The 144,179-nt window shown below is 46.3% G+C and overlaps 1 long non-coding RNA gene across 1 annotated transcript; it reads left to right on the top strand.

Moving 5' to 3' along the window:
• Positions 1 to 64,844: 64,844 nt before the first annotated feature.
• On the top strand, positions 64,845 to 134,059 carry LOC138569138 (uncharacterized). Its single transcript, XR_011303142.1, has 2 exons — positions 64,845 to 66,175; positions 133,312 to 134,059. It is a non-coding gene; the product is annotated as an uncharacterized lncRNA (long non-coding RNA).
• The last annotated feature ends 10,120 nt before the right edge of the window (positions 134,060 to 144,179 follow it).

Genomic DNA, 144,179 nt, shown 5'->3' with positions numbered 1-144,179 from the left:
GGCACAGCGGGCGACCTTCCCTGTTGCCCAGGTACCTGGAGATCAGCCCCATGCGGCCGGGCTGGGGTTTGAAGACTATAGCGATTTTCCCCCCACTCCCCTGCATGTGCTGTGTTTGGCTCGCCTCTCTGTTCGGCCCCTGAAAGGGGAGCGGCGGAGGGGGTCGGGGAAGGATGTGCTGGATCGGGACGGCGGCGGTGCGGCCTGCCTCTGTCCCCATGGGAAGCTGTGCTGCTACAGGCGGCGGGCTGGCTTCCAGGGCTGAGATCTTGGATTTTTTTTTTATTTGTTTCGTTTTCAAAACCCTGATGGTCTCGGCCGACTCCCAAGTGGGAAAGCTAGACGGGGCGCTGAGCTGTCTCGCCACGGGCAGGACAGGCGGCACGGCCTTCTCCCTGGCCTCTTGTCGTAGCAAATTTTCATCCCATTTTGCTTCAACAATTTCGTATGAGTTTTTTTACATTATTTGTATTGCCATTTTAACGTTTTTAACATTAACAAATCCCTTCCCGACGACCTCCCCTGTCCCCATCCCCCCTCTCCCTCTAGATCACTGCGCTGCATATCTTCTGAGGTGAATGTACAGGGTATAACGGGACGTAGTCTATAGTCTTACTCTCTGAGGACACCATCGTTCACGGTAGTCTTTGTGCAGGAAGTTCAGGACAGTGTCCCACTCGTTCTTGAATTTAGCGTAACCCCCCTTTCTAGTGTGTTACCCATTTCAGTGAAGTGTAATGTCACATTTTTGCTATCCATTCCTGTTCACTGGGGATCGTGGTTTGTTTCCACTTTTGCACAATTAGGTAGAGGGCCACCACGCTAGGACCATATGCTTTCCTCTGTGGTTTAGTCAGGAGTGTGTTCAGCACGTCACTCGGGCTCAGCATAGCTTCTCCATGTTCTCTCCGTATTTGGGGACCAAAGATGGCTTTCATTTCTTTGTTGACCACTTCCCAGAACAGTTTAAGGATGGGGCAGGACCACCAGGCATGGAGCCACGTGCCTCCTACTTTGCAGCCATGCCAAAACATCTGTGATACTGAGGGGTATATTTTATGTAGCTTCTTCGGTATTAGGTGAGACTGCACCAGTATCCTGGTCTACATTTCACTGATCTGCATCCCTCATCAATTTGGGGATTCGCTGCCACACTTCCCACCACTGTTCTTCAGAGATCGGGAGGGGCAGCATGTCTGCCCATTGTTTCATATAGGGCCACTGGACCTGTGCCTCTGGCATTGTGAATAATTTGTACATTTTACTAATCATTCTTCTGTCACCAAAATCTGTTAGCAAGTACCTTTCTAGAGGAGTGAATTCTCTGGTAGTGGATTGTTTCATATCTCGAGAAGAGAGCCAGTGCCGCAGTTGCAGAGCTGGAATGACTTAACCTCCTGTCCCTTGCGCGAATAATGCCTGCTTTTTCCCTACCTGGCATATGCTCCTTTCTCCAGCATTGGATCTTTCATGGATTCACATGCTTAGAATATTCCCTGTCGTCAAGCTGGGATTCCTCGGTAAATTATATAGACATTTTCCATAGCAAAAATTCCAACACTCTTGTGTCCTATCCATGTCGTTTTGGGCCGTGCACGCCGGCACCACTAGGACGTAGGGGTATATATAGCTCCGCCCCCGCGGCTCCCTCAGATTTCAACCGTCTTCCAAAGTGGTGGGATTACCTCGCGTATCTGCTATTTGGTTAGGCTGTTCTTTCTACTTCTGCGACTGTTTGTTCTTTTCAAAAGAATGTCTGGAAAGGCGTTGTTTCGTCCGTGTGCCACGTGCGGCCTTAAGAAGGTGTACGAAGGGGATGGTCATATGGACTGCATTTACTGCCTTCATCCTCACCACACGGCGGACACTTGTGAAATCTGTCAGGGTTTCTCCCATCAGCTGACGAGTAACGCGACACGGTCGCGCGCCCAACCGATCTGGGTCTGCAGCCGACCAGCGCAATGTCGCTCTTGGGTGTGGGTTCCATCCCTACAACCTCGTTATTACTGAACCCCCAGGCGGTTCTGTCCTTGGAGGTGCTAAATACGCTACAGAAACGATTACAGCGTTTGGACACACAAATACCGCAGCCTGGGGCCCCGACACGGATACAGTCTACGCCATTCGTCGACGGGCCGGGCCCGGCTCCTCGCTCGGCAACCAGGATTAAGGCCGCTTCCCACGCACCGGAAGATTGTCCTACCCTGCAAGAAGAACTACAGGACTCTGACCATGAGGGATCAGGTTCAGACATCTCACTATCCCCCTCAAGGGACCCAACTTGGGACTCTTAAGCGGAGATGGAAGCTCCAAGAAGCCCGGCACATCCATCGCCGCCTGACGACGTGGGTGCATTCCATGCCATGATGAGTAAGGCATGTTCGGAGTTTGGCCTAGTTCCTGAAGAGGAGAAAAAGGATTGTTTTCTTTTTGATCATATGGGCAAGAGAAGGGAATCCATATTCGCCATCCCGATTTTGGATCATGTCTGGCAAGAGGGCCTGAAGACCATGCGGCACCCGTTCTCTGAACCGGCAGTGAAAGGTCGTTTGGAGAAGAAGTTCAAGGCTCCGGAATCGACTCCCAAGTGCCTGACGTCTCAACCTTCGCCGGAGTCGGTGGTATCGGCGGCGGCGGTGAGAAAGGCCAGGTCTCAACATAAATGCATGACCCCTCCAGACGAGGCCAGGAGACAGGACGCTTTCGGCAAGAAGGTGCTGTCCGTCGGCGCGACTACGGTTAAAGCAGCCAACTCCTTGGCCATTATGTCTAGGTATGACAGGGAAATGTGGCACCGACTGGCTCCTATCTTGGAGCATTTGCCCGAGGAACATAGAAAGTCCGCAATGTTGCTAGTCCGGGAAGGAGAGGAGGCCTCCAACCATGCTATAAACATTGCCGTCGACCTAGCCGAGTCCGGTTTTAAGCAAATCAATAATGGCGTAGTTCTACGTAGACAAGCCTGGCTCAAGTGCACTAAGTTCAGACCGGAGGTGCAATATAAAGTCTTGGATATGCCGTGTGAAGGGGAGCAACTGTTCGGTGAAAAAGTTGATGAGGCCTTGAAGGGCATGAAAGAGGATACTGACACGGCACGGTCACTCGGAGCCCTGCAGAGTGGTAGGAATTTTCGTTCCTTTCGTCCTTTCAGAGGGGCCTCTGGTAACGCCCGGTTTGGGTCATCTAGAGACCGAGGTTTCAGCAGACCCTCCTACTCGTCCCAAGGCTACAGGCATGCGGCCCAATCCTCTCGTAGAGGAAGAGATTACCAAACCTCCAGACGACGTAGTGCCTACCCTTCGGTGACGAAAGATAAACCAAGAACCAACAATGACATGCTTCAGGGTGTCCTGGGGAGTCGAGGGTCTCGTCGCATCGACGAGTGGGAGCGTATAACAGACCAATGGGTTTTGGACATGATTCATCTGGGCCACTCTCTACATTTCAAGGGCAAGGAACCACACATTCCACCGGTGTTCTCGGCCCAGCCCCACCTTCAAATACTACTACAGGAGGTGGCGCTTATGCTGCAGAAAGGGGCAATAGAACTGGTCCCGGTGGCAGAAAAAGGACAGGGAGTGTACTCCAGGTACTTTGTCGTCAAGAAACCAAATGGAAAATGGCGTCCCATTCTGGATCTACGAGCACTCAACAAACTGCTCAAGAATTTAAAATTCAAAATGCTGACGCTTCAGGAGGTGATCCGATCGATACAACCCAGAGATTATTTGTCATCACTAGACCTTCAGGACGCATACTTCCATATCCCGATGCGTCAACGGCACAAAAGATTTCTGCGGTTCGTCGTCAGACGAACACACTATCAGTTCAAGGTCCTCCCGTTCGGTCTGAAATCATCCCCCAGGACATTCACCAAATGTCTGGCTCCAATAGCAGCCTGGTTAAGAAAGGAAGGTCACCATGTGTACCCTTATTTAGACGATTGGCTAGTGAGGGGACTGTCTCCAGAAAGGGCACAAGAAAGCCTAGATGCCACTGTGTCCCTCCTGCAACGTTTGGGCTTCGCAGTGAACTTCGACAAGTCCTCGTTAAAGCCTTCAAGGACCTTGGTCTTTTTGAGAGCAGAGTTCCACACACAGTCGGGACTGGTGAAGCCATCCCTCGAAAGGATTCAGACTGCAACAAAAGGCATCGGAATGGGAGATCGACACCAAAGTGTCAGTACGAAGGTACATGTCCCTGCTGGGGACCATGTCGTCCTGCATACCCTTGATAAACAACTGTCGCCTCTTCATGAGGCCTCTTCCAGAATTCTTGACGGATCGATGGGCACAAAGTCGAGGACGCTAGTCGGATAAGTTGACCATCAACGGCCAGCTCGTGCAGGCGTTTCAATGGTGGAGAATCTCCATACACCTAACGAAGGGAATGCCCTTACTGGAGCCTGCGTTCCAGAAGACAGTGGTTACGGATGCTTCTCTAACTGGGTGGGGAGCTCATCTGGACTCCTTACTAGTTCAGGGTCGTTGGTCATTGGAAGAGTCCTCCCTCCACATCAACCTGCTAGAGTTGAGGGCGGTGCGTTGGGCCCTGAAATCCTTTCTGCCACAGATAAAGGGCTCAGTGGTGAGAATAATGACGGACAACACGACAACCATGTTTTATCTACGGAAGCAGGGAGGAACTTGCTCCAGGAGCCTGTCGACGGAAGCCCAGGAGATCTGGCATTGGGCCCTACAACACGACATACGTCTGTTGGCGTTCCACTTACCAGGCGTAAAAAATGTGCAAGCAGACGCTCTCAGCAGAGATGAATTGTCTACACGAATGGGAACTGAACGATCAGCAACTGCACCGGGTCTTCGTGGAATGGGGTCATCCGGCCCTCGATCTCTTTGCGACAAGAGACAACAAATGCTCCCAGTACACGAGCAGGTGGCCACAACTAGACTCGCTAGGGGACGCGTTCTCCTTCCCGTGGACGGGCAAGTTTCTGTATGCCTTCCCCCCATTCCCGCTCATCCGTCGGACTCTGCAATGGATCCACAGATATCCTTGTTGGGTGATCCTGGTGGCCCTGTATTGGGCCAGACAAGTGTGGTTCTCCGATCTACTTCACCTCTCAGCGGCAGAACCAATGAGGTTCCAAAAGACCCCTAACCTTCTGTCTCAGGAGAAAGGGACCGTTTGGCATCACGACCCGGACAACCTCAGTCTGACGGCCTGGCTCCTGATTTCGCCGAGTTTGGCGCGTTAGCGATTCCAGCGGATTGCCATCGTATTTTGCAAGCCGCAAGGGCACCTTCCACGAACGCTTCATACACATACAAATGGAAAAGGTTCTGCATATGGTGCGCAGGTCAACCAGGTCTGGTCCCGCGGGCAATCGCACCGGAACAACTCCTACCAAAGTTGTTGCTCCTGGCAAATAACGGGTTATCTGTTTCATCCATTAAGGTGCATCTAGCTGCCCTCTCGAGATTTACTCTGAAGAGACATTCCACTCCACTGTTCAGTGACCGCCTAGTTAAACACTTCCTTAAAGGGTTGTTTAGAACCTTTCTTCCCAAGAAGTTTCCTCCGATCTGGAGTCTGAACTTGGTCCTGGCAGCCCTGATGAAACCCCCCCTTTTGAACCAATGTCATCGACATCATTGCAATTCTTGTCTTGGAAATTGGCTTTCCTGGTGGCCATTACTTCTGCTCGTCGCCTGTCGGAAATACAAGCTCTAGTGATCGACCCTCCGTATTTGAGGTTTTTCAGTAATAAAGTCGTGCTGGCCACCAACCCGCATTTCATACCTAAAGTACCTTCCGTGTTCCATAAACACGCTGCTATAGTATTGCCTACATTCTTTCCAACACCGTCTTCAGTGGCAGAGAAGATCTCCATACATTGGACGTGAAAAGAGCTTTGAAATTTTATCTCCATCGCACTCAAAGCTTCAGAGACACGAGACAACTCTTCGTAGTTTATGGTCCTGCGGCTGGGGGTAAAGCGATTTCAAAACAAGGACTATCCAGATGGGTGTCTTCGGCCATTTCTTATTGTCATTCCAAGGCCGGAAAGCCGCAAGAAAAGCGTCCAAGGGCCCATTCGACGAGATCTACATCGTCGTCGACGGCTTTGTGGTCCGGAATTCCGCTGGGGGACAACTGCCAGGCGGCTTCCTAGTCGGTACCACACACGTTTACCCGGCATTACTGTCTCGCACAGCAACATGCTGAAGATAGACAGATGGGGCGGGCAGTACTACGTCACCTGTTCCAATAAGGTAAGCCCCAAGTGGGTTGCATCCTTCGGCAACTAAGCTTTAAAGTGTTGTGTCTTTTACAGTTAACATGCTATAATGTAATGTGTTGCCATAGTAAGTGAGCACTGTGCTTGTTGTGAGGTTGGTTTTCATACACGCCTCCAATGTTGGGGGATACTGCTATACAATCCATTCTAAGCATGCGAATCCATGAAAGATCCAATGCTGGAGAAGGGAATAGTTTCTTACCTGTAACTCCATTTCTCCAGTATTGGTATCTTTCATGGATTCACATGCGCCCGCCGGCCTCCCCTGAGCATGCAAACCAGAGATCTCCCTCTTACTACTTTGGGGGCTGAAATCTGAGGGAGTCGCGGGGGCGGAGCTATATATACCCCTATGTCCTAGTGGCGCCGGCGTGCGCGGCCTAAGACGACGTGGATAGGACACAAGAGTGTCGGAATTTTTCCTATGGAAAATGTCTATATAACTTACCGAGGATTCCCAGCCTGACGACCGGGAATATTCTAAGCATGTGAATCCATGAAAGATACCAATGCTGGAGAAATGAAGTTACAGGTAAGAAACTATTCCCTTCTCTAGCCCTGGGGTAAACTGTGGGTTGCGGAATAGGCGAGTGAACAGAGATGGGTAGGACATGATCGTTGCTTTTTTAACCATCACATCCCACCAGGGCTGTAATTCGGCTTCTGTACATTTTGGGGGGCCTGTCAGCTCATGGACACCACAGGACCTCGTCTAGGGGCCTTTCCACCACTGCCCTACCCCTCCTTCGCCAGATGCTGTCGGGATTCCCATTGAACCAGTTTTGGATGACCCTCAATTGAGCTGTTCATTGGTAGTCCATTTGAAAGTTCCTAACTCCCATTTCCCATGCCCCCGTGGGAGTGACCATGACCCTCAAGGCCACCCTCTGTCTTTTCTCTTGCCATATGTAGTTGCGTACTAGTTTATTCAGGGTTTTGAAGATTTTTGGGGGGGGGGGCTGCCAGGGGGGAGAGCCTGAAAGTAATATAGCGCTCTAGGGAAAATTATCATTTTAATGACATGCGGCCCATACATGATATGTTAAGGAGCCTCCTCTCTCCCAGCCAGGTCTTGATAGTTTCCAACAGGTGGGTATAGTTTGCTTGGTACATATCTTCTAGGGTACTGGTTATTGTCACCCCTAGATATCGAAGGGGATCCCTCTGCCCGTGCAAATTGCCCTGTATCTGATGGCGTGCCTTCTTGAAGCACCATTAATTCAGATATTTGGTTGTTGGTCTTCAGGTCTGCTACTCTGCCAAATTCCCCTAGGAGTGCCGTTATCCTCTGGAGGGAAGTGACCATGTCTGTTAGCACGACCAGGAGGTTGTCGGCAAAGGCCATTGCCTTATGTTCCTCCCCTCCGAATGTAATCCCTTTTATTCCCTCTCCTGTCTAATTCTAGCTAGGAAGGGTTTGGGAACATTTGCGTATAGGAATGGTGACATGGGCAGCCCTGCTTAGTACCCCTAGTGACCCTTATCGCCTGGGAGACATGCCCATTGATGGCTAGCCTGATAAGTGGTGCTCCATAGCTGGCTTTGACCAGGTGGAGAAGGCCCGGGCCAAACCCCATAACCTCCATGGTAGCAAACAAGAATGACCATTTGACTTGGTCGAATGCCTTCTAGCGCTAACACCCCCGCCCTCAGGACTGCCTTGTTTGACTACTCTATCAGGTGGGATATTCACCTAACGATGTCAAACGTTTGTCTCCCCTTGACAAAGCCTGCCTGATCTGGGTGGATCAGGTCGGGGATTACTTTATCCATTCTAGATCTTAGAATTTTTGTAAAGATTTTGGCATTGAGGTTTATTAGGGCGGTAGGAGCTACAGAGGGTTTGTTTCGTGTTTGGCTTAGGGACGAAGATTGCCTTGGCCTCCTCCATGGACTGGGTGATGTGGCCTGTATTGGAGAAGGAGTTGAACATGGATGTCATTAACGGGACTAATGTGGTATGGAATGCTTTATAGAATGTGACGGGGTACCCGTCCGGGCCTGGGGCTTTATTTGGTTGTAGCGATTGGATCGCTGCACGCACCGCGTCTTAGATAATTGTCCCTTCTAAAGCGTCGCGCTGGCTCTGTTCTAATCTTTTTAGCCAGCAGGATTTTAAGAAGGCCTTTTGAAGGTCACTCTCTGGTGCCTCCGTAGAGTAGAGGCTCGTATAGAACTCTGTGAACGCCTGCAGGATCTCTTCTGTACTTGTGGTTTCCTGTCCCTCCACCATCTAAATGTGGTGTATTGGACCTGTCACCTCCTCCTGCTTAACCTACCTGGCTAAGAGGCGGTCTGTCTTGTTTGCCTGGCGGTAATACCTCTGCCTACAGAATAGGAACAATTGTTACTGCTTGTTTAGTTAGAAGGATATTGATTTGCCCTTTGATATGCCTATACTCCCTCCTGATCATTACCCCTGTATCGGTCTCCATTCTCTCCATTACCCCTTTTAAGCGCTGTTCTAGGTCCACCTGGAGGGCCTTCTCCTGTTTGGCTCGAGATGCCTGCTTTGCTATGAGCATCCCCCGCATGGTTGCCTGAAGGCGTCCCATACTACATATTCCTGCACGTCCAGGGTCTTATTTTCCCTCAAAGAAGTTGCGGATGGACTTGTGCATCTCATCGCAAATTACTTAATCTCTCAGCAGATAGCAGGGGAACCACCACTTCCAGAGACCCGCCCCCCCTTTCTTCCATTGGATTCCTGCAGGGGAGTGTGGTCGGGCATGGCTATGGGTTCCCTTTCTATGATCCGTACTTGGCCAAGCAGTGTCACCGAAACCCATATGTAATCAATTCTTGAGAATGATCGGTGCACATGTGAGTAGTAAGTACACTCCTTAGAGTCCCCTTTTAGTTCATGCCATGTATCTGCTAATGCCATTCTGTTATGCTAGCCTGTAGTTTACTAGATGGGCCTTTAGATGTGGGTTTCCTGTCCATGCTTCTGTCCGTGGATGGACCCCACGCCAAGTTAAAATCCCCTGTTAGTGTTAGCTGGCCCGTTGTTAACTGGTCTAGCATCTCCAAAACCTGCCCTGAGTTGGGGCGTACACTGTGGTGATTGTGAAAGCCCCCCCATTGTAGCTGGGCGAAGAGGAATCTACCTTCCCTGTTGGCTTTTGTGCCTATTATTTCGACATCAAGCAGGTGTCTAAATGCTATGAGGACCCCTCAAGCTTTGCTCTTGTTGTTGGGCTGAAGAACCTGGGTGTACCCTCTCAATTTCATTCTGTGTCTGTCTTGCTTACTGATATGGGTCTCCTGGAGCGTCACAATGTCGGGCTTGGTATCCTGGAGGTGGTTCTCTTTAGTCGTTGTGTTTAGTCCTCTAACATTGAGCTTTAGTATTTGGATCCCTTTTCCCGCTACCCATACCTCGTTATGCCCTGAGAGTAACTATGTCGAAGCAATCCCCCTCGATTTAAGCCCCCGCCCCACCGTACCTTCCCTCTCGCCCGCTCTAGCTGGACTCGGCTAAACTTCCCCAGGCTGTAACATCGCCCCCTCCGGCTGGACTCGGCTCAACTTCCCCAGGCCGTAACGTCGTCCTAGGTTGCCGGATCTCGTTCCCATTGCGGAGAATAACTGTGCAGGGAGAGCCATTCCTCTGCTCTCCCCTGTTTCCAAGGTCTGCCACCTACCCTTCTCCCGGAGCCGACCCTTAGGCTGACATTCCCCTTGTAACCCCATCGGGTCTTAACCCACCGCTGCTGTTAAGTAGACAGTCTATTCAGCCTGGGGCTTCGGTTGCTTCCCACCTGGGCCCTCCAATTATTTGCGTCTTGTCTTTGACCTCTCTACTCTCCTCCACTCCCATGGCTTCACTTGGTGGCCTTCATGTTCTGGCCGACTATTATTTCCTTCCCCTGCATCCCCTTCTTCAATATTCAGGAACTTGGGTCCCTCATCCAACGTGGTGATGTGGTCTTGGCGCCCTTCCAACTTCAAGACCATTCCAAAGTGGAATGTCCACCTGGATCATATCTGGGCTTTGGTAAGTGCTTTGGTCACTGGGCCCATTTTCCTCCTCATTGTTAGTATGGATTTGGCTAGGTCCTGGAAATATTCTATGACTGCGCTGTTCACCTTTCTCAGGGTTGCTTTCCTCGCCGCTTGGAGGATCAATTCGTTTTGGTCGTATTGCTGTAAAGCCATCACCACTTCTCTTGGCCTGGCCACGGGTTCTTCTCGCTGCGGACCCACGCAGTGAATTCTATCTAGGAGAATTTCTTCCCCAGCCATGTGCAGCAAATCTTTGAACATGTGCTGCATTGTTTCCCTGAGGTCGGCATCGCTCACACTTTCTGGCAGCCCCGTCACCCTGATGTTGGACCATCGCAAGTGGTTCTCCAAGTCCTTGGCTTGGAGCTCCAGGTTGTGTGTCGGTACCGCCTGCTGCTTCGCTAGTACATCTATCTTCTGGGTGTTTGAGTTCTTGAATGGCGTTTTCATTTGTATCAATTCAACTGTCGCCTTCGATTTCCTTCAGGGATTGTGCAAGTTCTGTGCGTATTAGGCTTAATTGTGTCTGAAGGGTAGCCATCATTTGGTCACTGAATGCCTTAAAGCACTGTTGCAGCACTTTACTCGTGACATCTTGCCCCTGTCAGCGTCGGGGGTTCCTCTGACTGCTGCCTCCCTGTCAGCGCTATATCCTCTTCCTCCGGGTGCTTCCCACTCATTTCTCCATAGCTGTTGGAGGGTCCCTTCCTGTTTTCTTGAGATCTTGGCCCTTGAGGAGCCCTTTTTTGGCCTCCTTGGGCTTGTTGTGCAACATTGCCTTGTGATGGCGAGTGCCTGCCTGCACCTTATTTTAGGGGGCTTCTTCCCAAGCCTCTGAGGTTCCTCTTGACCCTGGGGTATTGTCCAGTTGTTCCGTATGAAGGGGATGCTTCTCTCTCCCTCCTGTGTGTAGTGGGGTTCTAGCTCCCTTTTAGAGCCTGGGTTGGTTGCCCCATGGGGGCCGTGGGGCTAGTACGCTCAAAGGTGAAAGTGGTCAAGGTCGCGGTGTCACACTGGGCAAGAAGCCCAGGAGCTTCTTGAATTTCTTCCTGGGGTGCCCCTGGGCTTCCACCGCTCCTGAGCCTCTAAGTACGCTCTTGCCCCCTTGGAGCATCCTTCTTGGTTAATCTTGCATGGCAGGGCTAGTTTTCATAAGGGGGGGCGGTGGAGCGAAGTAGCGCTCTCCTGCAGAGTCAAATGCTGGGGGTTGGGAGCATGCGCCGCCCACCCCTCCCCCAGGTTCCTTCCCTGCCCGTTAGCGGGGGTGCTGCAGGAGACTTAGTGCTGTCACCCTTATATTACTGCAGTTTGCCTCTGATGTTGCTGAATGGTATGGGCTTGGGCCTTTGCCAGGGTCTGGGTTTGCTGCGGGTCTCCTGCCGTAGGGGGTCCCCGTTCCAAGTGTAGGTTATGGTGCGCTGGGGCAGATGCTTTCATAAACCTCCATGTCCATTGTTTGGGAGGGGAGCGTCTTGCGTGTGTGCGCTTCATGGCTTCTAACTCCCTTAATTATGCCTGCTTACCCTCCGCCAGCTGGGGCGCATCACAGCTCATGGGGGCACTGCGCTGCGTGGCTTGTGGAGGCCCTGTGCCACGTGGAGCCGGGTTTGCTGTATGGGGCAGAGGCAGGCACAGGATTTCAGGGGAATACTAACCGCTCCCTCGCATTTGTAGCTGGGTGTCCGTGCCGCGCCGGCTCTGCTGGATGTCCGCACTGCGGTGCTTGCGCCATTGCGTCCCGGTGGGCGCGCTGGTCCGGCAGCTTTGTTTACCCCAGGTCGGCCACTGGGGATCCGCGGTGGTCCGCTCACACTCCCAGTCTCGCCTATGTTGCTGTGACTGAATGGGCACCTTGCATCTTCTGCACCACCCACGTGGGTTCTCTCTGATCTCCTCCGGCTCGACTGCCAGTCCCCACACAGGCATTGCTGCTGGCGGCCTCAGGTCCGCTCACTCTGCCCCCAAAAGCTCCAGTTGGAGTTTTCTTGGGGACCACTTGGTTCGCGGGTCATCTCCTTTGCTTTTGCTGCCCTAGGGTCTTGTTTTTAACACTGCTTATTGCTCCTTTTTCAGGTGGCCAGGGAGGAGCACGCTCCTCATTGTGGAGTGGTCATGGGGGTAATCTTGGAATCTTCTTATGAAGCTTCTTGAAGCCTTAGTCTGCCCTTTCTTGAGTAATCTTTCTTCTTCCTCACTTTTCAATCAATTTTTCATCCAGAACATGGCACACAGGGGGTGCTGGTCTCCAACGTTGATGATGTGGCTTGGCTGCACGACTTGGGCAGCGTCGGTGCTTATTACTTGACTTATCTGCCGCCTTTGATACTGTTGACCATGGTCATCTGTGCTGGCCTTTCTGGTGCTGTTCTTTCCTGATTTTCTTTGTTTCTCTCTAACTGAACAGTCGATTGCCATCCCCCCTTTTCACTCTGTGCCGTCTGCCTTGAGATGTGGAGTCCCTCAGGTTTCCTGCATCTTCCAGGTTTTTTGTTTAAACCTCTTCTCCAGCATTGGATCTCTCATGGATTCACATGCTTAGAATATTCCCCGTCGTCAGACTGGGACCCCTCGGTACACATATATAGCCTTTTCCTATAGGAAAACTTCTGACACATTTGTGTCCTATCTATGTCCTTTTAGGACCCGCCTACGCATGCTCCGCAGGCCATCCCAGTATAAGAGGCCCGCCCCCGCGGTTCCCCTTCAGATTTCAACCGTCTCCAAAGTAGTGGGATCTCCTCGTGTTGTCTTACTATTTTGTACTAGGTTGCCTTATTGGATTTCGAGTACGATATGTCCTCTGTATCAGGAAAAGCGCTGTTCCGTCCATGCGCGACGTGCGGCTTGAAAAAGGTTTACGAGGGGTACGGACATATGGATTGTATATATTGCCTCCACCCTCACCATTCGGCGGATGCCTGCGACATATGCAAGGGGTTTTCTCAAAAAACCCTCAAAGACCGGAACCGACGCCTGGTGGCATGGCTGAATGAGGGTGTGGGGGCATACCCCCCCTCGGAGGTAGGCTCCACACAGTCGGCGAAAACATCACGCCGCGCGGCCTCGTCGGAACCACCGGCGAAGAAATCTAGATCGTCGGGGAAAAAGAGTCGTCTGGAACTCACTCCACTACAGACTCCTCGTCAAAGAAATCATCCTCATCAAAAAAGCATGAGAAGGAAAGGAAATCCTCCTCTGGCGATCATCACAGATCGACCACAAGTCGAGAGTCGAGTAAAAGCGGGCACAGTGTGGAGAAGGCGGGACCGCAAAAACCACCTGCGAAGCCTGCGTCGTCGACGGCGATCCAGTCACCGGCCGCCTTCCCGCCACTAGCGCAAGGGGCATCCTCCGTCCCGTCGACAATGGCGTCGACGAGAGCCTCGTCGACGGGGGTCCTACAGGAGGCCTGGAGGCCTGAAGTCCTCGACCCTACCCCCCCAGAGGCTTTGCTTCAAGAGCAAGCTATGTTGCTGTCCTCGGAGGACGAGAGCGAGAGATTGGCTGGCCCAGCAGACCTAGGGCTACGAGCGGCTGCCAAGTCGTCGATGAGGGCATCCGTTACACCTGTATCTGCACCTCTCCTCAATCCTCAATCGGTTTTGTCGTTGGATATTCTGTCCTCGCTTCAGTCCTTGCTACAGTCGTTGGACCAGCGACTTCCCCAGGTCAGCCTGCCACAGTCACCCGTCGACGAGCCGGGCCCGTCCCGTCAACCGCCACACCCACGCACGCCAATCTCAACATTGGCGCAGGAGGAAGGTGAGCTGCCAGATTCGGAGTCGGACAGGGGAGCCATGTCAGAGGTCTCTTTATCCCCCTCCAGGGATCCTACCTGGGAGTCAGAGGCGGAGTTAGAAAACCCCAGAAGCCCAGCTCACCCGTCCCCTCCGGACGACATTGCGTCATTCCATTCGATGATGGAGAAGGCATGCAAAGAATTTGGTCTGTCCCAGGAAGAACAGAAAAAGGACTGTTTTTTGCCCATGTGGTCGAACGTTTTTTGTTCGACCACATGGGCAAGAGAAGGAGGTTGGTGTTCTCGATACCAATACTTGACCATGTGTGGAAAGAGGGGTTGCAGACAATGAGACACCCATTCTCAGAACCAGCAGTGAAAGGACGCCTAGAAAAAAAGTTTAAGGCTCCAGAGTCTACACCCAAGTGTTTATCCTCTCAACCAACACCAGACTCGGTGGTGTCGGCGGCGGCAGCGAGGAAGGCAAAGGCACAGCACAAGTGCACGACTCCACCCGAGAATGAAGCGAGACGCCAAAATGCCTTTGGCAAGAAAGTGCTCTCCATGCGAGCGACCACAGTAAAGGCCGCAAACTCTCTGGCAATTGTGGCCAGATACGATAGGGAGATGTGGCACAGGCTGGCTCCGCTGCTTGATCATCTTCCAGAAGAACAGAGGAAGGCGGCGATGCTACTGGTCCGAGAGGGTGAAGAAGCCTCAAATCACGCAATAAACATCGCGGTGGATCTTGCTGAGTCTGGCTTCAAGCAAGTCAATAATGGGGTCGTATTATGTCGACAGTCATGGCTGAAGTGTACCTACTTCAGGCCAGAGGTACAATACAAGGTCTTAGATATGCCCTTTGAGGGAGACCTTCTCTTCGGTGAGAAGGTGGACGAGGCCCTAAAAGGGTTGAAAGAAGATTCAGACACGGCACGTTCTTTGGGTGCCCTCCAGAGTGGCAGGAGCTACAAGTCCTTTCTCCCCTTTAGAGGGGCTTCAGGAAATTCAAGATTCTCTTCTGGAGACAGATCCTTTGCCAGATCGGCTTACCCCTCCCAGGGGCACCGACGTGCCTCACAATCGGCTAACCGTCGACGAAACTTCCAGTCTTCCAGAAAACGACAATCATACCCATCGTCGGCGAGAGACAAGCAAACTAAAGATCAGCAGTGACGTTCCACAACCCGTTCTGGGGGGGAGAGTTTCAGCGTATGTCGACGAATGGGAAAGGATAACGACGGACCAATGGATGTTAGACACTATAAGACACGGACACTCTCTTCAAGTCAAACACAGCCCTCTGCAAATTCCACCTGCGTTCACCGCTCAGTCCCATATGAAGGCACTGCAACAAGAGGTTACACTCATGTTAGCGAAGGGAGTGATAGAATTAGTTCCAACATCACAGAGAGGCCAAGGAGTCTACTCAAGATACTTCGTCGTAAAAAAGCCGAACGGCAAATGGCGTCCCATTCTAGACTTACACGATCTCAACAAGTCCTTAAAGAGCCTGAAATTCAAGATGCTCACTCTGCAGGACGTGATCCGCGCAGTTCAAAAGGGAGATTTCCTGGCGTCCCTGGATTTACAGGACGCGTATTTCCATATTCCAATGTGTCGGAAACACAGGAAATTCCTACGTTTTGTAATAGGGCGAACCCACTACCAATTCACGGTTCTTCCTTTCGGGCTCAAAACCTCCCCCAGAACGTTCACAAAATGCCTGGCTCCAGTGGCTGCCTGGCTAAGGAAGCAAAGCCACCATGTATACCCATACCTCGACGACTGGCTGGTAAGGGGATCCTCCCCAGCGTCGACCAACACAAGTCTACAAGCCACCGTGCAGCTTCTACAACGGCTAGGATTCGCCATAAACTTCGAGAAATCCTCTCTGCGGTCATCGAGAACGCTGGTACTCTTGGGGGCACAGTTCGAGACTCAGCTAGGGCTGGTGAAACCTTCTCTCGACAGGACCTCGAGACTCATTCAACAGGCGGCCCGGCTACGGCGAAACACCAGGATCTCAGTGAGAAAGTATGTTTCGGTCCTAGGGGCCATGGCATCCTGCATCCATCTGGTGAGAAACTGTCGCCTTTTCATGAGGCCAGTGCAAGAATTCCTCGCAGACCGATGGACACAGGCTCAGGGATCGTGGTCGGACAGGATAACCGTCGACGAAGACAAGCTACTTCGGACCCTTCAGTGGAGGCAGAGTTCCCACAATCTGAACAAAGGTGTGCCCCTACAGGAGCCGGAGTTCCAGAGCACCATAGTTACGGATGCATCCCTAACCGGATGGGGAGTGCACATGGGTGCTCTCCAAACGCAAGGTCGCTGGTCTCCAACGGAGTAACTCCTACACATAAACGTACTGGAACTCAGAGCGGTACGATGGGCCTTGAAGGCGTTCCTACCACACATCAAGAGGTCGCGAGTGCGAATACTGACCGACAATACAACAGCCATGTTTTATCTGAGGAAACAAGGAGGGACACGATCAAGGACTCTCTCCATAGAAGCCCAGAAAACATGGCAGTGGGCATCGAAGCACGAAATCTCCCTCGTGGCACATCACCTTCTAGGTGTGAGGAACTGCCAAGCCGACTCCCTCAGCAGAAACGTGGCCCAGATACACGAGTGGGAAATGGACACGGGTCACTTGAAGAAAGTGTTCGAGAAATGGGGCCACCCCCCTCTGGACGCCTTCGCGAGCAAAGAAAACAAGAAATGCGAGAAATTTGCAAGCAGGTGGCCCCAAGAGGGTTCGGTGGGGGAGGTGTTCTCCTTCCCATGGACGGACATGTTCCTCTATGCTTTTCCCCCGTTTCCCCTCATACGGAAAACAATACAGTGGATACGCAGATACAATTGCCGGGTGATTCTAGTGACACCATACTGGCCGAGGCAACCGTGGTTCTCAGACCTCCTCCATCTATCGCTGGAACATCCCATAGCGTTTCCGAAAGTCCCGTACCTTCTATCCCGGGACAGAGGCACGGTGTGGCATCACGACCCGGACAGTCTCAACCTTACGTCCTGGCTCCTGACTTCTCGGAATTCGGGGCTTTAGACATTTCAGAGGAGTGCCAAGAAATTCTGCAGGCGGCTAGAGCCCCTTCCACTAACAAATCCTACTCCTATAAGTGGCGGAGATTCTGTGAATGGTGTAGAAAACAGCGGGACCTACAACCATTGTTGGTGACGCCGGAACAAGTTCTACCTTACCTGCTCCTCTTAGCAAAAAAGGGATTGTCCCCCTCATCGATAAAGGTACACCTGGCAGCCATCTCGAGGTTCACAAGGAAGAGGCAGTCGTCTCCTCTATTCAGTGACAGACTGGTGAAACACTTCATGCGGGGTTTATTTCGAGCTTTTCCCCCGGTGAAACGTTTTCCCCCGGCGTGGAGCCTCAACACAGTGTTGGCAGGTTTGATGAAACCGCCTTTCGAGCCTATGGCCACGTCCGACATGAAATTCATTTCGTGGAAATTGGCATTCCTGATAGCTATCACATCAGCCAGACGTATCTCGGAACTACAAGCGCTGGTCGTGGACCCGCCCTACCTAAGATTCTTTAAGGACAAGGTAGTCCTGGCGACTAACCCTACGTTCGTCCCTAAGGCTCCGACGGTATATCACAAACACTCATCCGTGGTTCTGCCTACTTTCTTCGCCACTCCATCGTCGGCAGCAGAAAAAACTCTTCATACCCTGGACGTTAAGAGGGCTCTGAAATTCTACCTACATCGCACACAAGACATCAGGGCTACTCGGCAACTGTTCGTCGCATATGGTCCGTCGACGAGAGGTAAAGCGATCTCGAAACAGGGATTGGCCAGATGTCTCGTCGACGATTGCTTTTTGTCACTCTAAGGCCGGAAGGCCACTGCAAAGACATCCTAGAGCCCATTCTACAAGGTCGATGTCATCCTCAACAGCGTTCTGGGCCGGAATTCTGCTGACGGACATATGCCAAGCTGCGGCATGGTCAGTGCCCCACACGTTTACCCGCCACTACTGCCTTGCCAGGCAGCATGCGGATGAGGCGCAGATGGGAAGAGCTGTCCTGCGCCATCTGTTTCAGTAAGGTAAGCTCCACGTTGTGGAGAGTGTGTTTTCTACCTTTGATGACAGTATACTTTCGGTGGGAAAGGTTATATGAGTAAACTTATTACTGCTGCGCATATGTGTTGAGTAGTAGGGTGAGGGTACGTTACATTGCATTCTCACCACCGTCTCAAGTGTTACTGCTATACAATCTATTCTAAGCATGTGAATCCATGAAAGATCCAATGCTGGAGAAGGGAATAGTTTCTTACCTGTAACTCCATTTCTCCAGCATTGGTATCTTTCATGGATTCACATACGCCCGCCAAGCCTCCCCGGGACTGCAATGTATGTGATGGATAAGTTTAACCCTTCCTACTTTGGAGGGGCCAAAATCTGAAGGGGAACCGTGGGGGCGGGCCTCTTATACTGGGACGGCCTGCGGAGCATGCGTAGGCGGGTCCTAAAAGGACGTAGATAGGACACAAAAGTGTCAGAAGTTTTCCTATAGGAAAAGGCTATATATGTGTACCGAGGGGTCCCAGTCTGACGACGGGGAATATTCTAAGCATGTGAATCCATGAAAGATACCAATGCTGGAGAAATGGAGTTACAGGTAAGAAACTATTCCCTTACCAAGCTTATCTGCTCTCACGGCTTCCAATGTTGTTCTTAACAGATGACACAGATCCTGGTCCATTTCGATCTCTCTTGTCAAGACAGCAACCAGGTTTAGGGCCTGTCTCAAAGCTGTGGGTACATGGGTGTGTAATAGCTGTTTCAGCGGAAACAATTGAGGTGTTGGTGTTGGGCCCTCCTTCTTATGCCCTTTGGACCTCCTTTTTGGCCATATTTAGGGGTAAATATGTTGTCTTTTCTGTCTACGGAATCACTGATAAGTCCAGTATGTCAAAGGGGCTAGCTTCAACTGAAAACCCCATAGTAAGGTTCTTTGTTTACTCCTTTCTCAGTTATGTGCCCCCTGTGGTGTCCTTACTTGTTATGTCCTCCATGGACCAATGCAATGCCCTATTTCTGGCACAAAACGTCTACCATTTATGGCACCTTCAGGTCCTGCAGAACTCTGCAGCCAGAGTAGCCACTTACACACCTAGTTGTGCTCACATTACTCCATTTGTGCACCATCTTCATTGGCTACCCATGGCCAAGCTCATTCAGGTCAAGGCCTAATGTCTAGTTCATCATGCCTTTTATGGAACGGGGGCAGAATATCTACAGGCCAAATTCTGTTTGTACATTCCTGCTCGGCCACTCCGCTTGGTAAATTCCAGATGTTAAATACTGACAAAACTGCCTTGTACATATAAATCCATTGTACATCCATATAAAAGTGTTGTGTGCAAAATGCATCATAAAGTCAAAGCAGAACCATATTACTTCAAGGCAAATCGTAACTTTTGGAAATGCCAGACTAAAGTGCAAAGAGTATAAGGGATTCAAAAGGTTCCAGGTGTGCTTTAGAAAAGTGTCAAGTGTTTCTGAGTTCATTCCAGTCTAATCGCATTTTTAATTTTAGGCAGTGCAAGTTGCTTTTCATGTTATTTCAACTCACTGTCCTTTAAACTCATATTTTTTGTGACATTTTTAGCTTGGAAATGTTATTTCTGAGATCTTTAGTTATCTATAGTTTACCTGTACTTGTTCACACTACAGCACCATTATGAAAAGCAAATAATGTATAGATCGATAATTGCGTCATAAACCTCCGGCACTGTGTATCGGCATGCCCCTGCTGAAGGTGTGAAGTCGTGATATCTGTTGAGCCCTTACAGGAAATATTGTGACAAGATTGTGAACATTTGCAGTAATAAAGTTTACTTTTTCTGATATCCAATTCTTGCACGTGCAGTTATGAGAACTGTTTTTCCATAAATGGTTCACTGTTCGGCTTCTTTTTCTTCCAATCCCCCCAGGTAAAGCAGGTTCACTCCATATGGCTCCACCAATTTGATCTTTGGTTTACACATGTATATGTATTATTTGTTGCTTTACAGTGTAAGCACTTGGCATAATAAAAACACTTCAATTACCCAATTGTCTATTTATTTCTTTATGCTAATGTGGTTTGTTTTTAACCCCTTAACTGCCAATAGCCCCCCATGCCAAGCCCTTTTTTGGTGGTTTCAGTATGTCGCCATTCAATTCCTTGTAACTTTTTATTTTACATGTGATATCTCACCCACATTTGGCCCCCTTTCTTCCCACATGTAGGTGGTCATAGCGCCACCTAGGAATACTAGTTTAGAGAAAATAACCAAAAAGGGAGCACATTTTGTGTTTTTTAGAAAATTCCAATAAAATGATGTACAAATAAGCCTGTGGTTGTTTCCTTGTAAGAGCTAGGAAAAAATGATTTGCTGTGCTGAATTTACCATTTTCCAGGCTTTCAATAACAGGGGAAACCAAAAGAAAATACATTTTTATAAAGTTACCATCTGAGATCTATGCGAGTTTACCCCTTTTTTCCCCCCAATAGTCCATGTGGGGACAGAATGGAAGAGGAGGGTAGGAAAGCTCAAAGGGAAGACCAAGGCATACATTTCTGAAAAGTAGACCAAATTCCAAGTTTAGGAAAGGGTGATTTGTGCAGGTCAGGCTGCATCTATGTAGGGAAAATGCCCATAGTTTGGGGAATGGTTTAAAAACTAACAGTTAAAAAAAGGTATGTGCTGGACATGGTTGGACCTGTAAGGTAATGGCTTCTGTGAATATTGAGGAAAGCAATGCCCTGCTACATTCCCCTGACTTTTCCAGTTAGGAAATTGCATATTTTTTGTATTTTCACAAAACAAGCAATACTACACGCCACAAACTGAGCCATGGTACACAGGAATTTCATGTTGATGGCCTAAACAGACATACCTAGCATGTGTAAATAAGGAAAATAAATGTGAGGAAAGGTAGGTGACTTGAGCAGGTTACAAAAGCATAAAGTGCCGAAATCAGCAAATACATGTAGTTAACATTTGGGAAATGAAAGGGTTGTGTAACAAAGTGCAGTAGCAAATGTATGAAAATGTTATGAAAGCCAAGAGAAGAAAACAAATGTCCTACATTCCCACATGTGTTCCGATGAAAACTGTACCTAATGTATGAGTGCACCTACCTGGGTGCAAATGGAAAAGGCTAAACCACTGGTAACCCAAGTGTTTCAGGAGAGCAGACTCCTGTAGGAACCCAAAGAGGTCTGAAATTGCCCTAGAGTTTATTGCCCAAAAGCCTGGCACAGTCTGAAATTTAGGGGGGTAAAAACACAATTTTCACACATTTCCAACCTGGAAACTACTGAAACATACCACCAACACATGTCCTACCTTCCCACAGGTGTCTGCATGAAAACAGTACCTCATGTGTGGGTGTACTTACCTGGGTGAAAAAGAAAGTGTTGACCGTCCCCAAGTCCAACGGCAGTCTCAAGGAGCACCAGCAGGGTCTCCATCTGTTCCTTGAGGGGGAATTCTGTAATGCTGCCTAGCCAGAGCTCCAGGATGGTCAGGGGTGATTGGCCTTGGACGACTCTACCATGAGGGTCCACCATCCCCAAGCGCAGCTGCACTCCCAGGGAGCCCCAGCAGGGTCCCCAACCTTTCCCAAAGGGAGAAGCTGTAACAGGCCAGCCAGAGCTCCAGGATAGTTGGGGGTAATGTTCCTGTTCTTGGGCAGCTGTCTCCCATATGGAGTGACTATCTCCAAAGTGCAGCTGCTGTCCCAGGGAACCCTGACAGGGCCCCCTTCCCTAAGGGAGTGGGACTCTTCCTGGAACCGCTGCTGAACTGTGGGACGTTCAACCCACATGGGAGACAGCCGCCCAAGGCCAGGGACATCACCTCCAACCATCTTGGAGCTCTGGCTGGCCTCTGTTACAGCTTTCCCCCACCAGGGAGCCCTGGAAGCGTGCCAATACCTCCATGAAGGGAAAAGCTGCAATGCAGCCCAGCCAAAACTCCAGGACGGCTGGAGGTGATGTCCCCGGCCTTCGGCATCTGTCTCCCATGTGAGTTCACCATCCCCAAGTGCAGTGGCAGCCGAAGGGGGCCCGGCAAGGTCCCCTTCATGGAGAGAAATTGTATAATGCAGGTCGACCCATAGCTCCAGGATGGTCAGGGGTGCTGTCCCTGGCTTTGGGGGGCTGTCCCTCGTGTGGTTTGACTGTCCTCAAATCCAGCAGGGGTTCCAGGGAGCCTCAGCAGGGTCTACATCCTTCCCAGAGGGTGAAGCTGTAACCAAACCCAGCCAGAGCTCCAGCACGGTTGGGGGTGCTGTCCCTTCGCCTTAGGCATTCGTTTCCCATGTGGGTCTACCGTCCTCGAGCACAGCGGCTGTCCCAGGGAGCCCTGGCAGGGTCCCTTTCCTTTCCCGGAGCGAGAAGCTGTAATGCAGGCCCGCCAGAGCTCCAGGAAGGTGGGGGTGATGCCCCTGGCCTTGGGTGGCTGTCTCCCATGTGGGTTGACTGTCCCCAAGTCCAGCTGTAGTTCTGGGGAGCCCTGGTGGGGTCTCCATTCCTCCCAGGACGCGAAATCTGGAACACAGCACAGCCAGAGGTGCAGCCTGGGCTTGCAGACAGTCAACCTACATGGGATACAGCCGCTCCCAGGGAAACTCCAAGGTTTTGCTGGCATGGGGGGAATTTGTGGCCTGACCCTGCATTTGTGTCCCAGCCCACCAAAATACCTCCCAGACTGCCCAATCCCATAGAATAAAAAAACTACTCTCATAACGTTGGAGCTCCTTGCGTAACGAAACCTGCAAACAAAACAAAAAACATTCATTACCTATGTTCAGCCCAGCTAAAACAAATCATAACTATCACGCTCTGATCACCGCCCCCTTTCAAGCCATCCCTGATGGTCTAGTGACCCTCACACCCCAGTAAAAACACATTTGCCTCTTCCTAGGGGCCGATTTTTATTAAGACTATTAGTGATCATAACCCAATTTAACCGTATAATTATAGGTTTATGGATTTTGGTCGACTGTCCCCCACGCTGCCTCCCAACTGGTTGAAAATCCCCTGCCCCTCATTTTCTTTACATTTTTTAAACCACCGAAGGTAGATGGTGGCGGGGCCATATTGGATTGTGTAAGAGGGTGGCGGGGCGACCTATCCCAAAATCTGACATTAAAAAAAACTTCGGTCCAAAACATTTGGAAAAAATTATACTAGTTCGGGTTCGATTTGAACACATAGATCCATAATTATGCCAACGGCAATGATCACTTTGGTCCAATTAAATGGCTATAATCAATCTTAAACCATGAACTGATAACTCTAGTAATATAATAAATGATACTAAGGCCTACTTTAACAATATAAATACTTTCATGGAATATACATGACTGAAAATATGAAACTGTTATTGAAATGAGCTGAGTGACGCATAAAATAAAGCAGAGAACTTTGACCATGTTTCTAGGTGGACACATAGGAATGGAGCTATGAGATCATGGGGGGTAGGGGCTGTACCTTCAGAAAGATAATAGCCAACATACAAGGCGTCTATCCTATCCACTTTATCCTTTGCCAGTTACCAGTCTGTAATTCAAGACCTGGTAGAGTTTTGAAGCATGAACAACTCTGCATTAGAAGGCCAAAAGATCGGAGGGTATTGTCTTTGATCCCACTAAATGTACATTTGAATACAGTCTGCAGGATGGATTGTGGAAAAGACCTACTTGAGCTTGGGTATGCAATGAAGTTGGCAGATGAGGTTCAAGGTTGGCAGAGTTATTGTGCAGCTGCCTGCAGGAGGCACCATGGTGGGGGCCAGGCAGCAACCATGACATGCGCTGCTTGACTTCAAGTTGGCAGCTGACAATTTATAACTGATACAAATCGCTAGATCTGAAGATGGTGAGTTACTCAGAAAGCCAATCACTTTGTCACGTACACACAACGACTTGGGCACATTCATTAACACACTTCCTTTTCCAGTATCAAAAGGGGCAGGACTATACAGGGAGGCTTTGGTAGAAGGCCTAGTATGGGAGTTTGCAAACAAGTGTTGCAGTAAAGAGTGGAGTAAAAGAGGAAGAAGGAAGGCGAAGGGGGTGGAGGTTTGAGGTGGATGGGAGAGGATGGTGAAGATGCGTCAAATGAGGGGAAGAGGAGAGCAGTGTGAAGGGGGAAAACTAGCAAGGGGGAAAAGGAGAGTTGGAAGGTGAGCCACAAGAGAAAGGAGGAAATTACGTGGAGAAAAGTTTAAAAGGCACAGACAAAATCGGTGTAGGAAGATGAGGGCCACCAATAGAGGAACATTTTGGGAGAGGTACTGAGGAAGAAAAGGAAGGTGGAGGAAGGAAGAAGTGCAGAAGGTGGCCATGAAAATAAGGTAAATGCTGTGAAAGAAGGCCTGTGTCCATTAAGTATGCTGGCTGGTGCCCGGTTGTACATCTTAACCTAATAACTAGCCCATCAAAAGTAGAGAGGGGTAGTGGAAAGACTAGGACGAGTGCAGTACCCTGGGTAAACCAACGTAACTCTCAACACCAAGCTGAGTGGGCCTCTCTTCGGTTTCTGGCCCTGCCAATGCATCACATCAGTTTCTGGCCCCTGGAAGGGCCTATTTTTGTCTTGAAGCCCAGGACAGACAAATGGTCTTTCTGGCAAGGAGAGCAAACAAATCTTCATGCCTAATAGGGCCAATGTGTCATCAATCCTAGGAGGGTCAACCAATGCTCATATAGAGCACTAGAGGGGGACTAACTGAACTATTCACACTTGGCAATACAACACTAGTTGAGTAATATTAGAATACGGAAAGTGGCCATGGGAATAAAGTCCTCTAGAAGAAAGGGGGACTCCTTACGGTGTTAGGAATGTCAGCAGGGGGAATGTTATGGGTGTGGAATGCGAACAGAGAACACTAGTAGAGAATGCAAGGCAAGTTGTACGGTGGTTGGCGTAAAGGTGGGGACAGAAAGAGTTGTTACAGCATAAAGATGAACTTAAAAGAAATTAAGTCACACATACTGGCTGTGTTCTGGTTCACTTCCTTAACTGGGGATGAGTTGCAGCAATGACAAAGAGCCTGCACTTGCCATAGATTGTGGTTGCCCTGGCTGAGCAGGTACAGGGTTAGTTGCACAGTCGAATAGTGGCTCACTCTTCAGGCATGTATTGGGGTGTATCTGGGCTGTGGGTGAGCCTCTGAGGACAGAGGAAGCACCCTAGCAGCATAGCCGTGCATGCACACGACAGAACACGTGATCCAAGGACGCATTGTCCGGTGTTGCAAGTTGTTATCTGTAATTTTAGACATAAGGAGTTGCTTAGCTATGTGACAAGCTGAAGGATTTCACTGCAGGCCCTGTGCTCCGTGCTGTGCCCGTCCCACATGCAGTGTAGTGACTGAAAGAATTACTTGCACTCATAAAGATGGGAGAATGCATTAGCAAAATTGGCTGTTACTCTGAAAGGTTTTTTTTCATTGCACCTTAAAAGGGAGATTAGGGACATTTGTCCTTGTGAACAAGGTGTCAAATACCAAGAGCACGAAAATAGGGAAGCAACAGAAACTAGTTTAAAGATTATGGCAAATATACCAGGCACTGGGTTATTCCTAGGTTATTAAATGGAAAGAAAGATTCCAGAAGTATATTTTGGCAGTATATGGTCCTAATTATTTGAGTAAAAAGAAAGAGGCACTGTTTCATTGTCGAGGTCTGGCTGGACAACAATTTCTTAAAACTAGCTGAATGCATCAAGATGGACAACCAGTTTTATATATCCATAGCCAAGATGGACAAGCATTACGAGGTGAAGGGGAATAACATTTTTGCTTGTTATCAATTTGCCAACAGACCACAGAAATATTGAGACCGCTGAGAAGTTTGTTACAGCACTGTGAGGGTTGGCTATAAAGTGTTGTTTTGAACATTATCAGAAAGAGTACATTCTGCACAAGTTGATGATCAACAGGAGATCAAGAGGTCCCCTCGTCTAATGGGAACTAGCCCACTCACACTTAAGCAGCTATTTCCCATTAGAGAAACGGCCCTCCGACCTGGAGAGGCAGAAAAGTCGGAGGGCCGTTTCTCTAATTGGAAATAGCTGCTTCAGTGTGAGTGGGCTAGTTCCCATTAGACGAGAGGACCTTTTGCCTTTCCAGGCCAGAGGGCCGTTTCTCTAATGGGAAATAGCTGCTTCAGTGTGAGTGGGCTAGTTCCCATTAGACGAGAGCACCTTTTTGCTTTTCCAGGTCGGAGGGCCGTTTCTCTAATGGGAAATAGCCTTCTCAGTGTGAGTAGGCTACTTCCCATAATTATGCAGGACTTGGCCACTAGAGGAGCAAAAAGGGCCCTTTCTCTAATGGGAACTAGCCTTCTCAGTGTGAGTAGGCTAGTTCCCATTATTATGCAGGACTTGGCCACTAGGGGAGCAAAAAGGGCAGTTTCTCTAATGGGAAATAGCTGCTTCAGTGTGAATGGGCTAGTTCCCATTAGACGAGAGGACCTTTCTGCCTCTGCAGGTCGGAGGGACGTTTCTCTAATGGGAAATAGCTGCTTCCGTGTGAATGGGCTAGTTCCCATTAAACTAGAGGACCTTTCTGCCTTTCCATGTCAGAGGGCTGTTTCTCTATTGGGAAATAGCTGCTTCAGTGTAGTGTGCTAGTTTCCATCAGACGAGAGGACCTTTCTGCCTTTCCAGGTCGGGCCGTTTCTCTATGGGAAATAGCTGCTTCAGTGTGAATGGGCTAGTTCCCATTAGGGAGGACCTTTGTGCCTTTCCAGGTCGGAGGGCCGTTTCTCTATTGGGAAATAGCTGCTTCAGTGTGAGTGTGCTAGTTTCCATCAGACGAGAGGACCTTTCTGCCTTTCCAGGTCAGAGGGCCGTTTCTCTAATGGGAAATAGCTGCTTCAGTGTGAGTGTGCTAGTTTCCATCAGACGAGAGGACCTTTCTGCCTTTCCAGGTCAGAGGGCCGTTTCTCTAATGGGAAATAGCTGCTTCAGTGTGAATGGGCTAGTTCCCATTAGAGAGGACCTTTGTGCCTTTCCAGGTCGGAGGGCCGTTTCTCTAATGGGAAATAGCTGCTTCAGTGTTGTCAGGGATACAGGCAGACAGAGACATGGACAGGCTATGCACAGGGGAATTATGGGCACTATTGTGGTAGAACAGGCTTCACATGGAAGGTTGCAACCATATAAAAGGCTGCTTTGCCCTATGTGCAGGGAAAAGGCACTAAAAACGACATTGCCAGCAGCCGGCACCAAAAGACTAAAATACCCATGCTTTGGGCCAATCGGGGACCAGGAAGAGCACGGCAGCCCCAACGCGCATGCGCAGAGCCCCAAGCACAGGGCTTGCGCTTGAGACTCCACGACGAGAGGACGTGTGGACCGGAGCTCCAGCAAAATCGCACGTGAGGGGCCCAGCCCCACCCGAGCAGCAGCCCGGCCCCTTGCCTTCACGATATAAGTAAGCCTCAAGGGGATCGAGGGGAAAGCGCAGCGGGCCATCGTTTGCCCATCCAGAGCCCCTGCACCATTACGAAAAGCTAAGTGGGCAGAACTTCAGCGCCGTAGGCGCGGGCGGCATATTTTGGGAAGAATTAACCCGTGCTGGAGTTCGCATTATTGTTGGGGTGTTTCTGCCTCCTGGAGACCACGAAGGCCCGCGAGGCGAAAACACCGGAGACATCTTACTAAGTTGGTCGCACCAATGTTTACGAGGGTCTTCAGGAAGACCGCTCGTGCAATCCGGTGACAACTTTAATCACGTTTGCAGGGGTCTGCAGGAAGACCGCTTGCTACTAGTCCTGGGCTCAGCTGCACATAACTTGTTTTTGGTGCATTATTTTGCACAACCCGGGCCCAGGAGGCATTGTGTGTGTGTGCGTGTGTGTGTGCGTGTGTGTAAGCGTGTGTGTAAGTCACATGGTGTGGATGCTGGCAAATTCAAAGGGCACATTTTAATGCTTGTTATTTCTTTTAGCTTGGACCATTGAAGACAACACTTCTCAGACGTGCTCAAGACTCGACCGCCCTTCAAGGACAGGACTCTCAAGACCAGAGCTAAGTCTGCATGCTAATTCTATTGTTGTAACAGTGTACTGGTCTGTTGACATAGGGTTAGGTAGCGTAAGAGAGAGCTTATGTGCAAATTGGTGCTCATGTAAAGAATAGTTATAAGGGCTGAGGACACAGAACAAAAGTGGGCAGCAATCAATCTCACTCAATATTCCCCCAGTCCTGTCCATAACCTCTACCTTACCCTCAACCCGGTTTACCTAACTTCCCCCTACCTATCCAATCATCGAGACCCTAACCCTCCTTCCCTACTCTGGTCAAGGAAACCAGTGTAAGCTCTGACTTGCGGGCTCCACGACCACAGTGGGGGTGGTTGGTACAACGTCGCTCCTGCGCCATGGATCTGGGTATCGTGACAAGTGTGAGTGGGCTAGTTCCCATTAGACGAGAGGACCTTTTTGCATTTCCAGGTTGGAGGGCCGTTTCTCTAATGGGAAATAGCTGCTTCAGTGTGAATGGGCTAGTTCCCATTAGACGAGAGGACCTTTTTGCATTTCCAGCTCGGAGGGCCGTTTCTCTAATGGGAAATAGCCTTCTCAGTGTGAGTAGGCTAGTTCCCATTATTATGCAGGACGTGGCTACTAGGGGAGCAAAAAGGGCCATTTATCTAATGGGAACTAGTCTTCTCAGTGTGAGTAGGCTAGTTCCCATTATTATGCAGGACGTGGCTACTAGGGGAGCAAAAAGGGCCATTTATCTAATGGGAACTAGCCTTCTCAGTGTGAGTGGGCTAGTTCCCATTAGTATGCAGGACTTGGCCACTAGGGGAGCAAAAAGGGCCATTTCCCTAATGGGAACTAGCCTTCTCTGTGTGAGTGGGCTGGTTCCCATTATTATGCAGGACTTGGCCACTAGGGCCAAAAGGGGCAATTTCTCTAATGGGAAATAGCAGGACTTGGCCACTAGGGGCAAAAAGGGCCATTTCTCGAATGGGAACTAGCCTTCTCAGTGTGAGTGAGCTAGTTCCCATTATTATGCAGGACTTGGCCACTAGGGGAGCAAAAAGGGCCATTTGTCTAATGGGAACTAGCCTTCTCAGTTTGAGTAGGCTAGTTCCCGTTATTATGCAGGACTTGGCCACTAGGGGCAAAAGGGCCATTTCTCTAATGGGAACTAGCCCACTCACACTGAAGCAGCTATTTCCCATCTGAGAAATGGCCCTAACAACCGATGGTCAGTTTCTCGGATGGGAACTAGTATCAACCATAATAATAGTGCTTTCAATCAATCCTTCATTTTGCTTACTATAGCATTGAATTAATGATTTTCAGTGCTATTTTAAGCAAAATGAAGGCGGCGGCGGTGGCGCTGCCGAAATAATGCTGCTTTCAATGCAATGACATGGATTGTGAAAGCACTATTATTTCAGCAGCGGCGCCGCCTTAATTTTGCTTATAATAGCACTGAAAACCATTCATTCAATACTATAGTAAGCACACTGAGGGCGCCGCCGCAGCAATAATAGTGCTTTGAATCCAATGACATGGATTGAAGGCACTATTATTTCGGCGGCGGCGCCGCCCTTTTTTCGCTTACTATCGCATTGAATTAATTATTTTCAATGCTATATTAAGCAAACTGAAGGCTACAACAACCGAGTTTACCTTTTTGACAGGTGGGTGGGGCGTATGGGCGGAGTCTTGTGTGGCTGTGGGCGGGGCATAAATCTCAGGAATTTTTATTTTCAAATGTAGGCAGGTATGGACACTACGTGTCATTAGCTTTCGGTTTCCATGGTAATAGTTTAATGGACTCCTGCTATAGAGAAGCATTGTTGTTTGCCTTCCCACCCAGAGGTCATACCGGCTTGGCGGCTCCACTTCGCTACGAATGGTGTACTGCTTCCCCACATACGGCGTTCGCACTAAGAAGGCTTCCAACAAGGTACTCGATCACCTCCTTTGCGAGCTGAACCACCCTCGGTCTCCACCTCTTCCAGTTCACCATTATCCCCCATGGATTCATTTCCATTTTTCACACATTTCTCCATTTTCTTTTCTTCCCGTTCTGCCAGATGCATGACTGAACAGCTTTCCCTTGACATGCCGCAAGAACACTAACAGCAGTTCATTTATTTTCAATGCTACCGGAGCCACGTACCTACATGACCCTACAGCTCCCCGGTTGACATCCGCCCCCCAGCTTCTCCACGGCCCGCTTTGCCACCTGGCTTGCACTAATAACCTTTTTAACTAAATGGGACAGTCTTGGTGATACTGGCAATTCTGGGACACGTTTGTGTAGAAAAAAGGGGTTTCTTCGGCTCCCGTGGTAAGTTGTCTCCACCCAAGGAGAGCTTTTTTGCCATCTGAGTAATTCACAGACTGATTTTTTACAATTTGTATTTCCATCCTTGTAATGTCCTACTTTTATTATTATTGTTATTTGTTCAGAGGAGCAGTCCTCTGTTTATTGCAGTGCTTGTGGGCTGCGTCCCACGTGATTAGAAAGGCGGGGTTACCGCCTATTAGGCAGTTCACGTTTGATTAAAGACCTGTTGACACGCACCTGCCTCAGGTCCTGATTGATTGGATTCATTATTGATCACGATTACATACGATTGTATGCTGCTCTATAAAAGGTATTCAGTGAATATTCAACAATGGCAACGAGGTTTCTGTGAAACGGCGCCAGAGCCAGAAGGTCCTGCCAGTCACCCAACGAATTGAGGATTCCACCTGCCTAATTTGCAGCACCGGAGCCGTTTACGACTCAAGCGGCGCAAGCATCCGCACAAGTAAGAAGCCCCGACTTCATATGCAGCACTCGTTTGAGCAGACAGAGTCCGGCAACTCATGTGTTACGCGCACCGCGTAATACACGTGGAGTCCAGCCACAGCAATACGCGCGCACCCGGCTTGCTGTGAAGAAACCGTTACAAGCAGGTTCACAGTGGATGTCAATACGCCTCACAAGAAGTCATCACAGCTGAATTTCCAAGTATAAAACACATGTGCAGGCATCTGAAAGCGCACGCGTTCTCTTTTAGAGTTAACACGACAAACGCGGCACCGCCAGCGGCAGTAAGAAGGCAAACATGTCGGAAGACAACACAGACAGTGGAATTCTGAGCCCCTCCTCCAGCTCCACACCTCGGCAAGCCACTAACAAAGATGACAGTGGCTCAGAATCCTTACAACTACAAGCCGTGCCACCATTCGACATGTCAGACACCAGCAGCCTCGCCTCCCGATGGGCCAGATGGCTCAATAAACTGCATATCTACGTAGACGCATCAGGGGTAAGGGAGGAGCGTCGACTCAGATGTATACTACTCCATTCTCTAGGACCAGTAGTACGGGACATCGTTTTTGAAATGCCTGAATCTTCCACGGACACTTTTCAAGGCATCATTGACGCACTAAATGCTTTGCGCCCTTATGAAATGTTGATTATGAACGACACATTTTCCACACATCTACACAGGACAGCAGTGAAAGTATGGACAATTTTGTAATGCGTTTAAGGAAAAGAGCCAAATATTGTGATTTTGATAGATATTCAACGGATGAAGCAATAAAGTCCCAAACCATTGCTGGCTGCGCATCGCATGAGTTCAGAAAGAAACTACTTCAAAAAAGCAGGACACTGGAAGAGATATTGCAACTCGCAGGAGCAGACGCTGCACTCACGCAACAAACAGAATCACTTGATAACATGAAAATCACGCAGTCTGCTTCCACTGCATCAGTATGCCCCATCAGAACATCGAGAGACTCCTATCCCGCTGAACAAAAAAAAAAGTTACAGGTGCGGTTTCAAATTTCCACATGTAGGCCCATGTCCAGCCATCGGACACAACTGTGACAAGTGTGGATGCGAAAACCACTTCCAATCTGTGTGCAGAAACGTCATTTTCTTCCAGCCAACTGATATGAACAGGGACACGAGGAGACAAGATCGAACCTCGACGAGAGAAAGTTTGAGATCTCGAAGCAGTCGCCTGCAGCATCCAGGTACCAACCGCAAAGCTCATCTCGCGACACGCCACGAGAGGAGAGAAGGCGGGAAGAGAGAAGAGATTACTCGAGCCGCACTAGCACCAGACATGATTCGCAAAGGAGACACTCCAGACAGAAGATCAGATATCTAGAAAATTTGCCTCATAGAAGACAGGAATCGCACTCATCCTCATCCAGCGGGGACAGGAAAAGGGGATATGTACATGCAATTGGAAACAGCATAGCCGCAGAATACTGTCCCACCCTGTTACTACAAATTAATGGGCAAAACAAAGAATTTTTAATTGACACGGGAGCAACGGTAAATGTCATAAATGATGAGACTTATAAACTACTCAACTACAGGAAGTCACTGAAAGAAGCAGACACATTAATATATCCATACAGCTCCAAAAAGCCTCTCAACTGCCAGGGGATGTTCACGGCACACTGTCAGTACAAAGACAAAAATCAAAAGATCAAAATATACGTCATAAAAGGGGACGTGCCAGGCGGCAGCATTCTGCGCTTCGTCTGCGATCCAAATGGGACTCATTCAAATCATGTATCAAATAATGTCGGCATACACAACCAGCCCGAAGGACTCTTATAACTCTCTAACTCTGACAGCACAACACTACAGGGGCATACCTCTCAACATACAAAGACACATGGAAGACGAGATTCAGCCATTATTACAGCAGGACATCATAAAACCAGCATCAGGACCAACTCCCTGGGTGTCTCCCATTGTACCCATACCGAAAAAAGACAACAAGGATAGCATTCGCATTTGCGTGGACATGAGGGCCCAAAATGTGGCCATAGAGCGGGAACGACACCTTGCCCCAAGAATGACTGATATGATGTACCTACTGCACGGATCCAAGGTGTTCTCGAAATTAGACTTAAATAAGGGATATCACCAACTAGAGCTACACCCTGCTTCAAGATATATCACCACTTTTTCAACCCACCTGGGTTTGTTGAGGTATAAAAGGCTCAGTTTTGGGGTATCTTCGGCTGCCGAAATTTTCCAAAATGAGATACATCAAGTGATAAAACATATCCCCAACTGTTTAAACTACTCGGACGACATATTAATTTTCGGCACCACACAAGACAGCCATGATGATACTCTGAGGAGAGTCTGCATGGCACTAGAAAATGCCCACCTCACACTCAACCCGGACAAATGTGATATCAGCAAATCCACTCTCAAATTCTTCGGACATATCTTCTCAAAAGATGGCCTGAAACCAGATCCAGAAAAGGTTCAAGCGCTGGTAGAGACTCCCACATCAGTTTCAGCAGTACGCTCATTCCTGGAAATGGCGAGCTACTGCATTCGATATATACAAGATTTCGCCTCTGAGAGTACGCCTCTTCGATTGCTAACTGGGAAGCATCAGGAATTCCAGTGGTCCAATACCTGTGAACAAGCATTTCAAGAAAAGAATTGCAACGGCTTCATGCATGGCATACTACGACCCTGACCTTGACACGGTACTCATAGTAGACGCCAGCCCAGTTGGACTAGGAGCAATCCTAGCACAATCCAGGCGGGGTGCATCACCTGACTCTCCGAAGAGAATTGTAGCTCATGCAAGCCGGAGTCTCTCCAACACAGAACTTGCAAATTCCCAACCCGAAAAAGAGAGTTTAGCGGTAGTATGGGCGTGTGAGCACTATCATCTATTTCTGTATGGACGACCGTTTACCATAGTTACGGATCACCAGGCTATCACCACCATTTATGGAAAACCGACGGCCAAAATGCCACCACGAATCGGCAGATGGGGTTTAAGGTTACAAGAATACTCATTCAAGATAATCCATCGACCAGGCAAAGACAACAATCCCGCAGATTTTCTATCACGCTATCTACTTCCAGCTCAAGATGAGCGCCAATCACACAAAGCAAACCAATATCTACGGTACCTAGTCAGCAGTGCGCTACCCAAATCCATCACCACAGCACAGATGGTAGAAGCAACCCAAAAGGACATACTACTCCAGACAGTACAATCCTGCCTAAAGTCGAATCGAGGGCAGAACAGACCAAAAGGGGCACCTTCCCTGTCCACGGAGGAGGAACAACACTTTCGCACATTCAAACTCGTCCGACATACCCTGTCCACATCACCCGAAGGCCTGCTATTGAAAGAAAACAGAATAGTAATCCCGGCAACCCTGCAAGACCAGGTACTAGACATCGCCCATGCCGGACACAGAGGAATAGTGTCAACCAAGAGACAACTAAGAACGAAGGTATGGTTCCCATCCATAGACGAATGGGTGGAACAACTACTAAGGAAATGCTTACCCTGTCAGGCGTTGGCTCCGCGCACATTCCCCGAGCCACTTAAAACATCTGAGATGCCTCTGCAGGTGTGGGATGAGGTAGCAGTGGATATGTTTGGGCCGCTGGCAAACGGCAAATATGTGCTGGTGATCATCGATGAAATGTCGCGATTCCCAGAAGTACATTTTGATTCACTCGACCAGTGCTCATGCCGTCATACCTGCGCTGGACAAAACTTTTGCTGACTATGGCATCCCCTCATGAGTCAAATCTGATAACGGGCCTCCCTTCACGAGCCACGACTTTGCTATGTTCGCAGAACACCTAAGTTTCCGACATCACAAAGTCACACCACTGTGGCCACAGGCAAATGGAATGGTGGAACGTTTCATGGGAAATCTTAAACGCACGCTCCAGATCTGTTCCATCACAAACGGGTCATTCATGCAAGCCATCTGCACGTTACTACGAGAATATCGGAATACACCTCATAGCTCAACCGGCGAATGCCCATCAATGCTAATGTTTGGACGTGTCCCACTATGAACAAACCAAGGATGATTCCACGCACCTACAGAACGCCAGAAGCAAGGACCAAGAAAGCAAGGACAAAAGGAAGGAATACGCAGATGCCAGAAGGGCCAGACCCAGCACCATTCACATTGGTGACCAGGTATTAGTACGACAAAACCAAGTCACTAAGGACATGCTTGCCTTCAAGCCAGACCCCATGACAGTGACCCACATCCAAGGGTCGATGGTAACGGCTGCTAGCCCTCATGGCACAATCACCAGGAATTGCTCCTTTTTCAAGGCTTTCAACAGCACGGACACCCCTGTCAGCACCTCAATGACACTGACAGATGATTCGTCAGATAAGGACTCTGAATATTATGCAGAGGAAAGAGACGCTGTTGATAGTGGCAGTGACAGTGACGGCACTCCAGTGAAACTGGTCCCACCGGCACGCAGCCCATCTAAGAGGGTCATCCGCAGACCCAGGAGATGGATTGAAGAGTTCGATTGAACAGTGTTGAAGTATTTGTTCAAGGAGAGGGGAGATGTAATGTCCTACTTTTATTATTATTTGTTCAGAGGAGCAGTCCTCTGTTTATTGCAGTGCTTGTGGGCTGCGTCCCACGTGATTAGGATGCTATAAAGAGCCCATGCAGAACTAAGGTTTCTTTTACCTTACAGGGTTTCATAAAGATTTCCTCGCCCTGATAAAGATGGCCATCTTTAACTGTTTTCACTTCGCCGCCGAGGCGCAAACCTGCCAAGGGGAATTTTGTCGCTTTGCTGCGCATATCAACACGCATCAACAATGTTTTGCCACATTATCCTGCCCCCTGTTGCATTGGCCTAACTTGCCTCCCATGAAGGCTTAAACTGTTCTTTACCAAATACTTTTGCAAGGCATTCCTTTTGTTTCAGTAATCACTCTCTCCAGTTTCAAGGAATAGACTTCGAAAATTCAGCAACTAAATCAACTATAAGTTGCTGCACACTGGGCATTAAGTATTACTTCATATAAATGCCTTCCTGTTTGAATGCTTCTATTGAAATTATTACATGTAACACATGTTCTTCCGTTTTTACTTTTTGAATGTTTTCATTGCATTAATGCAACAGAATTGGGTTTGCATAGATGTTGTTCCATGACAAGTGTGCGTCACTATTGAATATGTCCTTTCCACCTTTTATGAGTCAAATTTCTAACTCTTGCAAATTTCTTTCTCGGTTAAGAGATTTTACTAATCGGGGTCACATTTCATTTATAATTTTCGTATTTCTTCGTCGTTTGGTATTCAATTAAATTGTTACTCCTTTGCTTTAGTATGATTTAGTTTCCAGTTTTCTGGGACCAATTTTCTTGTGTAGGTCTATTTGCTCAATACCTGCACAAAATATTCAACAAAAACTAAACGGAATACTTTTATTTTGACACCTGTTTGGGTTTCTACGTGTTTTATTTTGGGATTCAACATAAATGATTTGATCATTAGGTTTTATTGAATTATTGGGTGAACCAATTAGGCTTCCAATAATATAGCCAACTTGGCTGTCGCCCATCGGTAGCAGTACCTTCTGCTTTGTGACTACCTTCACAAACGTGGCTGTTAAAAGCACGCGCATTATTCTTGTTTGATGTGGGTCCCTTTTTTTAACAACGGTAATAAAATGATGCTGTGCAATTTTTTTTTTTTTTTTTTTTCGAAATCTTGCATTATCCAGGAATGGATCTTTAAATTTACATGCTTGAAATATTCAATCAGCTGCGAATCCTCTATAATTAAAAAAAAAATCCATTGGGAAAGCCAATGTACATTGCGATTGATGCCTTAAGTCCCTCCACCTGAGTCCCTTTTTGACCCTAACCAATGAGTTTGCAGGACTTAAGGTGTTCACCTAGTGACTAGGGAATCCTCCACAGCTCCCTCAGAGGTTTGTCTTTATTCAGTCTTGTTGTTTCAAATTCTGAAATTTTCCTCTGCTCTACTGTTGGGCAGTTCCTCCTTTACCCCTTTTGTAGAAAGCCCATTTACCTTACTCACTCCCAGCCCTTATGTTCTTCAGGGTCCTTGAGGGGGAAAAGTGGCATGGTGCTTGACCTCATTCATAATGTGTGCACTGGGCTACAAGATGGAGAATGTTGCTGACGCAATTCTGGTCCAGCAACTGTTATTGGTATTTCGAACTAGGCTTTCCTTGCAACAGCGGGACGTAACCAACAACCAAGAAACCAAATTGTGCAAGGGGAAAATCCCTGTAGGGACAATCGGAAGCAGAACTCAGTGGGCATGTCAGGGTTAACGGTACACTTTAGAGCAGTGGTCTTCACTGTGGGGCCTGAATGATGGAAAGGGGGCAGGATCTTTAAAAAGCAGGTAAAGTGACTGCTTTCAAAAGAAAATGTAAGCAGATATGACATCGGGGGAGGGGGAGCCGCAACACTATTTGGGTTGGGGGGGGGTCTCAGCGTGAGAACATGTGAATACCACTGCCTTCGTGCAAGAAACGTAGGTGGAATTTGTGTGGTGCAGACCAAGCCACGCAATCGGTCAAGACAATGTGGTGGAGGAGCGTCAGTTGCTTCTGCAGATTTCTCATTTTGCTCTCATGGTCTACCATGTGCCACAAGGAAATGGCAGATGTGAATGATATGTGGCATTTATACCACGCTTGTACACAAGTGTTTATATGCGTGACAAGACCAGGAGGGGGAAACAAGGGAGGACAACATAACGATCTTACTAGTGTGCAGCGGGGACCCCAGCCGGCCCATAGGACTGGGGGTTTCCCAAACAGCACTTTAAGAGGGAATAGCAGCACCCGTGAGATGGATGGGGATGCAGATTAATACTCTTGCATCAAATCAATAATGACAACTCAATGGTTTGGCAAAGGGAGTTTGTTTAATGATGAGTACAAAAAACAGGGAGTTTCATGAATATCCGTGGTTGCGTGATCTTCCTTCTCGCTTCACAACTCCAATGAACTTCATACAAAACACATCATTTATACTAAACACTCATCATCACTGATGTGTACAGCTTAAAAGGTGGCATGCCATTCTATTGGTTCTAGGAAGGTAACTTTAATATATGTACTATATCTGTATATGGTAACAGAGTATAGGGATTGGGTAAACACTGTCAGGTGGGACATCTAAGCCCTACCTCAGAAATGGCTACTGTGACGTCACAAAAAGTACGACGTCCCATTGGTCCTACTAACTATAGGACCCTTTGCTTAGCAGCATGCAGAATGGTCTGTCAGGTGCAGGGTGCCCGTCAGCTCCCCCCGTCCTTCCTCCAATTATTGCTACAATCAATCATCACTTCAGAGGTCGTGTGTCAATTATTTCACTGTGGTTGGCCTTGAGACTGCATCTTTGTCTGGAAAAAGTTCTGATCTCTTTGCATGGGCCACTGCCATGCGTAGGTGCGAAAGTCCTCCTTCTCCTTGCTCGGCTAGTCATTTGATTCAGACACCGTAAAATGTCCTTATTTCCCATGTAATTCGTGTATTTGATTTTTGTTTTGCCCACCACCTTCCTTTGGTTTCTTATTTTGACCTTTCTAAGCAGGATATTGTTACGCTCACCTGGCTCCCACAGGGGCATCAGTCGGACCCGGACTGCTGCGGCCTCCACCCACGTGATGCGTAATGCAGCGTTGACTGACTGGATCTGCCCTCCTAATCTTGTCTGCTTTGCCCGTAGAAATATTCTCCTACAAGTGGAGAGATAGATTTAGCCACTTGTGGATTCAAGTGATAGCACCTCCACTGTCCTCCCCACTAATCACCTCTGAAGCGCCCTCTCAGCAATCTCATCTTATATTCTTGAAGGATGAGCTCTCCATCCTGCGAAGCACGCAGGGGCGCATTGATGACCAGTTACTTCACTGGCCTGAAGATATTGGAAGAGTTGTAGACGAATCCTGACTCCAAAAGGTCCTGGCGAAGAGCCGTAAGTATATAGTTCGTAAGAGTTCAAAATGTCTGGAATTCACTCCTGTCCAATTCCTCTTTTATCTTGCAGCTTTGACCCAATAAAAAGATTGACAGCTGAAAGCGCTCCGGTAAAAGTCTGTATTAGCCAAAACTGTCCGGTAAATAATGCCAATGGTTAAACTTGCTGCTTTCTCCTTATCTTACAGGTGTGGCATTAGAAGATGTGGCGTGCTGAAGAATTATACCTCCGGCGGTAAAATCAGGTAAGCATATGGCGGGTAAAGAGATTGTCTCTGTCTGTTCTCTCTGCTCACCTTGTTGTTTCTTGTCCCCCTTAGGTGCCGGGATTCGGCGATGTAAAGATGGAGACAGCGCCGGATCAAAGAGATGCTGCGTGGAACGGCGAGTATGGCGCGGCGCTGCTGCTGGCGATGCGACGCGTATAAAACAAAGTCTTTCCTCTGGTTTGAAGATGCGATGAATCCGGAATCAGGTAAGAAATCGGGTAATATTCTTGTTCTAACCTTTGCTTCTTTCCTTCCTTCTAGGTGCTCCAGGTTCGAGGCAGGCGTGGCAGAAGGCTGATTGCTGCTGCTGGCACAGTGAGCGTTATGCTGCTGGATGCAGAATAACGCGAAGCGTGTGCTGCTCTTCGGGTGTGGTTTAAATAGCCTCCAAAGTAGTCCCAGGTAGGTATTCCTCCCTGACCACACCCGAGTAACAAAATAGTCCTTAAGGTAAAGTAGTCCCTTCCAGGCCTCACATGGGCTTGGATCTTCTTGCAGCATGGTCTGCATCAGGTAAGTGTGCACCTATGAGCCTGGCGCCTATGGCGCCATGACTGAACCCAGACAGCCCCTAGCAGGGGTTGCTCAGTTTTCTCAAGGCGACATGATGCCTGCTCCCGGGGCTGATGGACGTGGTCTGGATGCCCGGGGGTATGCATCATGACATTTATATTCTTGGACATTTCTGTAGTTTTCAGATATTGAGGTGGGCTTCTTAATGTCTTGATTGCTGTAACCAAGGGATCATCCCCTGTTGGAGGGGATGGCTCCTTATTTCATGCATGCAGACACAGGCCAAAAGTATGGACAGTTTTGTGATCTAGGGTTCCCCCCCCCCTTTGTTTTCCTCCTGATGACAGATGTGAATGCTGAAGAGGGAATGTTCTTGGCAGGTCTGCACTCCCTATCAGTTGAACTCTGGTCTTCAACCTGTGTAGCCCCGGGCAGGTTCTGTTTTTAGTCAAGTAAATAAGGTGTGGTAGCTGGGGTTGGCAACAATATCTTCTTGCGGAGGAGGTTATGCGTAAAGGTTTGGAAACCAGTAGCTTAATTACAGGGTGATCTGGTGAAGGAGCCCATTGGTTATATCTACCTAGGAGTGTTGTACTGCTGGACCAAATGTGGGAGTGGTTGGTGGATTACAAAAACTACCTGCATCATTGCAACACACCTGATAGTTCTAATTAAAATAAAATGTGATCTGGTATGTGCATGCTACGAGCAGGACTTTTTCAGCCTAATGCAGTATTTGAGTGCATGAATCAGGGGTAGAGGTGGCTCTTGCCAGAGAAGTGGTTGTGGCACCTTATTAGATCAAGCTGAGCGTTTTACTGGGAGTTGCTGGCCCGCTCGGATTCTCAGGATATTGAAGGGTTTCAGGTTTTAAGGCAGGTCAGCTGACATGGAAACTGGCATTCTGGACTGTTTCCATTTCTTTTATTCCATTGTTTTGAGCATTCTACCTAACACCCCAGCAAATATACACTCCCTTAATCTCTTTCACTAGGAACACTGCGTTGTCAGTAGTTTTTGCAAAGACCCCATGTAAAATATGAACAGTTATATTTGAGTATGTAGAGTTTGGTGCATGCTTGTACAAACTTGTAATACATTATTTTGGTTTCTTTTTGGGCAGGTTGACGCTGCTGCAAGCCACCAAGAGTCGTCCTAGAAAGAGGTTGGATGTATCACTCAACAAAAACTACCACTGACTTTAAAGAAAAAAAAGAAAGTTGTAATTAACTACCTAGTTGTTGTTGTAAAGAAAATCAGACGTAGTTTGATCTGATTAACTGGTTTATTAATAAGAAGTCCCTACAGCCAACCTTCTACCATCAAAGATCTTCTTGTCTGGTTCTGAGAGCAGATTCCAGAACCAGACAAGAAGAACATTCCTAATGGAACCTAAATACAACACTCTAATCATAACATCTCCTCTTCCACATTATTTATGAAGGATGTGATTGTGAAAACTATATACATAAAATGCTAACATGCAACTTGGCAAAACTGATAAATTGGAAAATAACTATATACAGGAAATACAAACATACAACACAGTAAAATTGTGCTTTTAAACTCCATTCTAACACATATTAATTCTTAGAAAAGGATACATGCTATGGCTCCATCGTGACACTCAGGATGATGCAGTTCAGGTTTGTGACTATGTATGAGATTGTTAAGTCTCAGTAGTAAATAAAATCATTCTTAAAATTATGTACAGTTCTCCTAGTTCTCGAAGGGAGGTTATTGTTTTCACATGGATTTCCATAGGTCTTCCCATCGACGTATTTCTCCACTGTACCACCATCATTCGCAAGGAATATTTTTTCATCGATATTCCTTGCTTGTCTGGATTTGCCCTTGAATGTTCCTGGTGTGGAAGGCTGATCTTCTTTTCTCGCCAATATGATGTCATTACATGACCACTTGTTGCCATCTTCCAGGATTACTGCAGCAGACTTCATGGAGCATTTAACCCCTCTCTGAGGATATCGGAACTTGGATTCTCCTTTCCTAACTCTCTTGGGTTCTCTTACCCTAATCCAGTCTCCACTCTCAATCATACTTTTCTTTACATGCTTCTGCTTATCGTAGTATTCCTTGTATTGATCTTGTCTCCTCTTAACTTTCCGTATTATTTCATCCATATCAACCTTCTTGCTCTTCTTTATAGCCATCCAATCAGGTCTAAGTCTGTTAGTAGCCGTTCTCCCTCTCAAGGTGAAAGGTTCCACTTCTGTCACTGAGTGTGGAATAACTTTGTACGTGTTCAGCGCTTTTTTAAGTGTTTCTTTCCACGGTAAATTATTGGCCACAGCTAATTGAATTACTCCTTTTATTAAACGGTTCATTCTTTCTACCAAACCGTTTGCCATGGGATGGTATAATGCCTTCGTGCTATGTTTGATGGCTCGTTCTTTGAGAAAGCACTGAACTTCTTGCGACATAAACTGAGCTCCATTGTCGGATATCAAGTCCTGTGGTTCACCCTCTCTACTAAAAATTTCCTCCAAAAACTTTGTGACTTTCATGGCAGAGACAGACTCTTCAATTATTCCACACTCCACCCATTTGGATGTATAGTCGACCAACACAATAAAATATATTTTTGACGGTTCTAATATCTCATATGGACCAGCTATGTCAATGGCTAGTTATGTCCAAACTGAATCAGGTATGGCTATTGGTTGCAACGGTGTGATCTTGATTAACTTCCCTTTATCACTAACTGCGCAAGCAGAACATTCTTTCACCAATGTTTCCAGTTCACTCCACATGTTGGGCCAACAATAAGTTTCTCTGACCCTTCTCCTTGTCAAACTCCTCCCCACATGCCCCTCATGGGCAATATTCATGATTCTCTCTCTTAATGTTGCAGGAGGAACAATGCGATCTCCTCGATAAAAACATGCCTCATCACATGAAATTTCATCTTTTATTTTCACCCAGGATCCAATGTCCGTATTAACGTCTTTCCACCGCTCTCCTCAACTATCCTTGTTCTGGATCCAAATCTGTAGCTTCAATCCATTCATCTTTCCCAAAACTGGGATGTACTTGCGCAATAATACAATCCATGTCTTGGTCTTCTACCACTTCATCATTGCTACAGTGATGTTTCCATTCATTGTTGCATAGCATGCAAGAAAAACAATCAGCCAATATGTTTGTTCTTCCCAGAGTGTATTTTATAATTACATTATATTGCATAATAATCGGAGTCCATCTTCTAATGCGTGGGGATGTTAAATGAGGGTTCTTTGGATTTAACACATGTATAAGTGGCTTGTGGTCTGTCTTGAGTTCAATTGGAACTCCCCAAACAAGTCTTTTGAAATGTTCTAAAATCCATTTGACTGCCAACGCCTCTTTCTCAAAAGTTGAATAATTTCTTTCCGCCCCTCTTAAAGTCCTGGAAGAAAAAGCAATAGGTACTACAAAACCATTTTGGACTTGTTCCAAAACACCTTCCAATCCTATGTTACTCGCATCAACAGAGATCATGGTCTTGGCACTACAATCAAACATTTTAAGAGCAGGTGCCTTGTTGATCAATACTTTGATTGTACCCAATACCTTTTTGCACTCTTCAGACCACTCAAATATCGTGCCTTTAATCATCAATCTTCTCATCTGACTTGTGCTGTCTGCATAGTGGTCGACACATTTAGAATAATATTCTGTGAGACCCAGCAAGCTCCGAAGTTGGTCTTTGTTGACAGGATCAGGAAGTTTTAGAATGGTATTCACCAGAGCTTCCTTAGGTTTTATTCCCTCTTCATTGATGTGATGACCTATGCATGTCACTTTCCTTTTTTTATCTTACACTTTTCAATCTTCAAGGTAAGACCTTTTTATTGTATAACTTGCAACAACCCCAATAACTTAGCGTCATGGTCCACTTCTGACATGGCAGGCACTAAAATAACACCCTGAAAATAATATACGCCTTTTAGGCCACCAAAAAGGTGTTGCATCAGTCTCTGAAAGGCGGTGGCTGCTACGCTAAACCGAATGGCATTCTCTTGTATCGAAATGCTCCCAAGGGCGTTATGAACGATGTAAGGTGCCTGGACTCTTCCTCTAATACAACCTGATGATATGCAGAAGATAAATCCAGTGTGGGGAAAAACCTTGCTGGTTCCATGGTGGTGAGCATTTCTCCAATATTGGGTAGGGGATGGCGATCAACCCAAATATTATTGTTAAGGTCTCTCAGGTCAACGCACATTCTAATTGACCCTTCCGGTTTTCTTAGTATAAGAATGGGAGATAGCCATTCAGAGCTCTCTATTGGTTCAATGATATCCTGTGAACATAACTTCTCCAATTCTCTCTGTAATGCTTCTCGAGTGCCAATCGGAATGTTCCTTACTTTATGCACCACAGGTTTTGCACCCCTCTTGAGTATTATGCAATGTTTGAATCCTTTAAGAACATCAATGTTGTCATTGAAAACTTTTTGCTAAATTCTCAGCAGAATCACAATTATTGTTCATTATACTCAATATTGGTACATTCTCACCAGGGTGTATTCTAATCTTCAATGATGCCTGTTCCCACCAGCCAACTATTGAAAAGCCATCTTCAGCCACGTACAATTTACAATATGTTCTCCTTCCTTCAATTCCTTCAAAGTCTAAGTGCACCCAGGTATATCCTACAATATTGATTGGTGTTTTACCATACCCAGTTGCTCTAACTCTGGTCATTTGTAAATCATCCAGCTTCTTATTCAGTACATTCATATATGTCTCCATATCCACCATCGTATATGGCGAACCTGTATCGACCATCACCTGTAATGTTATGCCATTGATGGCCATGGCCACCCAGGGACCAACTGTGCTTCCTGTTGGAGTAAGAGCCAATATCTGTACCTCCTCCTCAAAACCACTTGTGATCGCCACCAAGTCATTTGATCCATCAACTTCTTCCAATGCTCTCACACTTGTCATGGCTCCTCTTCCAAAATAGCTGTTATTCCTTGTAGTATTATAGAGTGAATTAAATCTGCCTCTTTACCTAATTGGCCCACTTGTCCACATTTATAGCATTCAGCTGATTGGGCTGGACAATCCTTCTCTGTATTGGCATGTCTATACCATCCACATTTGAAATACTTGCTCTGTGGTCTCAGGATAATTTCTCTACTTTGTCTGGGATTCATGCCAAAATCAGATTTTACAATTCTGTTTACGATGGCAACCAAATCTTCTTCATCTTTATTGAAACCTCCATCAGTGTTGTCTTGTACTGATCTTATGTCAACACATTCTGGTTTATTTTGAATTTCCTTCATGCACTTCTCCCCCAGTTCAAATGATTTCGCAATCTCAATTGCTTGTTCCAACGTTGGATTTCTTGCTTGCCATAGTCGCTGTTGAATTCGGTTATCAGCCACGTGCAGGACCAGTTGATCCCTTTAAATACTCATCAGCCACACCTGTGAATTCACACGTCGATGTGAGGCCTCTCAAGGCAGCAATATAATCGTCCACAGATTCATTCTTGTTTTCTTTCCTAGGGAGGAATCTGTACCGTTCTAGTACAATTATTGTTTTATTACCAAAGCGTTTGCTCAGTTTCAACAATGCAGACTCATATTTCCTTGCACTAGCTGCTGAATCTCCAGATCCTTCCTCCGTGTCATTTGGTTCTGGCAAAGTTCTAAATATTCTCAGTGCCTCTGCACACATTTGAGCAAAGTGGCCTCTTTCAGATCGTCATTGAACTTAGCCCCTCCAATTGCTCTCAAGTAGACCTGGCAATTGTCCAACCATTGTTTCCACGGAAACACCGGATTTCCAGGTTGTGCCAAGAATTTCATTGGGGCCACAATGTTCTGCATGATGAAGATGATTGCTGTCCAAAGAGCGCAGCTTCACAGAATTATTTCGGGTGTGTGTAAAACCCGGAACGCGCCGGAACGGTACCCTGACCTATAAAATGGCAGCGAAACTCACCTGAAAATGATGCAAACACACATGAAGAACATTTTGAAATGAGAAAGGTGCACCAATATGCTGTCATTAACCCATTACTGCCCAAAATCTACATTTTATCACGAAAAAGTACCCGGAACGGACCGGAACGCTACCCTGACCTATAAAACGGCAGCGAAACTCACCTGAAAAGGATGCAAGCACACATGAAGAACATTTTGAAATGAGAAAGGTGCACCAATATGCTGTCATTAACCCATTACTGCCCAAAATCTACATTTTATCACGAAAAAGTACCCGGAACGGACCGGAACGCTACCCTAATATATAAAACGGCAGCGAAACTCACCTGAAAAGGATGCAAGCACACATGAAGAACATTTTGAAATGAGAAAGGTGCACCAATATGCTGTCATTAACCCAATACTGCCCAAAATCTACATTTTATCACGAAAAAGTACCCGGAACGGGCCGGAACGCTACCCTAAAATATAAAATGGCAGCGAAACACACCTGAAAATGATGCAAACACACATGGAGAACATTTTGAAATGAGAAAGGTGCACCAATATGCTCCCATTAACCCATTACTGCCCAAAACCTACATTTTATCACGAAAAAGTACACGGAACGGGTCGGAACGCTACCCTAATATATAAAACGGCAGCGAAACTCACCTGAAAATGATGCAAACACACATGAAGAACATTTTGAAATGAGAAAGGTGGACGAATATGCTGTCATTAACCCATTACTGCCCAAAATCTACATTTTATCACGAAAAAGTACCCGGAACGGGCCGGAACGATAACCTAAAATATAAGGTGGCAGCTAAACTCACCTGAAAATGATGCAAACACACATGAAGAACATTTTGAAATGAGAAAGGTGCACCAATATGCTGTCATTAACCCATTACTGCCCAAAATCTACATTTTATCACGAAAAAGTACCCGCAACGGGCCGGAACGCTATCCTAATATATAAAACGGCAGCGAAACTCACCTGAAAAGGATGCAAGCACACATGAAGAACATTTTGAAATGAGAAAGGTGCACCAATATGCTGTCATTAACCCAATACTGCCCAAAATCTACATTTTATCACGAAAAAGTTCCCGGAACGGTGCCCTAAAATATAAAATGGCAGCGAAACTCACCTGAAAATGATGCAAACACACATGAAGAACATTTTGAAATGAGAAAGGTGCACCAATATGCTGTCATTAACCCAATACTGCCCAAAATCTACATTTTATCACGAAAAAGTACCCGCAACGGGCCAGAACGCTGCCCTAAAATATAAAATGGCAGCGAAACTCACCTGAAAATGATGCAAACACACATGAAGAACATTTTGAAATGAGAAAGGTGCACCAATATGCTGTCATTAACCCATTACTGCCCAAAATCTACATTTTATCACGAAAAAGTACCCGGAACGCTACCCTAAAATATAAAATGGCAGCGAAGCTCACCTGAAAATGATGCAAACACACATGGAGAACGTTTTGAAATGAGAAAGGTGCACCAATATGCTGTCATTAACCCATTACTGCCCAAAACCTACATTTTATCACGAAAAAGTACCCGGAACGGGTCGGAACGCTACCCTAATATATAAAACGGCAGCGAAACTCACCTGAAAAGGATGCAAGCACACATGAAGAACATTTTGAAATGAGAAAGGTGCACTAATATGCTGTCATTAACCCATTACTGCCCACAATCTACATTTTATCACGAAAAAGTACCCGCAACGGGCCGGAATGCTACCCTAATATATAAAATGGCAGCGAAACTCACCTGAAAATGATGCAAACACACATGGAGAACATTTTGAAATGAGAAAGGTGCACCAATATGCTGTCATTAACCCATTACTCACAAACATGGTCTATAGTGATTTGTCTGCCAGTACCTGGATATATGGAGTAGAACTTGTCAGTTAAAGGTATGAGGGTATGCTGTATGGTAGAAGAGCACAGTCTTATCACAGAAGCATTAGCCGATGGCTGTTCAGGCAAGGCTGCCCTGGAGTTCTTCAGAATGAGGGACACGTGATTCGCTCATGGCCCAATCCAGGAGTTGCAGGCGGCCAAGGGTGTGCAGGGGTGAAAGTCAGGGAGGGACTGGGAAAGGACCAAACAAGCAAAAAAACACTAAGACGAAATGAAAGTGGAGGGATGGGGGACAGTAAGAGGAAACACAAGAGCAGGGGCACTCACCAGCAGTGTCTGGTAGAGCTGCGCAAGTGGAATCAAGTGGGTGAGGGGAGCACATGCAAAGGAGAAGACTCTCCACTCTTCGCTACCTGTTGGGACAAGTGACTCGCTCAGTATAACTTGGCTAGTGCTATGGATATGCTTATGTTTATATACATTCCACTGCACAAGTGGAAGGCACAGGCAGAGGAGTGCAACTTTGTGTGACAAGTTTGTAAGATGGGGCATTGGGTATGACTGCAATGAATACCCAAATTCAGCAATGGCACTAAGTACAATTCACCAGTGTCACTTACCACCCTCAGTGTAATAAATCAGCAAAGGCGAGAGACATTAGTACTTGTATGTTAGCATAGATTTTATACCATTTAACCAAATGTAAATACATGAAATAACATTGTAAATGAGATACTATAACATGGTTTCAAGCTACCAATAAGACATGTATGGATGAGCTCTCTTTCACAATATATGCCATCCCTTTCTTCAAACTCTTGACCAAGCCACCTGAGAGCCTTGGGAGATCATCTCACTTGTAGGATGTCAGTAAAACCTGCCTTCTATTCCTGTTAATCTAGCACACGAGACAAGCAGATTGTGTTGCCTGAACCAGCTGCATCTGCAAATGTTGTGCTAACAAGTCACATAAAACTTAACATAAAATGTCTTTCAAAGGTTGTCCATAAACTTTGATGCAGTGTGAGTGTCATATTTTATTGGTCTTTTGGTAGACATCTGTGTGTATTTGAAGAGATTTATTCTGTTTTTTCAAATACATAGTGCTTCCCTAAATGCACTTCGGACATTTGTACAGACCACTTGGGAAATGAGCTAGGTCAAGGCAAGACAAATGATACCAGTCCTGGCATAGTCTCTGGCAGAGTATCATTTTTGATTCTGTTGGTTTTTTACAGAGTTTACCCATGAAACAGAGGAACCAAGTTGCTGTGTAATAGTCATCTAATGCTGTAGATAAGAATTCAACAGTGGATGTTGCCTCTTTTGGAGGATTCCTTGAAAAAGGTGTATTAAAATCTTTCTTAATATTCTGCTTAATCTCTTTTTTTGCTCTGCAATATTTTTGTTTCTTCAACTGTGATTTTGGGAGAAAGGATTTTCCACTAATTAATTCCATAGCTATCCACTGCCGCACAGCAGTCATGTCTGCAGGGAATGGTACAAATGACCCACTACACAATGTATGTGCAAATAAGCAGAGAAATAGTCCACAACTGGATGAATCATGCTGAGCTGGTACATCATGAGGAGCATGGATTGTCCACTTAGACCAGTCAATTGTGGATGTCACCTGCATGTCCATGAATGTTTGTAGTATGTTTATGTACTTTGTGTAGAGGGTTTTATTGGAGTCTAAATATAGAATAATCTTCCACTTCTTGAACACCAGCATAAGTACCCAGTGAGTATTTTGCACATTTGTGGGGATGATCCAGATGTCCTTTGCCATAATATCTGATTTGATGCCAAACACGTGAACACTTGAAGAGTATCCACGTAAGTCAATGGAATGAATTATGAATGGACTGAAAACTCTCACACGTACATCACATTCAGTGACATGTTTTAGAGAAGCTCTAGTAAGCAAGAAGCCTTCAATGACTGTGTCAACCAGCCAGTTATCACCTAAGAGAGATTTCATGTCTTCAACATTGATATAAATATTTTGAACTAGGACACTCTGCATGCGTGGATAATCTGGTATTAAATCCCATGGAAGGGGCACCGTTTTATTTGTTTGTTTAGGTGAGCTTGACCGCTGCGGTACACCCAGATCATACTCGTCTACCAGAAAAGAGGTAAAATGTTCTTTCTTGGGAACATTCTCATATGGGTTCAATTGTTTAGTATGTTTATTTTTTGCTTTAATGTCTTCCTGAGTGTCATCAAATTTAGTTTCACTCATCAGAATAGAATCCATTGCGGCTACAGTCTGCAGCTCATCTTTCTGTCTAATTCTTTTCCTTCCAGATTTGCCTTTTCTGACATTCATCCTGAGCTTTTTCAGAGAATACACTATTCTTTTCTTACTTGAACTCTTACCAATTGACTTCTGTGCAGCCAGAATGTGGTAGCATGTTCGTGAACCGTTGCAAGAGCATGTTTCAACTGGGAATAACTTTACCACATACTTTTTGTCTCGTAATCCGGTAACTATGAAACATCCAGACTGTGCCTGAAGAAATACTCGGTTTTGCTTAACTATCAAGTCTGCTAGGCCTTCCATTGCATTTGATTTGCGCTCATCACCTTTTGATATTGTTACAGGTTCTTCATCATAGTGACCCTTCTTTATAAAGTCCACTATCTTTTCCACAGGTATGTAATCAAATGGGAATTCAATATCACCAGAATTAGTTTTTTGCCAGCATGCCTGTTTGACAGGTGATAATTCCCCATACCACACTGTCCTCTCAACACTTCCTTTAGATAAAATGTTTGCAAAAAGTAGATTGCCAATACCATTTCATCCATGTGAACCTCTTTGTGCTTAGTCAGTATTTTCATCACTGCATTCATCCTTTCTGACACATTAGTCGTAATTCCACTGGTTTTCCTATAAATGCCAACTGTTTCCAAGACCCATCTGCCTGCCTTTGTCAAGATGTCTTCGCTCAGTTTTTCCTCAAAATATTTCACAAAAGAAGCACTCCATGTGGCCCTTAGTTTTTCCAACAATGTTAGAAAGTCTTCTTCAGTTTTGCAGTCTAAGAGCTGTAGAATATTATTGGTGTACACTTTTCTGTCTGCTTTTCCTCCTTCATGACCTGAAACCCAGAATTCCACGTCTTTCAGTATGTGGTTCCAACAAACCACATGCTTGCATCTTGGAATAATATTCTCTACAGATTTCACAATAGCAGCTTCTCTGTCTGTTACTATAGTAATGGAACTCTGGTTAATTTGAGGCATACGCTTTGCTACAAAAGAAAAAAATGTTTCATGGACAAGCGTTGTGCGTTTATCATGAATCAGTACAAAGGCAGGGATTGCAGGATTTTCCTCAAACAATAAACATTGAAATATTAGTGGAGAGAGGTAAAACTCACCTAATTGAAATGTTGTGTCATATGAAATTAGGGTTCTTGAATTCAACTTCATCACTTCCTCAAAAATATTGATAATGTCTGGAAGAGCCAAAGTTACAATAAGTTCGGGAACCAGAGAGTAATGGCATACAAACCCTTTCAGTGCATAGTGAAGCTCGAAGATGTTATATAAATCATCATGACTGATACTACATTTCTGTTTCCCATACTTAAGTTTATTTTTTATTTGCTCTGTATTTTTCGGCACTGTAACTCTCATGTGGGTAGGGGAAGCATCGCATTCTGCAATTATTTTCTGGTAAATTGAAGTTGGACCTAAATCTTTATTTTCAGCAATTTCTATCAGCACAGATGGCATTGTGCGAACATGAGCTCTTAAGGGGTATTTTCTCATATTTCCATGAGGCATGCATGGCTCAGGTGTTTTGTCTTCACCTAGATAATGGACAATCACTTTTTCAACACTTCCATCAAGAACTTCATAGCCATATCTGTAAAATGTAACTTCCTCTCTACCAATTAATCTTTGGAAGTAGGTCTTCCACACCCACCAGAGGACTGGCCCTCGGCAGAGCATGCCTTCCTTTCTGAATCCATTTATACTGATCAAATCTCCAATCATCTTTTCTATGTTTTTGTCCTTCATAACTGTATAGGAACACCTGACCATTTTCTGGATTAGTTGCCGGAAGTGTGGAAATATTGCCTTTTAGGTGATGCCTTAAAATGTTGAATACTTCTTGTGGTGAAAGCGGCGTTTGTTTGTTCATATAAACTATGCTGCACATTCTGGAGGATAAAGTAAAAATATGAATTAAATTAAAAATGAACACTGTTTCCCTCACACCCTAAGATCATTACAAATACGCAGGCAGTGGGTTTGTTACTCAAGAAGGGACACAGTGATAAGGGATGATGTCGGGACATAGTGATAAAGGAAGCATGTCTGGACTTAGTGGCCTATTCTGATGGAGGTGTAATTATGCTAGAGGTGTAATTCATGGGTGAATTCCCCATTCGGAATGTACACCTGTTTTTTACACCTGTTTCCTATCTTTATATTGGGCCTCTTCTGCTAGAGGTGTAATATCCCCATGGGGTTGTTCCACCTCTAGCAGAATAGGTCCCATTATAAAGATAGAAAACTGGTGTAAAAAGCAAATGTACATTCCGAATCAGGAATTCACTCATGAATTACAACCCAGGCAGAATATGGCCCTAAGGGCCATGGATGTGTTACACCTCTAGCAGAATTGGGCCCTAAATTCCACACTATATCATAAAATGGGTCTCTATGTGCTGATAACCAGTAACCTGTGTGTATCAATGGGGTAAACACCATGGGCCTCATTACGACCTAGGCGGAGGACCATGGTGCTATTAGCACCATGGTCCATGCCGGTGTCCGCCATGGCGGAATGGGGAATTACCACCCCATTCCGAGGTTGGTGGGGCGGTAATTCCCCATGCTGCCATGACCCTTCCCCATTCCCATTTTTGACCCATAGGGCTCAATGGGAATGGGGAAGGCGCTAATTACAGTACCGCAAATTGCAGTACCGTAATTAGCACCAAGGTCCCTTTGTGGGTGCCTACTTTAACGGCTGGAAAAACCAGCCGTTAAACACTTAGCGCCAGGGTCGTAATGAGGCCCCATATCTTCATCAGCCTCACTAGAAGCCCTTCACACTGATTCCTCTAACTTTCCCTACTCTTACTGATTATCCTAAAAGGATGGCAGAATGGGTAGCAGGATGGCAGGATGGGAGGTCGTATGATCAGTAAAGACACGCCATCCACCTCTCTCCCCAATTACTTAATCTCATTTTCTTTTGAGTATGTTTGTATTCAGCTCCTTGCTCCACCTCCTCTTGCATATTTCTCATCTATTGACCTCTTTGAGTCTTCAATCTCTCTTTTCCAATGACTTAGACCTCTTAATCAAATCTCTGACACTGAACACCTGTCAATTCAACCTGCCGTAAACATGACTACAGCCACTGTCTTCACCTTGACTCCTCATACTCTGACCATTTTCTGGTCACCCTCCACAATCAGTCGGCCCAATTTTTCTGAAACTCACTGGACTAAATAACTCCTCATCTGAATAAAGTCAGGCCCTTCCTTTAGGTGCTCTTTCCATCTGTTACCAACTCCAGTGAGAAGGCCTTCCCAGATTTTAACCTAGCACTAGTGCTCTCGTTGAGTACCATTATCCCTCTTGCCTGTGCATTGAACCTTGGATTTCCACAACCATCCAGCATCTCAGAACCTATTGTGAGGGGTAAGAAATGTGAGGCCGACAACTTTGTAAAGAGTTTTCAACTTTAGCATTTTATTAAATAAAAAGGTAGGATAAACGCCACTCTATCCCTACCCTGACAAGGATTTTCCTGCCTAGAATAAACTAAAGAAAATACTCTTACAAAAGGATATCTGTCCCTCACACTTGTATACTCAATAAATCAATAAGGAAATGTATGGCAGTTTAATCCAACAATTATATATAACATAAAACCACATCACAATGTGGCCACTGCCTCTTCTCATAACCTGGGTTAATTCCCCTTCCCCAGGTTTGAGCAAGGATTTGCTCCACAGTTCAAAAGAAATCAGGAAATTCTGTTTTGCCACAAAGTTCCAACACAGTCCTTTCGGATTCAAAACTTGATAATAAAAAGTTCAGTTGTATCAACAATGTACGAAAAGAAGTGATAGGTTCCAACTTCTCCTGGAGTAAGAACAGGATTTAAATTCATCTCCTTCAAGTAAACAAACACTGTCTTTGTCAGGATGATATGCCATTGTGTCGGGAGGATAGCTCTGGGGCAACGTGCACGCCTTGGTAGCAAGACGACGCGGAGCAACACAGGTTCGATGCCCGGGTCTGCGCTTAGAAATCTCTGGGTATTAAGCATGTTATAAATAAACAATTACAATTGTGGGTGACTTTAATCTTAAGGTCAATGAGGTGGAGAACTTTAAGATTCAAAGCTTTCTGTCCTCTTTGAAAGAACTCTCCCTCCCCCAGCAGGTTCATGAACAGACCCATTCCTTAGGTAACACCTTGGACCTGATTTTCTCAGCAGATGCTGAGATCACTCTTTTTGTGGCCTTTCAAATCCTGTGGTCTGATAATTTCTTTGTTCCCTTCCCCTGGGGCATTAAGGGCCCGCCATCTGCTCCACCAGCCAAATTAGTCCAGCGGCGTGGATGGCGCTCAGTATCTAAATCTGATATGACCTCTTTGATACTTGCCCGACTTTCAGGGCTGTCCCCTGTGGACATGAATTCTTTAACTAGTACTCTGACCGCAGTTGCAGGCAGCCTTGCTCAGCTCAAGACATCTAGGCTACCTTCACGCCCCTCTCAGCAGTGGTTCATGGACAAGCTGCGTGCCCTTCGCCTACAATGCAGGCAGATGGAGCAAAAGTGGAGGCACTCTTATACCCCCAGGAAAAAGTTTGCCTTGTCTCTGGTCACCTTTCATGTGCCAAACTTGTCTACGTTGCATCTATTATTGAAACTTCTGTGAATCACCCCAGGGAGTTGTTCAAAGTGGTTCGTAATCTCTCTACTAGCTTACCGGTTCCTCTTCCCTCCTCTCAGGCCCTCTGTAATTCCTTGTCCACATGTTTTATGGATGAAATCATTTCTATTCAATCGAATATTGCTGTTACTCACCTTCCTTCTGAGGCTGATATTTACATGATATGATATTTTATTTGTATTGCGCCAATACACAATTGTTTCAGAGCACAACGAGGCAAGGGAGGGGAAACAAGGGAGGACAGAACAACGATCTTACTAGGCCCAGTGACATTAAGAACGTGCGAGTGCAGGGGAGAGGGAAGGGGGAAGTGCGAGGGGCAGGGGAAGAGTGGAAAGTGCTGAACACGTGATAGAACAACAGGTAGTGTGCCCAGTAGGTGGTAAGTGCGAAAATAAGGTGTAACAACGGGTGTATTATAAGTGCTCGAAGGGGACTGTAGGGTAGCAGATACAGACCCAAGTGCAAGGGTTTTCAGGAGGCAGTGCGGGTGTGTGGCTGGGAGGGCAGGGATCTGGGCCCGATATCAGAGGGTAACCAGGTGCCCGGTGCCAAAGCAGACAGTTTAGCAGGGGAGAGGAAGAGCGAAGGCAGAAGCAAAGAGGAAGGTCTTGAGGTGCTTCCGGAACCGGAGATGGTTCTCCTCAAGTTTCAGAGAGGCAGGGAGGCTGTTCCAGATGTATGCCCCAGCAGAGGAAAGGGATCTACCCCCAACTTGTTGCTTGGAGAAACGACTGATCCTGAGGGAGTTGGAGGTGAAGGAGCGAAGAGCTCAAGTAGGAAGGTATTTACAGAGGGAGAGTTCAAGGTATTGCGGAACCAGGCACCAGAAAGTCTTGTGGACAATGCAAAGGGTCTTGAATTTAATCCTTGCAGACGCTGGGAGCCAATGAAGGGATTTCAGGGGTGGAGAGATACGATCGCAGGGCTTGAGGCCAAGGACAAGTCTCACAGTCCTGTTCTGGATGAGCTGCAGAGGGCGGAGAGTTTTTGCAGGCAGATTGACAAAGAGGCTGTTGCAATAGTCCAGCCTAGAGCGAACCAGAGCTCTGGAAACAGTGAGCTAATGGGGGAAGGAGAGGCAAAGAAGAATACCTCTGAGGAGGTGCAGTTGGTAGTTAGACTTTTTTTGAGACGTCAGAGATGTGTGGAGAAAAGGAAAGCGTGGAGTCGAAGATGACCCAGAGGTTCTTAGCCTCGCAAGTGGGAGCAGGGAGAGGGCCAAGGGAGGCCGGCCAGAGAGTGACAGGAAAGGAAGGTGCAGGTGTGCCGATGAGGAGGATCTCTGTCTTACTGGCATTAAGGAAGAGATTGTTGGCGGCGCACCACACCTGGATTGCAGACACACAGTCAGAGATGACAGAGGGAGAAGAGGTGGCAGAGGGGAGCCTGAAAACAAGTTGGTTGTCATCCACATAGCACTGAAAGTTTCAGCAGAGAGCAGAAATGCAGTGGGCTAGCGGTGCCAGGTATTGGTTGAAAAGCCAAGGAGAGAGGTTAGACCCCTGGGGAACGCCACAGGTAGAAAGTGAGATAGAGGAAAGGAAGGACCCAAGTTGGACCTAGGAGGGTCGGTTGGAGAGAAAGGGTGTCAGCCAGGCCAGGGCCTGATCAGTGATACCAAGCTTATCACGAAGGCGATTGAGCAGGATGACATGGTTGACCATGTGAAAGGCAGAAGAAAGATCGAGTAGGATGAGGACAGATGGGATATTAGAATGAAGGGTGGAGAGCAGGTCTTCACGGATGTTCAGGAGAGCACTTTCCATGCTTCTGGCAGCTCTGAAGCCAGACTGATGGTCATGGAGACAACCAACAGAATTGGAGTGAAGATTAAGCTGGGAGATGGCCAGCTTTTCCAGGAGTTTGACCAGGAAAGGAGTGATAGAGATCGGGTGATAGGTAGCCGGGTAATAGGGGTCGGCTATGGGTTTCTTGAGAAGAGGGTGCACAAGAGAGTGCTTCAGAGGGGAGGGGAAGGCTACAGAGGCGAAGGAGTGGTTGCAGAAGTCGGCCAGAGCAGGAGCAAGGGTGTTGATGTGGTCCTTGATGGTTTTGGATGAACAGGAAATAACCTGTTTTGACGATACTTTCATAGATTGGACTTTCTGGAAATCTCTTCAAGGGAGAACAGAGGAAAAAATGAGAAAAAAGGAGGAGAGGCGGCTGCAGGGGGGCCAAAGGTAGCAGAGAGAGAAGTGGGAGGAGGAGGAGAGGACGAGAGGGTGGACAGGATGTCCTGGGTTTTGAGATGAAATGAAAGGCAAAGGCCATGCAGATGGCCTCGGAGGCGACAGGAGAGGTAAAGACTGCAGCAGGGTTGGCCAGCTCCTTGCAGATTTTAAAGAGTACGGCCAAGTTGTTAGATGCCACAAAGATGCAGGCTTGCATGTGGGCTCCCTTCTTAGTGCGGACAAGGAGCTGGTATTGCCTTTGTAGCAGGCGCAGGCCAGTTTGTCAGAGGATGCACAAGAAGCCCGCCATTTCCCCTCAGCCACCCTACACTTGCGTTTAAGGGTAACTAGGTCAGAGTCATACCAAGAGTTGCACTTGGTTTTGGGCTTCAAGCGGATGTTCATGACAGGGGCAAGAACATCAAGAGTATCAGAGATAGAAGAGTAGAGCATGGAAAGGGCGGTGTCAGGATGTGAGTCAGCAGGAGGAGGAGGAGGGGGAGAGAAAGTGGAAGCCTCAACTGACACGCTTCATGGGTCGGATGACCGAGAAGGTACATGGCAGTGTTGGAGTTGGCTTGGCCTGATGGGTAGAGAGGGAGAGATGGGAGGAAATGAGAGAGTGATCACTCCAGGAGAGAGGAGTGGTCAGAGGGATAGAGAGGGGGAGGTCTGAAGAGATCAGAGCATCCAGAGTGGGCCCAGCAGAGTGAGTTGGGCCAGAGGGGAGAATAGAAAGAGAGAGAGAGTCACAGAGGTCGCGAAAACATCCAGATGGATGTTGAAGTCTCCAAGAATGAGGAGTTGAGTAGTTGAGGCCAGGAGCGAGGAAGTGAGGTCCGCCCACTCAGAGAGGAAGGAGGTGATTTGACCAGGTGGCTGATAGATAGTAGCCATGGTAGGTGAGTGGCAAGGAGAGAGAAAGCCTCAGACAAGGCATTTGAAAGAGGAGTAGGCCTGCATAGGAATGACAGAGGCAGGAATCCACTCTGGGAAGATCAAGGCTACACCCCCTCCAGAACGGTTGTATCTGGGCACGGAGAGGATCTTACAGTCATTGGGAGGAGAGTGTCAAAGCTTGTGACAATTGACAATGTGACAATTGTGACAAACCTGTGGTGCTCCATGTCGTCTTGCTTGTAAGGCGAGCACGTTGCCCCTGAGCTATCCTCCCGAAATCTTGAGCAATGGTTGTTATATTGGAATTGCCGGGTTTTTAAATACTCTTTTGCTTGGTATTGTTTGTATGCTTTTGTTTGGACTAAAGCTTCACCACAGGGATTTTGGCCCTTCCACCAACTCACATGCTTGCTTGCACAGTCACTTTGGTTTAATAAGTAAAACATTTGTTGGTTTTGTACGGTTCAGTATTCAGAATTGTAATCACTGCTTCTCTCACTCACACGCGAGTGAAACTGCCTGCCGTGGATAGTGTCAGAGCGATCCGGAGTCACTTGCAAGCTGTGAACTCACAAGGTAAGTCGCTCAATCTAGCTCCGCTTGGTGTTCGCAGGTCTTCTGTCATTGTGGCTCCTCGCGGTCAGGCAAACAGCCTCGTCTGGTCCACCTCCTCTCACGCCACTCGAAATTGGAGCTTCCTCCACTCGGCAGAGGCTCAGGTGCAACCCAGCCACCTAAAGCCTTTAACGAGGGTACACTTCCCTTGCTACTTCCTCTTCCTGCTGCGCAACCTCTGCACAACAAGCCTTCAATGGGCAAGCGTCCCGTTCTTACGCTTCCCACTGCGCAACCTCTGCAACAGGAATAGCTTGAGGCAAAGACCCTCACAGGACTTAACACCGCTCTTGGCTGCACAATGGTCCCGGCGTCTTCTCTCGTGCCAGCTTCACTTTCCTCTGCAGCCTACACTGCTTTCTCCTCTCCTGCTGCTCCTGCTGTTCATGTTCTCCCTCTTCCTGCACCTGAGGGGGCTTTTTATGCCTCTCAGTCTCCCTCAGGTGTAGGTCGTTTACACTAATTAGCTGATTGCTCCCACAGCAATATTCCTCTGCATCCCTTTTCCTCGTCCCAGTACTGAAGAATTATGGGACTTGAAGTCCCTGCCAACCAAGTTAGTTTTCCTAACTTCTTCTACCTTACAATAAGCCATTCCAAGATTGGGGGTTCAGAGAAAATTAAACGAGGGAGTTTCTCCTTCCTCCTGGCCTGTTCCCACCCCATGTGATCCTCCCGCAGAACACCACCCCCAGGGTTGGGATCAGGAAGCATCTGCCTTCCCCTGGCCACACGAGAAGGGTCCCAGGTCAAGATTCTGGGGGGAATCACTAATGATTCATCATACTATATGGACATCCATCGCTGCTGTAAAATCCTTTCCCAGGTTCTTTTTGTCGCCTACAAGGAATCACTCCCCATACTCTGTTACATCCTGCACTCTGTCACATCACACTGCTACACCAACCTCATCTCTTCTCTCCATTTTTACCGTCACAAACTATCTGGGACCATCAGTTTTTACCCTTCTTCCCCCGACCTCTCTTCATTCTTTCGTCTCTCACTGCAAAAGGCTTAAAAATCTGTGATCTCACTAGCCTCCTTTCCCTCCCACCCCTCAGTACCTTCTCTCCACTATCCCCCATTCACTCAGATTTTTTCTACACTTCCCATCCTCTGCTCTGCCAACCCTTCCTGTGCGCCCACAGACCCCTTCATACCCCAGACCTGGAGCCCCAATCAATGCCTGCTGGCCTTCGCCACCATATTTAAATAAATAAATAAACTTTAAATACATAAAATCCCCTCAACCGTCCTACCAATGAAATGCTAGAAAAACATCACAACTGAAAACACGTCACCATTCACACCGTTGACCAAACAGCAGGAATTCACACAAGGGACCGGCCTCAAACCCCACGGAACGACTGCTGACTACCCATCTCAACCAAACAAAACCACTTTATCACCTAACCAAACCAACCCTGAGGCTGCTCGACAGACAAGCAACACTACACCACCGCAAATAGATGGCGCATGAAAATGCACCACCAGTGCCCCAACAAGGAGCACCCCAACCACAAGAACAACACATAGTTTGAGACCACCACATTCAAGGTGTGGGAGCGACACCCCCACAAAGGGTACTGGGGTCCCCCCAACACACAATGGCAAAGCACACTTGACCAAATGGCAAAAAAACATGTGAGTGCGGGGTCCACCTCTACAGAAACAAACTAATGAGGTAAACTACACTCAACAACATTTCTCCAGCCACAACCATGAACGCAAATGGCACGGGCACATAATACCTCCCCAAAGTGCTGTGGTGTGCCATGTGCTGGCAGCTAGCAGCCCAGGTGGCTGGCACTACCCTGCCACACAAAACACAAACAAAACTGTCTAACCCCACAAGGTGGTTTGCCAGGCCACCCAGTGAGCACAACACACACCACATACACAAGTAACCCCCAGTAAGTCCATGCCCTATTCTCACGTCCATATTCTGACAGACCTGTGGAGGCAAAAGTTAAATCAACATGCAAGAACAAACCAAATTTCAACTTCCTTCAACTAACAGAGGACATGTCTTTACCAAAATACACCAAACACGTCCCAGATCCACCACAATCCACAACGTACCAATGGACAACTTACACCCAAACAGACTTCACTTCATATAACACTGTTGATCAATATTCACGGTTCAGCATGGACAGCTCCCTGAAAAATGACAAAGCCCTGATCTAGCTTGTGGAAAACTGCCATATATTGTCTTCTTGAATCACCCAGGTCAGCCCCACAACCAAGGCAAAAACCCCAGAGCTCTTCCCAGCGAACAGTCAATTCCTGCTTCCCAGAGACGCAGTCAGGATACAGCATAGGTCCATCCACACCAAACCCGGAGCAGCTGTCAAGCTGGTACCTGTGACCCCGACCCCAACACACGTTGGGCCCAACCTCCATCACTGCCAACTTGACTGTTTCAGGTACCAGCTGTTCACTGAGCTGACTGTGCCCACATGGGTCTCCAAACACAGCACCCAGCTGTTCACTATGCTGACAGCACACACACGGCTCTCCTGAAACAACTCCCAGCTCCTGCTCGGATAGCATTCCATGCTGGGCGCCGCACTAGATGTTACCTGCCGCTTTTTCTTTTCAGCAGCATTACCATCAGGACACATCTCCTCCTCTGAGACTCAGTTCAAACCCTTAGAGGCGTGCAGCGGCAAACCGTTGTACAGTGTGTGAGGCAGTCCATCCCCTTCAATGGCACATCATTCGACATCCTCAGCCATTAGCCACGTCACAACATCCTCTCTGATTGGCCGCTGAAGCCTCAATGCCATCATTCAAGCCCCAGCCTCCAAACTGCAAGGAGCTCTCAAACACTCTCTCAACATTCCAGAGGCAGGCATTCTACAAGCATTCCACAGCACCCAGGCTCACAACACAGGAACAGGGGAGAAAGCAAGACATAACACATTACACAGAGAAAACAATGAAACAGCTTTCTTCATGATGCACATCTAGGTTTTTCCTAGGAAGAGATGATGTGTCTGATTTTTAAGGGCCCCTTCTTAGGGATTCAAGCTTCCTTGTTTGCATGAAATGTGTTTATTAGCTGCTGAGCCACCTTGAAGACCTTTTATGATCCTTGCTGTGTCACATACGAGGCTGGGCCCTGTCCACTTGAAGACCTCTTTCCAACCAAGTAGTGAAAAGGCAGGGTGGTCCTACATTTGTCAAAGTTGCTGCAGCAGAGCTTTTCTATAAGAAATGATCTGGTCAGCATGAAGCAATCCATTGTTGCACTCTTATGCTCAAGGCTTGCAGAGAGAAAAAAAACATAAATCTGACCTGTATCTAAACTCAAGGTGATCAGCACAGACAAGATGAAGCTGCAACATTTAAGTGAAGAAGAAACATGTGAAATGTTACCACTTCCTGAAACAAGGATATGGAAGTGATAAAGGAAAACCTGACTATGAATACAACTAAACAGTTACTGCTCCCTCTAGTGTTCAGTAAGGTGTAGTCACCCTCCAGTAATATTTTGAAATATATAATTTCCCTTCATGTCAATCAAATCAAACGTGTTACGATTCTACCTTTATGTGACTAGAGTATATTTAGGTACATGAGGATTTTCTAGTACAATATAGATGTCATCACAAAGTCCCTCTTTGAGTTTACTTATTAGCTGCCTTTTTACTGAATTTTGGGCAGTAATGGGTTAATGAAAGCACATTGTTCAACCTTCCCCATTTCCAAAATGTTCTTCACGTGTGTTTGCATAATTTTCAGGTGAGTTTTGCTGCCGTTTTATATATTAGGGTACCGTTCCGGCCCGTTCCGGGTACTTTTTCATGTGAAAATGTAGATTTTGGGCTGTAATGGGTTAATGACAGCATATTGGCGCACCTTTCTCATTTCAAAATGTTCTTCATGTGTGTTTGCATAATTTTCAGGTGATTTTTGCTGCCTTTTTATGTTAGGGTACCGTTCCGGCCCGTTCTGGGTACTTTTTCGTGTGAAAATGTAGATTTTGGGCAGTAATGGGTTAATGACAGCATATTGCAGCACCTTTCTCATTTCAAAATGTACTTCATGTGTGTTTGCATAATTTTCAGGTCATTTTTACTGCCATTTTATATGTTAGGGTACCGTTCCGGCCCGTTCCGGGTACTTTTTCGTGTGAAAATGTAGATTTTGGGCTGTAATGGGTTAATGACAGCACATTGGTGCACCTTTCTCATTTCAACATGTTCTTCATGTGTGTTTGCATCATTTTCAGGTGAGTTTTGCTGCCGTTTTATATATTAGGGTAGCGTTCCGGCCCGTTCCGGGTACTTTTTCGTGTTAAAATGTAGATTTTGGGCAGTAATGGGTTAATGACAGCACATTGTTCATCCTTTGCCATTTCAAAATGTTCTTCATGTGTGTTTGCATCATTTTCAGGTGAGTTTTTCTGCCGTTTTATATATTAGGGTACCGTTCCGGGTACTTTTTCATGTGAAAATGTAGATTTTGGGCTGTAATGGGTTAATGACAGCATATTGGAGCACCTTTCTCATTTCAAAATGTACTTCATGTGTGTTTGCATAATTTTCAGGTGATTTTTGCTGCCTTTTTATATGTTAGGGTACCGTTCCGGCCCGTTCTAGGTACTTTTTCGTGTGAAAATGTAGATTTTGGGCAGTAATGGGTTAATGACAGCATATTGGAGCACCTTTCTCATTTCAAAATGTACTTCATGTGTGTTTGCATAATTTTCAGGTGATTTTTGCTGCCATTTTATATGTTAGGGTACCGTTCCGGCCCGTTCCGGGTACTTTTTCGTGATAAAATGTAAATTTTGGGCAATAATGGGTTAATGACAGCATATTGGTGCACCTTTCTCATTTCAACATGTTCTTCATGTGTGTTTGCATCATTTTCAGGTGAGTTTTGCTGCCGTTTTATATATTAGGGTAGCGTTCCGGCCCGTTCCGGGTATTTTTTCGTGTTAAAATGTAGATTTTGGGCAGTAATGGGTTAATGACAGCACATTGTTCATCCTTTGCCATTTCAAAATGTTCTTCATGTGTGTTTGCATCATTTTCAGGTGAGTTTTGCTGCCGTTTTATATATTAGGGTACCGTTCCGGCCCGTTCCGGGTACTTTTTCATGTGAAAATGTAGATTTTGGGCTGTAATGGGTTAATGACAGCATATTGGTGCACCTTTCTCATTTCAAAATGTTCTTCATGTGTGTTTGCATTATTTTCAGGTGATTTTTGCTGCCTTTTTATATGTTAGGGTACCGTTCCGGCCCGTTCTGGGTACTTTTTCGTGATAAAATGTAGATTTTGGGCTGTAATGGGTTAATGACAACATATTGGTGCACCTTTCTCATTTCAAAATATTCTTCATGTGTGTTTGCATAATTTTCAGGTGATTTTTGCTGCCTTTTTATATGTTAGGGTACCGTTCCGGCCCGTTACGGGTACTTTTTCGTGTTAAAATGTAGATTTTGGGCAGTAATGGGTTAATGACAGCACATTGTTCATCCTTTGCCATTTCAAAATGTTCTTCATGTGTGTTTGCATCATTTTCAGGTGAGTTTTGCTGCCGTTTTATATATTAGGGTACCGTTCCGGCCCGTTCCGGGTACTTTTTCATGTGAAAATGTAGATTTTGGGCTGTAATGGGTTAATGACAGCATATTGGTGCACCTTTCTCATTTCAAAATGTTCTTCATGTGTGTTTTCATCATTTTCAGATGAGTTTCGCTGCCGTTTTATATATTAGGGTAGCGTTCCGGCCCGTTCCAGGTACTTTTTCGTGATAAAATGTAGATTTTGGGTAGTAATGGGTTAATGACAACATATTGGTGCACCTTTCTCATTTCAAAATGTTCTTCATGTGTGTTTGCATCATTTTGAGGTGATTTTGGCTGCCTTTTTATATGTTAGGGTACCGTTCCGGCCCGTTGCGGGTACTTTTTCGTGATAAAATGTAGATTTTGGGCAGTAATGGGTTAATGACAACATATTGGTGCACCTTTCTCCTTTAAAAATGTTCTTCATGTGTGTTTGCATAATTTTCAGGTGATTTTTGCTGCCTTTTTATATGTTAGGGTACCGTTCCGGCCCGTTCCGGGTACTTTTTCGTGTGAAAATGTAGATTTTGGGCAGTAATGGGTTAATGACAGCATATTGGTGCACCTTTCCCATTTCAAAATGTACTTCATGTGTGTTTGCATAATTTTCAGGTGATTTTTGCTGCCATTTTATATGTTAGGGTACCGTTCCGGCCCGTTCCGGGTACTTTTTCGTGATAAAATGTAAATTTTGGGCAATAATGGGTTAATGACAGCATATTGGTGCACCTTTCTCATTTCAACATGTTCTTCATGTGTGTTTGCATCATTTTCAGGTGAGTTTTGCTGCCGTTTTATATATTAGGGTAGCGTTCCGGCCCGTTCCGGGTACTTTTTCGTGTTAAAATGTAGATTTTGGGCAGTAATGGGTTAATGACAGCACATTGTTCATCCTTTGCCATTTCAAAATGTTCTTCATGTGTGTTTGCATCATTTTCAGGTGCTTTTTGCTGCCATTTTATATGTTAGGGTACCGTTCCGGCCTGTTCCAGGTTTTTTTTGTGTGAAAATATAGATTTTGGGCAGTAATGGGTTAATGACAGCACATTGTTCAACCTATCCCATTTCCAAAATGTTCTTCATGTGTGTTTGCATCATTTTCAGGTGAGTTTTGCTGCCATTTTATATATTAGGGTACCGTTCCGGCCCGTTCCGGGTTTTACACCGTTCCAATTATTTCCACAGATAAGAGCAGATGCACAAAATTATTTCCACAGATGAATACCACATGTATTCTTTTAACACTTTTTTTTTCTTGAAGCACTCTCCACTGTCTGACAAAATCCATTTATGCCGTTACTATAATAAGGCACATGTTGCTATAATGTCTTCAATTTATTTTAACCGTGCTGATCAATTGTCTATTTTCCTTTTCCTATAGGGCTCTGATGCACTCCGACATCAGCGTGACAATATATTCCATTTATATGTTTATATTGTGCAGCGCAGATGTTGCAAACTTGTAATAGATTATAAACGGTACCAGGAATATTATAAACAGATTATGCCGAGCGGTCGCACTCGTAATGTATCAGCGCGTATATTGCAATGTATCAGTTTTTCCTTCTGTTGCTTCCACAATACGTGCCGTCCGTAACGGTGCTGTTTACATGTAACCGTGGCAACCACAGTCTTTCAAGATGGTGGCACGCAGAGCACGTAACGTAGGTACTTTACTCTGACATATTTCTATGGCACTTCCTACGTTATCACGGAATGACGTACCACTTGCATTGTTCAAATGTCTCTTTCGGTTGCCTTCACAGGTCGCGCACGGCACATGTGATACAAACGCTTCTTCACCAAAAGGAGGTGGAAACTATTTCAATAAATGTCACCGCTGCTTAAAATGATTATTCTCCTTACTTCTCCAGTGTATATGGGTTTGGCTGTCCTTATTTCATTCCTGAATGACTTCATTCATCACGAGTACGCTCTGGTACGCATCTGGGGATTGTTGTGAAGAAAATCAGACGTAGTTTGATCTGATTAACTGGTTTATTAATAAGAAGTCCCCACAGCCAACCTTCTTACATCAAGCATCTTCTTGTCTGGTTCTGAGAGCAGATTCCAGAACCAGACAAGAAGAACATTCCCAATGGAACCTAAATACAACACTCTAATGATAACACTGGTGGCGTTTCTTTGCCTGTTTAAATGGTTATGCAGGTCTGTTTTCTGAACAAGTGTACAACGGCACATTCAGCCGGTAAAAGATGGGCATACATTTCAGCAGTTTCAAGTAAAGCACCTAAAGAACCCTCACCAGGCAGCCCTGCCTGTTTAGGCAGGCATTCCTTGGTTGTCGGTAGCTATCTGTCTACTTGGCTGTAGAAGAGCCACCTTTCTCAAACATTCCACAGGCCCATTTATGCTGGCGAATTTGATGCACCCATCGAGGGTCTATTCAGTGCCCTAATGTTCTTACTCGGTTTATTGAACTTTGGCGAATGGCTGAGTGAACTTGGCTGGGTATGCAAACATGGAAGTGCAGGATTGTTCCCGTAGGTGAGCCCTTAGAATTGTTGGCACATATTACACTCTAGAGCCAGATGCACATTGTTCCATCACAAAATGTTCCTCTTCTGGTTTCCATCACAAATTAAAGTCCTCTTCCTGGATTATTAACGTGTGTAGCCTCCTTAAGTATGGCTGGTTCTTTCATATATTAACATGCTCTTGATCCGTTAAACGGCTAGGTATACTTGGTACATTGATAAAGCAGTTTGAATGGAAACCCAAGAAACTGCACTTGCTTGTTTTTCCAAGCTTATTTTTGCCATTTGCCTTCTTACACAACACACTGCTGTCGCTTTCGTGGTCTCTGGGTGCCCTGGCTGATCTGGCTGGGAGGGCTTGTTAGTGGAATTGAGGGGAAAAGCACAAGAGAGCTTTGATGTGCTGTTGGTAGCTTCAGTTCCATTTGTTGTTGATGCACACCAGATTGGGTGTACTTTAGAAGGTATGTGTTTTTTTAATATCTGAGTAGTGTTTGACATCTGTAGATAGGTGTAGTTTCACAAAATGAAACAGTAGTGTGTGACATGGTGTTGGTGTTTGTATTTCATTTCTTATACAGTGTATTCACCTTATACCAATGAAAAGGGGGTATGTTACTCTGTTGAAATCCGATTGGAAGGTATTCTAATTTGCATGTTCCATTGATGGAGCCTTGGAACATGTTTACATTAAGGTATTTATTAGCAGATTGTTTGGGTGCTAAAATGTCCTTGTTGGGACAAAAAATAAGGGTGCTCTATTAATTGATAGGTCTTTTTGAGCATTGACGAATTGCACTTAGAGCAAAAAGTGATTGATATGATGGTGTTGCATACAGTTTTGTTTAACTATGTTTGTGTTTCCTATAGATTTCTGAAAAGATTCTTTATTAAGACCTACTTCTACCAGGACTAAAGTGGACGGTTGTTTACTAATTTTGAGAAGAGCTACCCCTGATGAATGTCAGACATCAATAAGTCACTGGACAGAAACATGTTGGGTCATATATTGAACACAACAATGGATTTTTAATGATTTTTTTATTTTTAGTGGTGGTGTCATTTTTCAATCTAATGTGCAATGTGTGTTTTTTGTAGTATGCATTTATGTTTTGTGCAATCGTCTTTTATAACCTGGTTTTAGGATTGTGAATTCTGTGTATTTAAAACATTTTCCTTGTATGAAATAGTATATTTTCAAAATAAAAAAATGTCTTTTTTGTACTTGACATATCTCCCATTTGGAAATATGTATCGGTTTATAAACTAGCTATTGTGTGACACTATCAGATTTCTAGACAAAATATAAAAAAGTCTGTTTTCCTAATATACAATATAACTATTAGTATGCCATCTGATGCTGGTTGTGGATTCGTTATAAGTGCCATGGTATGATCTATAATCTGTAGAGTAGCTTGCTTCCTCCTACCGGTTTGGTTTTGTTTTTATTTGACTACATGTTTGGGATCTCTTTGGGCAGGTACTGCTCCTTGGTGAAGGCTTTCTAGTGCCCAATCCAATTTATTTTTCTCGTCGTTGTTTTTGTAGTTGTATTGTTGTTTTCTGTTAGCACCCTGATGCCCATGGTCTAATGCAGCGCCATATAAATGATAAAAGGAACAAATGGGATAAGAATACAGACTAACATAGTAACCGGAGGTATTAGTTGGGTGACGCCAACCAGTTCAGTGGCAATGAGGGTAAGGGAAAGAGTGTGGTAGTATGGATCTTTAGTCTGCACTTGCTCATGTAACCACATGAATAGCAACCTAGAATATGTAACTATGTAAATAGCATTTGGCCTTAACATGCGAAATAGTATCTAAAATAGGATCTATGCCCAGAGGTGCTTAGTTCTAGAAATATGTAATGTATGGTTGCTTGATGTGCTCAACCCAGGCTGTTTGAATGATATCAATCTTTTATTTTGAGAAACATTCCCGTATGGTCGGTGGATACGTTTTGCTGAGCTAGTTAATTAGACGTGTTACCAAGATTTGGGTGTGGAATGTAATGTGCAGAGGGGAAACGGAGTTAAATTGAAGATGTAATACATGTATGGGTCTTTTAATATAAAGCTCTGAGCCCGTATTTAACTGAATTCTGTTGGTGTACATGGAGTGCATTGGATACTGGTAATGAAACTTAGGGGTAGGATTTGTAGGAATGTTTTGAACCGCATGTTTGAATGAGATTGTACCAGAGTGCACACGTGTGGTAGAATCTTGTACATAAAGGTTTCCCATAACCTACTATCAGTACTAACCTGCTCGCAACGATTTTGCAAGATTGCTTGGATCGCGGTGTCTGTTAAATGAATGAGGTTTCGATGTTTGGTATTCCATCAAATATATTTCGATCTTAAACTAGTATTGGTTAAACAAACCTGGGTAGATGCATTAGAGATTATATGTAATTCCCTTTTTAATTTGTATTTATAGTGTTTATTTTAAAGTCCTTGATACTCTAGTACTGAGCAGAATCAAGTAAGGCTTGAAAAACAATACACTTTTAATTCAGTAAGAGGATTAAATGCCAATCATAGATGAGCAAATACATATTTATCCTCTCTTCAGTTAACCATGCTAGTTTTCTTTTATGATAGAGATATGTGCTACCTGTGAATAAAAGCTCCTTTTTTAAGGAAAAAGGACTACTTGCGACTGGTGGAGCCATTTCTTAGTTGAAAGCAGTGACAGCATGAACTCAACGGCAACATGAGCGTTCCGAGCGCCCCTTCCCTCAGAACCCTGCTGGCTTTTCTACCTACCAGGCTCAACTTAAAACGTAAAGTGGTGGTCCTAACTGTTCAAGGCTGCACACTAAATCCTTTCTGCTAGGAAAGAAATAAGCCTCAACTTAATCAGCATTTGATACGAGTTGAGCTCGGTCATAGAAGCCAGTGCCATTTGTGAGATCACGCCATCGTAACGGTTTGGTGGTTTTTGATCGTGGCAAACTGTTCCAAAAAACAACTGCCCACATGCGATCAATTGTCAGATGATCTAAGTACAAACCAAATGCGCTCACACCAACCCCCCACCCCTCCACTCCCCTACTTACCTGTTTCACCACTGCAGCATCAGATCCGTCCCTCTAAGGCGAGTCAGATCCGATGCCCTAGGGTCCTTTTTTTAGGACCTTTTTTTAATTTATTGGTCCCCCACCTCCGATGTTGAGGAAGCGGGAGACACCCATGCAACCCCCCAAGGCTAATGCATACAGATAATAGGGGTAGGGAGCAGGGGACACCCCCGCTCCACATGTTCGATATGTATTAGCCTAATTGTTAGTTTTTAATCTGTCGAATGGTACTGTCCAAATCGGTCAAATATGCACCATTCGACCAAATAAAAACGAACAATTATACTAATTTTATTATAACTCTTGGTCAAGGTGCCTGCACTTGGTCCAAAGTGCTGCTTTTCTTAAAGGGAGAACTTAGTTTCTGCTTGCAAATGCAACGTGCCAGAAGCAAGAGATGAGAAACGGATTACAAGCTAGGCAACGGCCCTTAGTTGCAAAGACATACAGTATGTTCTACAGTGTCCGCCTCTCATAAGTGAGATATGCTGTTTAAACATAGCAGGTTACAGGACATGATCACTATAATACTGCAGTGCTAGGTACGTAACATTTTCATTTTCCTCCAGTTACTTCTGTAGAGAAGGAGCGAAGTACCCCCACCTCAACCATCTTGCCCGCAGCACCTGTATGTTGGATCCCAGAGTGGGACACACGTGCAGTTCCAGTAAAAGTACCGATACCTAAGAAGATCCGGGAGGCAAGGTTCCCATTAAGGAAACCATAGCTGCATACGAGAGAATATGATGGTCGTCTGAATGAAATTCCTGAAGAAGCAGAGAAAATGCATGAAGAAGAAGAATGGTGATGTCGCCATTACCAGTGACGTCATTACAGAGTAATGCTGACAAATAGAGAAGAGAATGAAGACAAGTCTACAAGGCATCAACAATGTATCGGCACTAAGGACATCTTGGGGATCAAGATGAAGAAGCTTATGCCAAAAAAGTAATGAAGATATCAAACTAGTTCACATGTGTATACATGCAAAGAAATGCAAGCAGATGAAGTATTATTAAAAGGCTAGCTTTATAGTGAATAGATTGTGGCATGCGCCAACAGTTATATGTATATTGGAGTCAGTAAGGGATGGATGTTTTTATTATGTACAATGGTAGTACTGAGCAAGAAAAGGAAAGTTGTTTTTTCCATTTTCCAAGCATGGCGCAATTAGAAAACAAGTGAATTACAGGAGAAAACTCGGAAAGGTGAAATTAGATGAGCCAAGAAGCCAAGGCCATATCAGGCTGGGGTGAGCTGACATTGGATATGAATCGTATGAAAGAACGAAGCTTCTGTTCAGAAGACATTGACAAAAATAAGACGTCAGAGGTCTATTAAAGAATAGCATTTTAAGACACTGAAAAGCTCGATTTCGTGGTCTTTATTCACATGGGGAGAAGTTGGATGAACATGATGGTCACACCTACGCACAAGGGCAGAGAGTGCCTTCACTCTCTTGAATTCCCTGGAGCAAAGAACATGTTCAAGGCCGAGTTCAAATACCTAATTGACAGTGGACCACTGAGATGATGATGGATGGATATGTTAATTGGTGGGAAGCTGTGGTTAAGACTAGCTCATCTGCACCTGGATGTTCAGCCTGCGTACTGCCAATGTAGGTTGAGAAGGCACTGACTAGTTAGAAATTAACCAATGATAGATGCCAGCATGATCAAGAGTCCTATAGTTGTATAGCCAATTAGACGTATATTTAGTGACGTTTATAGTGACATATTTTGGGGAAGGGCTTATTTGCCCCACCTGCTGTTAAGAGACATATCGCAAAACTCCACTGCCCTAGACGAGTATGGATCATATACTTAGATGATCCTTGTAGAACACTCACACTCACCATTAGGTTTTTGTAGTTTGCTACGTTCAATGACGTTAGTAATACGCAGGTTAAACGTCACCTATGACAATTTCTTTACTATAAGTATGTAATTTTTTATGAAATGCTTTGAGAAGTTTCGAGAGAGATCATGAGCAATGTCTGCTGATGTCCGTTGTAGTCCCTGTTTTAGATAATTGTGATTAAAACAGTATCTTTTGCCAACTACCTGAGTTGTTTCTATTATTGATGTCTGAGTAAACTCTACATCCTCCATCTCTCTCTATATTGCTAAGCTATCTTAAAGGGCTGAGAAGGAACCTCAGTTCACGTGGTAGCAGAGACTGATGATTAGATAAATATCCATCGAGATAAGTAAGCTTTTGAGGTCCCCGGAAATATCACACAACCTCTGAAAAGACGTGAAGCTCCCTGTAGATAGGGGTTTTTAGAATAAGAGTGAGACTTGTACAAGCTAGGGTAAGACGGGTTCCACGGTTTCCAGAAAAAAACACTTCCGGCATCTACAGGAAGCTGAATGGACGGAAGGTAGGAAGAGGCTGCTGAGGAGGCGTGCGATCTCGAGAGTCGGAAGCTGAAAAAACACGAATGGTGAGTAAACATTGAGACAGGTGGCAAAATAATGAATGGGCAGTGGTTAAAGAGAATGATAAGGGGGAATATGGTAACAGAGGGAGGTAGGCATAATGTAACATGAGAACGATGAGCGTTAAATATAAGTGAGAAATTAGCTTTAAGGGAGGCCAAACAATTTGAGTATCGTGAGGAGGAGCTGTGATACAAGTATAGCCAGTGCCTATGCTTTAAAGAGTGTAACGGAAGGAACAGGACCCAAAATCCCTTAGAGGAAGTTGTAGGAAACAAGTTTGGTTAAAGACAAACTTAACAAGGTTGTCATGATGCCTACCCCCAGGCATCCGGACCAAGCCCATCAGCCCCAGGAGCAGGCATCTAGAAATGTAGTAAAACCTCAGCAGGGGCTATCTGGGTTCAGTCCTGGCGCCCTAGGCGCCAGGATCATAGTCATTACTTGTCTCAGGCAGAACATGCTGCAGAACATGAAGCCTGAAAGGGACTATTTTTCTACAGGGACTATTTTTTACTCGGGTGTGGTTCTAGGGACTTCTTACCTGGGACTACTTTTGAGGCTATTTAAACCACGCCCGACCAGCAACACACGCTTAGCGTTATTCTGCATCCAGCTGCGTAACGCTCATCGTGCCTGCAGCCTGCATCCGGTCTTCTGCTACGCCCGCCTCGAATCCGGAGCTCCTAAAACAAAGAGGAAAGAAAGGGACAAGGTTAGAAAACAAACTTATTTCTATTCCACACCTGATTCTGGATCCATCTCGTCTCCGGACCTGTAAAGAACATAATTTCTGCACGTGCCGCACCTCCAACTGCAGCGCCGCGCCGTGCCATACTCACCAGTCTTCAAAGCATCCTTCGGGTCGGCGCTGCCTCCATCATTTCTTCGCCGAACTTCGGCACCTAGTAGACAAAAGAAAACCACAAGGTGAGCCGAGGGAACCAACAAATATAATTCTTACCACCATAGACTTACCTGATTTACCACCGGAAGCATCCTTTTGCGACTCTCCATATTTTCACGTGCCGCATCTGTAAAGAGACAAAACAACACGTTTTCCATGTGCAACATTTACCGGACAGCGCCGGGTAATACAGACTCTTACCTGAGCACCACCAGCTTGCTGCCACAAGAGCATCTTTTCACGAGCCAGCTGCAAGATAAGAAAGGAAGGGGGGAACAAGAGTGAACATCGGACATATTGAACTTAATACTTACTGGTCCTCACCAGGAACCTCAGAGTCAATACTCTCCGGAACTCTCCCGAGCCTTCAAACCAGTGAAGTAACTGGAATCGACGCGCCCATGCAAATCCACGCAGGATGGAGAGCTCATCTTTCAAGAATATAAGGTGAGATTGCTGTGAGGGCATTTCAGAGGTGATTAGTTGGGGAGGACTGTGGGGGTGCCATCACTTGAATCCACAAGTGGCTAAATCCATCTCTCCACTTGCAGGAGAATATTTCTACGGGTTAAGCAGACAAGATTAGGAGGGCAGATCCAGTCAGTCATCGCTGCACTACGCATCACGTGGGTGGAGACCGCAGCTGTCCGGGTCCGACCGACGCCCCTGTGGGAGCAAGGTGAGCGTAACACAGGTCTGTCCACACTCCGTATGGAGTATTTTAGGGGTGAGAGTAAGTCTTATGAAGAGAAGACAAAATGCATTTGGCCGGCCTAATATGTCTGTCTGTCTGATTCTTTTATGTGATTGTGTAAAGATGACGAAATCGTAAATAGAATTGATAAATGTAAAAAGGAGAAATGCGAGAGTTCGAGGACCTAAGCGTGTATTTGAAAATGAATTATATTAAATATGTTTTTTAGCAGGTTAAAGTAAAAAATGTGGTAAACAGCGGGTTTAGAGCTTGCAACGATGCTGCACGCTCATATTGTGTTGTTTTTCATTAAGTAAGTAATGTTGAATTTTGCAAAGAGTAAATGGTGAGTATAGACAAAGAGTGACGTGTAAAAAATTGAGGATATTACTCCGCTTATACATTGGCTGCAAGCACATATACCTAAGCTTAGAGAAGATAATAAGGAATAAAGTGAAAGAATCAAAGACGGAAAATGCATATCACAGCTGCACGGGGGATCGCTGTTAGGGAGAATTCTCATAGTGCAAATTTCCCTTACCTTTTGAGACCCCAGCAACTTTGCTGGATTTTTAGGACCTGGAAAGAGTGTGAGACATTTTTCCCACTCTCATGTATTTTGATGTGTGTTTTACTTTTGTGTTCTTTGGATATGGAGTTTTAGACAACTCCATATGCATCATCTTTTCATGTGTGTCACACAGCACCCTCAGTGCAGTGGCACAGGGATGTCTTTCAGGCTTCCCAAGGTTTAAATACCTTATCTGGGACTGACTACTGTCTCCCAGTGAATGTAAAGTTAAATTGACTTTGCTAGTCTTTTTAAATTGCTAGACCCAGCACATAGTGCCTTACAGCAGAGTGCTGGAGGGAATACCAAGTATTCCCTATGCCTAGAAAACTCATGTAGCACTCAAATGCTACCCTTTCCTCTCAGAATGGCTGGTGGCAGTGGTATTACCATGATTTTCCCGACCGCAACCCGTTTAAACGCTCCGGTAGCTAAAATCCACCAGAGCCATGTTTTTGAAGATGGCATTGAGACCCCTCTGTAAAAACAGGTTCCGATCGACTTTTTTTAGCCATTTGGGAAAGGTCCTTCTAGTGTTTGTCTCTGCGCGCCAAACCAGGTTTGGTCCCTTTTGTTCCATTGCCTTTGGCGGGCTTCAGCACTGAAGACCGCCGCTGGCGTCTGAGTGTCTGGCGTGACAGGATGTGAGGGAGGTGCCCGAAACTCCCTGTGCTTAGTCTCCTAGGAGACCCGAATGCACTCTGGCATGATTGGCTGGCTGACTGTCCGGCAAGGACAGCCACCCTGGTGGGTAGGCGAGGAATGAATGGGAGCGAACTGTTTAAAAGCATGTCTCCGGGACTTGGAATGCAGAGTCAACCACTGAAACGAAAGAACCGAAGACGAGCTGGAGGAAGAAGACTGCTGCAACTCCTGGACCGTTGGTTTGCCCGGTGAAGCCCTGCTGCAGGTCCGAAGAGCCTGAAACTCCCTCGACAGAAAAGCCCCTTCAAGGACGACGACTTCCCTTGAGCTGGTGGGAACAACCAACTCGCAAGCCACCTGGAAACCATATCCATACTGGTTGAATTTTCTTCACAGTGCTGTTGAAAACCGGATAGCCAGTGAGAAGGATACTAGTTTGTGGAATTCAAGGCACTCAAACCATAAACCAACGTTTTGACAAGCTTGTGGATCCGTCCCTCTGCAGTGCAGGAACCTCCCGACGTTCTCCCTCTTGTCCCCACGACTGAGGACCAGGAGCAGCGAGATCTGCAGGAACAATTGCCTCAGCTACAGCTTTTCTTCATTACGAAGGTACTATGCAAACGCGGTTGAGAAATCCTCTCTGCCGGTTTGTGAAAATTTCCCAACTTTGGAGACTTGTTCGCTCCTAATCCAACATATAATTCTTTTTCGTGCAAGCTACTCCTGAGCACATTGGCAAAGACTTAACCGTTTACTACCAGAACTGTGCTATCCTAGCCAAGACACTGATCCATTGACTTTGGCCCAGGCCTATTGAATTGAACTGCCTCTTGTAGTGAACTGAAACTATTTGCCCTGCCTAAGAATGTATTTGTGCTTAATTCGTATAACCTTTGTCTTTTTACTCCCTTTTTAAAGTTACTGAAGTGCAATTTTGCTCCCACTTCTGGGGAGCCTAACCTGTTAAGAAACGTATTGGTTTGGTACTGGAGTGTATTGTAGTTTGATACTGAGCTGCTTATTGCTAGTGGAATGTTTCCAAATGACTGTGTAAATAAACTAATATTGTTTTACCAAGAAACCTTGAGTACATGTTTGTTTGAGCCACTGTGATTGCAAGTCCTTTGTGTAACACCTTGTACTGGTCAATTCCCTCTTGAGATAAGCCTGGCTGCTCAGTCCTGCTACCACATAACTGGGTAGTACAGACTTATACCAAAGGTGAGATTGTGCTTACACCTGTAGTCTTACTTGTGTGTAGTGTTCCCAAAGGGTACTGCATGTAATTCTGCCTAACACTGGTGGCAAGTGGTGAGGATAAAGTATAGTTGTTACATTGAGAGTGCTGCTCTTACTGTTGTTCAAATAACCTTCACAAGGCTAAGCACCACTAGAAAAGCAATTGTTTTATCATGCCTGATATGGATAACTACAGATAGGAGGCCCTCACTGTTAAAGGCGAAAAGAATGAATTAATAGAAAGATTGTTGGCATTTCAAAGTCTGAGAAATAGGTTTGCTATACCCACTTCTGTTGAAAATATGGAAAAGGATGATGAGGTTGATGTTTCAGACTCCAACTCAAATGTTATTGATGAGTTAGAAGAGGCAGAGGCGCCTCAAGCTGTAGGCCCTACTGCACCTCTACCTGCTCTTAGGCCTCAACCTTTAGCCACAGGGACCCTACCAGGTCCCGTACTGAGTCCAGAGTGTCTCTCTTGAGAAGATGAGGCTTGAGTTAGAGTTCAAAAGGCTCCAAGCACAAACTGAAAGTAAACATCAAGAATTTAAACTAAGGGAAATGGAATTGCAACATGCTCTTGAAATGAAGAAATTGTCCCTTGAGAATGGTTCTCTTCCAGAGTCTTCTAGGTCTTCCAGTCCTAAGAGCCCTCGCATGCCCAAAGATGCAGTAAGTATGTATGAGATTAAGCTTGATATTTTGGATTGGTTGGCTGCATTTTAATATAACTATGGGGTTAAGGAAATTACAGGGAATCAGCTGATTCCTTGGCTTTTGTCTAGGCTACCCCAGGTTGCAACTGATGCTGTAATGGAGGTGGGGGGAAATACACAGGATGGCGTATGAAAATGTGAAACTAGCTTGATAGCTGGATTTGGGAAAACTCCTTCACAGTATCTTAAGAGGTTTAGAACCCTCAAAAAGCATGATGGTACCCCTTGGGCTACCTGGGTATCTGAATGTTTGAAAAATGTAGATGGTTGGGTTAAGGGTTATAGAGTTAACACGTATGAAGGTATGAGAAATCTGTTTATGTTGGAGTCTATCTATGATGCCTGCTCCATTGTGCTCAGACAGCATTTCGCTGATTCCAAGGAAATTTATCCAAAGAAGTTAGCAAAGGCTGCTGACTTATGGGTTGCCATCGGGCTACTCACAATGATTCTGGGGCTACTCAGAAGAAGGATGAGGGAAATCAGCACAAGAAAGGTAACAAAGAGAATTCCAATACTTCCACTCCAAAAGAGGGCCACAAACATAAGAAGGGTAAGCCCCCTGGTAAACCGAATCAGGCTAGTGGAACTTCTGGTGCCAAACCAGAGGGAGGTCAGACCAAACCCCCATTCATCAAATCATTTGGTAAATGTTTTGCTTGTGGGTCAACTGACCATGTGAACAGGGATCCCACATGTAAGGGTAAACCTTCAGGGATCCACACTGTCTCCTTACCCTTCTCCCCAGAGGAAGAAGGCAAGTGGAAACTTTCACCTACTGGCTGAGGAACCATGAAAGTCTCAGCCAGTGTTTGTTTAGTGTCCGTGGGTCTGTGCGAACAACAGAACTTAGATGTCTATAACTCCATCCCAGACAATACCAAAGAATATTACAAAGACAGTGTACTTGTGAATGGTCAGGAGATCCCTGCCATCAGAGACACTAGGGCCAGCATTACCTTAGTGGATGAATCTTTTTTCAAGGTAGAGGATGTTGCTAAGGCACCCAAATACCACACTAAGCTTGCTAGAGGCCCTGTCCAAATGCTTCCACAGTTACCAGCTCTCATCCAGTGCTATGACATGACTGTCAAGATACCTGCTAGTGTGCAGAGTGAAGTACCTGGGAGAGTCCTGTCGTGGAATGACTTAAACACTCTTGGAGTTGTATAAAGCACCTCCAGGCCCCCCAGCAAAAGGAAACAGGAGTAGACAAGGAAGGCCAGAGAGAGTACCTTAAAACGATCTCGAGGGGGGATTATAGAGGAAACTATAACCCCCAGTCCACAGGACTTACTGACTGCTATTTCCAAGAAAAAGGAGGAAAAGGTGAAACCTAAAACCTCAGGAAAGAAGCCAGACAGCACTCCTGTGCTACCTACAAGGACATCCCCGAGAGAACTGTCCAAAGTCACACCTGTGACTCCTCCACCAGCTGAGGCTGAATGTGAGGAACCACCAGGATTGGTTGAATCATCTGCGGCAGATTCAGACCTGGAAGAAGACCTTCCCCCTGTTGGAGATCTGGATCCTGCAGACCATCCTGAGCTGCAGTCTTTACTAGCAGAAGGTGGCCCCTGTTAGGGCAGACTTCAGCAGAGGTCAATGAGAGTGCCCTACTCCTTGAAGGCCTTCACCAACAGGCAACTTTCCAGCTGGAATGGCAAGAGCATGGGAAGCATCGGTTATACTGGGAAGATGGCCTCTTCTATAGTGAACTGACTGAGTCTATCCCAGGGTACTACAGGAGACTTGTAGTGCCTCTCGACACTATGCACCAGTTCCTACAGTTAGCCCACGAGATTTCTTTGGTTGGTCACTTGAGTTTCAAGAAGACTAAGGACAGGCTTTCTCTTTATTTCTACTAGCCTAAGTTGGGGTCTGATGTACATAAATTATGTAGGAGCTGTCACACTTGTCAGACATCTGGCAAGAGTGGAGCCAAGAATGTGGCACCCTTGGTGCCTCTCCCAGTGGTGGGAGTCCCTTTTGAGAAGGTAGGAATTGACATTGTTGGTCCCTTAGACCTCCAACCTCTTCAGGCAACAGGTTTATCCTAGTTGTAGTAGACCATGCTACTAGATATCCTGAAGCAATACCTATGAGGACTGTTACAGCTCAGGCTGGTGCTAAGGCCCTACTTGGTATTTTTACTAAGGAGGTCATCTCTGACAGGGGATCCAATTTTATGACCCACTAAATGCAGGCCATGTGGAAAAACTGTGGAGTGACTTACAAGTTCTCAACTGCCTACCATCCCGAGACAAATGGGTTGGTAGAGAGGTTTAACCGTACAATTAAGAGTATGATAGGTGCTTTAGAGGAACCCCTTAGAAGAAAGTGGGACCTTCTACTACCCTTGCCTTCTATTTGCTTATAGAGAACTCCCTCAGGAGGGAGTTGGATTTAGTCCCTTTGAGCTTCTCTATGGCCTTCCAGTTAGAGGTCCCTTGGCCCTAATTAAGGAGGGGTTGGAGAGTGCTCCTTCCCCCAAGCCAGTGAGAGTCACTGACTATGTGATAGGTCTCCAGAGGAGAATGTCACACATGATGGCAGAAGCATCAGATAACATAAAAGCTGGACAAGCTCTGGTAAAGCATTGGCATGACCAGTAGGCCAACATGGTTGAGTTTACTCAAGATCAGCAAGTTTTAGTTATGGTACCTACAAGGCAGAAGGGCTTACAGGACAAATGGTAGGTCCTTTCAAGGTTGTGGGCAAAGTTGGAGAGGTCAACTATCTGGTGGACTTAGGCAATCCTAAGGAGGCTTCCAGAGTCTTTCACACCAACTGTCTAAAAGCTTATGTCTCAAGACCAAGAGGAGGAGGAGAGTGAACCTCTACCTTACCTACTCAGAGGACAGCCTTTAGATGAGCTGATAGGAGTCGATCTCTCTTCTAATCTGACACTGGAACAACAGGAAAAGTGCAAGTTTCTGTTAAATCAGTTTGCCTCCCTGTTTTCATTATCACAAGGCTTGACCCCTTGGGGCCAGCATGATATTCTCACTGGTGACTGTCTACCTGTTAAAAGCAGAGGTTACAGGATGTCAGATCATATAAGAACCCACATAAAGGAAGAGGTCAACAAGATGCTTGATATCGGGGTAATAGAGCCATCTACCAGTCCATGGTCTAGTCCAGTTGTACTAGTGCCAAAGGTGTTGAGATTCTGTGTGGACTATAGAGCTCTTAATGCAGTCACAAAGACTGATGCCCATCCTTTACCAAGGACAGATGAATTGGTGGACAAACTTGGTTCAGCCAAGTACCTCAGTACATTTGATCTCACTTCAGGCTATTGGCAAATAGCACTTGAAAGTGAACTGCAACACAATCCCTCCTGCACTGATGTTCATTTTCACTACATACCAACCGATCGTCTACATACTGGATGATTTGTTCTAAGCACCTTACTTCATTGTAATCTGTACATGGGTCACAACTCTCAGTAAACCAACGTTGTGTGGATTAACAGTCCATAATTATGCTGGCACATATCCCAAGTCCTCTTCAAAAAATAAAAACATCTGAGTTACCACTGCTATCAGGGGGCACTGTATCTCCCTATACTGCACCATGATATCACAGGGGATGCATATTCCCAAATTAATCTCCCCATTGTGTTCACTGTCCTCAAATAACTCCTTATCCGTCATTTCCTTTAAATACACTGTCGGTCTATACATAATATTGTGCACCACTCGCACCCGTCCTGGTCTGTTCCAATCAGGACTACTCTTTTTCTGACACTACTAGTCCTTGCAAATCTAATGACAATATTGTCCCTGCCACCATCTGGGGTGGCACCATGAGTCGGAAAATAAAATCCGTAGGTACTTGTCAACACTTTGTCACAATCTGAGGCAATGCATTTACTAATACCTTTAATACCATAACAAAATATATACCTGGCACCACAGGAACCCCATGTACTACTGACTCCCTTGCTATTGCATTGATTATTACCATTGCTTGAGCTACACACATCCCTGGAGTGGAACACACTACCCCTTGATCTGTGACTAATACATTTCTGAGCAGATCACTACCCAACAAAGTCACAGGGGAACTCTCTAAATATAACAAGGGCTCATACTACCTCCCCTCCTACTTTTATATCCAGCTCCTCAGTCTATGGAACTGTAGAAATAGCCCCAGAGAATCCCTGAATGTAAAGAGTTTTTACCTGATAATGGGAAGTTCCCCTCCATGATGCATGATTTAGTTCCACCTGAATCTACCACAAATAAAAATTGCCTGTTTCCTATTTCCTCTTCCACCAAGGGCTCCTCTTCAGGGTGTGCGGTTATCAATAGGATTGGACATGCAAGTGCTTTCTGTGGGCTGTCCTAATCAGAATATGTATTTGTTCTGGGGAATGAAAAAGGGCCGCCCCTGTCATTGTAACTCCTTGAAATGGGCCGCCTGTTCCCCCCGCCATTCTGTTAAACTGTGTTCCCTCACCCTGCTGTAGTTGCCCATGTTGCCCTTGCCTGTCAGCCCCATAAGGGGACTGATTTTGACCACCTCGCCCAAATTGCTGTTGCCGTCTTCCTTGAGGCCCTTGGATTCCCTGCCCTGAAGGTGAAGGGCCATAATTAAATCTCATCCCAGGCTTATTCTTGCACTCCCTTGCAAAATGCCCCCATTCCCCGCAACAACAGCACTTTGATGGTCCCAATCCTCATCCCCGAGGCTCTATCCTCCCAAAGCATCCTGCTCTTGTTCCTCGAAATCCTCAGTTTCCCCTTGGTGCTCCTTCATATTGCCGCTGTGGGCTGGGATACTGTCCCCCCACCCCATTGTCCCTGTCTTCCTTCACCCCATAGTGCCGCAGTTGCGGCATTCCCAATTTGTTGAGCATCTCCTGTCCTTTCCCCCTGCGCCGGTGCCTTCACTGGTTCTTGAATGACAACCTTATTTAGTTTCTTTTCCACTAGTTTTGACTCGTGACATTTGCCGCTTCTGGACTGTCTCCCTGTCCTGCTTCTTGATTCTCTTAGAATTGTGGACTATTATACTTTGTATCTCTGGCCACCCTTTAGCTTCAATTCCCACCATTTTATCTAGTGCCTTATGTACCTCTTTGGTAGTCCCCTCTTTATAATAAAATAGAAATATGGTACGGTCTCAACTCTCCATATTTGCTGTACCTTAAGAATAAACCTAACTGGGTCCTCATCATCACCCATTGTGCACTGCATTAAATAATGGAAGTCAGGGGTATCTTGGTACATCCTTCGTAGGGCAGCCCATACCCTTGTCCTAACCTCATCAAAGGCTGCTTCATCATGTCCATTATCTGTAAGACTTACCATAGCCCTTGCCCATATGGCCCCAGCCTGGTCCCCGACTATGGTGACCAGTAAACTCTTAAAGTCTCCTACTGCTAAGGCTACCCCTGCTGTTTGTTTTTAAAATTCATAGATCCATTTACCAGCTCCATCAACTACTGGGGGAGAGCTTTAGTCAAATTATTTTTGTCTTTTTGAGGCCATGGCACATACTTCGTTATCCCTACTTCTTTGTGTTAGAGGCATCTGTATATCTGTTTGGTTTTCTACCCCCCCCATTTTTTTATTATTATTTTTTAGTTTTTGGTAGTAAAATGAATTACACCTTTTCAAAAAATTCACAAAAGATAAGACAACAAAGTTACATTTATACCAATCACAATATTCCATATCTTAAAACCAATATAAGATCAAAACAAAAAATAGATACAATTCCATTATTTCATCTCTTAAGCAGAAAAACCCCTCACCAGCATTCTAGTGTTGAAAGGAGAAATTGTATGTACCTAGTCGTCGCCAGTCTAGCCCTAGTGGTCTCAAATGTAGAGGCATTCCGACATAATGGTTATACTTCTTCACTTTCCATTTGCAATCCACCATTTAATTAATTCAAGGCTGCCTCGATTATACTCACAAGTCTCACCGTCGCCCAAATGATAGAGTTGCTGCATCCCCACATATATCGCAACCAAACCATATGGCGTTCACACCCTGAATTAACTCCCAAATAGGTTCCTAAACAGGTAAATATTTGTGTTTCAAAGTGCGCACAATACATAAATAGATGCTCCAAAGATTCAGGCTCATTCAGATAGACACAGAACCTGCAAGACTCTCCAATCCCAGACTCTCGTTTACCGAACCATTTTCTAATACGAGTGCCCGTATGGATTAAGTCAAAGCGAAATCTCATATAGATCATCCTGGCATTCTTATCAGGGAAGCAGAAAAGGTAACGCATGTGTGGAGTGTGTGCATGTCTGAATTTGGCATAGGAGGTAAATGACATGTAACCTGCAATCAAATCAGAAATGTGTGCCCATGCGTTCATAAAGAACCGTTTCTTAGTCACCCCAGGGGAATCGATTAGGTCTTGCTTTGTCAAGTTCAAAGAAATTAACACTTGGTTCATACATTTTTGATAAGCAGAAATAGAAGCCGGATTGTCATCAGATAACATCAACCTGAAATCCTCATACAGAGAGTTGGGAAGTGGAGATAACATTTTCATTCCATTCCATTCATACTTGTCAGCTAGTGCATGTAAGCCTAATTCATGTATCAGAATGGGATTTGGCAGGTACCCACGAAGACACAAAACCTTTTTCCAAATTTTGCCCTGAAGTTTATTCACGGTTGGGCCCATGTTCAGCACACAAACATCCAGACTGTACAATGGAATAGGTTCAATTTGTTCTGTAACCCAAAGGGTACTCTATCAAACAGTATGACATCATCGGCGAATGCCAACCAATTCAGACGCAACTTGCCCAAGATAACCGGAAAGATGTTGGCCAAATGCAGATTACCTAAGACCACGGCCAAGTTGCATCCCTGCTTCACTCCAATTTTGGTTGGGATGCTGTCAGATAGTAAACCCTCAGAGTTGATACGAGCCCTATAGGAAGTGTTTTGGTGCAGCAACGCGATTATCGCTACCAAGTGAGAGGGGATTCCGTAAGACAGCATTTTCCACCAAAGACGAGTGCGGAGCACACTGTCAAACGCAGACGAAAGGTCCAGGGATGTTGTATAAATTGGACCATTGGACCGGGTACATGAAGACGTTAGAAGATGTGCAAGAAAGGAGGCATTTAGCTGGGTGCCCATTGCCTTGGGAAAACCCACCTGGGCTTTAGATGAAATACCAGCTGAGGAAATAAAAACGTCCAATTCACTCAAAACAAGACGAGCAAAGATTTTTGCCGCTATATCGGTTAGGGAAATAGGCCTGAAGTTTACGGGATTGTCCAAGGGGCCCTTTTTATGGATTGATATAATTATCGCCATCAACCAGGATGGAGGTATTCGACCCGTTTTAAATACCAGTTGGTATCGAAAGAGCAAATACTTTGCCCAAAAATGCAGGTCATCCTTGAAAACACAAGGTGGCAACCCATCGGTCCTGCAGCTTTAGAAAACTTCATTTTTGAAATTGCCCAAATCACATCTTTTAGCTCCCAGTCGCAATTGACTGGAATCTGCAGCCACGGTTTGTCAGACTCCTGTTTACAGTATCGAAGAGGCAGTTCATATTTCTTTCCAAAGAAAGACTGCCAGGTGGAGCCAGATCTTGTAGCCACCATACGATTGTCTGACTTGCAGGCGGGGTTTCTTAAGATGGCCCACAATTCCCTTACGTTATGCTAACATAGATGTTGAATCATGCGTTGATTCTCAAGATTGTAGCGGGCGTAATGTAGTTCCTTCATTTTCTTCTTGTACTTTACCAAGATAGATTTTTTTGCTGACCTATCAAGTACAGCACCTGCATAGGATCATTTCGCAATGCGAAGATCACGATTTTGGAGATTTTTCAGGGCAGCTATCGCTGATGAGAATGTGTGCAAAGCTTTGGGGACATTTCTGCACAAAGAGGTCTTGGATAAGGTCACCAAGTGATCGCGAATCATCAACAGATTAAGTTTGCTGACCTTCTCCATAAAGACCAAGGATGCCAGTTTGTCAGTACAAACCGACAGATCCCTATTGACCAGAAACACAAGTCTACGACAAGTGCATGGATGCCATCATACAGCAAGTATAGGCCTATCACTCTCCACCAGTCCCATAGCTGACGAAGACTCATACGTTTTGGCCATAATATGTAACCTAGTGCCCAACAAGCTGTGGTAGCCCAAACCCATATTAGAGATTGTAATCGGGTCAAGCAAACCTGACATTGCCGCCGATGCTAAAACATAGTCAATTAGTGAGTGAAGGTTGCCGCGCTGCCAGGAAGCCGATGGACTATGGGAAGCGAGGGAGATTGGAAAAATGCCCCAGAATTAAAAAAACTCAGACCAAAGCTTCCCTCTAATTCGGGACTTTCTTGCGTATGGGGTTGTGTTAGAGGTGAGCGATTTTTTTTTTTTTCATCTAATTCCAGGCATGTATTGAGATCTCCACCAATCAAGATTTCATGCAGTGGATAAATCAGCGAGGCGTTAGACAATATCCGATTTAATGCCGTTATTGTAATTTCCAGAGAATCAGCATTTGGGTTCCAATAAATTGATAGCAGCAAAAATGAGTATAAAGTATAACCTATAATACACAATTCCACCAATAGAAAAGTATCTGACTTGTCCACTAACTGTGCCTTGAATTTCAGGATATTATTTAATCAGAATGGCAATGCCATCACTAGGGCGGCCTAACTGGTTGCGGCGAACAGGTGCACTAAAAGATACGTAGCCATCTAAAACAATTTCATGCAAAGACATTGTTTCTTGCAAAAATAAAATTTCCAGGGCATTTTGAGTCCCGACCATTTCATACCATGGCGCAAGATTTCTTACGCCACAAAAATTCCAAGATGCAAGGACAATGCTCGATGGTTATGAGTTAGCAGTATCTTCCTTCAGTGATGCTGCCACCTTTATAAGGGGCTCCAGCCACGTTAAGCCGCTTAATGGCTGAGTCAGCAATGCCAGTTGCTGTGATAGTTCTCTACTATGGAGCCCATTTGTTACCAAATCTGGACCCCCCATAGCTCTGTCCAGAGACACGGGCAGGGCAAAGTCCAAAAAGGACCATGCAACCTCCATGTCCCCAAACAGTTGTGGATAAAGTGCCAAGGACTCAAAGTCGTCCTTGAAATCCAAAATTAGTTTGGTTATAATTTGGGACTGGACTTTACACAGCACTCTGTAGCTGCTGTGGTTTGCTAGTTTGACCCATTCGATGTCCTTGGTGGCTAGATTTTGTAGTGAAGGAATCTGATAAAATGCATTAATCAGAAATGACCTGTTAATCCGCGCGGTTCCATTTATATTAGAATCGCTTCCCCCCCCCCCGAGTATTTGATTCATCTCTTTGGCAGTCTCTAAAAACAACAACATTCCAGTGGAAGGAGGGACTGTTTTGGCCTCCATAGAGGCTACCCCCTCAACGCTGGGTATGTCTTTACTCACCAAGTTGGACAGTACACGCGGATCCAGTCCGGTCTCAACACTCTCCACGTCTTTTGATACAGCAGAATTAACATCTTCCTGTAAAACAGGACCCTTTATACATCCTTCACTGATTGTGAAAGGTTGCAACGAACCAGTTTTTTTTTTGTTGTTTTCGGGCGGCAGACATCCTCAATTAGAGGGACTGCCTCCTTTTTACTTTCAACACTCGGAAAAAAGCTATGTAGTTGAGATTGCGACTTATCTATAGCTTTCCCCATAGGCTTTGGAACCGGCACCTGCACATTGTCACTTCCTATTAATCTGCAGATGTTTCTGACTTTCCTCATTCAATTCCAGCAGATTTAGTGCTAGATCATCTACAATCACACGGGACTTGCTGATCGTGACAGGCACCGTCTCATTGATGGGTGTGGCATTTATCTCAACTGTGCTTTTTGTTTGAGATGATTGTTTCTGCTTAACCTTGGCAGAATTTAACCGTTTTTGCACTCTCAAGAACGATTTTTTCATCTTCCGAGAGATGAACTGCATCCCTCCTTGGCCCACATTTCTCACACCTGTCTCAGCCACCAACAGCGGGGCTTTGGACTCTGTGGAGGGCTGTAGATGGATTAAATCTGTTAAAGCAGAAGGACTATCCGGAGAAGGGGATAGCTCCTTAACGACCACCATTGTTCCAATTGACGACTTAGATGTCACTGGAACTTGGGTTTTTGAAAATTCAGTAAACAGTAGCTGTTCCACTTGAAGCAAGCGATCATGGTGAAGTTTAATCACCTCCAAGAGATTAATAGGCTCATTACTACCATGCTTTGTTACAGTAGCATTTGCACCTTGAGGCGCTTGAGAGTATGATCTTTGTGATGAATAAGTATCGTATACCGTGTTGACAGTTTGTGTTCCCTGTGAAGTTACCTGGGGACTAGATAAAGAGCAACAACTGGGTGGTAAGATGCCGTCATTTTTTCTAATTGATTGAAATAGAAAGATTTCGATTGGGCCTCAGACCAGATGTATCCTTCTAGTTTGCTGATTTTTTCCTTCATGAATGCTAAAGAGCTCTGCATTTCTCTTAATGAACAGTGGGTTAGTTCATGACCTTTGTCAAGAAGATTGAGAATTCTTGAGATCACTGGGAAATTATATAGCTCATGAGGAAAGATATCAGAGGGAGAATCCTCCGGAGTAGATGATGGCATGTCAACTCCTTTTGGGGCGGCATAGCCAGCACCATCTTTCTTTAACTCATGATCACCTAAAGAGATTGGCAAAAAGGAACCCGTAGCTTCTAGATGACTATCGGAGGAATCTCCCTGACCCGAAGCTGTACCCATAGCCGACCCCTGATAGAATGGATCTTGAGTTTCCCTTCTAGGAGCACTAAGTTCCTTGTAGGTAAATTTGTCTAGGAGGTGAAGATGTACTTGTTCTCGGAACACATGGGACCTAGATGCTGGCGAAGAAGTGCCAAGAGAAAGACGTACACGTTTTCTTACCTCGCTCATAATTGCATCCGCAAGCATGGAGGTGTCAGCAAAACCCTCCTGATCATCCTTAAACGCACAGTGGCCGTCGGCTAAATGAGGGGGATCACAGGCTATCTGCCCTTCATCATCATTTGCATCTTTTACTGAAAATGAGGGTAGGTTCAAAACTACAGGGGCACAATGGGAATAGACCCCTCCTCAGAAACCAGACATATCGGTTAAGAGGGAATATGAGCCCCCTCTGGGTCTGGTGGCAACGGCCCGAGGACGTGGTTACTGACATTGAGAGGAGCGATTTTTTTTGTTAACATTTTATTTATTTATTTATTATTTTGCAGTACTGTAACAATGGTAATGTGCTGTTAGACAGTTTGGCAGCAGAACTCTTTACAGATGCTTTTGTTGAGTCACTCACACGATTTCCACTTCTTAGTGAACGGCTTATGATCTATTTCAAATCAACCGGTATTACCAATTGGCTGGAGAAGGAGCAACCACTAGCCCCCTATTGTTCACACAGCTAAATTTATAAGTAAATCGGGCTAAACAAAACATACACCATCCTTCAATTTCCAACAGAAAATAACTTTGCAATTATCAGTTGAACACAGCTCCCCCACCTTTCAGGGTTCAAAGGCACCTTGGCCCACAATCCCCTCACAGGGGATAAGCCGATTCCAACCAAGCCACCACACTGTGGCCAATCACTAGGCAGTATCCAGAGAATTGGAGTTTTATAAAGAGCCTGCCCCAACTTTGTAAGCTGTAAATTAGTGACAACATAAACTTCCCAATATCATGACAATTTTCTAACAAAAGGTGGCTACACAAATACCAATTGAACACGGTTCCCTCACCTAGGGGGGGATCAATGGCACCTTCACCCACAGAGACCGTCCCCGGGAATGTGCCGGAACTGATCAGGCCACCACACAGGCTTCCACTACCTTGCGAGGTTCAAAGGCACCACGGCCCTCAGTTACCCCACCAAGGTAGTTCAAGATTGGCCTTGCCACTATACATTGTTTAAAGAGCAGCCCATGTGCTGCATAGCTTTTCCCAACAGGGTACCAAGGTACCTAGGTCTACAGATAACCGTACGATAGAATGTGGTCTAGTTGTATGCAGCCAGCTTGTACTAGATAAGCCTCAATCAAGGGCCTGGTTGCCGTAAAAACAAGGGGTTCAAAGGCACCAAGGCCTGCAGACACCCCCTGTCATACAGCAACTAACACAGAAATGCAGATTAAAGTAGTTAGGCACCCCAAAAATAGGCCCTGGGTCTGATTCCGTACAGTGAAAAAATGCACTGGAAGCACAAACCATAATACTGTTTCTTGTTAGCACCAGGGGTTCAAAGGCACCTAGGCCCGCAGTCACCCCCTAACATACAGCGAGAAAAATGCACTGGAGTTGCAAGCCACAATACTGTTTGGTGTTAACACAAAGGGTTGAAAGGCACCTAGGCCCGTAGTCACCCGCTAACATACAGCCGCTGACACCTATAAGCAAATTGCCCTATAGTTGGCCGAGATTTTTCCCTCCACTTTTCGCCATCAGGAGCTTTAAATTCCAGCAAGACTACTCCAAGAGTAGAATGGACCCCCACACCATGATGTTCAAGTTCATAAAGGTCCAATGTGCAAGTTCGAGAGCTACCACATAAACTCCCTTCTACTACCCAAGAGGAAACCAAATAGTCATTCAGTAGCATAAAATGTCATTGAAGCCAAAACGCAAATGAAGACATGTTCCACCTCACGACCATTCGCAAATTAGGTGAAAACAGGTGTTGTCATAAAGTCACTGTTAAGATGTGATCGCTAGCTGTGGAATACAAACGACAAACATCCAAGGCCAGCTGACGTTGCGGGGAACTAGCAGCCTTGGAAGTTTCATAGCTGACAGTCACAAGGGACTCACCAAGGGCACGGTTGCGACGTCCTCTGAAAAAGATCCTACACACCTCCGCCTCCACTCGCCCACCGAACAGCAAACACACTACTGGCACACTGCTGCGCGCGTGTGCGGTGTGTATAAAGGGTGGAGCGAGGATCAGCTGTAATAGAAATAGCACTTTAGAGGATTCCAGTAATAGAAAAGAAAAGTTCCATACAAGTCACTAGAATTTGCAGGCAGTAACAGCAACTCCAGTTGCAGGAGAGGAGAGTCACCTGAGACCAGCCTCCAGCACCAGTAACACCAAACACATTACTGGCACACCGCCTTTTAGTATTCTTCTAATCTTGTACTACCATGATTAAATCGGGTCTATTTCTTGGTCTGTCCCTCCCCACTGCCTCTTGTGGCAGGGATGGGTTTCTCGCCACCTCCTCTCCTTGATTTCCTTCTTGCCCTGCCTCTTCATTATTTCTACCACCTTGATCTTCCCCTCCATTATCCCCTGCTTGTTCTACTTCTTGACCCAGGACTGTCCATACACTCTGTCCATCATCTTTTTCAACACAAACATTTCCCAGGGTTAAACCTAAACAAATAATCTCCTGAGTTCCAATTCCCTATTTTCTGTACCGGTACCCTTATTTCTGGTGATACTTCAGGCACTTGTAACCTGACCAACCTTTCCTGCAATGCTCTTAACTCATTGTCAATGTCTACTTATGGACCCTCTGGGTACACTAATGCTACGGGCATATTGGAGCTTGTGGATGGGTTATATGGAGGTGAAAAAGCTCTTGAGTCCCCCCTCCTAGTTGCTATTCCTGATAATCCTCTTGACCTCTGGAGGCTTATAGACTGGGATTTTATACCCTACTGCACGTTTAGGCGTTACAGGGTATATCCCCTTAAATTGGATCTCTTTTTCACCTTCCTGGTCTCCTATATCCTCAACTAATTTACAGAGATCTAGAATCTGTTCTCTTTTGGGACTTGTTCCCTTCATATTTTTTTGCTACAAAGATGGACATTTTTGGCGTGCTCTCCGTCCTGCCTTCTTGGCAGGGGCGCGTTGTCCTTCTGGGCGAGAGCGATCTAGTTACTTCACTGATGCTCCTCTTAAGTCTTTCAGGTAGGTCTTATTACTGTTATACTGTAAGCCTTTCTTGAATGCACTAATGTCTTTTCTCTCTCCTTAGGTGTGTGGAAGTTCGCGGTGGAACGTTGGCTGAATTCGGAATCACCGGCAGGTGATTATGGCGAGAGCGCCTTGATGCAGTAAGTAGGCGCTATGCGCAGCGCTAAAATGCCTGGCCTTAGCTAACCTGTTTGTCTTTTGTTTCCCGTAGGTTGCGGTGCTCACCAGAGCAAGAAGTTCCAAGGCGGTGCTGGCCGATGGGCAACTCGAGAGGTAAGCTGCTGGTACAATTGTGAAAGTCTAATGTCTTGTTTCTCTCCTTTAGCAGGTCCGATGATCCGGGAGGCTCGCTGTTCCTTGGATGCTGTTTGCTGGAGCAGAGGGCAGCTAGCGGTGGAATCACAGGTAAGCTGCTGCTACTAGCGATGTTCCTTTGTTTTTTCAGGTGCGGTTCTTCCGAGGTTCGCAGATGCTGCTGGACACGATGAGCGTCATGTTGCAGGATTGCAAAGTAACGCGAAGCGTGCTCTCCAAATCGGGCGTGTTTTAAATAGCATCAAGAAAATAGTCCAGGTAAAGTAGTCCCTAGGCTACCACACACAAAACACTATACCGAATAGCTTGGTTCTAAGGAACCAAGCTATGTGGGAGCCTCCATGTTGACTGGCATCGAATAAAGTAGTTCCCAAACACAAGTCTTCATTAAGTATGAGCCTGGCGCCAAAGGCGCCAGGACTGGCCCCAAGAGGGCCTGAGCAAAGGATGTCTTAGCTTGTTGGGGGCCCGAGCCGAGACCCCTGCTGGTCTATGGGCCTGCCCGGGGGTTTTTAGGAGGTGGGTTGTGACAGTTGTTCACTTGAGTTTCCCTCTGTTACGAAGTCGCATGCTGGCCTGTAATTCTGGAGCCACGCCCTGCTCCAGTGAGCAGAAAGGATTTCTTTTAAAATGGCTTCTACTAAAATCGCTCAGGATAATGGGTTTTTTTTATCACTACAGTTGGGCGTGGCTGACCTGCTTGGGGCTTCACAAAGCACAGGAAACTAAGTATCACGTCAGGGTCACCACTGAAAGTCAACCCCAATTTACAAGGGTGCCCCTTAAATACAGGGGACCCATAATCCCCATAAACCAGAGTAAAATGCAACCCTCTAGGGAATTAATCTTTACAGATCATGAGGATTGGGGAAATTAAATGACAGATGGCTCTGCCATTTCAGCCAGCATTCTGTCGTCCTTCGCTGACTCCCAGGTCCTGAATACTGGTGCTGTACCTGGTGTTTATATACTCTTGACTTGGTCACTTAGTAAGGGCATGGCTCCTCCCAAACCCGGGTCCAGGTTCCCTGAATGGGGAAATACTGGGCCTTTCTGACCGTGGAGGGCCCGGTATTTCCCCATTCAGGGAACCCCGATCCGGCTCATCCCCATTCCCATTTGAGCCCCCCTAGGGCTCAATGGGAATGGGGAGCATGCTAACAACGGGCCCATTAATGATGGGCCCGTTGTTAGCATGCTGGGCCGCTCGCGGGACCCGCTAAGGACGTCTGGTAAAACCAGGCGTCCTGAGCGGTTCCCACGAGCGGACTTCGTGATGGGCCGGCACTGTTAACCCCTTACCGCCCTCCTCGTAATGAGGCCCATGGAAACAACGTCCATTGAGCAGACCAGATTTTATCACCCCCTGATACCTGAAATTTTGGGCTATGTTGACTTGACCTAGCTGACCTATAAAGCCATGGCTGAAAGGACCAGAATCACTGGAATGTCAGCAATTTGCCCGATTTTTCCTTTCATTCAAAGGCAGAAACCATTGGTAAATGCAGTAAAGTGGGTGACCAAGTATAATTGGTATAGATGTTTAAATGCCATATATCTCCAAAATTGGGTTCTGCACAGCACCTTATATGTCTATAGGCTGATAGATTTTTTCTACAAGATTCTGACTGATTATAATTTATGTATGTTTTCCTGTGTTCAAATGGCTCCAAACAGTGGAGTTCTCGAGTGGGAGAGTCGCAAGGGGGTGGTCAAGCCGCACCCCCCCGTAGCACTTTGTAGCTCTTTTTTAAGAGCCACACCGGGACATTTGTCATTGGGACACCTCTCCAATTCGGAACCTCAATGAAGGTGCCCAACGGCAAAAGTGTCCCACTGGCAGGAGAATGTGTGCTGAGCAATTCCTGCTCAGCACGCTCATTGTCCGTGCAGCAGGGCACCTCCTTACCCTACCCGTTCTGAATGGTAGAGGTGTCCCGCTGCCAGGACAATGTCCCAAGGAGCGCCGGGCAGCAGAGTGTCCTCACGTTGCTCTGTATCAACAGAGTCTTACAATGTGAGCCATTAGGCACTGACGGGAGGGAGGGGGGTACTATTAGCAGGGACTTTTGTCCCATTAGAAATGTGAATGAGAGGGAGTGATCAGAAGTGAGAGGGTGCATAATGTTGCATGCTTTATGAAATGAATATGGCTTTAAATCTCAAGGAGGATTAAGCTCACATTAATCTGCATGATGCTATTGTGACTTTGCATGCAGAATGTGGAGAATGAAACTAAAGCCATACTTCCATTGCTCAACATATTTATGTGACAGTGTATATAGTGTATGGTTAGTTTTCTATGAAAGGCTAGTTTATTATGTAATGTGGTTTGCTTCCAATGCATTGCTATAAATAATTATATGTTATATGTATTATATAAATAATAAGCAGATGAAATGTAAAGCAAAACCTTAATAAATATCTATATCAACTAAGCCTGTAAAGATGTGCACGTTTGCTTAAATTGTCCACATCCCAGTTTCACTATTTAACCAAGTGGGTGATCCTGAGCAAATTAATCACATTGTGCCTTATCTGCAGCTCTGTAAGTGATACTTATTCACTTTAAAGCTTATGTTAATGTATTGTGCAATTATAATGGAAAAAGCGAATGACTATAGAGTTGCTCCACATATAACAATGGTGCAATTTAGGTATTTTGCACCACATAGTTATTTGACACTTGGCTTATTTATGGCAACTTATTCTAAAGTCACTTCCAGGGTGCCTCCAAGTATCAAAGACTGATGATGTGCCTTCCAATGTCCTTTTCGGTGAAGTCACTTCTGTTGGTGCAATCCATATGCTAATTAGGAAGTTTGCTTGTATTTTGCCTCAGAGGGCTTGGCCAGAGCTCCCCAACAAACATACACAAACACATTTAAAAATTATTTTTAAAAAAAAGGTACCTCTGCTCTGCATTCAAATGCTGCCCTGGCCATGTCTTATGTTAGACCGACCCAACCTCACGCGCCTCCAGACAGAAACCAGGCAGCTGAACGATCTTCCTAGTTCCTGTCTGTGTGTCTCACGAACATGAAGCCGGAAAAGCGATGCTCTGTGCCACTGGCCCCTGGAAGTGCTGCTGCTGGCGTAACAACACAGGCGCCAGGCCCTGCAACTCCCAGTTCAGCACCCTGGCTGCTGACTTTGAGTCCAGCCAGGGTGAGGGACTGAGCCATGCAGGGCACCCCAGCCCTGAATGTGTTGCAGCACAGCTGCCAGGCATCTCTGCATCATGTAATGAGACAGTGCAAGCCTTGCTGAGCACCCCAGCCGGGCTTGTGCTGTCCAATTACATAATTGATGATTACTGTCCCCCTGCCCTCCCTCCAAAAGATGGGGGGGACAAAAAGGCATGCCACAGAAGTTGGGGGGACAAACTCCCCTGTGCCCCCCTATAATTATGTCCATGCTCATGAACGTTTGATTTTCATCTGCAGACGTAAGTGTTAACTTTCAAATACCACAGAAACGTTACACCCAACTTCAGAACAGGAAAGAACGTGACCTACAGCCTAAATACCTAACTATTTAAGTCAAAGTCTTGAAATAGTCTTTTTCAAATAAAATGGAGCGCTGCGCCCCATCAGTTCCTCTGTATGTCTTGTCCCACGTGGATATTAGTCTCTCCTGCTCACACACAAACCTGGAATGCACATGGAAACTGAGGTTTGGGGCCTAACTTAGGGAGATAAATGTAACAGGACCTTCCTGAGTAATGGAGGACGATGAAAGGCAGTTTAGAATTCACAAACTGCCCCCAAGCTCATTTGACCTACAATCACCTTGTAGCTTACTCCCAACCAATCAAGACCCAGCTTCCTGACCACCATGATGGCTTGTGGAATCCTCCTGAGATACAATGAGTTAAGATAAATAAAGACAGAACTAAGTCAGTAAAACACAAAGGGCCCGAATTAATGTGAAATAGAGTCGGTATTAAAGTAAAGTACATCCCCAACAGCCCACGAGACCTGACAATCAGCCCTACTTGGAAATAACATGTTGACCACTTAGGATATGTTTTGCAGGCTCTTGAGCAGGCCCATCTGACCATAAAGGCACATAAGTGTTAAATTGGTCAGAGTAAAGTAGTCTAGAGGTAGGAGGAGGTGAAATCAGGCCATTGCCTAGCAAGGTACAATCTGTACAGAACTGGGCCACCCCTACTACTCAAACCCAAGTGAGAGCCTTCCTAGGCCTCACTGGTTACTATAGGAACTACATAAAGAACTATGGGACCATAGCTTCTCCCTTGAATGTAGTCTCCTCACCCAAATTCCCAAAGAAGGTCAGGTGGAATGAGGAGTGCACTCAAGCATTTGAAGGACTTAAGAAAGCTCCAGTCTTAAGAGCTCCTGACTACAACCAAACATTCATTGTACAAACAGATGCTTCCAATACAGGTATAGGTGCTGTTCTGAGTCAGCCGAATGAGAAAGGTAGGGAGCACCCCATTTGCTTCATCAGCAGGAAGATGAATGAACCAGAAACAAGGTGGGCAACCATTGAAAGAGAATGGTTTGCTATTGTGTGTTCACTGAAGAAGTTTAGGCCATACTTGTATGGATCTACTTTTGTGATTCAGCCTGACCACCAACCCCTGAGATGGTTCATGAAAATGAAAGGGGAAAATCCTAAACGACTGAGATGGTCAATCGGCCTGCAAGGGTTTGATTTTACCATTGAACACAGGTCTGGGTGTAACCACCAAAATGCTTATGGTCTCTCCAGGATGCTTGACCGACTGGAGTAAGGAAATTCATCCAGGAGTGGATTAAATCTTCCTGTTCCTTAGTCTGGGGGGACGAGTGTTAGGGAGAATTCTCATAAATGTGATAATTTCACTTACCTTTTGAGACCCCCAGCAACTTTGCTGGATTTTTAGGACTTTCATTTTTACCTGGAAAGAGTGTGAGCCTTTTTTCCCACTCTTTCATGTATTTTGATGTGTGTTTTACTTTTGTGTTCTTTGGATATGGAGTTTTAAAACAACTCCATAGGCATCATCTTTTCTTGTGTGTCACACAGCACCCTCAGTGCAGTGGCACAGGGATGTCTTTCAGACTTCCCAAGGTTTAAATACCTTCTCTGGGACTGACTACTGTCTCCCAGTGAATGTAAAGTTAAATTGACTTTGCTAGTCTTTTTAAATCTAGACCCAGCACACACTGCCTTACAGCAGAGTGCTGGAGGGAATACCTAGTATTCTCCAGCATTGGATCTTTCATGGATTCACATGCTTAGAACACTCCCCGTCGTCAGACCGGGACCCCTCGGTACACATATATATATAGCCTTTTTCAAAGGAAAAACTTTTGACACTTTTGTGTCCTATCTACGTCCTTCTAGGACCCGCCTACGCATGCTCCGCAGGCCGTGCTAGTATAAGAGGCCTGCCCCCGCGGCTCCCCTTCAGATTTCAACCGTCTCCAAAGTAGTGGGATCTCCTCGTGTTGTCCTACTGGTTTGTACTAGATTGCGTCATTGGACTTCGAGTAATAATGTCCTCTGTGTCAGGTAAAGCGCTGTTCCGTCCATGCGCGACATGCGGCTTAAAAAAGGTTTACGAGGGGGACGGATATATGGACTGCATATATTGCCTCCACCCTCACCATTCGGCGGATACCTGCGACATATGCAAGGGTTTTTCTCATAAAACCCTCAAAGACCGGAACCGACGCCTGGTGGCATGGCTGAATGATGGAGCGGGGGCATACCCCCCCTCGGAGGTGGGCTCCACACAGTCGGCAAAAACATCGCGCCGTGCGGCCTCGTCGGAACCGCCGGCGAAGAAATCTAGACCGTCGGAAAAAGAGTCGTCTGGAAGTCACTCCACTAGAGACTCCTCGGCAAAGAAATCATCCTCATCAAAAAAGCATGAGAAGGAAAGGAAATCCTCCTCTGGCGATCATCACAGATCGACCACGAGTCGAGAGTCGAGTAAAAGCGGGCACAGTGTAGAGAAGGCGGGACCGCCAAAACCACCTGCGAAGTCTTCGTCGTCGACGGCGGTCCAGTCATCGACCGCCTCCCTACCACTTGCACGGGGGGGCATCCACCATCCCGTCGACAATGGCGTTGACGAGGGCCTCGTCGTCGGGGATCCTACAGGAGGCCTGGAGGCCTGAAGTCTTTGACCCGACCCCCCCGGAGCCTTTGCTACAAGAACGAGCTATGTTGCTGTCCTCGGAGGACAAGAACGAGAGAGTTGCTGGCCCAGCAGACCTAGGGCTACGAGCGGCTGACAAGTCATCGACGAGGTCCTCCGTTACACCGGTATCTGCCCCTCTCCTCAATCCTCAATCGGTTTTGTCGTTGGATATTCTGTCCACGCTTCAGTCCTTGTTGCAGTCGTTGGACCAGCGACTACCCCAGGCAAGCCTGCCACAGTCACTCGTCGACGAGCCGGGCCCGTCCCGTCAACCGACGCACCCACGCACGCCAATCTCAACACTGGCACAGGAGGAAGGTGAGCTGCCAGATTCGGAGTCCGACAGGGGGGCCATGTCGGATATCTCATTATCCCCCTCCAGGGATCCTACCTGGGAGTCAGAGGCGGAGTTGGAAAACCCCAGAAGCCCAGCTCACCCGTCCCCTCCGGACGACATCGCGTCATTCCATTCTATGATGGAGAAGGCATGCAAAGAATTTGGTCTGTCCCAAGAAGAACAGAAAAAGGATTGTTTTTTGTTCGACCACATGGGCAAGAGAAGGAGGTCGGTGTTCTCGATACCATTACTGGACCATGTATGGAAAGAGGGGTTGCAGACAATGAGACACCCATTCTCAGAACCAGCAGTGAAAGGACACCTAGAAAAAAAAGTTTAAGGCTCCAGAGTCTACCCCCAAGTGTTTATCCTCCCAACCAACACCGGACTCGGTGGTGTCGGCGGCAGCAGCGAGGAAGGCAAAGGCACAGCACAAGTGCACGACTCCTCCTGAGAACGAGGCGAGACGCCAAGATGCCTTTGGCAAGAAAGTGCTCTCCGTGGGAGCGACCACAGTAAAGGCCGCAAACTCTCTGGCAAATGTGGCCAGATACGATAGGGAGATGTGGCACAGATTAGCTCCGCTGCTTGATCATCTTCCAGAAGAACAGAGGAAGGCGGCGATGCTACTGGTCCGAGAGGGTGAAGAAGCCTCAAATCACGCAATAAACATTGCGGTGGATCTCGCTGAGTCAGGCTTCAAGCAAGTCAACAATGGGGTGGTATTGCGTCGACAGTCATGGCTTAAGTGTACCTACTTCAGGCCAGAGGTGCAATACAAGGTCTTAGATATGCCCTTTGAGGGAGACCTTCTTTTCGGCGAGAAGGTGGACGAGGCCCTAAAAGGGATGAAAGAAGATTCGGACACGGCACGTTCATTGGGTGCCCTCCAGAGTGGCAGAAGTTACAAGTCTTTTCGTCCCTTTAGAGGGGCTTCAGGTAATTCAAGATTCTCTTCTGGAGACAGATCCTTTGCCAGATCGGCTTACCCCTCCCAGGGATACCGACGTGCCTCACAATCGGCTAACCGTCGACGAAACTTCCAGTCTTCCAGAAAACGACCATCGTACCCATTGTCGTCGAGAGACAAGCAAAATAAAGATCAGCAGTGACATACCACGCACCGTTCTGGGGGGAAGAGTCTCAGCATATGTCGACGAATGGGAAAGGATAACGACGGACCAATGGGTGTTAGACACCATAAGAAACTGACACTCTCTGCAATTCAAACACAACCCTCCGCAAATTCCACCTGCGTTCACCGCTCAGTCCCATATGAAGGTACTGCAACAAGAGGTTACACTCATGTTAGCGAAGGGCGTGATAGAATTAGTTCCAACATCACAGAGAGGTCAAGGAGTCTACTCAAGATACTTCGTCGTAAAAAAGCCGAACGGCAAATGGCGTCCCATTCTAGACTTACGCGATCTCAACAAGTCCTTAAAGAGCCTAAAATTCAAGATGCTCACTCTGCAGGAAGTGATCCGCGCAGTTCAAAATGGAGATTTCCTGGCGTCCCTAGATTTACAGACGCGTATTTCCATATTCCATAGGGCGAACTCACTACCAATTCACGGTTCTTCCTTTCGGGCTCAAGACCTCCCCCAGAACATTCACAAAATGTCTGGCTTCAGTGGCTGCCTGGCTAAGGAAGCAAAGCCACCATGTATACCCATACCTCGACGACTGGCTGGTAAGGGGATCCTCCCCAGCGTCGACCAACACAAGTCTGCAAGCCACCAGGCAGCTTCTACAACGACTAGGATTCGCCATAAACTTCGAGAAATCCTCTCTGCGGCCATCGAGAACGCTGGTATTCTTGGGGGCACAGTTCGAGACTCAGTTAGGGCTGGTGAAACCTTCCCTCGACAGGACCTCAAGACTCATTCAACAAGCGGCCCGGCTACGGCAAAACACCAGGATCTCTGTGAGAAAGTATGTTTCGGTCCTGGGGGCCATGGCATCCTGCATCCATCTGGTGAGAAACTGTCGACTATTCATGAGGCCAGTCCAAGAATTCCTCGCGGACCGATGGACACAGGCTCAGGGATCGTGGTCGGACAGGATAACCGTCGACGACGACAAGCTACGTCGGACCCTCCAGTGGTGGCAGATTTCCCACAATCTGAGCAACGGTGTGCCCCTACAGGAGCCGGAGTTTCAGAGCACCATAATTACGGATACGTCCCTAACCGGATGGGGAGCGCACATGGGTGCTCTCCAAACGCAAGGTCGCTGGTCTCCAACAGAGTCACTCCTACACATAAACTTACTGGAACTCAGAGCGGTACGATGGGCTTTGAAGGCGTTCCTACCACACATCAAGTGTTCGCGAGTGCGAATACTGACCGACAATACAACAGCCATGTTTTATCTGAGGAAACAAGGAGGGACACGATCGAGGACTCTTTCCATAGAAGCCCAGAAAACATGGCATTGGGCATCGAAACACGAAATTTCCCTCGTGGCTCATCACCTTCCAGGAGTGAGGAACGGCCAAGCCGACTCCCTCAGCAGAAGCATGGCCCAGATACACGAGTGGGAAGTGGACACGGGTCACTTGAGGAAAGTGTTCGAGAAGTGGGGTCACCCCCCTCTGGACGCCTTCGCGACCAAAGACAACAAGAAATGCGAGCAATTTGCAAGCAGATGGCCCCAAGAGGGATCGGTGGGGGAGGCGTTCTCCTTCCCATGGACGGACATGTTCCTCTATGCTTTCCCCCCGTTTCCCCTCATACGGAAAACAATACAGTGGATACGCAGATACAATTGCCGGGTGATTCTAGTGACACCATACTGGCCGAGGCAACCGTGGTTCTCAGACCTCCTCCATCTATCGCTGGAACATCCCATAGCGTTTCCGAAAGTCCCGTACCTTCTATCCCAGGACAGAGGCACGGTGTGGCATCACGACCCGGACAGTCTTAACCTTACGTCCTGGCTCCTGACTTCTCGGAGTTTGGCGCCTTAGACATTTCAAAGGATTGCCAAAAAATTCTACAGGCGGCTATAGCCCCTTCTACTAACAAATCTTACTCCTATAAGTGGCGGAGATTCTGTGAATGGTGTTGTAGTGATACACGAAATTGCAACCTTGCCAATCAGGGCTTTAGATGACAGCATTAGCCGCTGAAAGCCAATAGTGTATTCAAAGTATGTGCTAAAAATGCTGACAGTAGTCTGTTGTAGCACTTCCATTATGCAGTAGTGAGCTACAAGGAATATGCAGGCCTAGTATGAAATAGGTCACATTATGCATTGTTGATAGACAGGCAGGGAGAGGGCCCCTAGCTCTGTAGCTAATAGTATTTTTGGAGTGTTTGGAACATCATGGCACCTATATAGCGCTTAGATAGCCAGTCTTAAGCGCTATAAACACTAAGCTATGAGTGCATGCCTTTTAGAGCTTGCAGATGGGGTTAATACATCCCTGCGGAAAAAAGCTATGTAGTTGAGATTGCGACTTATCTATAGCTTTCCCCATAGGCTTTGGAACCGGCACCTGCACATTGTCACTTCCTATTAATCTGCAGATGTTTCTGACTTTCCTCATTCGATTCCAGCAGATTTAGTGCTAGATCATCTACAATCACACGGGACTTGCTGATCGTGACAGGCACCGTCTCATTGATGGGTGTGGCATTTATCTCAACTGTGCTTTTTGTTTGAGATGATTGTTTCTGCTTAACCTTGGCAGAATTTAACCGTTTTTGCACTCTCAAGAACGATTTTTTCATCTTCCGAGAGATGAACTGCATCCCTCCTTGGCCCACATTTCTCACACCTGTCTCAGCCACCAACAGCGGGGCTTTGGACTCTGTGGAGGGCTGTAGATGGATTAAATCTGTTAAAGCAGAAGGACTATCCGGAGAAGGGGATAGCTCCTTAACGACCACCATTGTTCCAATTGACGACTTAGATGTCACTGGAACTTGGGTTTTTGAAAATTCAGTAAACAGTAGCTGTTCCACTTGAAGCAAGCGATCATGGTGAAGTTTAATCACCTCCAAGAGATTAATAGGCTCATTACTGCCATGCTTTGTTACAGTAGCATTTGCACCTTGAGGCGCTTGAGAGTATGATCTTTGTGATGAATAAGTATCGTATACCGTGTTGACAGTTTGTGTTCCCTGTGAAGTTACCTGGGGACTAGATAAACATAGAGCAACAACTGGGTGGTAAGATGCCGTCATTTTTTCTAATTGATTGAAATAGAAAGATTTCGATTGGGCCTCAGACCAGATGTATCCTTCTAGTTTGCTGATTTTTTCCTTCATGAATGCTAAAGAGCTCTGCATTTCTCTTAATGAACAGTGGGTTAGTTCATGACCTTTGTCAAGAAGATTGAGAATTCTTGAGATCACTGGGAAATTATATAGCTCATGAGGAAAGATATCAGAGGGAGAATCCTCCGGAGTAGATGATGGCATGTCAACTCCTTTTGGGGCGGCATAGCCAGCACCATCTTTCTTTAACTCATGATCACCTAAAGAGATTGGCAAAAAGGAACCCGTAGCTTCTAGATGACTATCAGAGGAATCTCCCTGACCCGAAGCTGTACCCATAGCCGACCCCTGATAGAATGGATCTTGAGTTTCCCTTCTAGGAGCACTAAGTTCCTTGTAGGTAAATTTGTCTAGGAGGTGAAGATGTACTTGTTCTCGGAACACATGGGACCTAGATGCTGGCGAAGAAGGGCCAAGAGAAAGACGTACACGTTTTCTTACCTCGCTCATAATTGCATCCGCAAGCATGGAGGTGTCAGCAAAACCCTCCTGATCATCCTTAAACGCACAGTGGCCGTCGGCTAAATGAGGGGGATCACAGGCTATCTGCCCTTCATCATCATTTGCATCTTTTACTGAAAATGAGGGTAGGTTCAAAACTACAGGGGCACAATGGGAATAGACCCCTCCTCAGAAACCAGACATATCGGTTAAGAGGGAATATGAGCCCCCTCTGGGTCTGGTGGCAACGGCCCGAGGACGTGGTTACTGACATTGAGAGGAGCGATTTTTTTTGTTAACATTTTATTTATTTATTTATTATTTTGCAGTACTGTAACAATGGTAATGTGCTGTTAGACAGTTTGGCAGCAGAACTCTTTACAGATGCTTTTGTTGAGTCACTCACACGATTTCCACTTCTTAGTGAACGGCTCATGATCTATTTCAAATCAACCGGTATTACCAATTGGCTGGAGAAGGAGCAACCACTAGCCCCCTATTGTTCACACAGCTAAATTTATAAGTAAATCGGGCTAAACAAAACATACACCATCCTTCAATTTCCAACAGAAAATAACTTTGCAATTATCAGTTGAACACAGCTCCCCCACCTTTCAGGGTTCAAAGGCACCTTGGCCCACAATCCCCTCACAGGGGATAAGCCGATTCCAACCAAGCCACCACACTGTGGCCAATCACTAGGCAGTATCCAGAGAATTGGAGTTTTATAAAGAGCCTGCCCCAACTTTGTAAGCTGTAAATTAGTGACAACATAAACTTCCCAATATCATGACAATTTTCTAACAAAAGGTGGCTACACAAATACCAATTGAACACGGTTCCCTCACCTAGGGGGGGATCAATGGCACCTTCACCCACAGAGACCGTCCCCGGGAATGTGCCGGAACTGATCAGGCCACCACACAGGCTTCCACTACCTTGCGAGGTTCAAAGGCACCACGGCCCTCAGTTACCCCACCAAGGTAGTTCAAGATTGGCCTTGCCACTATACATTGTTTAAAGAGCAGCCCATGTGCTGCATAGCTTTTCCCAACAGGGTACCAAGATACCTAGGTCTACAGATAACCGTACGATAGAATGTGGTCTAGTTGTATGCAGCCAGCTTGTACTAGATAAGCCTCAATCAAGGGCCTGGTTGCCGTAAAAACAAGGGGTTCAAAGGCACCAAGGCCTGCAGACACCCCCTGTCATACAGCAACTAACACAGAAATGCAGATTAAAGTAGTTAGGCACCCCAAAAATAGGCCCTGGGTCTGATTCCGTACAGTGAAAAAATGCACTGGAAGCACAAACCATAATACTGTTTCTTGTTAGCACCAGGGGTTCAAAGGCACCTAGGCCCGCAGTCACCCCCTAACATACAGCGAGAAAAATGCACTGGAGTTGCAAGCCACAATACTGTTTGGTGTTAACACAAAGGGTTGAAAGGCACCTAGGCCCGTAGTCACCCGCTAACATACAGCCGCTGACACCTATAAGCAAATTGCCCTATAGTTGGCCGAGATTTTTCCCTCCACTTTTCGCCATCAGGAGCTTTAAATTCCAGCAAGACTACTCCAAGAGTAGAATGGACCCCCACACCATGATGTTCAAGTTCATAAAGGTCCAATGTGCAAGTTCGAGAGCTACCACATAAACTCCCTTCTACTACCCAAGAGGAAACCAAAGTCATTCAGTAGCATAAAATGTCATTGAAGCCAAAACGCAAATGAAGACATGTTCCACCTCACGACCATTCGCAAATTAGGTGAAAACAGGTGTTGTCATAAAGTCACTGTTAAGATGTGATCGCTAGCTGTGGAATACAAACGACAAACATCCAAGGCCAGCTGACGTTGCGGGGAACTAGCAGCCTTCGAAGTTTCATAGCTGACAGTCACAAGGGACTCACCAAGGGCACGGTTGCGACGTCCTCTGAAAAAGATCCTACACACCTCCGCCTCCACTCGCCCACCGAACAGCAAACACACTACTGGCACACTGCTGCGCGCGTGCGCGGTGTGTATAAAGGGTGGAGCGAGGATCAGCTGTAATAGAAATAGCACTTTAGAGGATTCCAGTAATAGAAAAGAAAAGTTCCATACAAGTCACTAGAATTTGCAGGCAGTAACAGCAACTCCAGTTGCAGGAGAGGAGAGTCACCTGAGACCAGCCTCCAGCACCAGTAACACCAAACACATTACTGGCACACCGCCTTTTAGTATTCTTCTAATCTTGTACTACCATGATTAAATCGGGTCTATTTCTTGGTCTGTCCCTCCCCACTGCCTCTTGTGGCAGGGATGGGTTTCTCGCCACCTCCTCTCCTTGATTTCCTTCTTGCCCTGCCTCTTCATTATTTCTACCACCTTGATCTTCCCCTCCATTATCCCCTGCTTGTTCTACTTCTTGACCCAGGACTGTCCATACACTCTGTCCATCATCTTTTTCAACACAAACATTTCCCAGGGTTAAACCTAAACAAATAATCTCCTGAGTTCCAATTCCCTATTTTCTGTACCGGTACCCTTATTTCTGGTGATACTTCAGGCACTTGTAACCTGACCAACCTTTCCTGCAATGCTCTTAACTCATTGTCAATGTCTACTTATGGACCCTCTGGGTACACTAATGCTACGGGCATATTGGAGCTTGTGGATGGGTTATATGGAGGTGAAAAAGCTCTTGAGTCCCCCCTCCTAGTTGCTATTCCTGATAATCCTCTTGACCTCTGGAGGCTTATAGACTGGGATTTTATACCCTACTGCACGTTTAGGCGTTACAGGGTATATCCCCTTAAATTGGATCTCTTTTTCACCTTCCTGATCTCCTATATCCTCAACTAATTTACAGAGATCTAGAATCTGTTCTCTTTTTTGGGACTTGTTCCCTTCATATTTTTTTGCTACAAAGATGGACATTTTTGGCGTGCTCTCCGTCCTGCCTTCTTGGCAGGGGCGCGTTGTCCTTCTGGGCGAGAGCGATCTAGTTACTTCACTGATGCTCCTCTTAAGTCTTTCAGGTAGGTCTTATTACTGTTATACTGTAAGCCTTTCTTGAATGCACTAATGTCTTTTCTCTCTCCTTAGGTGTGTGGAAGTTCGCGGTGGAACGTTGGCTGAATTCGGAATCACCGGCAGGTGATTATGGCGAGAGCGCCTTGATGCAGTAAGTAGGCGCTATGCGCAGCGCTAAAATACCTTGCCTTAGCTAACCTGTTTGTCTTTTGTTTCCCGTAGGTTGCGGTGCTCACCAGAGCAAGAAGTTCCAAGGCGGTGCTGGCCGATGGGCAACTCGAGAGGTAAGCTGCTGGTACAATTGTGAAAGTCTAATGTCTTGTTTCTCTCCTTTAGCAGGTCCGATGATCCGGGAGGCTCGCTGTTCCTTGGATGCTGTTTGCTGGAGCAGAGGGCAGCTAGCGGTGGAATCACAGGTAAGCTGCTGCTACTAACGATGTTCCTTTGTTTTTTCAGGTGCGGTTCTTCCGAGGTTCGCAGATGCTGCTGGACACGATGAGCGTCATGTTGCAGGATTGCAAAGTAACGCGAAGCGTGCTCTCCAAATCGGGCGTGTTTTAAATAGCATCAAGAAAATAGTCCAGGTAAAGTAGTCCCTAGGCTACCACACACAAAACACTATACCGAATAGCTTGGTTCTAAGGAACCATGCTATGTGGGAGCCTCCATGTTGACTGGCATCGAATAAAGTAGTTCCCAAACACAAGTCTTCATTAAGTATGAGCCTGGCGCCAAAGGCGCCAGGACTGGCCCCAAGAGGGCCTGAGCAAAGGATGTCTTAGCTTGTTGGGGGCCCGAGCCGAGACCCCTGCTGGTCTATGGGCCTGCCCGGGGGTTTTTAGGAGGTGGGTTGTGACAGTTGTTCACTTGAGTTTCCCTCTGTTACGAAGTCGCATGCTGGCCTGTAATTCTGGAGCCACGCCCTGCTCCAGTGAGCAGAAAGGATTTCTTTTAAAATGGCTTCTACTAAAATCGCTCAGGATAATGGGTTTTTTTTATCACTACAGTTGGGCGTGGCTGACCTGCTTGGGGCTTCACAAAGCACAGGAAACTAAGTATCACGTCAGGGTCACCACTGAAAGTCAACCCCAATTTACAAGGGTGCCCCTTAAATACAGGGGACCCATAATCCCCATAAACCAGAGTAAAATGCAACCCTCTAGGGAATTAATCTTTACAGATCATGAGGATTGGGGAAATTAAATGACAGATGGCTCTGCCATTTCAGCCAGCATTCTGTCGTCCTTCGCTGACTCCCAGGTCCTGAATACTGGTGCTGTACCTGGTGTTTATATACTCTTGACTTGGTCACTTAGTAAGGGCATGGCTCCTCCCAAACCCGGGTCCAGGTTCCCTGAATGGGGAAATACTGGGCCTTTCTGACCGTGGAGGGCCCGGTATTTCCCCATTCAGGGAACCCCGATCCGGCTCATCCCCATTCCCATTTGAGCCCCCCTAGGGCTCAATGGGAATGGGGAGCATGCTAACAACGGGCCCATTAATGATGGGCCCGTTGTTAGCATGCTGGGCCGCTCGCGGGACCCGCTAAGGACGTCTGGTAAAACCAGGCGTCCTGAGCGGTTCCCACGAGCGGACTTCGTGATGGGCCGGCACTGTTAACCCCTTACCGCCCTCCTCGTAATGAGGCCCATGGAAACAACGTCCATTGAGCAGACCAGATTTTATCACCCCCTGATACCTGAAATTTTGGGCTATGTTGACTTGACCTAGCTGACCTATAAAGCCATGGCTGAAAGGACCAGAATCACTGGAATGTCAGCAATTTGCCCGATTTTTCCTTTCATTCAAAGGCAGAAACCATTGGTAAATGCAGTAAAGTGGGTGACCAAGTATAATTGGTATAGATGTTTAAATGCCATATATCTCCAAAATTGGGTTCTGCACAGCACCTTATATGTCTATAGGCTGATAGATTTTTTCTACAAGATTCTGACTGATTATAATTTATGTATGTTTTCCTGTGTTCAAATGGCTCCAAACAGTGGAGTTCTCGAGTGGGAGAGTCGCAAGGGGGTGGTCAAGCCGCACCCCCCCGTAGCACTTTGTAGCTCTTTTTTAAGAGCCAAACCGGGACATTTGTCATTGGGACACCTCTCCAATTCGGAACCTCAATGAAGGTGCCCAACGGCAAAAGTGTCCCACTGGCAGGAGAATGTGTGCTGAGCAATTCCTGCTCAGCACGCTCATTGTCCGTGCAGCAGGGCACCTCCTTACCCTACCCGTTCTGAATGGTAGAGGTGTCCCGCTGCCAGGACAATGTCCCAAGGAGCGCCGGGCAGCAGAGTGTCCTCACGTTGCTCTGTATCAACAGAGTCTTACAATGTGAGCCATTAGGCACTGACGGGAGGGAGGGGGGTACTATTAGCAGGGACTTTTGTCCCATTAGAAATGTGAATGAGAGGGAGTGATCAGAAGTGAGAGGGTGCATAATGTTGCATGCTTTATGAAATGAATATGGCTTTAAATCTCAAGGAGGATTAAGCTCACATTAATCTGCATGATGCTATTGTGACTTTGCATGCAGAATGTGGAGAATGAAACTAAAGCCATACTTCCATTGCTCAACATATTTCTGTGACAGTGTATATAGTGTATGGTTAGTTTTCTATGAAAGGCTAGTTTATTATGTAATGTGGTTTGCTTCCAATGCATTGCTATAAATAATTATATGTTATATGTATTATATAAATAATAAGCAGATGAAATGTAAAGCAAAACCTTAATAAATATCTATATCAACTAAGCCTGTAAAGATGTGCACGGTTGCTTAAATTGTCCACATCCCAGTTTCACTATTTAACCAAGTGGGTGATCCTGAGCAAATTAATCACATTGTGCCTTATCTGCAGCTCTGTAAGTGATACTTATTCACTTTAAAGCTTATGTTAATGTATTGTGCAATTATAATGGAAAAAGCGAATGACTATAGAGTTGCTCCACATATAACAATGGTGCAATTTAGGTATTTTGCACCACATAGTTATTTGACACTTGGCTTATTTATGGCAACTTATTCTAAAGTCACTTCCAGGGTGCCTCCAAGTATCAAAGACTGATGATGTGCCTTCCAATGTCCTTTTCGGTGAAGTCACTTCTGTTGGTGCAATCCATATGCTAATTAGGAAGTTTGCTTGTATTTTGCCTCAGAGGGCTTGGCCAGAGCTCCCCAACAAACATACACAAACACATTTAAAAATTATTTTTAAAAAAAAGGTACCTCTGCTCTGCATTCAAATGCTGCCCTGGCCATGTCTTATGTTAGACCGACCCAACCTCACGCGCCTCCAGACAGAAACCAGGCAGCTGAACGATCTTCCTAGTTCCTGTCTGTGTGTCGCACGAACATGAAGCCGGAAAAGCGATGCTCTGTGCCACTGGCCCCTGGAAGTGCTGCTGCTGGCGTAACAACACAGGCGCCAGGCCCTGCAACTCCCAGTTCAGCACCCTGGCTGCTGACTTTGAGTCCAGCCAGGGTGAGGGACTGAGCCATGCAGGGCACCCCAGCCCTGAATGTGTTGCAGCACAGCTGCCAGGCATCTCTGCATCATGTAATGAGACAGTGCAAGCCTTGCTGAGCACCCCAGCCGGGCTTGTGCTGTCCAATTACATAATTGATGATTACTGTCCCCCTGCCCTCCCTCCAAAAGATGGGGGGGACAAAAAGGCATGCCACAGAAGTTGGGGGGACAAACTCCCCTGTGCCCCCCTATAATTATGTCCATGCTCATGAACGTTTCATTTTCATCTGCAGACGTAAGTGTTAACTTTCAAATACCACAGAAACGTTACACCCAACTTCAGAACAGGAAAGAACGTGACCTACAGCCTAAATACCTAACTATTTAAGTCAAAGTCTTGAAATAGTCTTTTTCAAATAAAATGGAGCGCTGCGCCCCATCAGTTCCTCTGTATGTCTTGTCCCACGTGGATATTAGTCTCTCCTGCTCACACACAAACCTGGAATGCACATGGAAACTGAGGTTTGGGGCCTAACTTAGGGAGATAAATGTAACAGGACCTTCCTGAGTAATGGAGGACGATGAAAGGCAGTTTAGAATTCACAAACTGCCCCCAAGCTCATTTGACCTACAATCACCTTGTAGCTTACTCCCAACCAATCAAGACCCAGCTTCCTGACCACCATGATGGCTTGTGGAATCCTCCTGAGATACAATGAGTTAAGATAAATAAAGACAGAACTAAGTCAGTAAAACACAAAGGGCCCGAATTAATGTGAAATAGAGTCGGTATTAAAGTAAAGTACATCCCCAACAGCCCACGAGACCTGACAATCAGCCCTACTTGGAAATAACATGTTGACCACTTAGGATATGTTTTGCAGGCTCTTGAGCAGGCCCATCTGACCATAAAGGCACATAAGTGTTAAATTGGTCAGAGTAAAGTAGTCTAGAGGTAGGAGGAGGTGAAATCAGGCCATTGCCTAGCAAGGTACAATCTGTACAGAACTGGGCCACCCCTACTACTCAAACCCAAGTGAGAGCCTTCCTAGGCCTCACTGGTTACTATAGGAACTACATAAAGAACTATGGGACCATAGCTTCTCCCTTGAATGTAGTCTCCTCACCCAAATTCCCAAAGAAGGTCAGGTGGAATGAGGAGTGCACTCAAGCATTTGAAGGACTTAAGAAAGCTCCAGTCTTAAGAGCTCCTGACTACAACCAAACATTCATTGTACAAACAGATGCTTCCAATACAGGTATAGGTGCTGTTCTGAGTCAGCCGAATGAGAAAGGTAGGGAGCACCCCATTTGCTTCATCAGCAGGAAGATGAATGAACCAGAAACAAGGTGGGCAACCATTGAAAGAGAATGGTTTGCTATTGTGTGTTCACTGAAGAAGTTTAGGCCATACTTGTATGGATCTACTTTTGTGATTCAGCCTGACCACCAACCCCTGAGATGGTTCATGAAAATGAAAGGGGAAAATCCTAAACGACTGAGATGGTCAATCAGCCTGCAAGGGTTTGATTTTACCATTGAACACAGGTCTGGGTGTAACCACCAAAATGCTTATGGTCTCTCCAGGATGCTTGACCGACTGGAGTAAGGAAATTCATCCAGGAGTGGATTAAATCTTCCTGTTCCTTAGTCTGGGGGGACGAGTGTTAGGGAGAATTCTCATAAATGTGATAATTTCACTTACCTTTTGAGACCCCCAGCAACTTTGCTGGATTTTTAGGACTTTCATTTTTACCTGGAAAGAGTGTGAGCCTTTTTTCCCACTCTTTCATGTATTTTGATGTGTGTTTTACTTTTGTGTTCTTTGGATATGGAGTTTTAAAACAACTCCATAGGCATCATCTTTTCTTGTGTGTCACACAGCACCCTCAGTGCAGTGGCACAGGGATGTCTTTCAGACTTCCCAAGGTTTAAATACCTTCTCTGGGACTGACTACTGTCTCCCAGTGAATGTAAAGTTAAATTGACTTTGCTAGTCTTTTTAAATCTAGACCCAGCACACACTGCCTTACAGCAGAGTGCTGGAGGGAATACCTAGTATTCTCCAGCATTGGATCTTTCATGGATTCACATGCTTAGAACACTCCCCGTCGTCAGACCGGGACCCCTCGGTACACATATATATATAGCCTTTTTCAAAGGAAAAACTTTTGACACTTTTGTGTCCTATCTACGTCCTTCTAGGACCCGCCTACGCATGCTCCGCAGGCCGTGCTAGTATAAGAGGCCTGCCCCCGCGGCTCCCCTTCAGATTTCAACCGTCTCCAAAGTAGTGGGATCTCCTCGTGTTGTCCTACTGGTTTGTACTAGATTGCGTCATTGGACTTCGAGTAATAATGTCCTCTGTGTCAGGTAAAGCGCTGTTCCGTCCATGCGCGACATGCGGCTTAAAAAAGGTTTACGAGGGGGACGGATATATGGACTGCATATATTGCCTCCACCCTCACCATTCGGCGGATACCTGCGACATATGCAAGGGTTTTTCTCATAAAACCCTCAAAGACCGGAACCGACGCCTGGTGGCATGGCTGAATGATGGAGCGGGGGCATACCCCCCCTCGGAGGTGGGCTCCACACAGTCGGCAAAAACATCGCGCCGTGCGGCCTCGTCGGAACCGCCGGCGAAGAAATCTAGACCGTCGGAAAAAGAGTCGTCTGGAAGTCACTCCACTAGAGACTCCTCGGCAAAGAAATCATCCTCATCAAAAAAGCATGAGAAGGAAAGGAAATCCTCCTCTGGCGATCATCACAGATCGACCACGAGTCGAGAGTCGAGTAAAAGCGGGCACAGTGTAGAGAAGGCGGGACCGCCAAAACCACCTGCGAAGTCTTCGTCGTCGACGGCGGTCCAGTCATCGACCGCCTCCCTACCACTTGCACGGGGGGCATCCCGTCGACAATGGCGTTGACGAGGGCCTCGTCGTCGGGGATCCTACAGGAGGCCTGGAGGCCTGAAGTCTTTGACCCGACCCCCCCGGAGCCTTTGCTACAAGAACGAGCTATGTTGCTGTCCTCGGAGGACAAGAACGAGAGAGTTGCTGGCCCAGCAGACCTAGGGCTACGAGCGGCTGACAAGTCATCGACGAGGTCCTCCGTTACACCGGTATCTGCCCCTCTCCTCAATCCTCAATCGGTTTTGTCGTTGGATATTCTGTCCACGCTTCAGTCCTTGTTGCAGTCGTTGGACCAGCGACTACCCCAGGCAAGCCTGCCACAGTCACTCGTCGACGAGCCGGGCCCGTCCCGTCAACCGACGCACCCACGCACGCCAATCTCAACACTGGCACAGGAGGAAGGTGAGCTGCCAGATTCGGAGTCCGACAGGGGGGCCATGTCGGATATCTCATTATCCCCCTCCAGGGATCCTACCTGGGAGTCAGAGGCGGAGTTGGAAAACCCCAGAAGCCCAGCTCCCCCGTCCCCTCCGGACGACATCGCGTCATTCCATTCTATGATGGAGAAGGCATGCAAAGAATTTGGTCTGTCCCAAGAAGAACAGAAAAAGGATTGTTTTTTGTTCGACCACATGGGCAAGAGAAGGAGGTCGGTGTTCTCGATACCATTACTGGACCATGTATGGAAAGAGGGGTTGCAGACAATGAGACACCCATTCTCAGAACCAGCAGTGAAAGGACACCTAGAAAAAAAAGTTTAAGGCTCCAGAGTCTACCCCCAAGTGTTTATCCTCCCAACCAACACCGGACTCGGTGGTGTCGGCGGCAGCAGCGAGGAAGGCAAAGGCACAGCACAAGTGCACGACGACTCCTGAGAACGAGGCGAGACGCCAAGATGCCTTTGGCAAGAAAGTGCTCTCCGTGGGAGCGACCACAGTAAAGGCCGCAAACTCTCTGGCAAATGTGGCCAGATACGATAGGGAGATGTGGCACAGATTAGCTCAGCTGCTTGATCATCTTCCAGAAGAACAGAGGAAGGCGGCGATGCTACTGGTCCGAGAGGGTGAAGAAGCCTCAAATCACGCAATAAACATTGCGGTGGATCTCGCTGAGTCAGGCTTCAAGCAAGTCAACAATGGGGTGGTATTGCGTCGACAGTCATGGCTTAAGTGTACCTACTTCAGGCCAGAGGTGCAATACAAGGTCTTAGATATGCCCTTTGAGGGAGACCTTCTTTTCGGCGAGAAGGTGGACGAGGCCCTAAAAGGGATGAAAGAAGATTCGGACACGGCACGTTCATTGGGTGCCCTCCAGAGTGGCAGAAGTTACAAGTCTTTTCGTCCCTTTAGAGGGGCTTCAGGTAATTCAAGATTCTCTTCTGGAGACAGATCCTTTGCCAGATCGGCTTACCCCTCCCAGGGATACCGACGTGCCTCACAATCGGCTAACCGTCGACGAAACTTCCAGTCTTCCAGAAAACGACCATCGTACCCATTGTCGTCGAGAGACAAGCAAAATAAAGATCAGCAGTGACATACCACGCACCGTTCTGGGGGGAAGAGTCTCAGCATATGTCGACGAATGGGAAAGGATAACGACGGACCAATGGGTGTTAGACACCATAAGAAACTGACACTCTCTGCAATTCAAACACAACCCTCCGCAAATTCCACCTGCGTTCACCGCTCAGTCCCATATGAAGGTACTGCAACAAGAGGTTACACTCATGTTAGCGAAGGGCGTGATAGAATTAGTTCCAACATCACAGAGAGGTCAAGGAGTCTACTCAAGATACTTCGTTGTAAAAAAGCCGAACGGCAAATGGCGTCCCATTCTAGACTTACGCGATCTCAACAAGTCCTTAAAGAGCCTAAAATTCAAGATGCTCACTCTGCAGGAAGTGATCCGCGCAGTTCAAAATGGAGATTTCCTGGCGTCCCTAGATTTACAGACGCGTATTTCCATATTCCATAGGGCGAACTCACTACCAATTCACGGTTCTTCCTTTCGGGCTCAAGACCTCCCCCAGAACATTCACAAAATGTCTGGCTTCAGTGGCTGCCTGGCTAAGGAAGCAAAGCCACCATGTATACCCATACCTCGACGACTGGCTGGTAAGGGGATCCTCCCCAGCGTCGACCAACACAAGTCTGCAAGCCACCAGGCAGCTTCTACAACGACTAGGATTCGCCATAAACTTCGAGAAATCCTCTCTGCGGCCATCGAGAACGCTGGTATTCTTGGGGGCACAGTTCGAGACTCAGTTAGGGCTGGTGAAACCTTCCCTCGACAGGACCTCAAGACTCATTCAACAAGCGGCCCGGCTACGGCAAAACACCAGGATCTCTGTGAGAAAGTATGTTTCGGTCCTGGGGGCCATGGCATCCTGCATCCATCTGGTGAGAAACTGTCGACTATTCATGAGGCCAGTCCAAGAATTCCTCGCGGACCGATGGACACAGGCTCAGGGATCGTGGTCGGACAGGATAACCGTCGACGACGACAAGCTACGTCGGACCCTCCAGTGGTGGCAGATTTCCCACAATCTGAGCAACGGTGTGCCCCTACAGGAGCCGGAGTTTCAGAGCACCATAATTACGGATACGTCTCTAACTGGATGGGGAGCGCACATGGGTGCTCTCCAAACGCAAGGTCGCTGGTCTCCAACAGAGTCACTCCTACACATAAACTTACTGGAACTCAGAGCGGTACGATGGGCTTTGAAGGCGTTCCTACCACACATCAAGTGTTCGCGAGTGCGAATACTGACCGACAATACAACAGCCATGTTTTATCTGAGGAAACAAGGAGGGACACGATCGAGGACTCTTTCCATAGAAACCCAGAAAACATGGCATTGGGCATCGAAACACGAAATTTCCCTCGTGGCTCATCACCTTCCAGGAGTGAGGAACGGCCAAGCCGACTCCCTCAGCAGAAGCATGGCCCAGATACACGAGTGGGAAGTGGACACGGGTCACTTGAGGAAAGTGTTCGAGAAGTGGGGTCACCCCCCTCTGGACGCCTTCGCGACCAAAGACAACAAGAAATGCGAGCAATTTGCAAGCAGATGGCCCCAAGAGGGATCGGTGGGGGAGGCGTTCTCCTTCCCATGGACGGACATGTTCCTCTATGCTTTCCCCCCGTTTCCCCTCATACGGAAAACAATACAGTGGATACGCAGATACAATTGCCGGGTGATTCTAGTGACACCATACTGGCCGAGGCAACCGTGGTTCTCAGACCTCCTCCATCTATCGCTGGAACATCCCATAGCGTTTCCGAAAGTCCCGTACCTTCTATCCCAGGACAGAGGCACGGTGTGGCATCACGACCCGGACAGTCTTAACCTTACGTCCTGGCTCCTGACTTCTCGGAGTTTGGCGCCTTAGACATTTCAAAGGATTGCCAAAAAATTCTACAGGCGGCTATAGCCCCTTCTACTAACAAATCTTACTCCTATAAGTGGCGGAGATTCTGTGAATGGTGTTGTAGTGATACACGAAATTGCAACCTTGCCAATCAGGGCTTTAGATGACAGCATTAGCCGCTGAAAGCCAATAGTGTATTCAAAGTATGTGCTAAAAATGCTGACAGTAGTCTGTTGTAGCACTTCCATTATGCAGTAGTGAGCTACAAGGAATATGCAGGCCTAGTATGAAATAGGTCACATTATGCATTGTTGATAGACAGGCAGGGAGAGGGCCCCTAGCTCTGTAGCTAATAGTATTTTTGGAGTGTTTGGAACATCATGGCACCTATATAGCGCTTAGATAGCCAGTCTTAAGCGCTATAAACACTAAGCTATGAGTGCATGCCTTTTAGAGCTTGCAGATGGGGTTAATACATCCCTGCGGAAAAAAGCTATGTAGTTGAGATTGCGACTTATCTATAGCTTTCCCCATAGGCTTCGGAACCGGCACCTGCACATTGTCACTTCCTATTAATCTGCTGATGTTTCTGACTTTCCTCATTCAATTCCAGCAGATTTAGTGCTAGATCATCTACAATCACACGGGACTTGCTGATCGTGACAGGCACCGTCTCATTGATGGGTGTGGCATTTATCTCAACTGTGCTTTTTGTTTGAGATGATTGTTTCTGCTTAACCTTGGCAGAATTTAACCGTTTTTGCACTCTCAAGAACGATTTTTTCATCTTCCGAGAGATGAACTGCATCCCTCCTTGGCCCACATTTCTCACACCTGTCTCAGCCACCAACAGCGGGGCTTTGGACTCTGTGGAGGGCTGTAGATGGATTAAATCTGTTAAAGCAGAAGGACTATCCGGAGAAGGGGATAGCTCCTTAACGACCACCATTGTTCCAATTGACGACTTAGATGTCACTGGAACTTGGGTTTTTGAAAATTCAGTAAACAGTAGCTGTTCCACTTGAAGCAAGCGATCATGGTGAAGTTTAATCACCTCCAAGAGATTAATAGGCTCATTACTACCATGCTTTGTTACAGTAGCATTTGCACCTTGAGGCGCTTGAGAGTATGATCTTTGTGATGAATAAGTATCGTATACCGTGTTGACAGTTTGTGTTCCCTGTGAAGTTACCTGGGGACTAGATAAACATAGAGCAACAACTGGGTGGTAAGATGCCGTCATTTTTTCTAATTGATTGAAATAGAAAGATTTCGATTGGGCCTCAGACCAGATGTATCCTTCTAGTTTGCTGATTTTTTCCTTCATGAATGCTAAAGAGCTCTGCATTTCTCTTAATGAACAGTGGGTTAGTTCATGACCTTTGTCAAGAAGATTGAGAATTCTTGAGATCACTGGGAAATTATATAGCTCATGAGGAAAGATATCAGAGGGAGAATCCTCCGGAGTAGATGATGGCATGTCAACTCCTTTTGGGGCGGCATAGCCAGCACCATCTTTCTTTAACTCATGATCACCTAAAGAGATTGGCAAAAAGGAACCCGTAGCTTCTAGATGACTATCAGAGGAATCTCCCTGACCCGAAGCTGTACCCATAGCCGACCCCTGATAGAATGGATCTTGAGTTTCCCTTCTAGGAGCACTAAGTTCCTTGTAGGTAAATTTGTCTAGGAGGTGAAGATGTACTTGTTCTCGGAACACATGGGACCTAGATGCTGGCGAAGAAGTGCCAAGAGAAAGACGTACACGTTTTCTTACCTCGCTCATAATTGCATCCGCAAGCATGGAGGTGTCAGCAAAACCCTCCTGATCATCCTTAAACGCACAGTGGCCGTCGGCTAAATGAGGGGGATCACAGGCTATCTGCCCTTCATCATCATTTGCATCTTTTACTGAAAATGAGGGTAGGTTCAAAACTACAGGGGCACAATGGGAATAGACCCCTCCTCAGAAACCAGACATATCGGTTAAGAGGGAATATGAGCCCCCTCTGGGTCTGGTGGCAACGGCCCGAGGACGTGGTTACTGACATTGAGAGGAGCGATTTTTTTTGTTAACATTTTATTTATTTATTTATTATTTTGCAGTACTGTAACAATGGTAATGTGCTGTTAGACAGTTTGGCAGCAGAACTCTTTACAGATGCTTTTGTTGAGTCACTCACACGATTTCCACTACTTAGTGAACGGCTCATGATCTATTTCAAATCAACCGGTATTACCAATTGGCTGGAGAAGGAGCAACCACTAGCCCCCTATTGTTCACACAGCTAAATTTATAAGTAAATCGGGCTAAACAAAACATACACCATCCTTCAATTTCCAACAGAAAATAACTTTGCAATTATCAGTTGAACACAGCTCCCCCACCTTTCAGGGTTCAAAGGCACCTTGGCCCACAATCCCCTCACAGGGGATAAGCCGATTCCAACCAAGCCACCACACTGTGGCCAATCACTAGGCAGTATCCAGAGAATTGGAGTTTTATAAAGAGCCTGCCCCAACTTTGTAAGCTGTAAATTAGTGACAACATAAACTTCCCAATATCATGACAATTTTCTAACAAAAGGTGGCTACACAAATACCAATTGAACACGGTTCCCTCACCTAGGGGGGGATCAATGGCACCTTCACCCACAGAGACCGTCCCCGGGAATGTGCCGGAACTGATCAGGCCACCACACAGGCTTCCACTACCTTGCGAGGTTCAAAGGCACCACGGCCCTCAGTTACCCCACCAAGGTAGTTCAAGATTGGCCTTGCCACTATACATTGTTTAAAGAGCAGCCCATGTGCTGCATAGCTTTTCCCAACAGGGTACCAAGATACCTAGGTCTACAGATAACCGTACGATAGAATGTGGTCTAGTTGTATGCAGCCAGCTTGTACTAGATAAGCCTCAATCAAGGGCCTGGTTGCCGTAAAAACAAGGGGTTCAAAGGCACCAAGGCCTGCAGACACCCCCTGTCATACAGCAACTAACACAGAAATGCAGATTAAAGTAGTTAGGCACCCCAAAAATAGGCCCTGGGTCTGATTCCGTACAGTGAAAAAATGCACTGGAAGCACAAACCATAATACTGTTTCTTGTTAGCACCAGGGGTTCAAAGGCACCTAGGCCCGCAGTCACCCCCTAACCTACAGCGAGAAAAATGCACTGGAGTTGCAAGCCACAATACTGTTTGGTGTTAACACAAAGGGTTGAAAGGCACCTAGGCCCGTAGTCACCCGCTAACATACAGCCGCTGACACCTATAAGCAAATTGCCCTATAGTTGGCCGAGATTTTTCCCTCCACTTTTCGCCATCAGGAGCTTTAAATTCCAGCAAGACTACTCCAAGAGTAGAATGGACCCCCACACCATGATGTTCAAGTTCATAAAGGTCCAATGTGCAAGTTCGAGAGCTACCACATAAACTCCCTTCTACTACCCAAGAGGAAACCAAATAGTCATTCAGTAGCATAAAATGTCATTGAAGCCAAAACGCAAATGAAGACATGTTCCACCTCACGACCATTCGCAAATTAGGTGAAAACAGGTGTTGTCATAAAGTCACTGTTAAGATGTGATCGCTAGCTGTGGAATACAAACGACAAACATCCAAGGCCAGCTGACGTTGCGGGGAACTAGCAGCCTTGGAAGTTTCATAGCTGACAGTCACAAGGGACTCACCAAGGGCACGGTTGGGACGTCCTCTGAAAAAGATCCTACACACCTCCGCCTCCACTCGCCCACCGAACAGCAAACACACTACTGGCACACTGCTGCGCGCGTGCGCGGTGTGTATAAAGGGTGGAGCGAGGATCAGCTGTAATAGAAATAGCACTTTAGAGGATTCCAGTAATAGAAAAGAAAAGTTCCATACAAGTCACTAGAATTTGCAGGCAGTAACAGCAACTCCAGTTGCAGGAGAGGAGAGTCACCTGAGACCAGCCTCCAGCACCAGTAACACCAAACACATTACTGGCACACCGCCTTTTAGTATTCTTCTAATCTTGTACTACCATGATTAAATCGGGTCTATTTCTTGGTCTGTCCCTCCCCACTGCCTCTTGTGGCAGGGATGGGTTTCTCGCCACCTCCTCTCCTTGATTTCCTTCTTGCCCTGCCTCTTCATTATTTCTACCACCTTGATCTTCCCCTCCATTATCCCCTGCTTGTTCTACTTCTTGACCCAGGACTGTCCATACACTCTGTCCATCATCTTTTTCAACACAAACATTTCCCAGGGTTAAACCTAAACAAATAATCTCCTGAGTTCCAATTCCCTATTTTCTGTACCGGTACCCTTATTTCTGGTGATACTTCAGGCACTTGTAACCTGACCAACCTTTCCTGCAATGCTCTTAACTCATTGTCAATGTCTACTTATGGACCCTCTGGGTACACTAATGCTACGGGCATATTGGAGCTTGTGGATGGGTTATATGGAGGTGAAAAAGCTCTTGAGTCCCCCCTCCTAGTTGCTATTCCTGATAATCCTCTTGACCTCTGGAGGCTTATAGACTGGGATTTTATACCCTACTGCACGTTTAGGCGTTACAGGGTATATCCCCTTAAATTGGATCTCTTTTTCACCTTCCTGATCTCCTATATCCTCAACTAATTTACAGAGATCTAGAATCTGTTCTCTTTTTTGGGACTTGTTCCCTTCATATTTTTTTGCTACAAAGATGGACATTTTTGGCGTGCTCTCCGTCCTGCCTTCTTGGCAGGGGCGCGTTGTCCTTCTGGGCGAGAGCGATCTAGTTACTTCACTGATGCTCCTCTTAAGTCTTTCAGGTAGGTCTTATTACTGTTATACTGTAAGCCTTTCTTGAATGCACTAATGTCTTTTCTCTCTCCTTAGGTGTGTGGAAGTTCGCGGTGGAACGTTGGCTGAATTCGGAATCACCGGCAGGTGATTATGGCGAGAGCGCCTTGATGCAGTAAGTAGGCGCTATGCGCAGCGCTAAAATGCCTTGCCTTAGCTAACCTGTTTGTCTTTTGTTTCCCGTAGGTTGCGGTGCTCACCAGAGCAAGAAGTTCCAAGGCGGTGCTGGCCGATGGGCAACTCGAGAGGTAAGCTGCTGGTACAATTGTGAAAGTCTAATGTCTTGTTTCTCTCCTTTAGCAGGTCCGATGATCCGGGAGGCTCGCTGTTCCTTGGATGCTGTTTGCTGGAGCAGAGGGCAGCTAGCGGTGGAATCACAGGTAAGCTGCTGCTACTAACGATGTTCCTTTGTTTTTTCAGGTGCGGTTCTTCCGAGGTTCGCAGATGCTGCTGGACACGATGAGCGTCATGTTGCAGGATTGCAAAGTAACGCGAAGCGTGCTCTCCAAATCGGGCGTGTTTTAAATAGCATCAAGAAAATAGTCCAGGTAAAGTAGTCCCTAGGCTACCACACTCAAAACACTATACCGAATAGCTTGGTTCTAAGGAACCAAGCTATGTGGGAGCCTCCATGTTGACTGGCATCGAATAAAGTAGTTCCCAAACACAAGTCTTCATTAAGTATGAGCCTGGCGCCAAAGGCGCCAGGACTGGCCCCAAGAGGGCCTGAGCAAAGGATGTCTTAGCTTGTTGGGGGCCCGAGCCGAGACCCCTGCTGGTCTATGGGCCTGCCCGGGGGTTTTTAGGAGGTGGGTTGTGACAGTTGTTCACTTGAGTTTCCCTCTGTTACGAAGTCGCATGCTGGCCTGTAATTCTGGAGCCACGCCCTGCTCCAGTGAGCAGAAAGGATTTCTTTTAAAATGGCTTCTACTAAAATCGCTCAGGATAATGGGTTTTTTTTATCACTACAGTTGGGCGTGGCTGACCTGCTTGGGGCTTCACAAAGCACAGGAAACTAAGTATCACGTCAGGGTCACCACTGAAAGTCAACCCCAATTTACAAGGGTGCCCCTTAAATACAGGGGACCCATAATCCCCATAAACCAGAGTAAAATGCAACCCTCTAGGGAATTAATCTTTACAGATCATGAGGATTGGGGAAATTAAATGACAGATGGCTCTGCCATTTCAGCCAGCATTCTGTCGTCCTTCGCTGACTCCCAGGTCCTGAATACTGGTGCTGTACCTGGTGTTTATATACTCTTGACTTGGTCACTTAGTAAGGGCATGGCTCCTCCCAAACCCGGGTCCAGGTTCCCTGAATGGGGAAATACTGGGCCTTTCTGACCGTGGAGGGCCCGGTATTTCCCCATTCAGGGAACCCCGATCCGGCTCATCCCCATTCCCATTTGAGCCCCCCTAGGGCTCAATGGGAATGGGGAGCATGCTAACAACGGGCCCATTAATGATGGGCCCGTTGTTAGCATGCTGGGCCGCTCGCGGGACCCGCTAAGGACGTCTGGTAAAACCAGGCGTCCTGAGCGGTTCCCACGAGCGGACTTCGTGATGGGCCGGCACTGTTAACCCCTTACCGCCCTCCTCGTAATGAGGCCCATGGAAACAACGTCCATTGAGCAGACCAGATTTTATCACCCCCTGATACCTGAAATTTTGGGCTATGTTGACTTGACCTAGCTGACCTATAAAGCCATGGCTGAAAGGACCAGAATCACTGGAATGTCAGCAATTTGCCCGATTTTTCCTTTCATTCAAAGGCAGAAACCATTGGTAAATGCAGTAAAGTGGGTGACCAAGTATAATTGGTATAGATGTTTAAATGCCATATATCTCCAAAATTGGGTTCTGCACAGCACCTTATATGTCTATAGGCTGATAGATTTTTTCTACAAGATTCTGACTGATTATAATTTATGTATGTTTTCCTGTGTTCAAATGGCTCCAAACAGTGGAGTTCTCGAGTGGGAGAGTCGCAAGGGGGTGGTCAAGCCGCACCCCCCCGTAGCACTTTGTAGCTCTTTTTTAAGAGCCAAACCGGGACATTTGTCATTGGGACACCTCTCCAATTCGGAACCTCAATGAAGGTGCCCAACGGCAAAAGTGTCCCACTGGCAGGAGAATGTGTGCTGAGCAATTCCTGCTCAGCACGCTCATTGTCCGTGCAGCAGGGCACCTCCTTACCCTACCCGTTCTGAATGGTAGAGGTGTCCCGCTGCCAGGACAATGTCCCAAGGAGCGCCGGGCAGCAGAGTGTCCTCACGTTGCTCTGTATCAACAGAGTCTTACAATGTGAGTCATTAGGCACTGACGGGAGGGAGGGGGGTACTATTAGCAGGGACTTTTGTCCCATTAGAAATGTGAATGAGAGGGAGTGATCAGAAGTGAGAGGGTGCATAATGTTGCATGCTTTATGAAATGAATATGGCTTTAAATCTCAAGGAGGATTAAGCTCACATTAATCTGCATGATGCTATTGTGACTTTGCATGCAGAATGTGGAGAATGAAACTAAAGCCATACTTCCATTGCTCAACATATTTCTGTGACAGTGTATATAGTGTATGGTTAGTTTTCTATGAAAGGCTAGTTTATTATGTAATGTGGTTTGCTTCCAATGCATTGCTATAAATAATTATATGTTATATGTATTATATAAATAATAAGCAGATGAAATGTAAAGCAAAACCTTAATAAATATCTATATCAACTAAGCCTGTAAAGATGTGCACGGTTGCTTAAATTGTCCACATCCCAGTTTCACTATTTAACCAAGTGGGTGATCCTGAGCAAATTAATCACATTGTGCCTTATCTGCAGCTCTGTAAGTGATACTTATTCACTTTAAAGCTTATGTTAATGTATTGTGCAATTATAATGGAAAAAGCGAATGACTATAGAGTTGCTCCACATATAACAATGGTGCAATTTAGGTATTTTGCACCACATAGTTATTTGACACTTGGCTTATTTATGGCAACTTATTCTAAAGTCACTTCCAGGGTGCCTCCAAGTATCAAAGACTGATGATGTGCCTTCCAATGTCCTTTTCGGTGAAGTCACTTCTGTTGGTGCAATCCATATGCTAATTAGGAAGTTTGCTTGTATTTTGCCTCAGAGGGCTTGGCCAGAGCTCCCCAACAAACATACACAAACACATTTAAAAATTATTTTTTAAAAAAAGGTACCTCTGCTCTGCATTCAAATGCTGCCCTGGCCATGTCTTATGTTAGACCGACCCAACCTCACGCGCCTCCAGACAGAAACCAGGCAGCTGAACGATCTTCCTAGTTCCTGTCTGTGTGTCGCACGAACATGAAGCCGGAAAAGCGATGCTCTGTGCCACTGGCCCCTGGAAGTGCTGCTGCTGGCGTAACAACACAGGCGCCAGGCCCTGCAACTCCCAGTTCAGCACCCTGGCTGCTGACTTTGAGTCCAGCCAGGGTGAGGGACTGAGCCATGCAGGGCACCCCAGCCCTGAATGTGTTGCAGCACAGCTGCCAGGCATCTCTGCATCATGTAATGAGACAGTGCAAGCCTTGCTGAGCACCCCAGCCAGGCTTGTGCTGTCCAATTACATAATTGATGATTACTGTCCCCCTGCCCTCCCTCCAAAAGATGGGGGGGACAAAAAGGCATGCCACAGAAGTTGGGGGGACAAACTCCCCTGTGCCCCCCTATAATTATGTCCATGCTCATGAACGTTTCATTTTCATCTGCAGACGTAAGTGTTAACTTTCAAATACCACAGAAACGTTACACCCAACTTCAGAACAGGAAAGAACGTGACCTACAGCCTAAATACCTAACTATTTAAGTCAAAGTCTTGAAATAGTCTTTTTCAAATAAAATGGAGCGCTGCGCCCCATCAGTTCCTCTGTATGTCTTGTCCCACGTGGATATTAGTCTCTCCTGCTCACACACAAACCTGGAATGCACATGGAAACTGAGGTTTGGGGCCTAACTTAGGGAGATAAATGTAACAGGACCTTCCTGAGTAATGGAGGACGATGAAAGGCAGTTTAGAATTCACAAACTGCTCCCAAGCTCATTTGACCTACAATCACCTTGTAGCTTACTCCCAACCAATCAAGACCCAGCTTCCTGACCACCATGATGGCTTGTGGAATCCTCCTGAGATACAATGAGTTAAGATAAATAAAGACAGAACTAAGTCAGTAAAACACAAAGGGCCCGAATTAATGTGAAATAGAGTCGGTATTAAAGTAAAGTACATCCCCAACAGCCCACGAGACCTGACAATCAGCCCTACTTGGAAATAACATGTTGACCACTTAGGATATGTTTTGCAGGCTCTTGAGCAGGCCCATCTGACCATAAAGGCACATAAGTGTTAAATTGGTCAGAGTAAAGTAGTCTAGAGGTAGGAGGAGGTGAAATCAGGCCATTGCCTAGCAAGGTACAATCTGTACAGAACTGGGCCACCCCTACTACTCAAACCCAAGTGAGAGCCTTCCTAGGCCTCACTGGTTACTATAGGAACTACATAAAGAACTATGGGACCATAGCTTCTCCCTTGAATGTAGTCTCCTCACCCAAATTCCCAAAGAAGGTCAGGTGGAATGAGGAGTGCACTCAAGCATTTGAAGGACTTAAGAAAGCTCCAGTCTTAAGAGCTCCTGACTACAACCAAACATTCATTGTACAAACAGATGCTTCCAATACAGGTATAGGTGCTGTTCTGAGTCAGCCGAATGAGAAAGGTAGGGAGCACCCCATTTGCTTCATCAGCAGGAAGATGAATGAACCAGAAACAAGGTGGGCAACCATTGAAAGAGAATGTTTTGCTATTGTGTGTTCACTGAAGAAGTTTAGGCCATACTTGTATGGATCTACTTTTGTGATTCAGCCTGACCACCAACCCCTGAGATGGTTCATGAAAATGAAAGGGGAAAATCCTAAACGACTGAGATGGTCAATCAGCCTGCAAGGGTTTGATTTTACCATTGAACACAGGTCTGGGTGTAACCACCAAAATGCTTATGGTCTCTCCAGGATGCTTGACCGACTGGAGTAAGGAAATTCATCCAGGAGTGGATTAAATCTTCCTGTTCCTTAGTCTGGGGGGACGAGTGTTAGGGAGAATTCTCATAAATGTGATAATTTCACTTACCTTTTGAGACCCCCAGCAACTTTGCTGGATTTTTAGGACTTTCATTTTTACCTGGAAAGAGTGTGAGCCTTTTTTCCCACTCTTTCATGTATTTTGATGTGTGTTTTACTTTTGTGTTCTTTGGATATGGAGTTTTAAAACAACTCCATAGGCATCATCTTTTCTTGTGTGTCACACAGCACCCTCAGTGCAGTGGCACAGGGATGTCTTTCAGACTTCCCAAGGTTTAAATACCTTCTCTGGGACTGACTACTGTCTCCCAGTGAATGTAAAGTTAAATTGACTTTGCTAGTCTTTTTAAATCTAGACCCAGCACACACTGCCTTACAGCAGAGTGCTGGAGGGAATACCTAGTATTCTCCAGCATTGGATCTTTCATGGATTCACATGCTTAGAACACTCCCCGTCGTCAGACCGGGACCCCTCGGTACACATATATATATAGCCTTTTTCAAAGGAAAAACTTTTGACACTTTTGTGTCCTATCTACGTCCTTCTAGGACCCGCCTACGCATGCTCCGCTGGCCGTGCTAGTATAAGAGGCCTGCCCCCGCGGCTCCCCTTCAGATTTCAACCGTCTCCAAAGTAGTGGGATCTCCTCGTGTTGTCCTACTGGTTTGTACTAGATTGCGTCATTGGACTTCGAGTAATAATGTCCTCTGTGTCAGGTAAAGCGCTGTTCCGTCCATGCGCGACATGCGGCTTAAAAAAGTTTTACGAGGGGGACGGATATATGGACTGCATATATTGCCTCCACCCTCACCATTCGGCGGATACCTGCGACATATGCAAGGGTTTTTCGCATAAAACCCTCAAAGACCGGAACCGACGCCTGGTGGCATGGCTGAATGATGGAGCGGGGGCATACCCCCCCTCGGAGGTGGGCTCCACACAGTCGGCAAAAACATCGCGCCGTGCGGCCTCGTCGGAACCGCCGGCGAAGAAATCTAGACCGTCGGAAAAAGAGTCGTCTGGAAGTCACTCCACTAGAGACTCCTCGGCAAAGAAATCATCCTCATCAAAAAAGCATGAGAAGGAAAGGAAATCCTCCTCTGGCGATCATCACAGATCGACCACGAGTCGAGAGTCGAGTAAAAGCGGGCACAGTGTAGAGAAGGCGGGACCGCCAAAACCACCTGCGAAGTCTTCGTCGTCGACGGCGGTCCAGTCATCGACCGCCTCCCTACCACTTGCACGGGGGGGCATCCACCATCCCGTCGACAATGGCGTTGACGAGGGCCTCGTCGTCGGGGATCCTACAGGAGGCCTGGAGGCCTGAAGTCTTTGACCCGACCCCCCCGGAGCCTTTGCTACAAGAACGAGCTATGTTGCTGTCCTCGGAGGACAAGAACGAGAGAGTTGCTGGCCCAGCAGACCTAGGGCTACGAGCGGCTGACAAGTCATTGACGAGGTCCTCCGTTACACCGGTATCTGCCCCTCTCCTCAATCCTCAATCGGTTTTGTCGTTGGATATTCTGTCCACGCTTCAGTCCTTGTTGCAGTCGTTGGACCAGCGACTACCCCAGGCAAGCCTGCCACAGTCACTCGTCGACGAGCCGGGCCCGTCCCGTCAACCGACGCACCCACGCACGCCAATCTCAACACTGGCACAGGAGGAAGGTGAGCTGCCAGATTCGGAGTCCGACAGGGGGGCCATGTCGGATATCTCATTATCCCCCTCCAGGGATCCTACCTGGGAGTCAGAGGCGGAGTTGGAAAACCCCAGAAGCCCAGCTCACCCGTCCCCTCCGGACGACATCGCGTCATTCCATTCTATGATGGAGAAGGCATGCAAAGAATTTGGTCTGTCCCAAGAAGAACAGAAAAAGGATTGTTTTTTGTTCGACCACATGGGCAAGAGAAGGAGGTCGGTGTTCTCGATACCATTACTGGACCATGTATGGAAAGAGGGGTTGCAGACAATGAGACACCCATTCTCAGAACCAGCAGTGAAAGGACACCTAGAAAAAAAAGTTTAAGGCTCCAGAGTCTACCCCCAAGTGTTTATCCTCCCAACCAACACCGGACTCGGTGGTGTCGGCGGCAGCAGCGAGGAAGGCAAAGGCACAGCACAAGTGCACGACTCCTCCTGAGAACGAGGCGAGACGCCAAGATGCCTTTGGCAAGAAAGTGCTCTCCGTGGGAGCGACCACAGTAAAGGCCGCAAACTCTCTGGCAAATGTGGCCAGATACGATAGGGAGATGTGGCACAGATTAGCTCCGCTGCTTGATCATCTTCCAGAAGAACAGAGGAAGGCGGCGATGCTACTGGTCCGAGAGGGTGAAGAAGCCTCAAATCACGCAATAAACATTGCGGTGGATCTCGCTGAGTCAGGCTTCAAGCAAGTCAACAATGGGGTGGTATTGCGTCGACAGTCATGGCTTAAGTGTACCTACTTCAGGCCAGAGGTGCAATACAAGGTCTTAGATATGCCCTTTGAGGGAGACCTTCTTTTCGGCGAGAAGGTGGACGAGGCCCTAAAAGGGATGAAAGAAGATTCGGACACGGCACGTTCATTGGGTGCCCTCCAGAGTGGCAGAAGTTACAAGTCTTTTCGTCCCTTTAGAGGGGCTTCAGGTAATTCAAGATTCTCTTCTGGAGACAGATCCTTTGCCAGATCGGCTTACCCCTCCCAGGGATACCGACGTGCCTCACAATCGGCTAACCGTCGACGAAACTTCCAGTCTTCCAGAAAACGACCATCGTACCCATTGTCGTCGAGAGACAAGCAAAATAAAGATCAGCAGTGACATACCACGCACCGTTCTGGGGGGAAGAGTCTCAGCATATGTCGACGAATGGGAAAGGATAACGACGGACCAATGGGTGTTAGACACCATAAGAAACTGACACTCTCTGCAATTCAAACACAACCCTCCGCAAATTCCACCTGCGTTCACCGCTCAGTCCCATATGAAGGTACTGCAACAAGAGGTTACACTCATGTTAGCGAAGGGCGTGATAGAATTAGTTCCAACATCACAGAGAGGTCAAGGAGTCTACTCAAGATACTTCGTCGTAAAAAAGCCGAACGGCAAATGGCGTCCCATTCTAGACTTACGCGATCTCAACAAGTCCTTAAAGAGCCTAAAATTCAAGATGCTCACTCTGCAGGAAGTGATCCGCGCAGTTCAAAATGGAGATTTCCTGGCGTCCCTAGATTTACAGACGCGTATTTCCATATTCCATAGGGCGAACTCACTACCAATTCACGGTTTCCTCCTTTCGGGCTCAAGACCTCCCCCAGAACATTCACAAAATGTCTGGCTTCAGTGGCTGCCTGGCTAAGGAAGCAAAGCCACCATGTATACCCATACCTCGACGACTGGCTGGTAAGGGGATCCTCCCCAGCGTCGACCAACACAAGTCTGCAAGCCACCAGGCAGCTTCTACAACGACTAGGATTCGCCATAAACTTCGAGAAATCCTCTCTGCGGCCATCGAGAACGCTGGTATTCTTGGGGGCACAGTTCGAGACTCAGTTAGGGCTGGTGAAACCTTCCCTCGACAGGACCTCAAGACTCATTCAACAAGCGGCCCGGCTACGGCAAAACACCAGGATCTCTGTGAGAAAGTATGTTTCGGTCCTGGGGGCCATGGCATCCTGCATCCATCTGGTGAGAAACTGTCGACTATTCATGAGGCCAGTCCAAGAATTCCTCGCGGACCGATGGACACAGGCTCAGGGATCGTGGTCGGACAGGATAACCGTCGACGACGACAAGCTACGTCGGACCCTCCAGTGGTGGCAGATTTCCCACAATCTGAGCAACGGTGTGCCCCTACAGGAGCCGGAGTTTCAGAGCACCATAATTACGGATACGTCCCTAACCGGATGGGGAGCGCACATGGGTGCTCTCCAAACGCAAGGTCGCTGGTCTCCAACAGAGTCACTCCTACACATAAACTTACTGGAACTCAGAGCGGTACGATGGGCTTTGAAGGCGTTCCTACCACACATCAAGTGTTCGCGAGTGCGAATACTGACCGACAATACAACAGCCATGTTTTATCTGAGGAAACAAGGAGGGACACGATCGAGGACTCTTTCCATAGAAGCCCAGAAAACATGGCATTGGGCATCGAAACACGAAATTTCCCTCGTGGCTCATCACCTTCCAGGAGTGAGGAACGGCCAAGCCGACTCCCTCAGCAGAAGCATGGCCCAGATACACGAGTGGGAAGTGGACACGGGTCACTTGAGGAAAGTGTTCGAGAAGTGGGGTCACCCCCCTCTGGACGCCTTCGCGACCAAAGACAACAAGAAATGCGAGCAATTTGCAAGCAGATGGCCCCAAGAGGGATCGGTGGGGGAGGCGTTCTCCTTCCCATGGACGGACATGTTCCTCTATGCTTTCCCCCCGTTTCCCCTCATACGGAAAACAATACAGTGGATACGCAGATACAATTGCCGGGTGATTCTAGTGACACCATACTGGCCGAGGCAACCGTGGTTCTCAGACCTCCTCCATCTATCGCTGGAACATCCCATAGCGTTTCCGAAAGTCCCGTACCTTCTATCCCAGGACAGAGGCACGGTGTGGCATCACGACCCGGACAGTCTTAACCTTACGTCCTGGCTCCTGACTTCTCGGAGTTTGGCGCCTTAGACATTTCAAAGGATTGCCAAAAAATTCTACAGGCGGCTATAGCCCCTTCTACTAACAAATCTTACTCCTATAAGTGGCGGAGATTCTGTGAATGGTGTTGTAGTGATACACGAAATTGCAACCTTGCCAATCAGGGCTTTAGATGACAGCATTAGCCGCTGAAAGCCAATAGTGTATTCAAAGTATGTGCTAAAAATGCTGACAGTAGTCTGTTGTAGCACTTCCATTATGCAGTAGTGAGCTACAAGGAATATGCAGGCCTAGTATGAAATAGGTCACATTATGCATTGTTGATAGACAGGCAGGGAGAGGGCCCCTAGCTCTGTAGCTAATAGGTATTTTTGGAGTGTTTGGAACATCATGGCACCTATATAGCGCTTAGATAGCCAGTCTTAAGCGCTATAAACACTAAGCTATGAGTGCATGCCTTTTAGAGCTTGCAGATGGGGTTAATACATCCCTGCTTCCCTTAGAATATTCAGCCTCACTAACGGTAGCCCTGGCTCCAAGCTAATCTTCCTTTTCTCTGGGAAGGTACTGATAAGACATTCCTCAGCCTTCGCAGATGGGAACCAGGGAGGGGTAGGAGCGAGCAGGGAGCCTCTCAGAGAGAGTTGGGTTTTTTCCATGAGCCAGTTGCACAGGGAAAGTTCTGGAACTGTGCGTCATGGTGACTGACAGCACGAGATTATAAAATATCCATGCACACATGACTCGGTGGGAGATCGTCCTGTGGACTTGATTCATGCACGGTCAAGTGCCCGGAATTGGCTCTGACGGTGTCCTCCAGCATTGTTTTTCTGAGCGGGGCTTGTTTTTACAGCTAGCTTATGAAAAGCCAAGGTCTCCCAGTGCTGATTAAAGGGACGTAAGACTGTGTTTCTCTATGTTTCTCTATGTTTCTCTATATTTCTCTATGTTTATCTAAGTTCCATGCTTCACTATATTTTGCATTGCTCTAAGGTTTATGCTTTGTAATATTCTCTAACTTGAATCCCAAATGTATATGAAATTCACTGCTTAGAATAAATATGCTAAAACTTTGAAAGTGTCATTTGTCACTAGCATGAGATCACTGCTCAGCACAATAGAACCTGTATTTTGGGCTGAATTGGGTATTTTTGCTCTCAAAGGGCTGGCCCCGAGGAAGATTTTGCCCATATCAAGACATTTGGTGGCAGCTTTGTGGGATTTGTGAAGAGCAGTGCCGTGCTGTGACATGACAAATTGTGTGAGAGAACACAGTGTAGAGTGGGGAGCAGGCTGTCGCATTTCCTTGGTGGTCTCACTGCAGCTCTGAGACTTCAAAAGGCAGCAATGTTGTGTCGGCTTGCCGTGGCCGATAGCTTGTGTGGTTAAGACTCCCTTCAGTAAATCAGTCGTGACTGACTTATTGCTTGGGATGGGGCCAGGGAGTACAAGGCGATAAACAAGCGGGAAATGGCTTTGTTTAAAGCACTCCGATGTATGGTCAAGAAAGATGTATGCTCAATTAGAAAAGAATTTTATCATGCGGTTTCCCCAATTTAAAGTTGTAATTTGGAATGCATAGTGAGACGGAGTTCTCATCTCTATTCTGTCATGAGGGCAGGGAAAAATAATTGCAAGGATTTGACATGCAAATTGTGAATAGTGATTTAACCATTGACTCAGCCCCAGTGTGCTAGCGAGTGGGGGCTGTAATGTTCGGAGGCGAAGGTTTGCTTTTTTGATGTATGCTTTTGAATGTTGGCATTCCTGAATAATGAGGAGCCATGCTTAGGAGAATGAGTAACATCTGTGCTGAGAGCCTAAAGGGTTTGTGTTTTTCTTTTGGCAACTGTAAAATTCCATGTGCTGGTGGTGGCGAATTCTGTTTTAAAGGAAACACACTAAAATGGTTATATTGCATTTTAAGCTGTGCCATGCTTTTAATGGGTGAGAGACTCACTTAAAAAGAAAGTGAGTGAATGTTATTTGGATTTTCGATTTTTGTGTATTGATTTGAATTTGCAGAATCAGTTGCAATGGTTTGGGGAAAAAACAATTTATATTTTTCTAAATTGCCCCTGGAGTATTTTTTAACTGTTCGCATGCTATGCCATGGATTTGTGCTGTTGCCTCATAAGTGATGTATGATTTAGAAATAGTAACCTGTTGACTGTGATACATGATGAAAAAATGTTGTTGACACATTAAACAGCCCACAAGCAATATAGAGTGTGGGTTGCTCTTGCAGGAAAACGTGCAGGGAGCTGCACTAAACATTGGCATTTTTATTTTTTAAATGCACTGAAATAAGTGGTTATATTTTGGCAATGGTACAACAGAATGAAAAATCTGTGTGTGATAAGATAGCACAAAGATTTAGTGGGTTGTGAGTTCTCTTGAAAGATCGCACATTACTTTGGAAGCAGCTCGTGAAGCCAAAACTACAAGGAAAAAAAAAAAAAACGTATGCTTTTAAATGGGACATTAATCAGTTTAAAACAGGCAAAAAGACGCTTTGACATTTTGCAAAATTACATGGAGTAGAATCTGATGACAAGAAAAGTGCCTCTTTTGAAAATAAGAGTCTTGCTGTGTGTGCAGAGCTTGTGCCTTGAAGCTGTTTTGGGCGAGGTGCGCGAAAGGAAGGCAAACAAAAGCAGAATACTGCACTTCAAGAAAGAGTTAATCAGGATGAACTGTCTGAAACGAGTGCCTTTCCATTGAAGCCGCCACAGTGTAAGAGTTATAGAGCAAAAAGAGATAAGCTGCGTGCTCATGGCGCTGCCAGGTGCACACGAAAGATAAACAATGCCTGCATTCCTGAGGAAGGAGGTGCAAAGACAGAGAGCTGTTCAGAAGTAAAGAATTTTCCCAGTGACACTGTGGTGGGAAACAAAGGCATGCAGGATGGCAGACGGGCACATCACATCTGAACATTAACCTATGCATCTGTGAATGGGCCAAGAAAAGACAGTTGCCCATTCCAACAGACATTACTGTGCAAACCGCATTCCAATGTGATGTGATGTGATGTGAAGTGAAACGCTATTGCTGTGCAAGCTGCATTCCAATGCTCCATGTGATGTGAACTGAAGTAAAGTGCTGTGCACTGGAGAAGAAACCTCTAGGCGCTTTGAGAAGAGAAAATACACATCTGGCAAACTGCAAGCTACATTGCCAGGGATGGAGTAACTGACAAAGACATTATGGCATTCCAGATGGAAGCAGAACTGACAAAAGTGCTTAGCCGTTTTGCAAGAGACAACATGCAGAGCGGGGCTTTGAAGTATAACATGAATACTGCACATTAGCCATGATCCAGAAGCCTCATGGCCTAGTGCAAGAATGAATGATTTGTTGAAGCAACAAAAGAAACTGACTTAGACTGTTGCACTCAAAGGGGTAGTCCAAGAAACAGCAAACCCCCTTTTGAAAAAATGACAAGTGAAAAAACCAGAGGCTTGAAAGACACTGCCTGTATGGAGAAGAATAAACAAAGCTGCTGCTTGTACAACTGTAGGCGGTATTGGACTGAAAGACTTTACCTTTGAAAAATGGAGTGATGCCAGCAGGGCAAACTAAATCAAGATCATGAGACACTGGAAGCAAGTTGGCGCCTGGCATTGGTGATCGCTTTGGTGAAAAAAGAAAAGCATTGTGCGACCTGGGTACTTATTATATGGCTTTTGTAAAAGCACAGATCAGTCTGAGGTACCATTGACCAACTATGATCGCATTGCACAAATGAGTTTGTGATTAGGCAGTTACACCCCGTATGGTTGAGTGTAAATAAGCCCCCAGAAACATGCAGAAGGGTGATAAATAATTGCAGTAGCAATGACAAAGTGTGTAGTTACCTGATGAGACTTTTTTGAAGATGGGGGTGGTATTATGGGAAGGGGTGGATAACGCTGATATTGAAGTTTTGATGACATCCTAACATGAAGAATAATGATATTGGACTTTTGATGAAATCCTAACATTTCTGTTTGTATTTTGCCTAGGCAAATAACCAAGAAATAGATTGGGGGGTAGACGTGTGCAAATGCCGGGTGACACTGATCAAGGAAACAGACGCATTCTCAGAGAAAGCGAGCCACTGCGACATGCTATTTCAACTTTAAACGTGCCCTGCACCGCACTCAATGCTGCAACCTGCGAAAGGTGTCCAACAGAGTAATAACTTCTGCTGAACTGGCACGGTGCAGACTTGGCTAATTATCAAATATTTGATGCTACACATTCAAATGATTCAGTTGCTGGAAATAACTTAATTGACATGACTTGCCCTTTCTTGTTTAAAGGACTATGGACAATGAGTTGTGGACTGTAACATCAGGCACCACAAACAGCTGTGTGACACAGCAATTGAATGCTAACACATTGAAAAATGGTTTTTAAATGCACTGTTGAGATGAATCTGAAAAAACGAAATGGTTTTACTCTTCCAACTGAATTGCTTTAACCAGAGATGTTTTGCTTTTTGCTTTGAAGAAAAAAAAAAAACTTCTACGTTACACGTAGGCAGGAGAATGATTTATGAATTGTTGGGGCAGCAGAATTATGCAAGCAGGAGCGTAATTTATTTTGAGATAAGATGAGTGCGCACATCAAAGTCACCTGTGCGTAGGTTAAGATTCTTAATTGAAGTAATGCTGCCAAGTGTGTGAGCTATAATTTGAAATGGTAATCTTTGAAACACTGGATACTTTTACAGCCAGCTTAAGGCAGGTAAATGAAACCATGACTGACTTGATGTTTGATTTTATGACACAGAGTGTGACACGGTTTTTGTTAAACCAACCAGTTTCATGTTTTTGTGGGGACAGCTGTCTCCAGCACACTAATGCAAAGAGTCACCTTTTGATTGTAGACATTTGGAATAATTCTTTGGAAAAGCGCTACAAATGAGTATCCACATGGAATTGCTAGTGTACTGACCTGGCACATTGTCGGGCATCTTTTGTCACTGAATGGATACGATTTGTTTAATTTGTTTAATGTGATGTTTTTCTGACCAAGAACTGCAGCGAGTGTTCTCGCCAAGATTTTATGGACTATAACTTGACTAATGCATTTTACCATGATGTGATGAAACAGCCACTGCCGGATAGTAGTATGGTGCTTGTGGCTAAAAACTAATATTGTATATGGTAGATATCCCACTTGAAGAAGGGTATTCTCCAAGTCACAATAGGTAGACACTGTGAACCTGTTAGATTTTCCAGTAGTAAGGCAACATGTAAATTGTAGACTGGTAATGCACACCTCCATAATTACAGTGATACACTTAGACATAGATTTACCATGAGGCAATGTTTCCTTAGTACTACCAAGCTGCTACAAATGGAGTCCATTTCTATGGCCCATCACTAGAGTGCGCGTAGCTAGGGAGCTAGATTCATTAATTGCAGGAGCTTTATATGCTTGTGACATAGAAACTGTGCACAATAAGCTAGCCACTATGGGTTCTGATGCCAACTCTGCTATAGAACTTCTGGCCTGGTGGGGCCCATTGATACGCCCAACACTGCTACAAGTATTAGCAACCACTGAAGATGGCAGAATTTTAGGTATGAAGACATTTTTTCTGCCATAGGGCAGGTAACAAGACTGCTAAATACACACGATGCATTGTATGGCAAACATTGTTTGATCAGCAGGTGTTGGCTTTTTACTGGGTGGGGGCGACCATCCTCCACACACTGGCACGCAGAGCTACAGTTACCAGCATACATATGGATTGAATTGCTTGCTTTTGATTGCATGAATAACACATGCCATGCTTGATGTAAATTAGTAGAATTGTTTTTATTTAGATAACCTGGTGCCCATGGGTTCACCTTGTTCACGAAATTAGATGGTTTCTGGGTGGGTTCCACATACACGGGGGAAGTGTCTAGTCACACAGCCCACAGTTACGCTTGAATGCCCTGGGATCAGGGGGAGGTAGGCCCTTAGAGTGAAAGGCTGCCAGGTTTTAGAATTGGTAACCATACATAAATGCAATAGTGCATTGTAGATTAGACTACACTGGATTGCCTTGAAATTTTAACTGCATGCTGCTTTTTAACTGACAATCAGTTATACAAAATTGATTTAGGTATTTTTGTGTAGGCCAGGTTTTGGCAAGGGTATATGTCACTGTTCACTTTGTGTACATTTTTGTTTAGGTAGTGTTTTACCTTGCATGCCACGCTAACTAACCGCTAGAAGATAGTTTGCTTAAACCTCTTGCAAAGCCCCCAGGTCTTTATCACTGCACTAAATACTATATTGATAGGTATTAGTCAGCATTTGTCGCACAAACGTTGAATAGGGGTGGAATGTAGTGATACACGAAATTGCAACCTTGCCAATCAGGGCTTTAGATGACAGCATTAGCCGCTGAAAGCCAATAGTGTATTCAAAGTATGTGCTAAAAATGCTGACAGTAGTCTGTTGTAGCACTTCCATTATGCAGTAGTGAGCTACAAGGAATATGCAGGCCTAGTATGAAATAGGTCACATTATGCATTGTTGATAGACAGGCAGGGAGAGGGCCCCTAGCTCTGTAGCTAATAGGTATTTTTGGAGTGTTTGGAACATCATGGCACCTATATAGCGCTTAGATAGCCAGTCTTAAGCGCTATAAACACGAAGCTATGATTGCATGCCTTTTAGAGCTTGCAGATGGGGTTAATACATCCCTGCTTCCCTTAGAATATTCAGCCTCACTAACGGTAGCCCTGGCTCCAAGCTAATCTTCCTTTTCTCTGGGAAGGTACTGATAAGACATTCCTCAGCCTTCGCAGATGGGAACCAGGGAGGGGTAGGAGCGAGCAGGGAGCCTCTCAGAGAGAGTTGGGTTTTTTCCATGAGCCAGTTGCACAGGGAAAGTTCTGGAACTGTGCGTCATGGTGACTGACAGCACGAGATTATAAAATATCCATGCACACATGACTCGGTGGGAGATCGTCCTGTGGACTTGATTCATGCACGGTCAAGTGCCCGGAATTGGCTCTGACGGTGTCCTCCAGCATTGTTTTTCTGAGCGGGGCTTGTTTTTACAGCTAGCTTATGAAAAGCCAAGGTCTCCCAGTGCTGATTAAAGGGACGTAAGACTGTGTTTCTCTATGTTTCTCTATATTTCTCTATGTTTCTCTATGTTTATCTAAGTTCCATGCTTCACTATATTTTGCATTGCTCTAAGGTTTATGCTTTGTAATATTCTCTAACTTGAATCCCAAATGTATATGAAATTCACTGCTTAGAATAAATATGCTAAAACTTTGAAAGTGTCATTTGTCACTAGCATGAGATCACTGCTCAGCACAATAGAACCTGTATTTTGGGCTGAATTGGGTATTTTTGCTCTCAAAGGGCTGGCCCCGAGGAAGATTTTGCCCATATCAAGACAGGTGTAGAGAACAACGGGGCCTACAACCATTGTTGGTGACGCCGGAATAAGTTCTACCTTACCTGCTCCTCTTGGCAGAAAAGGGATTGTCCCCCTCGTCGATAAAGGTACACCTGGCAGCCATCTCGAGGTTCACAAGGAAGAGGCAGTTGTCTCCTCTATTCAGTGACAGACTGGTAAAACACTTCATGCGGTGTTTATTTCGAGCCTTTCCCCCGGTGAAACGTTTTCCCCCGACGTGGAGCCTCAACACAGTGTTGGCAGGCTTGATGAAACCGCCTTTCGAGCCTATGGCCACGTCCGACATAAAATTCATTTCGTGGAAGTTGGCATTCCTGATAGCTATCACATCAGCCAGACGTATCTCGGAACTACAAGCGCTGGTCGTGGACCCGCCCTACCTAAGATTCTTTAAGGACAAGGTAGTCCTGGCAACTAACCCTATGTTCGTCCCGAAGGTTCCGACGGTATACCACAAACACTCATCCGTGGTTCTGCCTACTTTCTTCGCCACTCCATCATCGGCAGCAGAAAAAACTCTTCATACCCTGGACGTTAAGAGGGCCCTGAAATTCTACCTACATCGTACACAAGACATCAGGGCTACTCGGCAACTGTTCGTCGCATATGGTCCGTCGACGAGAGGAAAAGCAATCTCCAAACAGGAACTGGCTAGATGGGTCTCGTCGACGATTGCTTTTTGTCACTCTAAGGCCGGAAGGCTACTGCAAGGACATCCTAGAGCTCATTCTACAAGGTCGATGTCCTCCTCAACAGCGTTATGGGCTGGGATTCCGCTGACGGACATATGCCAAGCGGCGGCATGGTCAGTGCCCCACACGTTTACCCGCCACTACTGCCTTGCCAGGCAGCATGCAGACGAGGTGCAGATGGGAAGAGCTGTCCTGCGCCATTTATTTCAGTAAGGTAAGCTCTTCCCTGTGGAGATTCAGTTATCTACCCTCTTATGGGCGATACACTTTATGTGGGCAATGTTATATGACTTAACTTATCCCTACGGGAGATATGCATTGTGTAGTAGGGTGAGGATATATAATGTTACATTACATTCTCACCGCCGCCTCAAGCGTTACTGCTATACAATCTATTCTAAGCATGTGAATCCATGAAAGATCCAATGCTGGAGAAGGGAATAGTTTCTTACCTGTAACTCCATTTCTCCAGCATTGGTATCTTTCATGGATTCACATGCGCCCGCCAACCTCCCCGTATGTAATGTATGTGATAAATTTAACCCTTCCTACTTTGGAGGGGCCGAAATCGGAAGGGGAGCCGCGGGGGCGGGCCTCTTATACTAGCACGGCCTGCGGAGCATGCGTAGGCGGGTCCTAGAAGGACATAGATAGGACACAAAAGTGTCAAAAGTTTTTCCTTTGAAAAAGGCTATATATATGTGTACCGAGGGGTCCCGGTCTGACGACGGGGAGTGTTCTAAGCATGTGAATCCATGAAAGATACCAATGCTGGAGAAATGGAGTTACAGGTAAGAAACTATTCCCTTCCCTATGCCTAGAAAACTCATGTAGCACTCAAATGCTACCCTTTCCTCTCAGAATGGCTGGAGGCAGTGGTAATACCATGATTTTCCTGACCGCGACCCGTTTAAATGCTCCGGTAGCTAAAATCCAACAGAGCCATGTTTTTCAAGAGGGCATCTGAGCCCCCTATGTAAAAAACAGGTTCCGATCGTCTTTTTTTGTCATTTCTTTTTGGAAACGTCCTTCTAGTGTTTGTCTCTGGGTGCCAAACCAGGTTTTGTCCCTTTGTTCCATCGCCTTTGGCGGGCTTCAGGGCTGAAGCCCTCCTTTGGCGCCTGAGTGTCTGGGGTGGACAGGATGTGAGGGAGGAGCCCAAAACTCCCTGTGCTTAGTCTCCTAGGAGACCCGAATGCACTCTGGCATGATTGGCTGGCTGACTGTCCGGCAAGGACAGCCACCCTGCTGGGTGAGTGGCACCTAGTCTGGAATGAATGGGAGAAAACAGTTTTAAAGCAGGTCTCTAGGACTTCGAAGGCAGAGTCGACCACTGGAACGAAAGAACCGAAGACGAGCTGAAGGAAGACGACTGCTGCAACTCCTGGACCGTTGGTTTGCCCGGTGAAGCCCTGCTGCAGGTCCGAATAGCCTAAAACTCCCTCGACAGAGAAGCCCCTTCAAGGATGACTTCTTCCCTTGAGCTGGTGGGAACATCCAACTTGCAGGCCACCTGGAAACCATCTGCATACTGGTCGAATTTTCTTCAGAGTGCTGTTGAAAACCACATACCCAGTGAGAAGGATACCAGTTTGTGGACTTCAAGGCACTCACACCTTAAACTGATGTTCTGCCAAGCTTGTGGATCCCTCCCCGTGCAGTGCAGGAAACTCCCGACGTCCTCCTTCTTGTCCCCATGACTGAGGCCCAGGAACACCAAGATCTGCAGGAACTGCCAGGAACAATTGCCTCAGCTACAGCTTTTCTTCGTTACCAAGGTACTGTGCAAACGCGGTTGAGAAATCCTCTCTGCTGCGGTTAAAGTTCGTGAAACTTTCCTAACTTTATAGTCTTGTTCACTCCTAACCCGACATAAAACGCTTTTCGTGCAAACTACTCCTGAGAACATTGGCAAAGACTTAACCGTTTACTACCAGAACTGTGCTATCCTATCCAAGACACTGATCCATTGACTTTGGTCCAGGCCTATTGAATTGAACTGCCTTTTTTAGTGAACTGAAACTATTTGCCCTGCCTAAGAAAGTATTTGTGCTTAATACTTATAACCTTTGTCTTTTTTCTCCCTTTTTAAAGTTACTGAAGTGCCATTTTGCTCCCACATCTGGGGAGCCTACCCTGTTCAGAAACATATTGGTTTGGTACTGGAGTGTATTATAGTGTGAAGAAATCTAGAGTAAGTGTTTGTTTGTGCCACTGTGATTGCATGTCCTTTGTGTAACACCTTGTACTGCTCACATCCCTCTTGAGATGAGCCTGGCTGCTCAGCCCTGCTACCACATAACTGTGTAGTACAGACTTATACCAGAGGTGAGATTGTGCTTACACCTGTAGTCTTAATTGTGTGTAGTGTTCCCAAATGGTACTGCATGTAATTCTGCCTAACAATCGCCAATAAAAGCAGTTCTGCAATGCATAACGACATATTTGCAATGCATATGAAAGCCATGCGGTAAATGATCAACTGTGCATTAATTTAACTTGGCTTTTTGAGAGTTCCAGTAGATATCCCTTGAATAGGCATTATACTCTCTTCCTGATGCATGAAATCCCAAACTTGAGACTTTTGACCTCAGGTGATATTATGACAGTGGAATTCGTATATGCGAACTGCTGCGATAAAGTAAAACTTCATTTGATGTCGTTTATATCGAAGGAGGTCATTATGGCAGAAAAAGAGCGATTTCTAGTACTGGGATTTGAAGTCACTGATGCAGGACCCTCAATAATCTGGAGACTGGTCCCAATTTATCCAGACATGAGTAGGTTACATGGATCGACTAGTGCCCAATATTCAGATATTTATAGTTCAAGGGGATACACACAGGATCCGTCCTACACTGGGGTCACTGGAGCTTGGTCCCAAGGGGGAAGTAACAGGTGGACACAAGAAGGTAATCAAGCACACTATAAATGATGTTCCAATTGGTCAATTGCCTCTTGGAACTCCAGAGGTTTTAGAAATATTTTAAATAACAAAGATATTTTTGTGTCATTTGATATAGTGTGCTTACAAGAAACACTGCTCCAGGATACCCCTATTATTGAAGGATTTGAAGTTATTTACGCTAAAGCCTTACAAGGCCTTAAGGGAAGGCCGTTTGGTGGCCTTTTGACTGCTATCAAGCGATCCCATAGGGTGTCCATTCAAAAAATTGAAGTTGATATAGCTGATATGTTGGTGGCACTGTTGACTTGTTAGGAGGCGGCGATGGTCCGTACACTAGGTGTATTTTGGTAAATGTTTATTTTAGTCCAGATAAAGAACAATTAGAGGAGGCTCTGACGGCACTATCGTTTACGCTACTGGGGGAACTTCCAGAAGATGGTGCTTCACTTATAGCCCTAGGTGATTTTAACGCGGAATGCCTGGGCGATAATTGGTACTTGGCACCAAATAGAAGTGGTACGGCCAATGGAGACGCCTTAGGGGCAAACGAATTATACAAGCACTGAAAGCCTGGGTCTTGTCAATTGTGAATGGGAATGTGCAAGGTGACATACCTCCCAATATTTCATGGATGACAGGACCTTTGAAAACAACTCTAGATTATGTCTTTGTCTCAGTTGAATTGGCACTAAGGGGAGGATCACTGGTAATAAATCTACTGGACCTGAGTGATCATGCGCTATTGGTGTATAGGACTACACTTCTTTTTAAAAAAAGGAAGAGAGTGATATGCACATGGTAGTAGAAATAAACCCAAGAAACTGTGAGGTGAGATGGATTCCAAAACTTGCAAAGGCCTTTGAAGAGGTGATCACCAATATTTCAATACAGAGGTTGGAGTACTTATGCTCCCTGAAGGCTTCTCCTTCTCAATATGGGAGGTTTTGGGTAGCTGAAATACGAATGGACTTTTGAAGAAGGGGTACACAAAATAGGTGGGACCCATGTTTTTGATTTAGAGATTCAGTCTTGTAAGAAACAAATGCATAAAGAGATTAAGGGGCTAAAAAAGTCCCTTGTAGTGGGGTGTAAAGATGAGGTTTGCAGGATAAGACAAGCCTATAGAAATTGGTTAAAGGGGAGGAAATTTGTGCTCTACATTAATGATGCAGAAAATATGTTGGCCTGTATCTTTGGTAACAATTCAGGCAGACTCTGGCAATTATTTTAAGCAGCAAGGCATAGAGCCTGTTTTGCAGTTCCATTCAATCTTGGAGGAAACCTAGGTTAAACATTTTACGGAACTATACATGAAGTTGGGGGAAAGTAGTTCTCCTGTGGTAGCAGGCCAGGTTGGAAGGGGACATTTAAGTGGGATCTTGAGGACATTAATCTGTTGATTAAAAGGAGCAAGCAATCTGATGCTCCAGGCCCGGACGGCCTTTCAAATTTAACATTTAAAGAAAATCCAAATTATTGGTCTAAATTGTTGTCAGATTTGTTCTCAAGCATTCTTGATAAAAAAAGTCTTCCCAGAAACTTGGTCTGCTGCTACCATAATATTGATCTTTAAAGGAGGCGATAGGTCATGCCCGCGGTTCTCTGGCCAATATCACTTTTCGATGCCTCAAATAAAATGTTTGCAAAGATGTTGTTGAAAGAGCTCCAAAAATGGGCATATGAGTCTAATTCCTTGGGTATTTACCAGACGGGTTTCCGACAAGGTACGGGGACAGCCCTAAATAGTTTTTTGCTAGATTTGCTTGCCCATCAAGCGCAAGCCCAAGCCAGGCCAGTGTTTCTGGTGTTTCTGGACATCAGCAAAGCCTTTGACCATGTAAATAGGGCCTTGCTCTGGAGAAAGATGCCTGACCAGGGCTGTCCACTTCCGTTGTTGGGTATATTAGAGGCAATGCATACTGGCACTAGAATTAGGGTGAGGCTTGATGCGTATGGAGGGACACACAATGGATTGAGACCAATAGGGGTTTACGTCAAGGATGATTGCTGGCCCCATTTCTAGTTTGTTTTTATATATGGGGTATATTGATCCACTTTGGGAAAGTAAGAACAAATCCACTAAGGCTGGGAGAGCTGGTCATTCAACATCTATTGTGTACGGATGATATTGTGATCTGTGATTTAACCACATTTGGTCTCCAAAGAACTTTGACTGTAGTTGAAGGGTTTTTGGACAGTCTGGAATTGTTGTTCAATACAGTGAAATCAAAGATTTTGCTACTAAAAGGTGGCAAACAAAAATGTAAAACGATTCCCTGGAAACTTAAAACTGGTAGTCTTGAGGTGGTTAATACATTTATATACTTAGGGATGCCTGTCTATGACAGCTTGTGTGCCTCTGACCTGTTGGTGGACCTGAAGGCTGACTTTTTGGGAGCACTTGTTAAGTTACGCCTCTTTGATGCGAAATTTGGAAGATTTTTGATTCTGCCAGCCTTAAAGCTTTATAAACAACAAATGGTCCCAAAACCTATATATGGGGCACAAACACGGAAGCTACGAGTTGAATGGTCCAAACTGGAAGGTCTACTTTGGAGAAGGTTATTGCGTTTACCCTAGTTGGTCCCATTAGTGGGGATACTGTTTGAATTAGGGCAGATGCCCATTGAGACTATGAATGACTGGGGTAAGTTACAGATGTTTTCAGATATCTTGGCTCCTCCGCCTGCCTCAATTTATGACTACGTGGAGCAAAGGTTCATGCCAGGTATTAGTAGATTGGTGTGCAGATTATTTAAATGCATTACAACTAATAGGAGCATCCAAGGAAGAATTGGGTATCACACGTACAACTACAAAGATAAAACCTTTTAGACATGTGTGGGCTAATCTGCGTGAATCATTGTTGCTATACCAATGTTTTGGTGACCATTTTTTGTATACAAACAAAAGCTTTAATACTGTTTCATGTTATTTGAAAAAATATCCATCAAGACATTTTAGGCTGCAAAGTCTAAGATTTAGACTAACATGCCGATTCATGTAATTAATGTGCGCTGAAATTTTCGGTGCAAGCGTGCAAAAGCGTGCGAATCGCAGCGCAAGTGCGAAAATCGCAGCGAAACCCGCGCACAGCGATTCATGTAAGTCCGTGCGCGTGTAAATCCCTGGATGTGCGCTAAAATTGTGCGTGGCGCACACATCTCCAAACAGTGTGCGCTAAGCGCACAGCGAAAGCGCACATAGTGCAGCGCACACAACAAAAGTAGGCGGAACAGGGGGCGTAACACATGGAATGGGGAACAACGTGTGAAAATATGGGCGTCACGGGGGAAGTACAGGAGGCAAATGCGCGAAATGCCCACATGCGCATCTACAACACGTATTCATGGAATTGAATGGGGCTAATGCGTGCGCCAAAAAAGACGGTCTAATCCGGAAACACGTACGCCAGCAGGAAGCAGGTGTACGTGGACCCGCGCAGCATAAAAGTGCACGCAAACAACAAACAAGCTCAGATGCCAAGATGAACATACCGTTCCTAGCAGCAGTGGTCGTGGGATACCGCAGGAGGAGGAGGAGGAGAATAGTCAGGCCCAGAATTTTTACACCCAGTACCAGCCTTTTTGGGATGCCTGAAGACCAGGTGTATGGGAGGTACAGGTTTCCGCCTCACATAATACTCGACCTGGTGAGTGAGTGGGAGTATGACCTCACATCACCTACCCTGTGCTCCCAAGCACTCAGCCCCCTGGAGAAGGTCCTCAATGTACTGCACTTCTTGACCACTGGATCATTTCAGCGGCAAGTGCCATAGTGGGGATGGGAGGGGGGTGTCACAGGCCATGCAGTCACGCTGGCTACACCAGGTATTGGCCATCATGACTGCAT

This window comes from Ambystoma mexicanum, chromosome 1p (assembly GCF_040938575.1).
Source record: "Ambystoma mexicanum isolate Mex_15411 chromosome 1p, UKY_AmexF1_1, whole genome shotgun sequence".
Classification (NCBI taxonomy): domain Eukaryota; kingdom Metazoa; phylum Chordata; class Amphibia; order Caudata; family Ambystomatidae; genus Ambystoma; species Ambystoma mexicanum.
Note: the sequence above shows the minus strand (reverse complement) of the source record. Positions and strands in the feature narration are given on the sequence as shown.